Source organism: Nuphar pumila, chromosome 12, assembly GCF_984573655.1.
Source record: "Nuphar pumila chromosome 12, dmNupPumi1.hap1.1, whole genome shotgun sequence".
NCBI classification, from domain to species: domain Eukaryota; kingdom Viridiplantae; phylum Streptophyta; class Magnoliopsida; order Nymphaeales; family Nymphaeaceae; genus Nuphar; species Nuphar pumila.
Genome location: NC_143260.1, coordinates 22,823,103 through 22,967,281, shown reverse-complemented (window position 1 = coordinate 22,967,281; position 144,179 = coordinate 22,823,103). Strand labels below are relative to the sequence as shown.

The following is a 144,179-nucleotide window of genomic DNA, read 5'->3' as shown; positions in this document are numbered from 1 at the left end:
ACGCTTACGTGAGAAAACAACGAGACATATCTAATTCTATCTTTAACCATATGGAATATGAAACTGTGAGTGTCAAGATAGGATGTTCAATTAGTTATTATGCTTAACACTTTAACTATATAATATTTGTGGTTTTTTACTAAACTTTAATTATAATTCGCGAATCTAGCGGGTCTCTCGTCTCCAACTAGGACTATATGATGGTCGGGGTAAAAAGGCAAAACTTCTCTTGAATTTGATTTATATGTCGATGTATACATGGTGTAGTGGTCAATAAGAATAAGTTTGAAAATGTGGATGACATGATATAATGTTAAGCAACAATTTCGTGGTTGATGGATATTGTTAATGATCGACTTGATGAAATGAGAGAAATTGAAAAGCTACACGTTGGTAGGGTAAGAAGACAAACCTATCCCGATATGACAAGACAATAGCAAGGCAACAATTATTGGGTGACGCCATGTTCAACAAGATAAAGCATAAAAGTGTGAATGATAGGAGTTGATGTTCGAGAACAAGTATTTTGGTGATGGCTGCTGTTAGTGATTGACGGGGGGAAACGAGAGAAATAAGGTATCTACACGAAGGTTGGGTAGAAAGACAAACGTAGTCCTGTGTGAGAAAACAATGATAGTGTATTCATGATGTCATCTTCAACAAGACGGAATGTGAAATTTGTGTGTGACAAGACACAATGTTTTGTTGATGGAATGTGAAATTATGTATTGCAAGACATTGTTCTGTATTTATTATTACTTGAACTCTAACAACATAACAAGTGGGTTTTGAGCATATTTTAATTTGGTGATGCAAATTGAGTGTGGTTTTCGACTCGATGAAGTACTTTTATTATAAGTTGCATGAGGAAAAGGTCTGCGAAAAGATATGAATACCACGACTAAAGAATTTTGGGTAGGAAGACAAAACTACCCTTGAAATAAATATATATGTTGATTTATAGGTGGTGTCGTGTTCAATAAGATGGTGTGGAAGTGTGAATCAGAAGATAAGACGTTCAACAGCTAGTACTCTCGTGATGGCTACAATAAGAGTTTGTCCATATGAAATAAGTAAAATAGGAGAGCTACACGATGGCGGGGTAGAAAGGCAAACCTACCCTTACGTGGTAAAACAGCAAGACATTCATAATGCCTTCTTTAACAAGATGGAATATTAAAATGAGTGACAAGATACGATGTTCATTTAGTTATTGTCCTTAAAACTTTAACTAAATAATATTTGTGGGTTTTCAGTAAACTTTAATTATCATTAGCGAACCTAGCGGGTCTCTCGTCTCCAATAAGGACTTCACGATAGTGGCGGTAAAAAGACAAAACTACCTCTGAAGTAGATATCTATTTTGATGTATACAAGGCATTGTGGTCAACAAGAACAAGTTTGAAAATATGGATGACACGATGTGATGTTAAGCAAGACGTATGTTGGTGATGAATATTGTTAGTGATTGATCAGATGAAATAAAAGAAATTGGAAAAGTATACGGTGGTAGGGTAAAAAGACAAATTTGTCCTTGTATGACATAACAATAAGAAAGTTATTCATAATTCCATGTACAACAAGATGAAATGTGGAAGTGTCATTGACAAGGTACGATGTTCTGTTACCTATAACTTGAAACTCTAACAATATAATGCATGTGGGTATTCACCATATTTTAATTTTGTTGCAATCGTTTCCAACTAGTGCTTTTATTGATGACTAGTATGCGAAAAAATATGCAAACAGTAATAAATAACAAGTCTACACATCGGTGGGGTAAAAACACAAAACCACTCCCGAACTGAAAAAGGATGCATCATGTTTACATGATGCCATGTTCAACAAGATAAAGCGTAAAAGTGTGAATGATAAGGGATGATGTTCGTGAACAAGTATTTTGGTGATGGTCCCTTTTGGTGATTTACTCGGTGAAATGAGAAGAATTAGGTGGCTACACTGTAATAACCGCGATTTTTATCAGATAAATAAACTTAGATTTTTAAGTCATTAAGGTGATACAAGAATATTTTATTATTTTTTTGTAATTGGATCTTGGATAACCTATTTGGATCTTCAATATTGGATCCCAAATATCTTGTTTAGAACTCCGATATTCCATTCGGATTTTAGATATCGGACCACGAACCTTAAAATGAATATTTAATAATGGATTTTGTCCAAATGGATTGGATTTTTGGTAATGGATCCTCATTATCGGGATCAAATTTGATATTGGATCCAGGATGAATGAAGCGGATCAACAAAGTTTAATTTAGATTTTTAATAAGAAAAAATTTATATCAGATCTATAACATTTTAGAGGGGTCTGTAATAGCATATGTGAGGGGTGGATCCACATTACAACATTTGGATCCTGGACCTTGGAGATTCTAATGTTGTATGGATCTAATTAAAATTTTAATGTTGGATCTATAATAGATTGCTGGAATCCACGATTCGGATCCGGGACCCATATCAATTCGGGTCCATATATATATATAAATAATTTTAATAAATTTACGGTTGGATCCATATGGATCCAACTTACGGATCCACATCGCAAGAGGGACGCGGATCCAACACTCGGTTGGATCTCGGGTCTTGGATCCAGACCCAAGCCGCGCCCCGTGTACGCAAGGTAAGTGTTAAAATTTTTTTTTACCCGATACTGGGCTTCCCGATATGCTGCGTAGGGTTCTGAGTGAACCCTAACGCAGGGCCATGGCGTGAAAGGGGAAGGGGTGTGCGCAGCCGCCGGGAGGAGGAGGTAACTACCTCCTTCCGTTTCGGGGCCACCTGCCCTATTTACTCCCCTCCCACACCTCTCTTCCTCTCATGCCTTCCTCTTCCTCCCATCTCCCTCTAGTTTTTGCACGCGCCAGCAGGGGCAGCCGACACCCTCTGCATCTCCCCCTGCGCTCTTCCCCTCCCGTTTCCTTTCCAGCAGCCAGCAGTGTCGTTGCCGATTCCCCTTCCCTCGCATACTTCCTCAACTCTCGATGTCTCGCTGCAGCAGCCACCCTCACCGGAGCCGGCGGCCCTCCTTCTGCGACAACAACCTATGAGCGTCGAAACAGGTAGGATTCCTGTATCTCTTATTGCTGGGTATTGAATTAGTCTGGGTGTGATTGGGTTGGTCAAGGTGAAACCTTGTGGTTGGCATGCACCGAGTGTCAGATGAGATTCTTGGCTGCCGGAAAAGCCTAAGTCTCAAATTTGGGTGGGTTCTTGCCAAACCCTAACTCGGCAATATTCGATCCCATCGATTTGTGGGTTCTTGCATAACCCTAACCTGGAAAATCCCAAATCGATCGGCTGAAGCACTGGATCGCCCCAGCCGTGGGGTTTTCGATTTCTTGTATTTGATAACCTCGGATTTGGGGGTTCGATTCTTGGGGGTTAGATGACATAATTTAGGGGTGTTCATTCCAGTATTTGGGTGGAGGAAACGTTGCAATTTTTGTATGCTTTATCATGCTGATGAAATCCCTGTTGATTGATCATGTTAGTCTTATCCCATAACACATACCCTGTCGATGTGAGTTCGGTTGGTCGATCATGTTAGTTTTATTCGGTAACACATTTCATCTCTAGGTTAATTCTTGGTTAGCCGAATGTGTCGGTTTCATTCTGAACGTATAGCTTACTTATAGTAAATTCTGTTAACTGATTCTTGTGTCTGTTCATTTTGAGAATATAAGCATGTTAAATTAATTTCTGCTAACCGATCATGATTGTTTCACTTGTAAATTATGGCATCCTTATGCTCAATTCAGGTCAATAGATTGGTGTACAATTCGACCAGCCTCGCGAACTGACTTTATTGATAGTTTCTGATCTGCATATCCTTGACAAAAGTATATATTATGACTTGAGTTTGAAATGCCTCATAGGTTGGTTAAATTGATTGGAGGATTATAAACTAAACACTTATAGGTCTTTATAAATACATATGATGTTAAAACTCTGTATTGGATTTTGGAATTGACTTAGGCTCTTATGCATTTAAATAACTATACATTCATATAGTGGTTCTGTGACTATACCACATGGCTTTCAAGAAAACTAGAATCTGGTTCGCGTGATTTCAAGGTTGAAACAACAAATCAGACTTTGTAATATGTTTAAACAGTGAATTGCATTCGCCAGGCTTCTCTGGTGTCGGGATAGATCTACATCTGCTTAAACTGTTTTTTTTTTGTTTCTGTCAGAAAATGTATTATTTGAACTGCTGGAATGTGGTATGATAGTTGTGTTGAGGAATGGGGTTTTTAAATTGGTTTCACATATACGATGGAGTATATAGTGATGTATGGATATGTGTTTTGCCTAAGAGGGAAATATATGAATGAGTTACCCGACGTGGGTACTTGAGTTATTGGCTTGCGTGCTAGGTTAATAAGAGTGATAAAAACCTATTTGTAATTATGGTGTGCTAAGTGTGGCTCTGAAAATGTAGACTTCTCTCAATTGTTGATTCCTGTAAAATGGTCATACTAGCTATACTATTATTGGATCTCAAAGGAGGATCAATGTTAATCTATTTTGTTGTTTCATCATAGGATTCTGAAAAAAATTTAGTTTGACTAGCCCTGTATGTGATATCAGTAATCTCTATTAAATGAAATCTATAGGTTCACAACATCATGTGATAGGATTAGGAATCAACATGCTTATTTTAGGGGATCGTTAAAATTGTTTGGTAACGGATTGAAACATTTGCTATTTCTGAATATACATACCTGATAATCTGTTGTGGGAGAAATCTTGGAAGCAAGTATACATGAGAATCTAGTTGGATTCATGTTAAGTTGAAATTTAAGTTAACATTTACATGCATATTCAGTTGATATGCAAATTCCTATTTAGATGCTTATAGGTGGATGCTCGGGTCCATATGAAGCTGCATATTAGTTAGATGCTCAATGCCTATGTAACTGCATAGTAAGTGTATGTTCAATTTCGTACAAAGCTGCATATCAAGTTGATATTCAATGCAAACTTAATTGCATATTAGGTTGTTATTCACTGTTACATGAAGCTGTATATTAAGCTAATGCTCAAATGCTTATTTAGCTGAATGGTAAAATGATATTCAATTTTATATACTAAGCTGCATAATTTAGCTTGTTCAATTGCATATTCCTTAAAATAGGCAAAATGCCATTAAGTGTATATCATCTAGAAGGTGCAAATGGCCATGAAGATGTTTATTCTCCAATGTTCATATGCATGTTAAACTGTATATATTTTTCTGAAATACTATTGCCTAACACTACATATTTGCTGAAAGTATTAAATGCCAACTAAGCTGTATATCTTGTGGAATGTTCAAATGAGAAGGTGTTTGGAAAAATGTATATAGTTGTATTACCAAATCTCTAAGATTACCTACATGCTCAATAAGGGACACCAAGAGTGTCTTTGCTTGTTGGCAGAGCTTTTAATGCATGCCACCCTTTTTATACATGGAGGCGTTGTGGCAATTTTTCTATTAAAGAATAAATAAATAATAATAATAATGATGAATGATGATTTGATAACCGAACCTATGGGTCGGTTTGTTATGGACATATGAATGTCAAGCGAATGTATTGAGGGTCATGCATAGACCATCGAAGTTATGATGTGAATCCACATGGAAAAAAAAATATAATATGGTTGCCCGACTGGTTTAAAGGCACCGGGGCATTCGTGCTTGACTGGTTTAAAGGCACCGAAGCACTTTGGGTGGGTTATGCAATCAATATGACAAAGGTCTGAGACTGGTTTATACACCTTGGTAAAAGGACTAAGGTTGGGAATTCTACTGCTATGATAGTAGAAGGAAGTTGGGAAAATGCCCCATACTTCGAGAACATAATTAAATGAAAAGATTAACCCACTCAGATTTGGGCTTACCTTGGAGAGGGTAGGTGGTACAAAACTCCGGGGACATGTGTTTATCTGTTTCGAGCTAAAGTGATTCGATGGTCCCCAGTCCTCGGAGTTGAGGGGGACCCGGACTACCAATATATCCTAGGTGGTAGCTCTTTGTTCTTCTGCAGAAGTTAGGGATGCATCCTGTTTTTGGTTTTGACCTTTGGGAGGTTCTCTCGGTCACTGGCCGCTCCCTTAGGATTTTCAGTCTCAGTTAGAATGTTCGGGTTAATAAAACAACTTTGAATAATATACCCCCGAACGTTCTCTTTTGTGATGGTTGCCTTGGCCTGTGTGTACCCACGGGATAAGAAAAGATAAACAATAATTAGAACAAATAGGTATCACAGTGAGTGGAGTTATTAAAGAGACAATTTCATATCCTTTCTAACATGCTTTATGTTCTGAGCGTGTGATGAAATGCAGATCCTGAAATGTGTGGATATGAAGTAATTAAATTCATATTGTGACTATTATCTGAAAGTTATGCATGTTACTGTTAATGTTGTTGCATAAAAGCTTTACTTGCTTAATTATAGTTGTTGCATAACCTGCTTACTTATTTAGATATATGTTTGTTATTGCTATTACATAGTCTGCTTTACGTGCTTTGGTATATGCTAAAGATTCACACTTGACACTCACATCACATGCTAGATTCATGATATACCTGCATTAAGAGTTACAGTTTTCCTACTTAGACGTGGTAGTCTAATTCCAATAAATTTACTATTTTTCAGGTAAAGAATAGGGTTTATGAGCAGCTGCGGGATGAGGCATCGGATCAAGATTTTTGAATTTATTGTTCCAGGGATCACTTGAGTTTATTGTAATTTTTAATGATTCATATCATTTAAAACTATGATGATTTTCATTGAAAAATAGAATGAAATAAAGGTGTTGGGTTTTCTCTCCACTGTAATGTCCCTAAATGCTTAACCCTATATTATTTCTTGTTTCTGCTGTAAAAAAAAAATCCTCTTAAATTTGGGTTAAAATTTTGGGGGCGTTACATACACGAAGGCGGGGTTAAAAGACAAACGTAACCCTATGCGAGAAAACAATGATAGGGTATTCATGATGTCATCTTCAGCAAGACAGAATGTGAAATTATGTGTTACAAGACACGATGTTCTGTTGACTGAATGTGAAATTGTGTGTGACAATACACAATGTTATGTTACTTATAATCGATGAAATTCTAGCAACAATACCCATTGGGGTATTCACCATACTTTAATTTTGATGGGATTGTTTCCAACGAGTACTTTTGTTGATGGCTAGTATGCGAAAAAACATGTGAAAAATGATAAATAGCAAGTCTACACATCGGTGGGGTAGAAACACAAAGCTACCCACGAACTGAAAAAGGATGTTGATGTTTATTTGAGACCATATTCAACAAGATAAAACGTACAAGTGTGAATGGTAGGAGATTGTGTTGGATGGTTGTTGTTGGTGGTTGACCGGCCAAAATGAGAGAAATAAGGTGGTTACACGAAGGCAGAGTAGAAAGACAAACATACCCCTTTGTGAGAAAACAATGATAGGGTATTCATGATGTCATCTTCAACAAGACGGAATGTAAATTTGTGTGACAAGTCAGGATGCTCACATGACGGAATGTGAAATTGTGTATGACAAGACACAATGTTTAGTTAGTTATAATCAATGAAACTCTAACAACATAACCCATGTGGGTTTTGAGTATACTTTAATTTGGTAGTGAGAATTGAGTGGGGCTTTCGACTCCAAAAGTACTTTTATAATAAGTTTCACGAGAAAAAGGTCTGTAAAAAGATATAAATACCATGACTACACAGTGGAGGGGTGGGAAGACAAAACTACCCGTGAAATACATATGTATGTTGATGTATACTTGGTGTCGTATTGAACAAGATTGTGAGGAAGTGTGAATCACTCAATAGGATGTTCAACGACTATTTCTCTGGTCTTGTCTACAATAAGATCTTGACCATATGAAATAAAAAAAATAAGAGAGCTACACGATGGCGGGGTAGAAAGACTAGTCTATCCTTACGTGAGAAAACAACAAGACATTCCTAATTTCTAATCTTCAACAAGATGGAATATGAAGCTCTGAGTGTCAAGATAGGATGTTCAATTAGTTATTATCCTTAACACTTTAACTATATAATGTTTGTGAGTTTTGACCAAACTTTAATTATTATTAGTGAAACCTTGAGGATCTCTCATCTCAAACAAGAACTAAACGATTGTTAGTGTAAAATGACAAAACTACCCCTGAAGTATATTTCTATTTCGATGTATACATGGTGTTGTGGTCAATAAGAACAAGTTTGAGAATGTGGATGACATGATATAATGATAAGCATCAATTTCGTGGTTGATGGATATTGTTAGAGATCGACCTGATGAAATGGGAGAAATTGAAAAGCTACACGTTGGCAGGGTAAGAAGACAAACCTATCCCGGTATGACAAGACAATAATAAGGCAACAATTATTGGGTGACGCCATGTTCAACAAGATAAAGCGTAAATGTGTAAATGATAGGAGTTGATGTTCGAGAACAAGTATTTTGGTGATGGGTGTTGTTAGTGATTGACCAGGCAAAACGAGACAAATAAGGTATCTACATGAAAGGTGGGGTAGAAAGACAAACATAGCATTGTGTCATAAAACAATGATAGGGCATTCAAGATGTCATTTTCAAGAAGACGGAATGTAAAATTGTGTGTGACAAAACACAATGTTTTGTTGACGGAATATGAAATTGGTCATGACAAGACAATGTCTGATAGTTATAATCATTGAAACTCTAACAACAAAAAGTTTAAAAATGTCCATGACACGATATGTTGTTAAGCAACACGTATGTTGATGATGAATATTGTTAGAGATTGATCAGATGAAATGAGAGAAATTAGAAAAGTACACGGTGGGAGGGTAAAAAGACAAACCTATCCCTGTATGACAAAACAATAAGGCATTCATAATCACATGTACAACAAGATGAAATCTGAAAGTGTCATTGACAAGGTACGATGTTCAGTAACTATAACTTGAAATTCTAACAATATAACGCATGTTTGTATTCTCCATACTTTAATTTTGCTGTGATTGTTTTCAACAAGTACTTTTATTGATGGCTAATATGTGAAAAAACATGCGAAAAGTAATAAATAACAAGCCTACACATCGGTGGGGTAGAAACACATTACCAGCCCCGAACTGAAAAAGGATGTTGATGTTTACATGATGTCATTTTCAACAATATAAAGCGTAAAAGTGTGAATGTTAGGTGATGATGTTCGTGAACAAGTATTTTGGTGATGGTCCCTTTTGGTGATTGACCAGGTGAAATGAGAAGAATATGGTGGTTGCACGAAGGTGGGGTAGACAAACAAACATACCCCTTTGTGAGAAAACAATGATCGGGTATTCATGATGTGATCTTGAAAAACCACTAGTTAGGAGTTAGACTGCAACCCCCGCTCTACAACGAGGGAGGAGACAATCTGTTCTTAAAGAGGCCTCATGAGGGACAATGGGAAGAATGAAGTGATACAAAATCACAGACTTAATGGGATGTTAATTGCATATATACGCTTAAGAAAGAACTGATGCTATTGTTAATTTGTTATTCCAATATCCATACCTTTCCCTCTTGGAAGTGGGGAACATCAAGATTCCTTGAAACATAGCGCAAACTTATGCATAATCATTGCCCCTTCCTTTTCTTACCCACTGCATAACTGAGTTGCAATTTTGAACCAACAAAGATATGCATGGATGGTGCACACTTGTGCCGCACTATTGAAGCAACAATGGAACGGATGGTGCAAAATTTGTTTGCATTTCAAGGGGGCCCACATGATGTGGCTTTTGATTCTTTTGATAATCAAGTCTTGAGGCATCGATTTACATGGTTTGTTTGGTGAAAGAACGTATTTTAGTTCCTAGGATTGTGTTGTGTGTGTAGGTTTTGAAGGACTTCAAAAATTAACATATATTCCTCTATGCACCTAAATTTAAAACATAATTTTACATGGGAAACTGATTTGTTTTTTATAGTGACTCAGAGTGCTATATATATATATATATATATATATATATATATATATATAGAGAGAGAGAGAGAGAGAGAGAGAGCAGCTGCATAATCTGATATGTGCCTATCGCCAGCTTACTGAGCAAATGAACGGCTTTTTTTTAATGTTTTTCTCAAATCTGACCATACATATATGTTCTACATGCTTGATTCTATAAGAATAATCTCTTCAATCGTCTAATTTTGACATCTGGTTAGGTTTTTATAAAGTTTGAAAACTGATGATCTACAATATTCATAAATATTCAAGCTAAAAGATCATATTTTTCATTAAAAAAACATGATCTGGATAGTACCATATATATGTATGTGCGCGCTTGCGCTCTAAGAGACACGTTAAGCATGCATGATTGAGTTGTATTATTGAACCAACAGATTAAAGGCATGAATTGAGTTGTATTATTGAACCAACAGATTAAAGGCATGAACGGTGGAAAACTGGTCTACAATTCAGGGGGGCCCTCATGACTTGTGTTTGCTAGTGCTAAACAGACCATAGGAATCTTCAACCAGCATTTCCTTGATTACACTGGTTGACATGACCCAAAGTGAAGTGAAGTCTTTATCGGTGCATTGCATCGCAGCAAACAAAACATCCTTAATATTATAATAGTGTTGGGCATCTAGGCTGGAAATGTTCCACATTGCATGCTGAAAGAAAGGACAAAAGGAGGAAGTGGGAAGCTCTTGTATTTAAGTAATGGTGTTCAGGGTTTCCTTGCATCCTCTTCTAGCGATCCACTCTTTGTTTCCTTAATTTCTAGTTTGGTGGTCTGCGTTGAGTATATGGCAACCATAGGGGGAAGTTTGGTGCCACTAGCAGATGCGTGGCAATGGTTGGTGATGGCACCTACTTACTCCTTTCTCTTCACTGGACTGGCGCTCGTTATATTCACTCTTTTTACTTGCTACTATGCTCCTTCATGGAGAGTAAGGCATGTTCCTGGTCCTCCTGCAACCCCAATCCTTGGGCACCTGCCCTTACTTTCTAAGCATGGCCTTGGTCTGTTCAGTCTCCTTAAAAAGAAGTATGGACCTATATACAGGTTCGGATTTTTCTTAGTATTTTTTTTCCTTTGGATGTTAGCATGTGTTTTAGACTTTTGAAGAGGAGCAAGCCAATGCTCAAACCCTATAATGTAAAAATGATCACATGTGACCTGCCACAAGCTCAAAGCAACCATTGGTGAGATATGCATTAGCATTTTAACAACCAAAATGCACCAATGTTACCACTATATGTAAACACACATTTTGGACAAAATGTGTTGTCTCTATTCTATCAAAATAGATAATGATTAATAGCTTAATAACGAGTTTTGTCATATGTACTTAACTGACCTCAATTCACTGTACCTTCACTCATGATTATAGTTTGGGTTGGGCAATTTTGCAGATTCTTTAGGTCTTGGAATTGAGCTTGTGTGGTGATTTGAGCCAAAAAAGGGATGATGATGATGATTATGTTGATAAACATTGCTACACATGCTCATCTAACAATACAACAACAACAACAACAACAACAACAACTACGCCTTCATCCCAAAACAATTGGGGTCAGCGATATGAACCAAAAAAGAAATTCATTTTGGGTCTTCCACATGAATCCTTTTCCTCCAATCATTTCTATCCAACGCCATGTCCTCGGTGAGGTTCAAAGCATTCATATCCTTTCCTATCATCTCCATCCAAGTCTTCCTAGGCCTACCCCGACCTCTTTTAACTAATATATTTTCCCATTTCTCCAACCTTCTAACTGGAGCATCATTAGGCCTTCGCCGAATATGTCCAAACCACCGTAAACGATTCTCTCGCATCTTATTTTCAATGGGTGCAACACCTACCTTCTTACGTATCTCTTCGTTCCGAATCTTATCTTTTATTGTATTTCCACACATCCATCTAAGCATCCGCATCTCAGCTACACTCATTTTTTGAATATGATGTCTCTTGGCAGCCCAACATTCCGTACCATATAGTAAAGCGGGTCTAATAGTCGTCCTATAAAACTTTCCCTTCAACCGCAATGGCATTCTACGATCGCACAGCACTCCAGTAGCACTTTTCCATTTCATCCACCCAACCTTTATCCTATGATTTACATCTCCATCAATTTCTCCATACTTTTGAATGATGGATCCCAAATATTTGAAATAATCATTCACTGGTATATCTTGCTCACCAAGCTTCACTACACTCCCATCACTACTTCGTTGCTTACTAAACCGACATTCCATATATTCAGTCTTACTCTTACTCAACTTAAAACCTCTAGCTTCCAATGTCTGTCTCCATAATTCTAACTTAGCATTAACCCCAGCTCTAGACTCATCAATCAAAACAATATCATCAGCAAACAACATACACCACGGTACATTTTCTTGAATTGATCTCGTAAGCTCATCCATCACTATCGCAAATAGGAAAGGGCTTAAAGCAGATCCTTGATGTAACCCAACCGTTATCGGAAAATTGGTTGTCACCCCTCCACAAGTGCGGACATTGGTTACTACTCCTTCATACATATCTTTAATTATACTAATGTACTTGAGAGAAACACCTTTCTTCATCATTGTCCACCAGAGAACGTCCCTAGGTACTCTATCGTATGCCTTCTCTAAATCAATAAAAACCATATGCAAATCTTTGTTCCTCTCTCTATATCTTTCAATAAGTTGTCTAAGAAGATGTATAGCTTCCATAGTTGATCTTCCAGGCATAAAACCAAATTGATTCTCCGATATCATGACAACCTTCCTCAACCTAGACTCAATCACCCTCTCTCAAAGTTTCATAGTATGACTCATGAGTTTTATACCACGATAGTTTGTGCAATCTTGTATATCACCCTTATTCTTATATAAAGGCACCAAAGTACTCTTCCTCCACTCATTAGGCATCTTATTTGTTCGCCAAATCAAGTTAAAAAGATTTGTCAACCATTCTAAACCTTTCTCTCCCAAGCATTTCCAAGCCTCGATAGGTATACCATCTGGGCCAACTGCTCATCTAACAATGAAAACACTTATTTTTTTGTCAAAAGGCAAAGAAAACTTTTATTTTGTAATGCTAATTTGTAGTATCAGTTTTTATGTTGCGTGCTTGTTTATGCTCTGATCATAAAGACCACCATCTTTATCTTTCTTCTTTAAAAAATGAGAAAAATAACATAATTGATATCCATTAACTACTCTAAATGGTTACATGTGAGACAAAAATTATCTCTTGGTTGTATTGCACCAATTTTGTATGACTTTCATGCATTTCCAATAATAGGCGGGCGTGCGTGCACCCCACTCTGGTTGCCCAAGTGGCAGCAGGCCTCACCAGAAGGTGCTGACCAGGTTCGACTCTCACTAGGTGTGCGGGTGTCTTTAACTGGTGGGATTCATAAGAGCTTGGATGTCGGTGACCCCACTTGGGGTTTACATCACAGGGAGGTGGGCTCATTAAGTGACCCGAGTCTCTGCTAGGGTTCCTCGACATGATTTTTATTTATTTATACTTAAAGTTGGGACATCAATGGCATCATGTGAATGACGTCAATAACTTGGACTCCAACAATTCTAAGTGAAAATATTATGGTTTGTAAATATGGTCATTTTTCTTACACTAAAGCCAAAGCAAAAGGCTGGGCTTTGTGGTATAAATGTTTGATCTCGTCCTTCCTCTTGCATCATCTGTTACCATGCAGAAAACCATTTCACTTGAAGTCTTTTTTTTTCTTTTCCTGTTTCACCTTTTATTTTTTTTTGTACTGGTAAGCTAGAAAAATGGTAAAAAAATGCTAGTAGGAAAGAAAAAATGTCAACTTTTCCAATCATTCCAAGTAGAAAGTTTGATTTTTTCTAAAAAAGTTTGATTTTTTATAGGAAAAATTCCTCCACCCGGGGAGTAGAAGAATTTTTCCTATCATTTTTTTGTTGCATGAGGGCAATTGCTCCTCCATCTTTATCTTCCTCCTATTCACCACCATTTTCATATCTCTCTCTCTCTCTCTCTCAGGCACGGTCGACCACCCCTCTTCCTCTATTTGGTGGAACCACCTCTCTCTAAGAGCTGCCCACCACCATTTTCAGATCTCTCTCTCTCTCTCTCTCTCTCTCTCTCTCTCTCTCTCTGTGAGAGGGGGCTTGTGGACTCTCTTTCTCTTTCTCTCAACTTTTCATAAGCTCAGCACTGTGTTTTTCTCCTGCAGCAAAAACTTTTCATTTAGAAAAGTTATCAAGCAAAATTTTCTTTTTCTGAGTCCTTCCAAACGTGCCCATAAGGTTTCACATTAACCGGTGCCCAGAGTGTAAAACTCTATGGATACTCTCCCTCTACTCACTCGGGATAGTTTTCCATTTGACTTTGGCGTTGCAGCCAAAGATTGCACCTAAGGTATCGAACTATCAACCTCCAAGCGTTCAGCCAACCCACCTATCAGGTGTGAGGAACCCTAGTGGCCTTTTGATGCATAGAGTGGCTCGTGATGATGTCAGGGCATGCACTGCATCTCTGTTGATAATGACTTTTGAATCTTTACTAGAGCATCCACTTGCAGCATATTATGCTAGCTAGGTGCATATCATTTCAAAGGTGACATCAATGAGAAAGCAGGTTACATAGCCTCCATACTAAACAAAAGCAAGTGGAAAGTGGCAGACACAGTGAGTCAAAGCCAAGTTGTATTCAGATACATCGTGTCAAGCATTTGGGCTAATATCTGAAATTATGCATATGGTGCAACTAATGGTGTTTCTATTGTTGATTTGTTGACTAGTCTAAACTGCTCAAACATTGAAATAGGGAATTCTATTGACTAGATACGAATAAGTTGTCACCTGAAACATGAAACAACACAGTTCAAGAACTTGGTCATGATTCACCTAATGCCTTACAAGCTCCGATGAACTTCAACATCTTTTTATCTATGGGAAAATATTTGCTACTAACGAAGGTAAGAAACTAATGAGCTAGAAATCATAGGTGCAAGTTGTATCGACTCAATCTAATTAACCACATAGATTGTACCGTTATAATGACGGTTCTAGCAGCCCAAAGTTTTCAAAGTGCCAGAAATATCTTGATATCTTGGTATACTTTATGCAGATTTCATTTGGGAAGGCAGCCACTGATAATTGTGGCGAGTGCAGAATTGTGCAGAGAAGTTGGCATAAAGAAGTTCAAATCCATGCCGAACCGAAGCATTCCTTCTTGCCTTTCGACGTCTCATCTGCATATGAAGAGTCTCTTCTGTACCAGGTATGCGCGTAACACATTTACCTTAACATGCATTATATATATCCTATACCTTAATTTGTAGATGAAGTGGATTTAATAATTTTATTTTTTTTGAAGATGGAGGCTTTTGATTGCGTAACTTTCATCAATTTTACATTATTTATCTTCATTAATTTTGCATTCTATACCTTAATATTTGTAAATTAATACAATTAAATTATATGCATATATGGTCACCTCGTAGTTAGGTAAAATCGCCAACTTAAAATGCTTAAAAGATCATGCCGCTTGTGGCTCAGCTCATGTTTGGCTCCTAAAGAGCTTGTGGAATGGGGTCAGCAAGCCAAACACAAACAACGAATGCTCGGCTCAGCTCAACTCGTTGAGGCTCGTCAACTAGCAATTAATATATTTTTGTATCAAAGAGTGTAGATGGTTGAAATGTTTGGCTTACAAGCAATATGTTTTATAGTTCAAATGGTTTTGCTCACAGCTTTGAAATAATGTATTTACTTTGTAATCGGCCAGTTTTAGCCGGCTCAGGTTTAGAGTCCAATTGGTATTATTTTCAATTTTAAAAAAGTGCATGTTCTTCGTTAATGAGCCAACTCAAACTCAGCTTTACTAAATTCAGGCCTGCCATGAGCTCAAGTTCGGGTTGGCTCACCACAAGAATGAGTGGAGCTTGAACACCCTGTTCTTAATTTTATGGTTGATTTCAGGAATACAAGATGGTCTACAATGAGAAGCACGATAACTGCCATCTACCAACCTTCCCATCTAGCAAGCTTAGTACCTGCAATGAACCATATCATACAAAATGCAGCACTCAGCTTCACCAACAAAGAAGACAATGACATAGATTTCTCTGACTTCTCCCTCAAACTAGCAAACGATGTCATTGGAAAGGCTGCATTTGGAGTCGATTTTGGGCTCACAAGCAACAGTGCCAATGTTGACCAAGAAATATCAGAGTTCATCAACAACCACATCTACGCTACCACATCACTCAAGATGAACTTCAATGCAACTTCTTCAGCCCTCCTAGGACTTTTCCTTCCAATTCTGCAATATCCGGTTAAGCGGATCCTCGAGTGGATACCAGGAACAGCCGACTGGCGATATAGATTGACCTATAGTATCCTTAGCCAGCGTTTGGATGACATCGTAAAGAAGAGATCAATGAGCCAGAATTTGGGACACAAGGACTTCTTGTCAGTGCTACTGAGTGATAGGAAGTTTGAGAATGACTCAAAGGTGTTTACACAAGACTACATCAGTGCTCTTGCTTATGAGCACCTCCTAGCTGGGACAGCTACAACTGCTTTCACTTTGTCCACTGCAGTTTATTTAGTGGGGGCCCACCGTGAAGTAGAGAAGAAGCTGTTGGCTGAGATCGACGCTTTTGGCACCCATGATCAGGAGCCAACTGCTGAGGATCTTCACAAGTTTCCTTACCTTGATCAGGTGAGAAGTCCATATTTATAGCCTTTTTCATTTTTTTGTCTCCAGCATAACTGCCATGTATAACTAGGGAAGAAAGCAAGTTATCACTGTAAGATAATTCACTTTGTTACACTTCAAATTATATCCATTCACATTTAAGTTGATTAGTCACTTGGAAGATAATTGACTTTACTTCCTCCCCCGTTTTTTTTTTCTTTCCCTGGAATTTTTACGTGTATGCGGAAAATGCACACCACCATATTCACCCTTGATGCGTAAAGACAACCATGTGAGCTAATCGTCCTTGTGTTGCAGGTTGTAAAAGAGTCCATGCGGTTTTACATTGTCTCCCCACTTGTTGCCAGAGAGACATTGGAAGAGGTGGAGATTGGGGGATATAGACTACCCAAGGTATGAACTATGAAGTTGTAATATTTCAAACTCAAATATGGATAATATTTGTGCAAACAGTATCAGCCAAAATATGACAATAGTTGATCATTGTAACACAAAGTTTGAGCATTCACCATGCACCCCAAATTGGGGCACATTTTTCCCTTCGTGTTTGATTTCTTCACGATGCTAAGACAATCCTACTTAATAGGTCCTTTGTCATTCCTTCAATAAAACTACAGTAAAAAACTGAACCATGATTTAAAGGTGTAACACCAATTCATCATTTTGAGAACATTAGTTCCTGAAAAATGGAAGCATGTGAAGTATAATATTTTGTGATTAAAACAAGATAATCCTGAAAAATGGAAACATGTGAAACATAATATTTGTGATTTTTCTAACCATTGCTTAAAGCAAGAGAAAAGAACCAGCTCCTCTTACTGTGAAGTTGCTAAAGACTACTCCCACAATTGCAGGGAACATGGGTTTGGATGGCAATACATGTGCCAACTCAAGATCCACAAAACTTCCCAGAACCACAAAAGTTCAAGCCAGAGCGATTTGATCCCGAGTGCGAGGAGGAGAGGAAACGGCATCCCTATGCATTCATTCCTTTCGGGCTCGGGCCACGGATGTGCGTCGGTTCCAAATTCACCATACAGGAAATCAAGCTTGCATTGATACACCTCTACCAAAGGTTTGTTTTCAGACACTCTCCCAACATGCAAAGCCCTCCAGAATTTGACTTTGGCCTCGTTATGAACTACAAGTATGGGGTTAAGCTCCGAGTCATAAAACGCTTCCCTACTTCCTAGAGTTTGAGAAACTAGACGCAGTGCTACCAGTTCCTCCATAAAATCTCAGACGGTAGTCTCTTTCAATATGTAAATAAACAAATCAGATTAGTACTTGTACGACTTGTGGTTCCATGAATAACAAGAATAAGTACCTCTCTCTCTCTCTCTCTTTGGAATTTCGTTGTCCAACAATCAATTAGAAACCAAATTCCAGAATAATGTAGTAGTACTCAATGAATTCAGTATCAGCAACTTATGTTTGACCGAAGAATTTTATTATTCAAAATTCCATCGGAAAAATTTTCTTGGAAGAAATGGCCAGCTTGTTGCGCTTTCTATTTGAGGAGATATCAGAGAATTTAAAACATACGAGCAGAAAAGGATTTGAAAAAGAGAAAAGGTAAACGATTGAGGTGGGGCTGGTTTAGTGGGCTTGGTTCATAACCTTTCAGCCTTGACTATAAGCACAGTAGCAACCCTATGAAACAGTGATAATGGCACAAAAGGACATAGTATGAGGTGACGATGGAATATGGAGAAATTTATAATCTGGAATAATATAGATATGAGAAAATATGACTAAAAAAGAGAACATTATGTTTCTCTCTCAAAAATAAAAAACGAGAGCATTATGCAAACCAGACGAGGCTTGACAGTGGCCATGATGGGTTTCTATCTGTCACAGGGACTCGGCAAAAGGGCTCTCACACCCGTGTCGACTCGATGCGATGTGGGTGCAGCAAACACGAGAGAAAAAAAAATGCAAAATGCCCCCCCATCAAAACCCTCGACTCTCTCTCCCCAAACCCTTGTCTTCCCCCTTCGCTCTTTTACTCTCTTTCGTCTTTCCTCTCTCTCATCTTATCCTCTCTCGATTTCCCTCTCTCTCATCTTATCCTCTCTCGATTTCCCTCTCTTGGTTCTTCTCTTCCTCCTTTCTTTGGTTTGAAAAATGAGAGAAAAAACCAGAGAGACGAAAGAGAGAAAAGAAGGAGAAGAAGAAACAGAGGAAGTAGTTGAGAGAGAGAGGATGAAGAGGGGGATTTGTACTTAGCTTCCTCTATTGCTCTTCTTCTGTCAGTGTTAGAGGGAGAAAGAAGGCAGCATCACCACGATGGCCAGCAACGCCTCCACCGCCACAACGTACAAGAGCACCACCCACTGCAAAGCCATCCTCTCTCTCTCATAACACCTGGCGCGCAAACCAGGTGTTATGTTGGGTCCATTCAGACCAGAGCTAAATTCGGATCCAGATTTGTTTCTCTCTTTCTTCAAATCAGTTTCAACCATAGTCACTTGTATTGTTAAAGGTAATTTATCCCCAAGGGTATTTTTCAAAGAGATTTCAAAAGTTACTAAATCTCAAAAATATCTCGACAACATATAAATAATTAAATAAAAATCTGAAAAATAAGTAAAAATACTAAAAATAGAAAAATAAAATAAAACTAAAATAAAGACCTTAAAATAAACAAGATAAATTGATAAATGAGCAACTAAGTTAGCTTTTTAAAACCCAACACATTGAATCAGTCTGGGTATATACAGAGCCAGGTATGTTCGAGATTTTATACAACACCTTGAATCAAGCTAAATGATCCAAGTTATCCGTTCCCCAAGCTACACGCACAAAGACGTGTTACTACTCAAGCATGCATGCATGCACACGCACACGCACACATACACAAACATAGAGAGTGAGAGAGAGAGCAGGAAAAGTACTCAAGAATTTTATTATTCAAAATTCCATCGCAAAAAATTCCTTGGAAGAAATCGCCAGCTTGTTGCGCTTTCTATTTGAGAGAGAATTTAAAACATACGAGCAGAAATGGATTTGAAAAAGAGAAAAGGTAAATGATTGAGGTGGGGCTGGTTTAGTGGGCTTATTGGTTCATAACCTTTCAGCGTTTAAGCACAGTAGCAACCCTATGAAACAGTGATAATGGCACAAAAGGACATAGTATGAGGTGACGATGGAATACGGAGAAATTTATAATCTGGACTAATATAGATATGAGAAAATATGACTAAAAAAGAGAACATTATGTTTCTCTCAAAAAAATAAAAAACCAGATCATTATGCAAACCAGACGAGGCTTGACAGTGGCCCATGATGGGTTTCTATCTATGTCACAGGGACTCGGCAAAAGGGCTCTCGCACCCGCATTGACGTGATGCGATGCGGGTGCGACAAACACGAGAGAAAAAAAAATGCAAAATGCTCCCCATCGAAGCCCTCGACTCTCTCTCCCTGATCTCGCTCTCCAAACCCTTGTCTACCCCCTTAGCCCTCGCAATCTCTTTCGTCTTCCCTCACTCTCATCTTATCCCCTCTCGACTTTCCTCTATTGGTTCTCCTCTTCCACTACAAGAAAAACATTATTTAGCGACAGAAATAATTCGTCGCAACGTTACGACAGATTAGCAAGAGAAAACTATCTGTCCCTAAAATTGGAGTTAGTTGCAAAATTTATGATAGAAAAAATTTGTCGCCAATGCTGTCGTTAATTTACGACAGATTAGCGACGAACAAATTTTGTCTCACACTCTGTCGCAACTTTGCGACGGATGAGCGACACCATTTTTTTGTCGCTACTCTATCGCAAATTTGCAACGGCGTTTGCGACGAAATTTTTTCATTGCTAAATTTATTGCAAAACCCTAATGCGAGCTCCTTTCTTTTCTCTTTCTATTTCATTTTGTCGCTCTCCAAACCCTTGTCTACCCCCTTCGCCCTCGCAATCTCTTTCGTCTTCCCTCACTCTCATCTTATCCCCTCTCGACTTTCCTCTCTTGGTTCTCCTCTTCCACTACAAGAAAAACATTATTTAGCGACAGAAATAATTCGTCGCAACGTTACGACAGATTAGCAAGAGAAAACTATCTGTCCCTAAAATTGGAGTTAGTTGCAAAATTTACGATAGAAAAAATTTGTTGCCAATGTTGTCGCTAATTTACGACAGATTAGCGACGAACAAATTTTGTCTCACACTCCGTCGCAACTTTGTGACGGATGAGCGACACCATTTTTTTGTCGCTACTCTATCGCAAATTTGCAACAGCGTTTGCGACGAAAATTTTTCATTGCTAAATTTCTTGCAAAACCCTAATGCGAGCTCCTTTATTTTCTCTTTCTATTTCATTTTGCCGCCCATCGCCCGTCGTCCGTCGCCCGTCGACTGTCGGTCGCCGCCCGTCGCCCGCCGCACTCTCCTTCACCTCCTTCTTCTCTCGCCCCCATCGCTCGTCGCACTCTCCTTCACCTCTTCCTTCTCTCGCTGCTTGTCGCCCACCGCACTCTCCTTCACCTCCTCCTTCTGTTGCCACCCGTCACCCACCGCACTCGCCTTCACCTCCTCCTTCTCTCGCCGCCTGTCGCCTGCCACACTCTCCTTCCCTCATTCTATCTCTCATCACTGTGTGCTGCCCCTGATGACCCTCGAGCACCGACACCGTTGTGTGCCACCGTCGACATCCCCTGAGCACCGACGCCATTGTGTGTTGACGACCTGACGACCCCCAAACAACCCGATTCGTTGATAGTGCCTCGTGGTATGACAGGGTCCGGACACGACTGGGCTCTCACCCTCTCTGGCGCCCCCTTCCAGGGGACTTGGGTCCATTCCATCGGTGAAGACGCTTCTACATACTACAATTCGGTAGGTGAAGCCTACCGATTCTCAACCTGAGCTACTCTCGGTTCGCTCGCCGTTACTAGGGGAATCCTTGTAAGTTTCTTTTCCTCTGCATATTGATATGCTTAAACTCAACGGGTGGCCTCACCTGACCTGGGGTCGCTAAGCTGAGACGAGTAATCGCCTTTAGAGTTCCAGCAAACTTTTGATGCATCATGCGAGCTGCGGCAATCCACCGCACACAGAGTGCACGGCTATGGTAATCCCTTGCTTGCCTCACCGCATCGTGCCATGAGCCTACATTTCAATCGATGGCACACCGATAAAAAAGGCACCGCAGGCCAATCCTCTGTTTGTACATTTGTGCTTTGCAGGTATGTAACTGAGCTAATTGCGCGATGCTTAGTGCTAAACATCGCATCCGGCTAAAAATGCCATGCAAAAAGAAATAAAAAAAATGCAAAGGTAAAAGCATACAAATCGGGTAAATATCCGTGGTAAGTAAGTGATGCAGGCACATCATAGGTTATTTAATTTCTTGAATGCAACACTTTTTTGTTCACACACTCACTTAGTTGTGGATATATAGGACTGCTTTGATAGAGTTCGGAGATCATGGTGAGCATGATTTGAATGTATGAAAATAGAAATGCTCTTATTTTTTGAGTTCGGATTCCATACCAGTCATGGTAGTAGCTGATTATTGGAGTGTGTTTACTGCATGTACATATTTAACATTATTTTGATATGAATGATTTGAATGTATTGTAATGTTTGATGTGACTGTATGCATGCTTGCAAGAAGTTATTTTCGATTTGATTATGTATCCATGAAGATATAGAGTTGTGTAACTGATCCAAATAAAATTTTTATTTGTTAGAATATGGTTTGTGAAGGTCACAGTGGTCTAGCACCCAGTGTTAGCCAGTCTCAGCCTTCATCTTCACGGGTTGCTTCGATAGGTATATCATTTAACTAATTGTATACTTGATTAGTTTAAATGTGCATTGTGTGAATTTTTAACTCATTTTTCTATAAATGATGTTTCGCTTGCACATGACCCACCTACACCAGCTATTCATACATGCCAGGAGACAACGCCAGATGCAGGGTCTTCTCAGTCTGACACACGATGACTCATTCAAATAGTATATATCGATAGTTGACCGTAAGTATTTCATTTTCACTTATCCAATACTTATCTTATAAATAGTGTGTATCGATAGTTAATGTATAACAATTCATGTGCAGCGCGAGGTTTGAGCCATAAGAAGTAATACGAGAAATTAAGCAGTCACTAGTTCAACATCTTTCAGAACCGATCACTCAATAGAAAGAGTAACTGAATGAGGTGTTGGACAGATTGTGGTCCTCATTCTTGGTATAGAATCATTTATCATAGCTAATGTGTTTCATATTTAATTTTTTTTTGTAGTCATGCATACTAACTTTCTGAAATTATTCGTAGGCTTCGAATCGCTTCGCGACTATGAAGGAGGAGCAGGATGCGAAGGGGGTATGACAGAAGGTGTCTGTCAGTCGATTTGCAGACATGCTGCACAACATGAAGACTGCAACAATAAAAACATCTGGTGGGATTGACGATCCACTGCAGTAGAAGGACCATGACCCTCTTACTATTATGTGAGATTATTGGGATGCAATGTGCGACAAGTGGGCGGGCCATGAATTTCAAAATCGCTCAGCAAAGACTGCACAAAACTGAGCGAAGATACCCGATACCCATCTACACACAGGTGGATCTAGTACTTTTGGGAGCCACCTGAAGAAAATGGTAACTCATCAATATATATATTATCAAATTTATAAGTATTGTTGCATACTTTTTAATTGATTTTTTTATCATTTAATCTCGCAGGAAGCAGAAAAAAAAGGCATTGTGCCTTACAAGGATGTATTTGTTAAAACACATAAACATAAGAGCACAGGAGAGTTCGTATCAGAGAAGACGAGAGTGATAATGGTATGTATTTATTGTATTAATAAACATTATAATAGACAAGTTACCATGAACATTATAATTCTTAATTATTAATCCATATTGTAATCATTACTTTATAGGAGTCATACGAGCAACAAATAGTAGAGTGATATGACGATGACTCAACTCAGCATCTGCCTTTTGATCCTGTAGCATGAGTGACTGCAACCGGTGAACCAAAAAAGGGTCGTGTGTTCGGGTTTGGGAATAATAGCAACACTACACTAGTCATTGCCTCCTCCAGCCAGAGCTCTCAGAGTTCTCCCGCCAGCATCAACTTCCAGCGTTCGATTGACCCTGCTAATTCTTAGGATGGTGTCCGCCAGCTTGTTAAGAATACAGTGTGTGACGATTTACATGAAGTCATTTTCGACGTTGTCCACAATAAGTTGTGCAACTTTTTTGGGGACAAGGAATCTTCGTCTGCAGGTGCCTGTCAGGTATGAAAGTTTCATTTCATTTGTTTCATGTCATTAGATTTCAAGCTAGTATATGCATGATTTCATCACATATGAGCATGATTTCATCATTATGAAAGTTTTTTGACTGCCTTATAACATATATATGCATGATTGAATCACTATGAAAGTTTTTTGACAACCTTAGAATACATATTAGCATGATTTCATCATTATGAAAGTTTTTTGACTGCCTTAGAACACATATATGTATGTTTGAATCACTATGAAAGTTTTTTGACAACCTTAGAACACATATATGCATGATTGAATCACTATGAGAGTTTTTTCACAACATTAGAACACATATAAGCATGATTTCATCACTATGAAAGTTTTTTTACTGCCTTATAACACATATATGCATGATTGAATTACTATGAAAGTTTTTTTACAACATTAGAACACATATAAGTATGATTTCATCACTATGAAAGTTTTTTGACTGCCTTATAACACATATATGCATGATTGAATCATTATGAAAGTTTTTTGACAACCTTAGAACACATATCTGCATGATTGAATCACTATGAAAGTCTTTTGACAACCTTAGAACACATATATGCATGATTGAATCACCATGAGAGTTTTTTGACAACATTAGAACACATATAAGAATGATTTCATCACTATGAAAGTTTTTTGATTGCCTTATAACATATACATGCATGATTGAGTCACTATGAAAGTTTTTTGACAATATTAGAACACATATAAGCATGATTTCATCATTATGAAAGTTTTTTTACTGCCTTTTAAGACATATATGCATGATTGAATCACTATAAAAGTTTTTTGACAACCTTAGAACACATATATAAGCATGATTTCATCACTATGAAAGTTTTTTAACAACCTTAGAACACATATATAAGCATGATTTCATCACTATGAAATTGTTTGACTGCCTTATAACACATATATGCATGATTGAATCACTATGAAAGTTTTTTGACGACCTTAGAACACATATCTGCATGATTGAACCACAATGATTTTTTTTTACTGCCTTATAACACATATATGCATGATTGTGATACATAACACATTTATTTGACAGCCTTATAACACATATATGCAAGCTTGAATCACTATGACATTTTTTTGGCAACCTTAGAACACATATCTGCATGATTGGATCACTATAAAAAAATTTTGTCAACCTTAGAACACATATCTGAATTCTGTTAATGTTCTTTACTTTATTGCTAGCTAGTCTGTGTAATTCATTCATGTTGCTTTGATTGCCTTAGATTAGGTTCATTGCATATAATTTATTTCATTATATTTTATTTATCAATACTAACCTTTCGGTTCTCTTGTAGGATGCTGGAGATAATCAGCGTAGAGGAGCTAATAGAGGCATGAATGAAGGGGCAGATCGTGACAATGAAGAATATAATACATCGAATCTTGGCGATGATTAGATTTATGTGTTGAATTTGTTGCACATTCTTGTTGTTTCAAACGAAACTCTTTGTATATGTTCACTTATAAATAATTAGAACTTGACGAGGATTATAGTAGATTGATAAATTTTTTCGCCTTGTATCTTGTGTTAAATTTGTTTCAGCTGCTTTGTATATATATCTTTTATGTGTACTTTGGTTTTTATACATAGGATATATAAATTGTATAACGAGAAAATTTTTCTTGATATTTATATTTCAAACAAATTTTTTTTTATTTTTTGTGACAGATTAGCGGTGGATAATATCCGTCGTTAATTAGAATCGGCCTCCAATTTAGCGACGGATTAGGGATGAATATTTATCCATCGCAAAACTGAATCTGTCGATGTTTTGTGACGGATTATAATCCGTCGCAATTTCATCGCTACAATAGCGATGAATGTGTATCTGTCGCAAAACCAAATTTCTGCAGATTAATGATGGCCTCGCGATGAATCATGACATTCTCTAATTTATCATAAATTAGTGACGAAAGTAGTGACAGATATGTTCCATCGCTAATTAGCGACTAGAAAATTGCGATGAAAGTTATTTGTCGCTAATCCGTTGCTAAATTGTTCAGCGACAGATTACGACTGTCGCTAGTCTACAGATTTCTTGTAGTGAGTCTGGGTATATACAGAGTCAGGTATGCCCAAGATTATATATATATATATATATATATATATATACCAGCAACTCTGCACCCAAGTTTTTTGAAAGTGCCATATTGCCACACCCATACCTATGTTACAGGTTTCGATGATAATAGACAAAAAATATTTGAATAATTTTTCTATATATTATGGTTTTACTGGTATTAGTAATAATATATACCTGGCACTTTCTTGAATACAAATGGTGTTCCTGTGCTTCCAAGCCAAAGGATCCAAGTTATCTGTTCCCCAAGCTACACACACAAAGACGTGTTAGCACTCAATCATGCATGCATGTATAGAGAGAGAGAGAGAGAGAGGGCAGGAAAAGTATAATCAACCCATTTACAAAGTGGAGTCATTTCCACACAAATATTCAGCCAGCAAGCTGGAAACCATCAATGAAAAGGCCGTCATAAAAACTTATTTTGAAATTGCTGATAATAGCCACTGGAGACAGAACATGACCACATATATTCAGCTGGCTAGCTTGAATGCATCGATGAAAAGCCCATGAGTGAAGCCCATTTTAACCTTTATTGTAGCACTAAGAGTGCCAATAAAGGGACTGGGACCTTTACTGGCGCTTTTAATTCTCTACTAAAAGCCGAGCACATTTCTGAAAAAAGTTTTTACCGTATTCAAAGCGCCAGTAAAGGTGCCAGACCCTATACGGGTACATTTTTAGTGCACCAGTAAAGGTCTAAAGCATGTTTTTTGTATTTTTTTGCAATTGTGAGTGACAAGATACGATGAGAAAACAATAAGAAGTCATTCATAGTGCTACCTTCAATATGATGAAATATGAAAGTGTGAGTGACAAGATACGATGTTCAGTTACTTATTATCCTTATAACTCTAACTATATGATGTTTGTGTATTTTCACCAAACTTTAATTATCATTAGCGAACTAAGCGGGTTTATCGTCTCCAACAAGGACTTCATGATGGTGTGGGTAAAAAGAGAAAACTACCCCTGAAGTAGATGTTTATGTTGATGTATATATGACTTTGAATTTATATAATTGCTTTTTCATACAAGGATAAGTTTATCATTTTACCCTTTCGCCGTGTAACTCTGACATTAATTTTATTTGATTTGGTTAATCTCTAAAAAAATCCATAACAAATGTACTTCACACTTGTTTAGGGATAGTTTTATCTTCCAACCCCTCCACTTTGTAGTCGTGGTATTTATATCTTTCCGTGGACCTTTTTCTTATGTTACTTATCATAAAAGTACTTGTTGAAGTTGAAAGCCCTACTCAATTCGCACTACCAGATTAATGTATGTTCAAAACCCACATGAGTTATGTTCTTATAGTTTCATTGATTATAATTGACAGAACATTATGTCTTGTAACACACAATTTCATATTTCGTCAACAGAACATCGTGTCTTTTCACACACAATTTAACATTCCGTCTTGTTGAAGTTTACATCATGAATACCCTATCATTATTTTCTGACATAAGGGTACGTTTGTTTTTCTTGTTGAAGAAGACATCATGAATACCCAATTGTTGAAGATCACATCAAAATTAAAGTATAGGAAACACCTACACGCGTTATAATTCATACTTTTGCACGATCTTGTTGAACACGACACAGTGTATGCATCAACATACATCTCTATTTCAGCGGTAGTTTTGTCTTCCAACCCCACCACTTTATAGTTGTGGTATTTATATCTTTTCGTAGATCCTTTTCTAATGCAACTTACTATGAAAGTACTTGTTGGAGTCTAAAGTCCCACTTAATTCTCACTAACAAATTAAAATATGCTCAAAACCCATATACAACAATGTTTTGTTCACGGAATATGAAATTGTGTATGACAAGACAATGTTCTATTAGTTATAATCATTAAAACTCTAACAACAAAACACATGGGTTTTGAGCATATTTTAATTTGCTAATGCAAATTGAGTGAGATTTTTTACTCCAACAAGTACTTTTGTTATATGTTGCATGAGAAAAGAGTTTGCGAAAAGATACAAAAAATACGACTACAGAGTTTTGGGGTAGAAAGACAACTACTCGTGAAATAAATACGTATGTTGATGCATAGATTGTGTCATATTCAACAAGATGGTGTGAAAGTGTGAATAATAAGATAAGATGTTCAACAACTAGTACTCTCATGATGGCTACAATAAGAGCTTGTCCACATAACATAAGAAAAATAGGAGAGCTATACGAAGGCAGGGTATACAGACAAACCTACCCTTACCTGAAAAAATAACAAGACATTTATAATGTTATCTTCAACAAGATGGAATATGAAACTGTGGGTGACAAGATACGATGTTCATTTAGTTATTGTCTTTAAAACTTTAACTATATAATGTTTATGGGTTTTCACTAAACTTTAATAATCATTAGCGAACCTAGCGGGTCTCTCATCTCCAACAAGGACTATACGATGGTCGGGGTAAAAAGACAAAACTACCCCTGAATTTGATTTTTATGTCAATGTATACATGGTGTTGTAGTCAACAAGAACAAGTTTGAAAATATAGAAGACACAATATGATATTAACCATCAAGAAAATTGGTGGTGTAGAAAGACAAACCTACAATTATGGTGGTGGTGTAAAAAGACAAACCTATCATTACATGAAAAAATAAAAAGTCATTCATAGTGTCATCTTCAACTATTACGACAATGAAGCCGTACATCATACTTCAAGTACAAGGTTTTAATAATGAACAAGTGAATCAACTGTATTTCAGCTAAGGCAATGACGAAAGATGACAAGAATTGAAGAATTCAATGAAGAATCTTTGAAGACTAGTGTGCAAATATAAAATTCATTAAATGTCTTAGAATCTTGTAAGAGCCTTACTTAGAGTGCATATTTGGATTGCATTTCACATAAAAAGTCTTTAGAAAAACTTTTTTAAAAGAACCCTTCATGAAAATCATTTTAAAAAACTCTTTACTTAATTTTTTATATTTATTAGTCGACCAACAGACTCACCAGTCGACCAAGTTTTTTGCGCCAAATTTTTCTAAGCTAAAACGTTAACTTTCTGAATTAATCGTCTAATCGACTCTTAGCCGATCAGACATAATGTCTGTTTTCTAGAAAATTTAGCAACAGTCGACTGAAGGTTTTATCAGTCGACCAGATAGAATGTTTGTTTTTAGAAAAAAATTTAACAGCAGTTGACTGAAAGGTTTTATCGTATGATGTTATGAATAATATCCTAACCAATTAAAAGAGAAGCATCAAAATGCTATGATGAAGAAAATTTCAAATTTATCACGCAATATATGATGCATGTTATATATTTGATATATATCACACACACACACATATATATATATATATATAATATAAATATATATAATGTCATATAATCACAAGAACTATGATGCATGCATTGATAACTTAATATTTTCATGTGCAAACTATTCATAACACGATACATTCATTTGAAGCATGCTTTTATTATACAATTTCACATGGAAGTCATAATCAAATTAAAAGTAACTATATGCAAGCATGAATACAATCACATCAAACATTGCAATACATTCAAATCATTTATATAAAAAAAAGGTCAAACATGTACCTGCAGCAAACACACTCTAATATCCCGCTAACTACTATCATGCCTAACATGAAATCCGTACTCAAAAAATAAGAACACTTCTATTTACATACATTAAAATCATGCTCAGTATGATCTCCAAACTCCATCAAAACAATCATAGATATTAACAACTAAGTGAGTGTATGAATAAAAAAGTGTTGCATCCAAAAAATTAGATAACATGTGATGCACTTGCATCACTTACTCACCACAGGTATTTACCCGATTTGAATTGCTTTTGTCTTTCAATATTTTTCTTATTTCTTTTTGCATTGTATTTTTTACAGCATGTGATGCTTAGCAATAAGCATCGCGCAATTTGCTCAGCAACGTACTTGCAAAAAATATATATACAAAACAATACAGGGAGGAGGTTCGACCCCTCCCTGGCAAAAAAAAATTAACAAGGAGGGGGCTCGGCCCCTCCCTTGCAAAAAAAAAAAAGAGGGGGTCGAGCGGCCTCCTGCCTTCTGTCGGCCACCCAAAACCCGAAAGAGAGAGAGAGGGGGGGAGAGAGACGCGACAGGGGGCCACCGACCTCCTGCCGGCCTCCTGGTAACGAAACAGAGAGAGGGGAGGGAACTGTTTCGGATTGTCGGGTCTCCGGCAACCCGAAACAAAGAGAGGAGAGGGCACGGCAGGGGTCCGACAACCTGAAAGAGAGTGAGGGGGCGAGAGACGCGGTAGGGGGGCATCGACCTCCTTCCGGCCTCTCGGCAACGAAATAAAGAGAGGGGAGGGCACGATAGTAGTTGTTGGCCCTCCAGCAACTCGAAACAGAGTGAGGGGAGGCAAGAGACGCGGTAGGGGTCCGCCGGCCTCTTGTCGGACCCCGACAATGAAACAAAGAGCATGGAGGGCACAACAGGGGTTGTCGGCCCTCCAGCAAGCCGAAATAGAGTGAGGGGGGCGAGAGGCGCGGCAGGGGGCCACCGGCCTCTTGCCGGCCTCCCCGCAACGAAACAGAGAGATGGGGAGGGCACGACAGGGGTTGCCAACCCTCTGGCAACCCGAAAGAGAGTGAGAGGGCGAGAGACACGACAGGGGGCCACCAGCCTCTTGTCGGCCTCCCGGCAACGAAACAGAGAAAGAGGAGGGCACTGTTTCGAATAACCCACCCTTCGGCAAACCGAAACAGAGAGAGGGGAGGGCATGGCAGGGGTTACCGACCCTTCGACAACCCGAAAGAGAGTGAGGGGGCGAGAGACGCGGCAGGGGGCCACCGACCTCCCGACAACAAAACCGAGAGAGGGGAGGGCACTGTTTCGGGTTGCCGGCCTTCCGGCAACCCGAAAGAGAGTGAGAGGTGTGGGACCAAGAGGAAGGTGAAGAAGAGGGGTGCGGGGTCACCTCCGGTTGTCGAACAAGAGGACGACGACCGGCGAGTGGGCGATGGGAGGATGCGGGGTGGTAGGTGGTCAATGGGAGGTCGTGGGGCGGCAGGCGGTCAACGGGAGGTCGTGACGAGGCGGACAACCGACGGTAGGTCGACGGGAGGGCGACCGACGAGAGCTCGGTGGCCGACAACAGAGAAAAGAAAGGGGAAAGTGGCTCGAATTAGGGATTTATGGAAAATTTAGCGACGGATTAGCGATAGCAAAATGCATCGCCTATTCTGTCGCAACTGTGGGACGGAGTAGCGACAAAATTGGTACGTCTCTAATCCGTCGTTAGGTAGTGACGGTTTGGCGTCAGACTAATTTTCGTTGCTAATTTCATAAATAATTTGAATGGTAGCGACAAATATTTTACTCTCGCTAAGCCGTCGCTAATGGGCGACCTAAAAAATTTATCGCCAATATCCGTCGCTATTTGGAGTTTTTCTTGTAGTGTTCAATTACTTATTATCCTTGTAACTTTAACAAAAGAATGTTTGTGGGTTTTCACCAAATTTTAATTGTCATTAGCGAACTAAGCGGGTCTATCGTCTTCAACAAGGACTTCACGATGGTGAGGGTAAAAAGACAAAACTACCACTCAAGTAGATATCTATTTCAATGTATATAAGGCATTGTGGTCAACAAAAACAAGTTTGAAAATATGGATGACACGATATGATGTTAAGCAACACATACGCTGGTGATGAATATTGTTAGAGATTGCTTAGATTAAATGAGAGAAATTGGAAAAGTATACGATGGCAGTGTAAAAAGGCAAACCTATCATTGTATGACAAAACATTAGGAAAGACATTCATAATCCCATGTACAACAAGATGAATTGTGGAAGTGTCATTGACAAGGTATGATGTTCAGTTACATATAACTTAAAACTCTAACAATATAATGCATGTGTGTATTCATCATACTTTAATTTTGATGCGATCGTTTACAATGAGTACTTTTATTGATGGCAAGTATGTGAAAATACATGCAAAAAGTGATAAATAACAAGTGTACACATCAGTGGGGTAAAAACACAAAACCACCCCCAAACTGAAAAAGGATGTTGATGTTATGTGACACTATATTCAACAAGATAAAGCGTGAAAGTGTGAATGATAGGAGATGATGTTTGAGAACAAGTATTTTGGTGATGGCTCCTGTTGGTGATTGACTAGGTGAAACGAGAAAAATAAGCTGGCTACACGAAGGTGGGGTAGAAAGACAAACATACCTCTATGTGAGAAAACAATGATAGGGTATTGATGATGTCATCTTTAGCAAGACAGAAAGTAAAATTGTGTGTGACAAGACATGATGTTTTGTTGACTGAATGTGAAATTGTGCGTGACAAGGCATAATGTTCCGTTAGTTATAATTAAGGAAATTCTAACAACATAACTCACGTGGGTATTCACCGTACTATAATTTTGATGTGATCATTTTTAATACGTAGTTTTATTGATGTCTAATATGCTAAAAACATGCAAAAATTAATAAATATCAAGTCTACACATCGAAGGGGTAAAAACACAAAACTACCCGGAAACTGAAAAAGAATGTTGGTTTACAGGATGCCATATTCAACAATAGAAATTATAAAAGTGTGAATGATAGGAGATGATGTTTGAGAACATGTATTTTGCTGATGGTTGTGGTTGGCGATTGACCGAGCGAAATGAGAGAAATGAGGTGGATACACGAAGGCGGGGTAGAAAGACTAACATAACCCTATGTGAGAAAACAATGATAGGGTATTCATGATGTGATCTTGAATGAGACAAAATTTGAAATTGTGTGTGACACGATATGATGTTCTGTTGACGAAGTGTGTGACAATACACAATGTTCTGTTAGTTATAATTAATGAAACTCTAACAACATAACCCATGTGGGATTTGAGCACATTTAATTTGGTAATGCGAATTGAGTGTGACGTTCGACTCCAACAAGTACTTTTATTATAAGTTGCATGATAAATGGTTGTGTAAAAAGATATAAATAGCACGATTACATATTTTTAGGGTAGGAAGACAAAACTACCGGTGAAATAAATATGTATGTTGATCCATAGATGGTGTTGTGTTCAACAAGATGGTGTGGAACTGTGAATCACAAGATAAGATGTTCAACAACTAGTACTCTCGCGATGGCTACAATAACAACTTGTTTATATAAAAGAAGAAAAATTGGAGCTGCACGATGTTGGCGTAGAACGACAAACCTACCCTTACGTGAAAAAACCACAAGACATTCATAATGCCATCTTCAACAAGATGGAATATGAAACTGTGAGTGACAAGATGCGATGTTCATTTAATTATTGTCCTTAAAAGTTTAATTATATAATGTTTGTGGGTTTTAACTAAGCTTTAATTACTATTAGTAAACTTAGCGGGTCTCTCATCTCCAACAAGAACTATACGATGGTCGGGGTAAAAAGACAAGACGATGCTTGAATATGATTTCTAAGTCGATGTATAAATGGTGTTGTGGTTAACAAGAACAAGTTTGAAAATGTGGATGACACAATATAATATTTAACAACAAGAACATTAGTGGTGTAGAAAGATAATCCTACCCTTATGGTGGTGGTGTAAAAGACAAACCTTACTTAAAAAAATAACAAGTCATTCAGAGTGCCATCTTTAACCAGATGGAATATGAAAATGTGTGACAAGATACGATGTCCAATTACTTATTATCCTTGTAATTCTAACTAAATGATGTTTGTGAGTTTTCACCAAATTTGAATTATCATTAGCAAATTAATCGGGTCTATCATCTCCAACAAAGACTTCACTAAAGTCAGTGTAAAAAGGCAAAACTACCGCTCACGTCGATATGTATTTTGATGTATACAAGGCATTTCAACCCACAAACATTATATAGTTAAAGCTTAGTTAAAACCCATTGAAGCTTAGTTAAAACCCACAAACATTATATAGCTAAAGTATTTTTTTATAGTTGCTCAATAGCAATTGGTCAGGACGGGTTAAGAGTTCAGTACTAGTGCGTATTCTTATCCACATAAAATCGATATGCTTGACGCTTGAATTGGCTATTTGTAATAAATATAAAAAGAATGCATAATTTTATTTTTTAATATTATTTTAATAGCTTTAACATGTGTCATTTCTGATTGCCACATAATATTTTTGAGTTCTTCTCGACTGCGCCGCAGGTAAATGAACTCGCTTTTAATTTTTAAGTAAAAAAATTACCATTTTTTTCAAAAAATGTAAGGAAGAAAAGTTGATTTTTATCACGAGAAAGTGGCTGCCGATATTTACCCAAAAAAGCGTTTAGTCACTATGCTCAGCACCATTATTTTCTGTCCTGATCCAAATCTGATTGGATCCGTCCGAGACTGGCCTAAAAAAGGCTTTCTTCAACCCACATTAGTACCGATTTCATTCGATCCATACCCGCACCAGAGTTTACACCTAAAGCGTACTCGATACGGGTTTTCTTGATAATGACAAAATTATAAATTCCGCCCAATTAAAAGCCTTTATTAAGCAAGTACTCCCGCCAAGTGCCAACCGCCATCCGCAAGCCAGATTTAAAACTCGTTACGTTACCTCTTTCACTCTCTAATGCAAGAACAAGAACCAGAACCAGAACCAGAACATCGACGTCTCTGGAAGCTCCCGCTGAGCGCATCGTCGTCCTCCCCCTTTCCCCTCGAGAACCAGAGACGATCTGAGATTCTCGGTCCATTCGAAGCCCTAATCTCGCCGTCTGCGTCCTTCGTCGTCTGCCGACTCTCGTCTCCGTTCCCGCGAGGCTTCTGCTTCCCTTCCGCTCCCCTCTCCACGCTCAGAGCTCGGCGATGATCGTCGAATCGAGGCGATTCGTCTCGAGATCTCCTTCGTTGTACGCGAGTTCTAGGCTGCGGAGCTGCGTGGTGTGTTTCTTCTTGCGAAAGGAACCCGACCGGACGGAGGATTCCTGGGAATGTGCAGAGAGGGAGGTCGATCGCGTCCCGTTTGATCTCAACATCTTCGTCGTTCTCTCTGGGTTCGCCTTCTGAGCGTACACGAGTATGAGTTTAGCTGCGTTTGCCTGCCTTTTTATTTCGATTTTCATTTTTTCTTACTCCGGTTTTGGTTTTTGTGGATCTAGTGTGCGATGGTTTTGATCTCAGCGTGGTTTCTTGCTCGTTGAGGCAGGAGGACACGGGGACGCATGAGATTGGTGCCAAGTTGAGGCAGGAGAACGCGGGGACGCGTGAGATTGGTGCAGCGGAGTGCCAGACGGTGTATCTCTCCGAGTAAGACGGTTTGATCGTTTGTTATTTTCTTTTTTCCCGATCCATTTGTTTTTAGCATACGCACCCCCAAACGCCTTTCTTGATTGTAGTCTAATTCGTGTAGGAAATTCATGATCTATTGTTTCGATCTTCTTTTGGAATGATTTGTACTCAAGCGAGGTTGTTTCCATTGGTGAATTGTAGGGTTCTTTGTGTTTTAGATTTTGCATGTTCTCTTCAAAGAAGTTCTGGGTTAAGTGATGTATGTGTTGTCTGTGAAGTTGACACGCTTTTGTAAATTCATTTAGTTGTTAAGATAGTCTTGGATGCTTTCTTGTTTGTCGATTCTAACCCTTCAAAATATTTATCTGACCAGGCAGTTCCTTCGTGAGGTTTATGATGGGCAGCTATTTATCAATTTGAAGAAGGGTGTGGATTTGCCTGCCATGGATCCTTAGGTCGGTTCCTTTTCTCCTTTATCTTTATTGATTCATTTTGCTGAATCTGAGTTTGCTGCCTAATGGATTTGGAGAATGTAGACTGGTCTAAAACGTTTTCCATCTTTCTTTTATGTTGAAACTGATTTTGAGTTGACCAATATGATTGCGTTAGTAATTTGAGTGAATATTGGATGAGAAGTGTTAAAACTGTTGTGAAACCCGATGATCCTGACAAACTAGACAGTGGGCCCTTCTAGTTAACCTGGGTCAACATCTGAATTTTGATATCCCAAACAAATAGAATTATCTACCACAATGCACATTAACACCTACTCGGTCTTTGGACATAGAAAATCACTTTGGATGGAGTGATAGAAGATGAAAAGGAATCTTTGCCATCTAGGGTAACTTCAGTAAGGCACTCAGACACCTTTGCATGGTCATGAAGATGAGATGCTCGTTTCTTTTTATCATGGCCTCATGTGGAGTTTGTATATATGTGTATGTATGCATGTATGTATCCACGTATGTATGCATGTATGTGCCATTATCTTTATTATCTTTTTTGTATTTTTGTCTGAATCCTTGTTTGGTGTGGTTAGCTAACCCTAGGCATTTTAGCCATGTGAGATTGAAATATGGGTTTGTAAATTCTGGTTCATCTCTTGATCATTAGAGAAGAATAAGCCATTAACACTGTTTGGGTGAGGCTTTTTGGTCACAGTCTTTTTGACCAATTTATATGGAAGTTCTGGGTGGCTCTGGGCTATATAATGTTTTTTCTCAAGAAAAAGCTATCATGTGAAAATAGTTTCTAACAAATGCATTTTTTACACTCACTGGCAGTTCCAGTAATGTTCCATTTTGAAAATAATGCCACTTACTGATACAAAATTTCCAGGAACAAGCGATCTTTATGCAGTCATACAATATGACAACTAGGCTGTGAAATGCATGCCGAAATGGTAGTAAGTTTCACACTATTCCTTATTAGCACCAGTTGGTATGTCAGTGAAACTCAAAATTAGTTTCCTTTTTGAATTAGAATTTTCTGGGTTCTGCAGAATTGCTTATTCACATGCATGCTATTGGAAGCTTTTGATTCAATCTATGTTTAACATGATTTTATTGGGTTGTTTATAGTTTACCCTTGCCTCTTAAACTTGATTTTCTTAAACAGGAAAGCTTATCAGGTTTTTTTTCTGAAAATTTTGGTCATTGGAGATCAAATTCTCTACCTAGTGTTTAACACATCATTGTCTAACTTCATTTTATTACACTATTATGAGTGCCTTTATCAAATGTTCTATTTATCTATACTAAGAATGATATTTATTGGATTGAATGTGATATCATGGTCAGTAAAACTGCTATCAGCTGAAGGGTCCAGCTTGGCCATCAAAAGAAAAAAAAAGGGGCATGGTTTGCATTAAAAAAGTGGTACACTTGTGATTTGCACCCAACATCACAAATAAATCATGTTAGTCTTTACCATTCTCATGGTATTATCTGTTATAATAGTGTCTGGTGCATGTCCATTTGGCAAGCCTGATTGAGAAAGCAAATCAAAGTGCCTTTTATCTGGTAGCTTTACGTGCAAGAGTGTGTAGCCTTAAGGCTTGATCAGTCTGAATTGGCTCTGTGCTTGACCTGCTCTAAACCAGGTTATATGTTATCATTTTGATTGCATGGTTAGTGGTTGCTGAGTTGGCTGATTATGTCTGAGATGCCAGTCATTATGTGCAGAGAATATTTTTCTGCCTGCTATGAGAATACACATGCTTGGGCATTTCCAAGAAACTGAAGTTGTATGAGCGTGTAAAATACGCAGCTCATGACAGTTAAGTTTACTTCTTTGTCAAAAAGAAGGTGCTTTTTCCTGATTTATATGTTGTGCATTTTATCAAGGATTGGTTGCTGCCAAAGTATCAAATTTCAAATATAATGCAAGTTGATCTTATGCACAGAGCAAAACATACATAACACCACATACCATGCACGTACGCCCGCTACAACTCATGCTCCAGGGTCATGCAGGTCATCTTTAGTTGCCCTTGACTATCTGCACAGTACCCCAATTCCAATTCTAGTAAAGCATGTGCATGATGTAGGAAGTTTTTGTTAGTCAGATGCAGGGATTTGTGTAGATTGGATATTTTCAAGCCCCATATAAGGACTACTTGGAGTAGAAGAATATTATGTAGTTGTTTTTAACGATAGGTATCTATTGATCAAATATTTTCTAGCTCGATATAAAGACAATTTGGAGTAGAAGAAAATCTTATCATTACGGTTAATGATTGTTATGGGTCGGAAGTGATGGAGGCAAGGCGGATGGTTAAACTGCAATTCTTAGTTTTCTAAAGAAGATTATTGGAAATGTTAGCAATACAATTTATTACACTGAATCTAAAAGGGCTGCAATTTGATTTTGACTGATGTTTAGTCATTGTTTAGTATTTCTAAGAATACTATTTGTGTTTTCTTTGCCCCTCATCCAACAAGTACTTTTATAAGTAGTACAACTATACAATTATGGGGTAAAAAAAGAAAACTAGCCATGAGATACAAAACTATGTCGGTGTGTACACTGTGTTGTGTTCAATTAGAACATGCGCAAAGGTGTGAATGACACAATATGACGTTCAACAACAACTATGTTGGTGATAGCCATTTTTAAAGATTTATCGTACAAAATGAGAAAAATATCCCATGTGGGTATTAACCATACCTTAATTTTGATGCGATCATTTTCAACGAGTACTCTTATTGATGGCTAGTATGCGAAAAAACATGCGAAAAGTAATAAATAGCAAGTCTACACATCTGTGTGGTAAAAACACAAAACTACCCCCGAACTGAAAAATGATGCTGATGCTTATTTGATGCTCAAGTAGTTATTGTCCTTAACACTTTATCTATATAATGTTTGTGGGTTTTCACTAAACTTTAATTATCATTAGCGAACTTAGCGGGTCTCTTGTACACAAGGACTATACGATGGTTGCAGTAAAAAGACAAAACTACTACTGAATTTGATTTATATGTTGATGTATACATGGTGTTGTGGTCAATAAGAACAAGTTTGAAATGTGGATGACATGATATAATGTTATGCTACAATTCCGTGGTTGATGGATATTGTTAGAGATCGACATGATGAAATGAGAGAAATTAGAAAGCTACACGTTGGCAGGGTAAGAAGACAAACCTATCCCGGTATGACAAGTACTTTTAACAAGGCAACAATTATTCTGTGATGCCATGTTCAACAAGATAAAGCGTAAAAGTGTGAATGATGGGAATTGATGTTCGAGAACAAATATTTTGCTGATGGCTGTTGTTCGTGATTGACTGTGCGAAACGAGAGAAATAAGGTATCTACATGAAGGCGGGGTAGTAAGACAAACGTAGCCCTCTGTCAGAAAACAATGATAGGGTATTGAGGATATTTTAATTGTGTGACAAGACAAAATGTGAAATTGTGTGACAAGACACAATGTTCTGTTGACGGAATGTGAAATTGTGTATGACAAGACAATGTTCTCGTAGTTATAATCAATGAAACTCTAACAACATAATACGTGGGTTTTGAGGATATTTTAATTTGGTAATGCAAATTGAGTTTTGATTTTCGATTCCAACAAATACTTTTATTATAAGTTGCATGAGAAAAGGGTCTGCCAAAAATTATAAATACAATGACTACAAAGTTTTGGGGTAGGAAGACAAAACTACCCGTGAAATAAATATGTATTTTGATGCATAGATGGTGTCGAGTTCAAAAAGATGGTGTGGAAGTGTAAATTACAAGATAAGATGTTTAACAACTAGTACTCTCGTGATAGCTACAATAACAACTTGTACGTATGAAATACGAAAAATAGGATAGCTACACGATGGCTAGGTAGAAAGACAAACATACCCTTTCGTGAGAAAACAACAAGACATTCTTAATGCCATCTTCAACAAGATGAAATATGAAACTGAGTGACTAGCTACGATGTTCATTTAGTTATTGTCCTAAAAACTTTAACTATATAATATTTGTGGATTTTCATTAAACTTTAATTATTATTAGCGAACCTAGTGGGTCTCTCGTCTCCAACAAGGACTATACGATGGTCGGGGTAAAAAGACAACACTACCCCTGAATTTGATTTCTATGTCGATGTATACATGGTGTTGTGGTCAACAAGAACATGTTTGAAAATGTGGATGACACAATATGATATTAACCAACAAGAACATTGGTGGTGTAGAAAGACAAACCTACCCTTATGGTCATGGTGTAAAAAGACTAACCCATCGTTACATGAAAAAATAACAAGTCCTTCTTAGTGCAGTCTTCAACGAGATCAAATATGAAAATATGTGGCAAGATACGATGTTCAATTACTTATTATCCTTGAAACTCCAACTAAACGATGTTTGTGGGTTTTTACCGAATTTTAATTATCATTAGCGAACTAAGCGGGTCTATTGTCTCCAACAAGGACTTCACGATAGTGAAGGTAAAAAGACAAAAGTACCCTTCAAGTAGATATCTATTTCGATGTATATAACGCATTATGGTCAACAAGAACAGGTTTGAAAATGTGGATGACACGATGTGATGTTAAGCAAGACGTATGTTGGTGATGAATATTGTTAGAGATTCATCAAATAAAATGAGAGAAATTGGAAAAGCATACGGTGGTAGGGTAAAAAGACAAACCTATCCCTATATGACAACAATAAGAAAGTTATTCATAATTCTATGTACAACAAGATGAAATGTGGAAGTGTCATTGACCAGGTACGATGTTCAGTTACCAATAACTTGAAACTCTAACAATATAACACATGTGGGTATTCACCATACTTTAATTTTGATGTGATCGTTTCCAACTAGCACTTTTGTTGATGGTTAGTTTGTGACAAAACATTCGAAAAGTAATAAGTACCAAGTCTACGTATCGGTGAGGTAAAAACACAAAACGAACTCCGAACCTAAAAAGGATATTGATGTTTACATGATGCCATGTTCAACAATATAAAACGTAAAAGTGTGAATTATAGGAGATGATGTTCGAGAACTAGTATTTTGGTGATTGCTGCTGTTGGTGATTGTCCAGTTGTAATGAGAAAAATAAGGTGGCTACACGAAGGCGGGGTAGAAAGACAAACATACCTCTATGTAAGAAAACAATTGTAGGGTATTCTTGATGTCATTTCAGCAAGGCGGAATGTGAAAGAGTGTGTGATAAGACACACTGTTATGTTGATTGAATGTGAAATTGTGTGACGAGACACAATGTTTTTTTAGTTATAATCAATGAAATGCTAACAAGATAACCCATGTGGGTATTCACCATACTTTAATTTTTATGCGATCGTTTCCAACGAGTACTTTTGTTGACGTCTAGTATGCGAAAAACATGCGAAAAGTAATAAATAGCAAGTCCACACGTCGATGTGATTAAAACGGAAAACTAACCTAGAACAGAAAACTGATGCTGGTTTGCATGACGCCATGTTGAATAAGGTAAAGTTTAAAAGTGTGAATGATAGAAGATGATATTCGAGAATAAGCATTTTGGTGATGGCTGCTGATGATGATTGATCGGGCAGAATGAGAGAAATAAGGTGGCTACACAATTGCAGGGTAGAAAGACAAGCATAACCTTTACGTGAGAAAACAACCAGACATTCATAATGCCATCTTCAACAAGATGGATTATGAAACTGTGAGTGACAAGATACGATGTTCATTAAGTTATTGTCCTTAAAACTTTAACTATATAATGTTTGTAAGTTTTAACTAAACTTTAATTATCATTAGCGAACCTAGCCGATGTCTAGTCTTCGACAAGGACTATACGATGGTCTGGGTAAAAACAAAACTACCCCTGAATATGATTTCTATGACTATGTATACATGCTGTTGTGGTCAACAAGAACAAGTTTGAAAATGTTGATGACATAATATAATATTAACCAACAAGAACATTGGTTGTGTAGAAAGACAATCCTACCCTTATGGTGGTGGTGTAAAAGACAATCCTATCATCACTTGAAAAAATAACAAGTCATTCATAGTGCCATCTTCAACCAGAAGGAATATGAAAATGTGTGATAAGATACGATGTTCAATTACTTATTATCTTTGTAAATCTAACTAAACGATGTTTGTGGGTTTTCTGCAAATTTTAATTATCATTAGGGAACTAAGCGAGTCTATCGTCTCCAACAAGGACTTCACAATAGTGAGGGTAAAAAGGCAAAACTACCCCTCAAGTAGATATTTATTTTGATTTATACCAGGCATTGCGGTCAACAAGATGTTTGAAAATATGGATGACACAATATGATGTTAAGCAACACGTACGTTGGTGATGAATATTGTTAGAGATTGATCAGATGAAATGAGAGAAATTGGAAAAGTACACGATGGCATGGTAAAAAGACAAACCTATCCATGTACGACAAAACAATAAGACATTCATAATCCCATGTACAACAAGATGAAATGTGGAAGTGTCATTGACAAGGTACGGTGTTTAGTTACCTATAACTTGAAACTTTAACAATATAACGCATGTGGGTATTCACCATACTTTAATTTTGATGTGATCGTTTCCATGGAGTACTTTTATTGATGGCTAGTGTGCAAAAGTGATATATAGCAAGTGTACACACCAGTGGGGTAAAAACACAAAACTACACCCAAACTCAAAAAGGATGTTGATGTTTATATGACGCCATGTTTACCAAGATAAAGCGTAAAAGTGTGAATGATAGGAGATGATGTTCGAGAACAAGTATTTTCGTGATGACAAGAACAAGTTTGAAAATGTTGGTGACACAATATAATATTAACCAACAAGAACATTGGTGGTGTAGAAAAACAATCCTACCCTTATGGTGGTGGTGTAACAGACAAACCTATCACCACTTGAAAAAATAACAAGTCATTCATAGTGCCATCTTTACCCAGATGGAATATGAAATTGTGTGATAAGATACGATGTTCAACTACTTATTATCGTTCTAACTCTAACTAAACCTTGTTTGTGGGTTTTCACCAAATTTTAATTATCATTAGCGAACTAAGCGGGTCTATCGTCTCCAACAAGGACTTCACAATAGTGAGGGTAAAAAAGACAAAACTACCCCACAAGTAGATATCTATTTCGATGTATACAAGGCATTGTGGTCAACAAGAACAAGTTTTAAAATTTGGATGACACGATATGATGTTATGATGTTAAGCAACACGTACGTTGGTGATGAATACTGTTATAAATTTATCAGATGAAATGATAGAAATTGGAAAAGTACCTGGTGGTAGGGTAAAAAGACAAACCTATCCCTGTATGACAAAACAATAAGAAAGGCATTCATAATCCCATGTAAAACAAGATGAAATATAGAAGTGTCATTGACAAGGTACGATTACCTATTACTTGAAACTTTAGCAATATAACCCATGTGGGTATTCACTATACTTTAATTTTGATGCAATCATGTTATTGATGGCTAGTATGCAAAAAGTGATAAATAGCAAGTCTACACACCTGTGGGGTAAAAACATAAAACTACCCCGAACTGAAAAAGGATGCTCATGTTTATATGGCGCCATGTTTAACAAGATAAAGCGTAAAAGTGTGAATGGTAGGAGATGATGTTCAAGAACACACATTATGGAGATGGCTGCTGTTAGTGATTAATCGGGCGAAATGAGAGAAATATGGTGGCTACACGAAGGGGGGGTTGAAAGACAAACCTACTCTTATGGAGAAAACAATGATAGGGTATTCATGATGTTATCTTTAACAAGACAAAATATTAAATTGTGTGTGACCAAACACGATGTTCTGTTAATGGAATGTGAAATTGTGTGTAACAAGAAACAATGTTCTGCTTGTTATAATCAATGCAACTCTATCAAAATAACCATATGGGTTTTGATCATACTTTAATCTGGTAGTGCGAATTGAGTTGGACTTTCGACTTCAACAAGTACTTTTGTGATACGTTTCATGATAAAAGGGTCTGCAGAAAGATATAAATACCACGACTACAAAGTGGAGGGGTAGGAAGACAAAGCTACCCTTAAAATAGATATCTATGCTGTTGTATACATGGTGTTGTATTCAACAAGATCATATTGAAGTATGAATCACATGGTATGATGTTCAACACTTAGTACTCTCGTGATGACTACAATAAGATGATGGCCATATGAAATAAGAAAAAAAAAAGATCGACACGATGGCGGGGTATAAAGACAAACCTATCCTTACGTGAGAAAACAACAATAAGACTTTCATAATTCTATCTTAACATGATGGAATATGAAGTTGTGAGTGTCAAGATAGGATGTTCAATTAGTTATTATTGCCAAACACATTAACTATATAATGTTTGTGGGTTTTCACCGAATTTTAATTATCATTAGCGAACCTCCAGGGTCTCTCGTCTCCAACAAGGACTACACGATGGTCTGCGTCAAAAAGACAAAACTACCTCAAAAGTAGATTTTTATTTCGATGTATACATGGTGTTGTGGTCAGTAAGAACCAGTTTGAAAATGTTGATGACACGATATAATGTTAAACAACAATTACGCGGTTGTTTGATATTGTTAGAGATTGACCCGATGAAATTTGAGAAATTGGAAAGCTACATGTTGGTTTGGTAAGAAGACAAACATATCCCGTTGTGACAATGCAATAACTGGGCAACATGTATTGCGTGTCATCATTTTCAACAAGATAATGCGTAAAAGTGTGAATGATAAGAGATGGTGTTCAAAAACAAGTATTATGGTGATGGCTGCTGTTAGTGATTGATCAGGCGAAACGAGAGAAATAAGTGGATACTCGAAGGCGTGATAGAAAAACAAAGGTATCCATGTGTGAGAAAACAATAATAGGGTATTCATGATGTCATCTTCAACAAGACAAAATGTGAAATTGTGTGACATTACACGATATTCTGTTGACAAAATCTGAAATTTTGTGACAAGACACAATGTTCTGTTAGTTTTAATCAATGAAACTCTAGAAACATAAACCATGTGGATTTTGAGCATACTTTAATTTGGTAATGTGAATTGAGTGTGCCTTTCGACTCCAACTAGTACTCTTATAATAAGTTGCAAGAGAAAAGGGTCTGCGAAAAGATATAAATACCACGACTACAGAGTGGAGGTATAAGAAGATAAAACTACCCCTCTAATAGATATGTCTGTTGATGCATACATGTTTTCTTGTTCAGCAAGATCGTGTAGAAGTGTGAATCACAAGATAAGATGTTCAACGGCTAGTACTCTGGTCATGGCTACAATAAGAGCTTGGCCTTATGAAATAAAAAAATAGGTGAGCTAAACGATGGTAGGGTAGAATGACAAATCTACCCTTATGTGAGAAAACGACAAGACATTCATAATGCCATCTTCAACAAGATGAAATATGAAACTGAGTGGCAATGTTCAGTACGAGAAATCGGAAACCTACTTGATAGGGGATGATGTTCGAGAACAAATCTTTTGGTGATCGCTCTAGTTAATGATTGACTAGGTGAAATGAGAAAAATAAGTTGGCTACACTGAGGCGGGGTAGAAAGACAAACGTACCCCTGTGTGAGAAGACAATGATAAGGTATGCATGATGTCAATTTCACGAACACCGAAATTGTCTTCAACAGAAACAATTGTGAAAATGTTGATGACACAATATGATTTAAGCAACAAGACATCAATAAATCCAACCTTATGGTGGTAGTGTAAAAAGACGAATCTATCCTTATATGAGAAATCAACATAAATCCATTTATAATGCCATCTTCAACCAGGTGGAATATGAAAGTGTGAGTGACAAGATACGATGTTCAGTTGCTTATTATCGTTGTAACTCTAACTATACGATGTTTGTGGGTTTTCAGCAAACTTTGATTATCATTAGCGAACTAAGCAGGTCTATTGTCTCCAACAAGGACTTCACGATGGTGGGGGTAAAAAGCGAAAACTTCCCTTGAAGTAGATATCTATGTCGATGTATAAAAGGCGTTGTGGTCAACAAGAAAAAGTTTGAAAATGTGGATTTCACGATACGATGTTAACCAACACTTACGTTTGTGATTGATATTGTTAGAGATTGACCAAATGAATTGAGGGAAATTAGAAAGGTACACGGTGGCAGAGTAAAAACACAAACCTATCCTTGTATGACAAAACAAACCTATCTTTAACTATATAATGTTTGTGGGTTTTCACTAAACTTTAATTATCATTAGTGAACCCAGCGGGTCTCTCGTCTCCAACGAGGGCTACACGATGGATGGGATAAAAAGACAAAACTACCCCTGAATTTGATTTCTATGTCGATGTATACACGATGTTGTGATCAACAAGAACAAGTTTGAAAATGTGGATGACACAAAATGATATTAACCAACAAGAACATTGGTGGTGTAGGAAGACAAACCGACCCTTATGGTGGTGGTGTAAAAAGACAAACCTATCGTTACATAAAAAAATAACAAGTCATTCGTAGTGCCATCTCCAACCAGATGGAATATGAAAATGTGTGACAAGATATGATGATCAATTACTTATTATCCTTGTGACTTTAACTAAATGATGTATGTGGGTTTTCACCAAATTTTAATTATCATTAGCGAACTAGGCGTGTCGATCGTCTTCAACAAGGACTTCACGATAGTGAGTGTAAAAAGACCAAACTATCCCTCAAGTGGATATCTATTTCGATGTATACAAGGCATTGTTGTCAACAAGAACAAGTTTGAAAATGTGGATTACACGATATGATGTTAAGCAACACATATGTTGGTGATGAATATTGTTAGAGATTGATCACATGAAATCAGAGAAAAAGTACACGATGGCAGGGTAAAAAGACAAACCTATCAATGTATGACAAAACATTAAGGAAGGCATTCATAATCCCATGTACAACAAGATGAAATGTGGAAGTGTCATTGACAAGGTACGATGTTCAGTTACCTATAACTTGACAATTTAACAATATAATGCATGTGGGTATTCACGCTACTTTTATTTTGATGCGATCATTTCCAACGAGTACTTTTATTGACGGCTAGTATGCAAAAAGTGATAAATAGCAAGTCTATAAACTGGTGGGGTAAAAATACAAAACTACACCCAAATTCAAAAAGGATGTTGATGTTTATATGATGCCATATTCAACAAGATAAAGCGTAAAAATGTGAATGATTGGAGATGAAGTTCGAGAATAAGTATTTTGGTCATGGCTGCTGTTAGCGATTGACCAGGCGAAATGAGAACTAAGGTGGCTACACGAATGCGGTACAGAAAGACAAACATACCCTTATGTGAGAAAACAATGATAGGGTATTGATGATATGATCTTCAATAAGACAAAATATGAAATTGTGTGTGACAAGACACGATGTTCTATTGACGGAATGTGAAATTGTATGTGACACGAAACAATGTTCTGTGAGTTATAATAAAAAAAACTCTAACAACATAACCCATGTGGGTTTTGAACATACTTTAATCTGGTAGTGCGAATTGAGTGAGACTTTCGACTACAAGTACTTTTATAATAAGTTTTATGAGTAAACGGTCCGCAGAAAGATATAAATACCACGACTATAAAGTGGAGGGGTAGTAAGACAAAACTACCCTTGAAATAGATATATATGTTGATGTATACATGGTGTCGTGTTCAACAAGATCATCTGAAAATCTGAATCACAAGGTATGATGTTCAACAACTAGTACTCTCATGAGGACTACAATAAGATGATGACCATATGAAATAAGAAAAATAAGAGATCTAAACGATGGTGTGGTCTAAAAACAAACCTACCCTTACATGAGAAAACAACAATAAAACATTCATAATTCTATCTTCAACAAGATGGAATATGAAGCTGTGACTTTCAAAATAGGATGTTCAAATAGTTATTATCCTTAAAACATTACCTATATAATGTTTTTGGGTTTTCACCAAACTTTAATTATCATTAGCGAACCTCCAGGGTCTGTCGTCTCTAACACGAACTACACGATGGTTTGGGCGAAAAGACAAAACTACCCTAAAAGTAGATTTCTATTTTGACGTATACATTGTGTTGTGGTCATTAAGAACCAATTTGAAAATGTGGATGACATGGTATAATGTTAAACAAGAATTACGTGGTTGTTGGATATTGTTATAGATTGACCCTATGAAATTAGAGAAATTTGAAAGCTACATGTTAGCAGGGTAATAAGACGAACCTATCCCGGTATGACAACGAAATAACAAAGCTACAAGTATTGGGTGACGTCATGTTCAACAAGATAAAGCGTAAAAGTGTGAATGATAGGAGATGTTCAAAAACAAGTAGTTTGGTGATGGCTGTTGTTAGTGATTAACTGGGCGAAACGAGAGAAATAGGGCGGCTACACGAAGGTATGCTAGAAAGACAAACGTACCCCTGTGTGAGCAAACAATAATAGTGTATTCATGGTGTCATCTTTAACAAGACGGAATGTGAAATTGTGTGTGACACGACACGATGTTTTGCGGATGAAATCTGAAATTGTGTGACAAGACACAATGTTCTGTTTGTTATAATTAGTGAAACTCAAACTACATAACACATGTGGGTTGTTAAGATACTTTATTTTGGTAGTGCCAATTGTGTGGGACTTTGGACTCGAACAAGTACTTTTATAATAAGTTGCATGAGAGAAGGGTTTGCAGAAAGGTATAAATACTACGATTACAGAGTGGTGGGATAGGAAGACAAAACTGCCCCTAAAATTGTGTGTTACAAGACACGATGTTCTGTTGACGAAATCTAAAATTGTGACAAGGCACAATGTTCTGTTAGTTATAATCAATGAAACTAACAATATAAACCATTGTGGGTTTTGAGCATATTTTAATCTGGTAATGCAAATTTAGTGTGACTTTCGACTCCAACAAGTACTTTTATAATAAGTTGCATGAGAAAAGGGTCTGCGAAAAGGTATATATACCACGACTACAAAGTTGAGGTATAGGAAGACAAAACAACCCCAAAAATAAATATATATGTTGATGCATACATGGTGCCGTGTTCAACAAGATCATGTGGAAGTGTGAATCACAAGATACGATGTTCAATGGCCATTACTCTGGTGATGACTACAATAAGAGGTTGATCATATGAAATAAAAAAAATAGGAAAGTTATATGATGGCGGGGTAGAAAGACAAACTCATTCATAATGCCATCTTTAATAAGATTGTCACCAACCCTTACACAATATGAAATGCAAATGTCATTGACAATTATGTGACCATATAAAATAAGAAAAATAGGAGAGCTGTACTCGTAATGTCATCTTCAACAATATGAAATATAAAAGTGTGAATGAGAGGTTTTGATGTTAAGTTACTTCTTGTCCTTGCAACTCTATCTATATGATATTTGTGAGTTTTCACATCATTACCAAACTTAGTGGGTCTCTCGTCTCCAATAAAGTTTACAATACCACGACTACCGAGTTTTGTGGTAGGAAGACAAAACTACCCTTGAAATAAATATGTATGTTGATGCATAGATGGTGTTGTGTTCAACAAGATGGTGTGGAAGTGTGAATCAGAAGATAAGATGTTGAATAGGTACTACTCTCGTGATGACTACAATAAGAGTTTGTCCATATGAAACAAGTAAAATAGGAGAGCAACACGATGGCGGGGTAGAAACATGAACCTACCCTTACGTGAGAAAACAACAAGACATCCATAATACCTTCACCAACAAGATGGAATTTGAAACTGTGAATGGCAAGATACGATGTTCATTTAGTTTTTGTCCTTAAAACTTTAACTATATAATATTTATGGGTTTTCACTAAACTTTAATTATCATTAGCGAACCTAGCATGTCTCTCGTCTCCAATAAGGTCTATACGATGGTTTGTGTAAAAAGACAATTATCACTGAATTTGATTTCTGTGTCGATGTATATTTGGTGTTGTGGTCAAGAACAAGTTTGAAAATGTGGACGACACAATATGATATTAACCAACATGAACATTGGTGGTGTAGAAAGACAATCATACCCTTGTCGTGGTGGTGTAAAAAGACAAACCTATCATTACATGAAAAAATAACAAGTCATTCATAGTGCCATCTTCAACCAGATGGAATACGAAAATGTGTGACAAGATACGATGTTCAATTACTTATTATCCTTGTAACTCTAACTAAACGATGTTTGTGGGTTTTCACCAAATTTTAATTGTCATTAGCGAACTAGGCGGGTCTATCGTCTCCAACAAGGACTTCACGATAGTGAGTGTAAAAAGACCAATCTATCCGTCAAGTACATATCTATTTCGATTTATACAAGGCATTGTTGTCAACAAGAACAAGCTTGAAAATGTGGATTACACGATATGTTGTTAAGCAACACGTACGTTGGTTATGAATATTGTTAGAGATTCATCACTTGAAATCAGAGAAATTGAAAAAGTACATGATGGCAGGGTAAAAAGACAAACCTATCCTTGTATGACAAAACATTAAGGTAGGCATTCATAATCTTATGTACAACAAGATGAAATGTGGAAGTGTCATTGACAACGTACGATGTTCAATTACCTATAACCTTAAACTTTATCAATATAACGAATGTGGGTATTCACGATACTTTAATTTTGATGCTATCATTTCCAACGAGTACTTTTATTGATGGCTAGTATGCAAAAAGTGATAAATAGCAAGTCTACATACCGGTGGGGTAAAAATACAAAACTGCCTCGAGCTGAAAAATGATGCTCATGTTTATATGACGCCATGTTCAACAAGATAAAGCGTAAAAGTATGAATGGTAGGAGATGATGTTCAAGAACAAGTATTATGGTGATGGCTGCTGTTAGTGATTAATCGGGCGAAACGAGAGAAATAAGGTGGCTACACGAATGCGATGTAGAAAGACAAACGTACTCTTATCTGAGAAATAAATGATGGGGTATTGATGATATCATCTTCAATAAGATAGAGTGTGAAATTGTGTGTGACAAGACACGATGTTCTATTGACGGAATGCGAAATTATGTGTGACAAGAAACAATGTTCTGTTAGTTATAATCAATGAAACTCTTACAACATAAACTATGTGGGTTTTAAACATACTTTAATCTGGTAGTGCGAATTGAGTGAGAATTTTCGACTTCAACAAATACTTTTATAATAAGTTTCATGAGTAAACGGTCTGCAGAAAGATATAAATACGACGGCTACGAAGTGGAGGGGTAGAAAAACAAAAATACCCTTGAAATAGATATATATGTTGATCTATACATGGTGTCGTGTTCAACAAGATCATGTGGAAATAGGAATCACAGGGTATGATGTTCAATAACTAGAACTCTCATGATGACTACAATAGGATGATGACCATATGAAATAAGAAAAGTAAGATATCTACACGATGGCGGGGTATAAAAACAAACCTACCCTTACATGAGAAAAGAACAATAAAACATTCATAATTCTATCTTCAACAAGATGGAATATGAAGCTGTGAGTCTCAAGATAGGATGTTCAATTTGTTATTATCCTTAACACATTAACTATATAATGTTTGTGGGTTTTCACCAAACTTTAATTATCATTAGCGAACCTCCAGGGTCTGTCGTCTCTAACAAGGACTACACGATGGTTTGTGCAAACAGACAAAACAACCCCAAAAGTTGATTTTTATTTTGATTGTGTTCATTAAGAACCATTTTAAAAATGTGGATGACACGATATAATGTTAAACAACAGTTATGTCGTTGTTGGATATTGTTATAGATTTACTCGATGAAATTAGAGAAATTGGAAAGCTACGTGTTAGCTGGGTAAGATGACAAACCTATCTCGGTATAACACAATAACAAGGCAACAAGTATACGGTGACGCCATGTTCAACAAGATAAAGCGTAAAAGTGTGAATGATAGGAGATGATGTTCGAAAACAAGTATTTTGGTGATGGCTGCTGTTAGTGATTAACCGGGCGAAACGAGAGAAATAAAGTAGCTACACGATGTATACATGCTGTTGTGGTCAACAAGAACAAGTTTGAAAATGTTGATGACACAATATAATATTAACCAACAAGAACATTGGTCGTGTAGAAAGACAATCCTATCCTTATGGTGGTGGTGTAAAAGACAAACCTATCATCACTTGAAAAAATAACAAGTCATTCATAGTGCCATCTTCAACCAGATGGAATATGAAAATGTGTGACAAGATACGATGTTCAATTTAGTTTTTGTCCTTAAAACTTTAATCTGGTAGTGCGAATTGAGTTAGACTTTCGACTTCAACAAGTACTTTTGTAATACGTTTAATGAGAAAAGGGTCTGTAGAAAGATATAAATACCTTGACTACAAAGTGGAGGGGTACGAAGACAAAGCTACCCTTAAAATAGATATCTATGCTGATGTATACATGGTGTTGTATTCAACAAGATCATATTGAAGTATGAATCACAAGGTATGATGTTCAACATTTAGTACTCTCATGATGACTACAATAAGAGGATGACCATATGAAATAAGAAAAATAAAAGATCGACACGATGGCGGGGTATAAAGACAAACTTACCCTTACGTGAGAAAACAACAATAAGACTTTCATAATTCTTTCTTCAACATGATGGAATATGAAGTTGTGAGTGTCAAAATAGGATGTTCAATTAGTTATTATTGCCAAACACATTAACTATATAATGTTTGTGGGTTTTCACCGAATTTTAATTATCATTAGCGAACCTCTAGGGTCTCTCGTCTCCAACAAGGACTGCACGATGGTCTGCGTCAAAAAGACAAAACTACCTCAAAAGTAGATTTTTATTTCGATGTATACATGGTGTCGTGGTCAGTAAGAACCAGTTTGAAAATGTTGATGACACGATATAATGTTAAACAACAATTACGCGGTTGTTTGATATTGTTAGAAATGGACCCGATGAAATTTGAGAAATTGGAATGCTACATGTTGGTTTGGTAAGAAGACAAACATATCTCGATGTGACAACGCAATAACTGGGCAACATGTATTGCGTGTCATCATTTTCAACAAGATAATGCGTAAAAGTGTGAATGATAAGAGATGGTGTTCAAAAACAAGTATTATGGTGATGGCTGCTGTTAGTGATTGATCAGGCGAAACGAGAGAAATAAGGTGGATACTCGCAGGCGTGATAGAAAAACAAAGGTAGTATTCATGATGTCATCTTCAACGAGACAAAATGTGAAATTGTGTTACAAGACACGATATTCTGTTGACAAAATCTGAAATTTTGTGACAAGACAAATGTTCTGTTAGTTTTAATCAATGAAACTCTAGCAACATAAACCATGTGGATTTTGAGCATACTTTAATTTGGTAATGTGAATTGAGTGTGCCTTTCGACTCCAACTAGTACTCTTATAATAAGTTGCAAGAGAAAAGGGTCTGCGAAAAGATATAAATCCACGACTATAGAGTGGAGGTATAAGAAGATAAAACTACCCCTCAAATAGATATGTCTGTTGATGCATACATGTTTTCGTGTTCAGCAAGATCGTGTAGAAGTGTGAATCACAAGATAAGATGTTCAACGGCTAGTACTCTGGTCATGGCTACAATAAGAGCTTGGTCTTATGAAATAAAAAAATAGGTGAGCTAAACGATGGTAGGGTAGAATGACAAACCTACCCTTATGTGAGAAAACGACAAGACATTCATAATGCCATCTTCAACAAGATGAAATATGAAACTGAGTGGCAATGTTCAGTACGAGAAATCAGAAACCTACTTGATAGGGGATGATGTTCGAGAACAAATCTTTTGGTGATCGCTCTAGTTAATGATTGACAAGGTGAAATGAGAAAAATAAGTTGGCTACACTGAGGCGGGGTAGAAAGACAAACGTACCCCTGTGTGAGAAGACAATGATAAGGTATGCATGATGTCAATTTCACGAACACCGAAATTGTCTTCAACAGAAACAATTGTGAAAATGTTGATGACACAATATGATTTAAGCAACAAGACATCGATAAACCCAACCTTATGGTGGTAGTGTAAAAAGACGAATCTATCCTTATATGAGAAATCAACATAAATCCATTTATAATGCCATCTTCAACCAGGTGGAATATGAAAGTGTGAGTGACAAGATACGATGTTCAGTTGCTTATTATCGTTGTAACTCTAACTATACGATGTTTGTGGGTTTTCAGCAAACTTTGATTATCATTAGCGAACTAAGCAGGTCTATTGTCTCCAACAAGGACTTCACGATGGTGGGGGTAAAAAGCGAAAACTTCCCTTGAAGTAGATATCTTTGTCGAGGTATAAAAGGCGTTGTGGTCAACAAGAAAAAGTTTGAAAATGTGGATTTCACGATATGATGTTAACCAACACTTACGTTTGTGATTGATATTGTTAGAGATTGACCAAATGAATTGAGGGAAATTAGAAAGGTACACGGTGGCAGAGTAAAAATACAAACCTATCCTTGTATGACAAAACAATAAGGCATTCATAATGCCATGTACCACAAGATGAAATATGGAAGTGTCATTGACAAGGTACCGTGTTAAGTTACTTATGACATGAAACTTTAACAACTTAACGCGTGTGGGTATTCACCATACCTTAATTTTGATGCGATCGTTTTCAACGAGTACTTTTATTGATGACTAGTATGCGAAAAAACATGCAAAAAGTGATAAACAACAAGTCTATACACCGGTGGGGTAAAAATACAAAACTACCCGCGAACTGTAAAACGATGCTGATGTTTACATGACGCCATATTCAACAAGATAAAGCATAAAAGTGTGAATAATAAGAGATGATGTCCGAGAACAAGTATTTTGTTGATGTTAGTGATTGACCGGCTGAAATGAGAGAAATAAGGTGGCTACACTAATGCTTGGTAGAAAGACAAACCTAACCTTATGTGAGAAAACAATGATAGGGTATTCATGATATCATCTTCAACAAGACAGAATGTGAAATTGTTTGTTAAAAGACACAATGTTCTATTGACGGAATTCGAAATTGTTTATGACAAAACACAATGTTCTGTTAATTATAATTTGTGTAACTCAAATTACCTATCGCATGTTGGTTTTTAACATACTTTAATTTGGTGGTGCCAATTGCGTGGGACTTTCGACTCGAACAAGTACTTTTATAATAAGTTGCATGAGAGAATGGTTTGCAGAAAGATATAAATACCATGAGTAAAGAGTGGTGGGATAGGATGACAAAACTACCCTTGATTATTATTCTAACTATATAATGTTTGCGTGTTTTTACCGAACTTTAATTATTATTAGCGAACTAAGCAGGTCTATCTTCTCCAATAAGGACTTCACGATGGTGGGGTTTAAAAGAAAATACCACCCCTGAAGTAGATATCTATGTCGATGTATACAAGTTGTTGTGGTCACCAAGAACAAGTTTGAAAATGTGTATAACACGACATGATGTTAAGCAAGACGTACGTTTGGTGATGGATATTGTTAGAGATTGACCGGATGAAATAAAAGAAATTGGAAAGGTACATGGTGGCAGGGTAAAAAGACAAACCTATCCTTGTATGACAAAACAATAAGAAAGGCATTGATAATGCCATTTATGACAAGATGAAATGTGGAAGTATCATTGACAAGGTACGATATTAAGTTACTTATAACTTGAAACTCTTACAATATAAAGTGGTGATGGCAGATGATGTTCGAGAACATGTTTTTTGGTGATGGCTGTTGTTGGTGATTGATTCGGCGAAATGAGAGAAATAGGGTGGCTACACGAAGTTGGGGCAAAAAGACAAACATGCCCTTATGTGAGAAAGCAATGATAGGCTATTCATGATGTCATCTTCAGCAAGACACAATGTTCTGTTAGTTATAATAAATGAAACTCTAATAACACAACCCATGTGGGTATTCACCACACTTTATTTTTGATGTGATAGTTTCCAACCAGTACTTTTATTGATGGCTAGTATGCGAAAAGTAATAAATAGCAAGTCTACACATCGGTGGGGTAGAAACACAAAACTACCCCCGAATTGAAAAAGGATGTTGCTGTTTATTTGATGCCATATTCAACGAGATAAAACGTACAAGTGTGAATGGAAAGGAAATGATGTTTGATGGTTGTTGTTGGTGGTTGACCGGCCGAAAAGAGAGAAATAAGGTGGCTACACTAAGGGGGAGTAGAAAGACAAACATACCCCTTTGTGAGAAAACAATGATAGGGTATTCATGATGTCATCTTCAACAAGATGGAATGTAAAATTGTGTGTGACAAGTTAGGTTGTTCTGATGACGGAATTTGAAATTGTGTATGACAAGGCACAATGTTCTCTTAGTTATAATCAATGAAACTCTAACAACATAACCCATGTGGGTTTTGAGTATACTTTAATCTGGTAGAGTTAATTGAGTGGGGCTTTCGGTTCCAAAAGTACTTTTATAATAAGTTGCACGAGAAAAGGGTCTGCGAAAAGATATAAATACCACGACTACACAGTGGAGGGGTGGGAAGAAAAAACAACCCGTGAAATACATGTGTTGATGTATACTTGGTGTCGTATTAAACAAGATTGTGAGGAAGTGTGAATCACTTGATAGGATGTTCAACGACTATTTCTCTGGTCTTGTCTATAATAAGATCTTGACCATATGAAGTAAAAAAAATAAGAGAGCTACCCGATGGCGGGGTAGAAAGACAAATTTACCCCTACGTGAGAAAATAACAACAAGACATTCCTAATTCTAATCTTCAACAATATGGAATATGAAACTCTGAGTGTCAAAGATAGGATGTTCAATTAGCTATTGTCCTAAACACTTTAACTATATAATGTTTGTGGGTTTTCACAAAACTTTAATTATTATTAGTGAAACCTCGAGAGTCTCTCGTCTCAAACAAGGACTTAACGATAGTCAGGATGAAATGACAAAACTACCCTTGAAGTAGGTTTCTATTTTGATGTATACATATTGTTGTGGTCAATAAGAACAAGTTTGAGAATGTGGATGACACGATATAATGATAAGCAACAATTTTGTGGTTGATGGATATTGTTAGAGATCGACCAGATGAAATGAGAGAAATTGAAAAGTTATACGTTGGTAGGGTAAAAAAACAAACCTATCTCGGTATGACAAGACAATAACTGGTTAACAATTATTGGTTGCCGCCATGTTCAACAAGATAAAGCGTAAAAGTGTAAATGATATGAGTTGATGTTCGAGAACAAGTATTTTGGTGATGGGTGCTGTTAGTGATTGACCAGTCGAAACGAGAGAAACAAGGTATCTATCTGAAAGGCGGGGTAGAAAGACAACCGTAGCCTTGTGTTAGAAAACAATGGTAGGGCATTCATGATGTCATTTTCAAGAAGGCGGAATGTGAAATTGTGTGTGATAAGACAATGTTTTGTTGACAGAATATGAAATTGTGTATGACACGACAGTGTTCTGATAGTTATAATCATTGAAACTTTAACAACAAAAAGTTTGAAAATGTCCATGACACGATATGTTGTTCAGCAACACGTACGTTGGTGATGAATATTGTTAGAGATTGATTAGATGAAATGAGAGAAATTAGAAAAGTACACGGTGGGAGGGTAAAAAGATAAACCTATCCCTGTATGACAGAACAATAAGGGCATTCATAATCTCATGTACAACAAGATGAAATGTGAAAGCGTCATTGACAAGGTACAATGTTCAGTTACTATAACTTGAAACTCGAACAATATAATGCATTTGGGTATTCTCCATACTTTAATTTTGCTGCAATCGTTTTCAACGAGTACTTTTATTTATGGTTAATATGCGAAAAAACATGCCAAAAGTAATAAATAACAAGCCTACACATCGATGGGGTAGAAACACAGAACCAACCCCGAACTGAAAAAGGATGTTGATGTTTACATGGTGCCATGTTCAACAATATAAGGCATAAAAGTGTGAATGATAGGTGATGATGTTCGTGAACAAGTATTTTGGTGATGTTGGTGATTGACCAGGTGAAATGAGAAAAATAAGGTGGTTGCACGAAGGCGGAGTAGACAAACAAACGTACCCCTTTATGAGAAAACAATGATAGGGTATTCATGATGTGATCTTGAACAACACGGAATGTGAAATTGTATATGACAAGATACGATGTTCTGTTGACAAAATGTGAGATTGTGTGTGACAAGACACATTGTTCTGTTAGTTGTAATTAATGAAACTCTAACTACATAACACTTGTGGGTTTTGTCCATATTTTAATTTGGTAATCCGAGTTGTAATTATCATTAGTAAACTTAGCGGGTCTCTCATCTCCAACAAGAACTATACGATGGTCGGGGTAAAAAGACAAGACGATCCTTGAATATGATTTCTAAGTCGATGTATAAATGGTGTTGTGGTTAACAAGAACAAGTTTGAAAATGTGGATGACACAATATAATATTAAGCAACAAGAACATTGGTGGTGTAGAAAGATAATCGTACCCTTATGGTGGTGGTGTAAAAGACAAACCTATCATTACTTAAAAAAATAACAAGTCATTCAGAGTGTCATCTTTAACCAAATGGAATATGAAAATGTGTGACAAGATGCGATGTCCAATTACTTATTATCCTTGTAGTTCTAACTAAATGATGTTTGTGGGTTTTCACCTAAAAAAAACTGGCTTTTAATTTTTAAGTAAAAAAATTACCACTTTTTTCAAAAAATGTAAGGAAGAAAAGTTGATTTTTATCACGAGAAAGTGGCTGCCGATATTTACCCAAAAAAGCGTTTAGTCACTATGCTCAGCACCATTATTTTCTGTCCTGATCCAAATCTGATTGGATCCGTCCGAGACTGGCCTAAAAAAGGCTTTCTTCAACCCACATTAGTACCGATTTCATTCGATCCATACCCGCACCAGAGTTTACACCTAAAGCGTACTCGATACGGGTTTTCTTGATAATGACAAAATTATAAATTCCGCCCAATTAAAAGCCTTTATTAAGCAAGTACTCCCGCCAAGTGCCAACCGCCAACCGCCAACCGCCATCCGCAAGCCAGATTTAAAACTCGTTACGTTACCTCTTTCACTCTCTAATCCAAGAACAAGAACCAGAACCAGAACATCGACGTCTCTGGAAGCTCCCGCTGAGCGCATCGTCGTCCTCCCCCTTTCCCCTCGAGAACCAGAGACGATCTGAGATTCTCGGTCCATTCGAAGCCCTAATCTCGCCGTCTGCGTCCTTCGTCGTCTGCCGACTCTCGTCTCCGTTCCCGCGAGGCTTCTGCTTCCCTTCCGCTCCCCTCTCCACGCTCAGAGCTCGGCGATGATCGTCGAATCGAGGCGATTCGTCTCGAGATCTCCTTCGTTGTACGCGAGTTCTAGGCTGCGGAGCTGCGTGGTGTGTTTCTTCTTGCGAAAGGAACCCGACCGGACGGAGGATTCCTGGGAATGTGCAGAGAGGGAGGTCGATCGCGTCCCGTTTGATCTCAACATCTTCGTCGTTCTCTCTGGGTTCGCCTTCTGAGCGTACACGAGTATGAGTTTAGCTGCGTTTGCCTGCCTTTTTATTTCGATTTTCATTTTTTCTTACTCCGGTTTTGGTTTTTGTGGATCTAGTGTGCGATGGTTTTGATCTCAGCGTGGTTTCTTGCTCGTTGAGGCAGGAGGACACGGAGACGCATGAGATTGGTGCCAAGTTGAGGCAGGAGAACGCGGGGACGCGTGAGATTGGTGCAGCGGAGTGCCAGACGGTGTATCTCTCCGAGTAAGACGGTTTGATCGTTTGTTATTTTCTTTTTTCCCGATCCATTTGTTTTTAGCATACGCACCCCCAAACGCCTTTCTTGATTGTAGTCTAATTCGTGTAGGAAATTCATGATCTATTGTTTCGATCTTCTTTTGGAATGATTTGTACTCAAGCGAGGTTGTTTCCATTGGTGAATTGTAGGGTTCTTTGTGTTTTAGATTTTGCATGTTCTCTTCAAAGAAGTTCTGGGTTAAGTGATGTATGTGTTGTCTGTGAAGTTGACACGCTTTTGTAAATTCATTTAGTTGTTAAGATAGTCTTGGATGCTTTCTTGTTTGTCGATTCTAACCCTTCAAAATATTTATCTGACCAGGCAGTTCCTTCGTGAGGTTTATGATGGGCAGCTATTTATCAATTTGAAGAAGGGTGTGGATTTGCCTGCCATGGATCCTTAGGTCGGTTCCTTTTCTCCTTTATCTTTATTGATTCATTTTGCTGAATCTGAGTTTGCTGCCTAATGGATTTGGAGAATGTAGACTGGTCTAAAACGTTTTCCATCTTTCTTTTATGTTGAAACTGATTTTGAGTTGACCAATATGATTGCGTTAGTAATTTGAGTGAATATTGGATGAGAAGTGTTAAAACTGTTGTGAAACCCGATGATCCTGACAAACTAGACAGTGGGCCCTTCTAGTTAACCTGGGTCAACATCTGAATTTTGATATCCCAAACAAATAGAATTATCTACCACAATGCACATTAACACCTACTCGGTCTTTGGACATAGAAAATCACTTTGGATGGAGTGATAGAAGATGAAAAGGAATCTTTGCCATCTAGGGTAACTTCAGTAAGGCACTCAGACACCTTTGCATGGTCATGAAGATGAGATGCTCGTTTCTTTTTATCATGGCCTCATGTGGAGTTTGTATATATGTGTATGTATGCATGTATGTATCCACGTATGTATGCATGTATGTGCCATTATCTTTATTATCTTTTTTGTATTTTTGTCTGAATCCTTGTTTGGTGTGGTTAGCTAACCCTAGGCATTTTAGCCATGTGAGATTGAAATATGGGTTTGTAAATTCTGGTTCATCTCTTGATCATTAGAGAAGAATAAGCCATTAACACTGTTTGGGTGAGGCTTTTTGGTCACAGTCTTTTTGACCAATTTATATGGAAGTTCTGGGTGGCTCTGGGCTATATAATGTTTTTTCTCAAGAAAAAGCTATCATGTGAAAATAGTTTCTAACAAATGCATTTTTTACACTCACTGGCAGTTCCAGTAATGTTCCATTTTGAAAATAATGCCACTTACTGATACAAAATTTCCAGGAACAAGCGATCTTTATGCAGTCATACAATATGACAACTAGGCTGTGAAATGCATGCCGAAATGGTAGTAAGTTTCACACTATTCCTTATTAGCACCAGTTGGTATGTCAGTGAAACTCAAAATTAGTTTCCTTTTTGAATTAGAATTTTCTGGGTTCTGCAGAATTGCTTATTCACATGCATGCTATTGGAAGCTTTTGATTCAATCTATGTTTAACATGATTTTATTGGGTTGTTTATAGTTTACCCTTGCCTCTTAAACTTGATTTTCTTAAACAGGAAAGCTTATCAGGTTTTTTTTCTGAAAATTTTGGTCATTGGAGATCAAATTCTCTACCTAGTGTTTAACACATCATTGTCTAACTTCATTTTATTACACTATTATGAGTGCCTTTATCAAATGTTCTATTTATCTATACTAAGAATGATATTTATTGGATTGAATGTGATATCATGGTCAGTAAAACTGCTATCAGCTGAAGGGTCCAGCTTGGCCATCAAAAGAAAAAAAAAGGGGCATGGTTTGCATTAAAAAAGTGGTACACTTGTGATTTGCACCCAACATCACAAATAAATCATGTTAGTCTTTACCATTCTCATGGTATTATCTGTTATAATAGTGTCTGGTGCATGTCCATTTGGCAAGCCTGATTGAGAAAGCAAATCAAAGTGCCTTTTATCTGGTAGCTTTACGTGCAAGAGTGTGTAGCCTTAAGGCTTGATCAGTCTGAATTGGCTCTGTGCTTGACCTGCTCTAAACCAGGTTATATGTTATCATTTTGATTGCATGGTTAGTGGTTGCTGAGTTGGCTGATTATGTCTGAGATGCCAGTCATTATGTGCAGAGAATATTTTTCTGCCTGCTATGAGAATACACATGCTTGGGCATTTCCAAGAAACTGAAGTTGTATGAGCGTGTAAAATACGCAGCTCATGACAGTTAAGTTTACTTCTTTGTTAAAAAGAAGGTGCTTTTTCCTGATTTATATGTTGTGCATTTTATCAAGGATTGGTTGCTGCCAAAGTATCAAATTTCAAATATAATGCAAGTTGATCTTATGCACAGAGCAAAACATACATAACACCACATACCATGCACGCCCGCCCGCTACAACTCATGCTCCAGGGTCATGCAGGTCATCTTTAGTTGCCCTTGACTATCTGCACAGTACCCCAATTCCAATTCTAGTAAAGCATGTGCATGATGTAGGAAGTTTTGTTAGTCAGAGGCAGGGATTTGTGTAGATTGGATATTTTCAAGCCCCATATAAGGACTACTTGGAGTAGAAGAATATTATGTAGTTGTTTTTAACGATAGGTATCTATTGATCAAATATTTTCTAGCTCGATATAAAGACAATTTGGAGTAGAAGAAAATCTTATCATTACGGTTAATGATTGTTATGGGTCGGAAGTGATGGAGGCAAGGCGGATGGTTAAACTGCAATTCTTAGTTTTCTAAAGAAGATTATTGGAAATGTTAGCAATACAATTTATTACACTGAATCTAAAAGGGCTGCAATTTGATTTTGACTGATGTTTAGTCATTGTTTAGTATTTCTAAGAATACTATTTGTGTTTTCTTTGCCCCTCATCCAACAAGTACTTTTATAAGTAGTACAACTATACAATTATGGGGTAAAAAAAGAAAACTAGCCATGAGATACAAAACTATGTCGGTGTGTACACTGTGTTGTGTTCAATTAGAACATGCGCAAAGGTGTGAATGACACAATATGACGTTCAACAACAACTATGTTGGTGATAGCCATTTTTAAAGATTTATCGTACAAAATGAGAAAAATATCCCATGTGGGTATTAACCATACCTTAATTTTGATGCGATCATTTTCAACGAGTACTCTTATTGATGGCTAGTATGCGAAAAAACATGCGAAAAGTAATAAATAGCAAGTCTACACATCTGTGTGGTAAAAACACAAAACTACCCCCGAACTGAAAAATGATGCTGATGCTTATTTGATGCTCAAGTAGTTATTGTCCTTAACACTTTATCTATATAATGTTTGTGGGTTTTCACTAAACTTTAATTATCATTAGCGAACTTAGCGGGTCTCTTGTACACAAGGACTATACGATGGTTGCAGTAAAAAGACAAAACTACTACTGAATTTGATTTATATGTTGATGTATACATGGTGTTGTGGTCAATAAGAACAAGTTTGAAATGTGGATGACATGATATAATGTTATGCTACAATTCCGTGGTTGATGGATATTGTTAGAGATCGACATGATGAAATGAGAGAAATTAGAAAGCTACACGTTGGCAGGGTAAGAAGACAAACCTATCCCGGTATGACAAGTACTTTTAACAAGGCAACAATTATTCTGTGATGCCATGTTCAACAAGATAAAGCGTAAAAGTGTGAATGATGGGAATTGATGTTCGAGAACAAATATTTTGCTGATGGCTGTTGTTCGTGATTGACTGTGCGAAACGAGAGAAATAAGGTATCTACATGAAGGCGGGGTAGTAAGACAAGCGTAAGCGTAGCCCTGTGTCAGAAAACAATGATAGGGTATTCATGATGTCATCTTCAACAAGACAAAATGTGAAATTGTGTGACAAGGCACAATGTTCTGTTGACGGAATGTGAAATTGTGTATGACAAGACAATGTTCTGGTAGTTATAATCAATGAAACTCTAACAACATAATAAATGGGTTTTGGGGATATTTTAATTTGGTAATGCAAATTGAGTTTTGATTTTCGACTCTAACAAATACTTTTATTATAAGTTGCATGAGAAAAGGGTCCGCCAAAAAATATAAATACAATGACTACAAAGTTTTGGGGTAGGAAGACAAAACTACTCGTGAAATAAATATGTATTTTGATGCATAGATGGTGTCGACTTCAAAAAGATGGTGTGGAAGTGTAAATCACAAGATAAGATGTTTAACAGCTAGTACTCTCGTGATAGCTACAATAACAACTTGTACGTATGAAATAAGAAAAATAGGATAGCTACACGATGGCTAGGTAGAAAGACAAACATACCCTTTCGTGAGAAAACAACAAGACATTCTTATTGCCATCTTCAACAAGATGAAATATGAAATTGAGTGACTAGGTACGATGTTCATTTAGTTATTGTCCTAAAAACTTTAACTATATAATATTTGTGGATTTTCATTAAACTTTAATTATTATTAGCGAACCTAGTGGGTCTCTCGTCTCCAACAAGGACTATACGATGGTCGGGGTAAAAAGACAACACTACCCCTGAATTTGATTTCTATGTCGATGTATACATGGTGTTGTGGTCAACAAGAACATGTTTGAAAATGTGGATGGCACAATATAATATTAACCAACAAGAACATTGGTGGTGTAGAAAGACAAACCTACCCTTATGGTCATGGTGTAAAAAGACTAACCCATCGTTACATGGCAAAATAACAAGTCCTTCTTAGTGCCGTCTTCAACGAGATCAAATATGAAAATATGTGGCAAGATACGATGTTCAATTACTTATTATCCTTGAAACTCCAACTAAACGATGTTTGTCGGTTTTCACCAAATTTTAATTATCATTAGCGAACTAAGCGGGTCTATTGTCTCCAACAAGGACTTCACGATAGTGAAGGTAAAAAGACAAAAGTACCCCTCAAGTAGATATCTATTTCGATGTATATAACACATTATGGTCAACAAGAACAAGTTTGAAAATGTGGATGACACGATGTGATGTTAGGCAAGACGTATGTTGGTGATGAATATTGTTAGAGATTCATCAAATAAAATGAGAGAAATTGGAAAAGCATATGGTTGTAGGGTAAAAAGACAAACCTATCCCTATATGACATAACAATAAGAAAGTTATTCATAATTCTATGTACAACAAGATGAAATGTGGAAGTGTCATTGACCAGGTACGATGTTCAGTTACCAATAACTTGAAACTCTAACAATATAACACATGTGGGTATTCACCATACTTTAATTTTGATGCGATCGTTTCCAACCAACACTTTTGTTGATGGTTAGTTTGTGACAAAACATGCGAAAAGTAATAAGTACCCACTCTACGTATCGGTGAGGTAAACACACAAAACCAACTCCGAACCTAAAAGGGATATTGATGTTTACATGATGCCATGTTCAACAATATAAAACGTAAAAGTGCGAATGCTAGGAGATGATGTTCGAGAACAAGTATTTTGGTGCTTGCTGCTGTTGGTGATTGACCAGTTGTAATGAAAAAAATAAGGTGGCTACACGAAGGCGGGTAGAAAGACAAACGTACCCCTATGTGAGAAAACAATTGTAGGGTATTCATGATGTCATTTCAGCAAGGCCGAATGTGAAAGAGTGTGTGATAAGACACGATGTTCTGTTGATTGAATGTAAAATTGTGTGACGAGACACAATGTTCTTTTAGTTATATTCAATGAAATGCTAACAACATAACGCATGTGGGTATTCACCATACTTTAATTTTGATGCGATCGTTTCCAACCAGTACTTTTATTGACGTCTAGTATGCGAAAAACATGCGAAAAGTAATAAATAGCAAGTCCACACGTCGATGTGATTAAAACGGAAAACTAACCCATGACAGAAAACTGATGCTGGTTTACATGACGCCATGTTCAATAAGGTAAAGTTTAAAAGTGTGAATGATAGAAGATGATATTCGAGAATAAGCATTTTGGTGATGGCTGCTGATGATGATTGATCAGGCAGAATGAGAGAAATAAGGTGGCTACACGATTGCAGGGTAGAAAGACAAGCATAACCTTTACGTGAGAAAACAACCAGACATTCATAATGCCATCTTCAACAAGATGGATTATGAAACTGTGAGTGACAAGATACGATGTTCATTAAGTTATTGTCCTTGAAACTTTAACTATATAATGTTTGTAAGTTTTAACTAAACTTTAATTATCATTAGCGAACCTAGCCGATGTCTAGTCTTCGACAAGGACTATACGATGGTCTGGGTAAAAACAAAACTACCCCTGAATGTGATTTCTATGACATTGTGTACATGCTGTTGTGGTCAACAAGAACAAGTTTGAAAATGTTGATGACACAATATAATATTAACCATCAAGAACATTGGTTGTGTAGAAAGACAATCCTACCCTTATGGTGGTGGTGTAAAAGACAATCATATCATCACTTGAAAAAATAACAAGTCATTCGTAGTGCCATCTTCAACCAGATGGAATATGAAAATGTGTGATAAGATACGATGTTCAATTACTTATTATCTTTGTAAATCTAACTAAACGATGTTTGTGGGTTTTCTGCAAATTTTAATTATCATTAGGGAACTAAGCGAGTCTATTGTCTCCAACAAGGGCTTCACAATAGTGAGGGTAAAAAGGCAAAACTACCCCTCAAGTAGATATTTATTTTGATGTATACCAGGCATTGCGGTCAACAAGATGTTTGAAAATATGGATGACACAATATGATGTTAAGCAACACGTACGTTGGTGATGAATATTGTTAGAGATTGATCAGATGAAATGAGAGAAATTGGAAAAGTACACGATGGCAGGGTAAAAAGACAAACCTATCCATGTACGACAAAACAATAAGACATTCATAATCCCATGTACAACAAGATGAAATGTTGAAGTGTCATTGACAAGGTACGACGTTCAATTACCTATAACTTGAAACTTTAACAATATAACGCATGTGGGTATTCACCATACTTTTAATTTTGATGTGATCGTTTCCATGGAGTACTTTTATTGATGGCTAGTGTGCAAAAGTGATATATAGCAAGTGTACACACCGGTGGGGTAAAAACACAAAACTACACCCAAACTCAAAAAGGTTGTTGATGTTTATATGACGCCATGTTTACCAAGATAAAGCGTAAAAGTGTGAATGATAGGAGATGATGTTCGAGAACAAGTATTTTCGTGATGACAAGAACAAGTTTGAAAATATTGGTGACACAATATAATATTAACCAACAAGAACATTGGTGGTGTAGAAAAACAATCCTACCTTTATGGTGGTGGTGTTAGAGACAAACCTATCACCACTTGAAAAAATAACAAGTCATTCATAGTGCCATCTTTACCCAGATGGAATATGAAATTGTGTGATAAGATACGATGTTCAACTACTTATTATCCTTCTAACTCTAACTAAACCTTGTTTGTGGGTTTTCACCAAATTTTAATTATCATTAGCGAACTAAGCGGGTCTATCGTCTCCAACAAGGACTTCACAATAGTGAGGGTAAAAAAAGACAAAACTACCCCCAAGTAGATATGTATTTCGATGTATACAAGGCATTGTGGTCAACAAGAACAAGTTTTAAAATTTGGATGACACGATATGATGTTAAGCAACACGTATGTTGGTGATGAATACTGTTATAAATTTATCAGATGAAATGATAGAAATTGGAAATGTACCTGGTGGTAGGGTAAAAAGACAAACCTATCCCTGTATGACAAAACAATAAGAAAGGCATTCATAATCCCATGTAAAACAAGATGAAATATAGAAGTGTCATTGACAAGGTACGATTACCTATTACTTGAAACTTTAGCAATATAACCCCTGTGGGTATTCACTATACTTTAATTTTGATGCGATCATTTTTTGTGAGTACTTTTATTGATGGCTAGTATGCAAAAAGTGATAAATAGCAAGTCTACACATCGGTGGCGTAGAAACATAAAACTACCCTGAACTGAAAAAGGATGCTCATGTTTATATGGCGCCATGTTTAACAAGATAAAGTGTAAAAGTGTGAATGGTAGGAGATGATGTTCAAGAACACGTATTATGGTGATGACTGTTGTTAGTGATTAATCGGGCGAAATGAGAGAAATAAGGTGGCTACACAAAGCCGGGGTTGAAAGACAAACCTACTCTTATGTGAGAAAACAATGATAGGGTATTCATGATGTTATCTTTAACAAGACAAAATATTAAATTGTGTGTGACCAGACACGATGTTTTGTTAATGGAATGTGAAATTGTGTGTAACAAGAAACAATGTTCTGTTTGTTATAATCAATGCAACTCTATCAAAATAACCATATCTGGTTTGAGCATACTTTAATCTGGTAGTGCGAATTGAGTTGGACTTTCGACTTCAACAAGTACTTTTGTAATACGTTCCATGAGAAAAGGGTTTGCAGAAAGATATAAATACCTTGACTACAAAGTGGAGGGGTACAAAGACAAAGCTACCCTTAAAATAGATATCTATGCTGATGTATACATGGTGTTGTATTCAACAAGATCATATTGAAGTATGAATCACAAGGTATGATGTTCAACATTTAGTACTCTCGTGATGACTACAATAAGAGGATGACCATATGAAATAAGAAAAATAAAAGATCGACACGATGGCGGGGTATAAAGACAAACTTACCCTTACGTGAGAAAACAACAATAAGACTTTCATAATTCTTTCTTCAACATGATGGAATATGAAGTTGTGAGTGTCAAAATAGGATGTTCAATTAGTTATTATTGCCAAACACATTAACTATATTATGTTTGTGGGTTTTCACCGAATTTTAATTATCATTAGCGAACCTCTAGGGTCTCTCGTCTCCAACAAGGACTACACGATGGTCTGCGTCAAAAAGACAAAACTACCTCAAAAGTAGATTTTTATTTCGATGTATACATGGTGTTGTGGTCAGTAAGAACCAGTTTGAAAATGTTGATGACACGATATAATGTTAAACAACAATTGCGCGGTTGTTTGATATTGTTAGAGATTGACCCGATGAAATTTGAGAAATTGGAAAGCTACATGTTGGTTTGGTAAGAAGACAAACATATCCCGATGTGACAACGCAATAACTGGGCAACATGCATTGCGTGTCATCATTTTCAACAAGATAATGCGTAAAAGTGTGAATGATAAGAGATGGTGTTCAAAAACAGGTATTATGGTGATGGCTGCTGTTAGTGATTGATCAGGCGAAACGAGAGAAATAAGGTGGATACTCGAAGGCGTGATAGAAAAACAAAGGTATCCATGTGTGAGAAAACAATAAAAGGGTATTCATGATGTCATCTTCAACAAGACAAAATGTGAATTTGTGTGACAAGACACGATATTCTGTTGACAAAATCTGAAATTTTGTGACAAGACACAATGTTCTGTTAGTTTTAATCAATGAAACTCTAGCAACATAAACCATGTGGATTTTGAGCATACTTTAATTTGGTAATGTGAATTGAGTGTGCCTTTCGACTCCAACTAGTACTCTTATAATAAGTTGCAAGAGAAAAGGGTCTGCGAAAAGATATAAATACCACGACTACATAGTGGAGGTATAAGAAGATAAAACTACCCCTCAAATAGATATGTCTGTTGATGCATACATGTTTTTGTGTTCAGCAAGATTGTGTAGAAGTGTGAATCACAACATAAGATGTTCAACGGCTAGTACTCTGGTCATGGCTACAATAAGAGCTTGGCCTTATGAAATAAAAAAATAGGTGAGCTAAACGATGGTAGGGTAGAATGACAAACCTACCCTTATGTGAGAAAACGACAAGACATTCATAATGCCATCTTCAACAAGATGAAATATGAAGAGAAATCGGAAACCTACTTGATAGGGGATGATGTTCGAGAACAAATCTTTTGGTGATCGCTCTAGTTAATGATTGACTAGGTGGAATGAGAAAAATAAGTTGGCTACACTGAGGCGGGGTAGAAAGACAAACGTACCCCTGTGTGAGAAGACAATGATAAGGTATTCATGATGTCAATTTCACGAACACCAAAATTGTTTTCAACAGAAACAATTGTGAAAATGTTGATGACACAATATGATTTAAGCAACAAGACATCGATAAACCCAACCTTATTGTGGTAGTGTAAAAAGACGAATCTATTCTTATATGAGAAATCAACATAAAGCCATTTATAATGCCATCTTCAACCAGGTGGAATATGAAAGTGTGAGTGACAAGATACGATGTTCAGTTGCTTATTATCGTTGTAACTCTAACTATACGATGTTTGTGGGTTTTCTGCAAACTTTTATTATCATTAGCGAACAAAGTAGGTCTATTGTCTCCAACAAGGACTTCACGATGGTGGGGGTAAAAAGCGAAAACTTCCCTTGAAGTAGATATCTATGTCGAGGTATAAAAGGCGTTGTGGTCAACAAGAAAAAGTTTGAAAATGTGGATTTCACGATATGATGTTAACCAACACTTACGTTTGTGATTGATATTGTTAGAGATTGACCAAATGAATTGAGGGAAATTAGAAAGGTACACGGTGGCAGGGTAAAAACACAAACCTATCCTTGTATGACAAAACAATAAGGCATTCATAATGCCATGTACCACAAGATGGAATATGGAAGTGTCATTGACAAGGTACCGTGTTAAGTTACTTATAACCTGAAACTTTAACAACTTAACGCGTGTGGGTATTCACCATACCTTAATTTTGATGCGATCATTTTCAACGAGTACTTTTATTGATGACTAGTATGCGAAAAAACATGCAAAAAGTGATAAACAACAAGTCTATACACGGGTGGGGTAAAAATACAAAACTACCCGCGAACTGTAAAACGATGCTGATGTTTACATGACGCGATGTTCAACAAGATAAAGCATAAAAGTGTGAATAATAAGAGATGATGTCCTAGAACAAGTATTTTGTTGATGTTAGTAATTGACCGGGCGAAATGAGAGAAATAAGGTGGCTACACTAATGCTTGGTAGAAAGACAAACCTAACCTTATGTGAGAAAACAATGATAGGGTATTCATGATATCATCTTCAACAAGACAAAATGTGAAATTGTCTGTTAAAAGACACGATGTTCTATTGACGGAATTTGAAATTGTTTATGACAAGACACAATGTTCTGTTAATTATAATCAGTGAAACTCAAATTACCTATCGCATGTTGGTTTTTAACATACTTTAATTTGGTGGTGCCAATTGCGTGGGACTTTCGACTCGAACAAGTACTTTTATAATAAGTTGCATGAGAGAATGGTTTGCAGAAAGATATAAATACCATGAGTAAAGAGTGGTGGGATAGGATGACAAAACTACCCTTGATTATTATTCTAACTATATAATGTTTGCGTGTTTTTACCGAACTTTAATTATTATTAGCGAACTAAGCAGGTCTATCTTCTCCAATAAGGACTTCACGATGGTGGGGTTTAAAAGAAAATACCACCCCTGAAGTAGATATCTATGTCGATGTATACAAGGTGTTGTGGTCAACAAGAATAAGTTTGAAAATGTGTATAACACGACATGATGTTAAGCAAGATGTACGTTTGGTGATGGATATTGTTAGAGATTGACCGGATGAAATGAGAGAAATTGGAAAGGTACATGGTGGTAGGGTAAAAAGATAAACCTATCCTTGTATGACAAAACAATAAGAAAGCAATTCATAATGCCATTTATGACAAGATGAAATGTGGAAGTATCATTGACAAGGTACGATACTAAGTTACTTATAACTTGAAACTCTTACAGTATAAAGTGGTGATGGGAGATGATGTTCGAGAACATGTGTTTTGGTGATGGCTGTTGTTGGTGATTGATTCAGCGAAATGAGAGAAATAAGGTGGCTACACGAAGGTGGGGGCAAAAAGACAAACATGCCCTTATGTGAAAAAGCAATGATAGGCTATTCATGATGTGGGTATTCACCACACTTTAATTTTGATGTGATAGTTTCCAATCAGTACTTTTATTGATGGCTAGTATGCGAAAAGTAATAAATAGCAAGTCTACACATCGGTGGGGTAGAAACACAAAACTACCCCCGAATTGAAAAAGGATGTTGTTGTTTATTTGACGCCATATTCAACGAGATAAAACGTACAAGTGTGAATGGAAAGGATAAGATGTTTGATGGTTGTTGTTGGTGGTTGACCGGCCGAAAAGAGAGAAATAAGGTGACTACACTAAGGGGGAGTAGAAAGACAAACATACCCCTTTGTGAGAAAACAATGATAGGGTATTCATGATGTCATCTTCAACAAGATGGAATGTAAAATTGTGTGTGACAAGTTAGGTTGTTCTGATGACGGAATTTGAAATTGTGTATGACGAGGCACAATGTTCTCTTAGTTATAATCAATGAAACTCTAACAACATAACCCATGTGGGTTTTGAGTATACTTTAATCTTGTAGTGCGAATTGAGTGGGGCTTTCGGTTCCAAAAGTACTTTTATAATAAGTTGCACGAGAAAAGGGTCTGCGAAAAGATATAAATACCACGACTACACAGTGGAGGGGTGGGAAGACAAAACAACCCGTGAAATACATATGTTGATGTATACTTGGTGTCGTATTGAACAAGATTGTGAGGAAGTGTGAATCACTCGATAGGATGTTCAACGACTATTTCTCTGGTCTTGTCTACAATAAGATCTTGACCATATGAAGTAAAAACAATAAGAGAGCTACACGATGGCGGGGTAGAAAGACAATTTTACCCCTACGTGAGAAAACAACAACAAGACATTCCTAATTCTAATCTTCAACAATATGGAATATGAAACTCTGAGTGTCAAGATAGGATGTTCAATTAGCTATTGTCCTAAACACTTTAACTATATAATGTTTGTGGGTTTTCACAAAACTTTAATGATTATTAGTGAAACCTCGAGAGTCTCTCGTCTCAAACAAGGACTTAACGATAGTTAGGATTAAATGACAAAACTACCCCTGAAGTAGATTTCTATTTCGATGTATACATATTGTTGTGGTCAATAAGAACAAGTTTGAGAATGTGGATGACACGATATAATGATAAGCAACAATTTTGTGGTTGATGGATATTGTTAGAGATCGACCAGATGAAATGAGAGAAATTGAAAAGTTATACGTTGGTAGGGTAAAAAAACAAACCTATCTCGGTATGACAAGACAATAACTGGTTAACAATTATTGGTTGACGCCATGTTCAACAAGATAAAGCGTAAAAGTGTAAATGATATGAGTTGATGTTCGAGAACAAGTATTTTGGTGATGGGTGTTGTTAGTGATTGACCAGTCGAAACGAGAGAAACAAGGTATCTATCTGAAAGGCGGGGTAGAAAGACAACCGTAGCCTTGTGTTAGAAAACAATGGTGGGCATTCATGATGTCATTTTCAAGAAGACGGAATGTGAAATTGTGTGTGATAAGACAATGTTTTGTTGACAGAATATGAAATTTTGTGACACGACAGTGTTCTGATAGTTATAATCATTGTAACTTCAACAACAAAAAGTTTAAAAATGTCCATGACACGATATGGTGTTAAGCAACACGTACGTTGGTGATGAATATTGATAGAGATTGCTCAGATGAATTGAGAGAAATTAGAAAAGTACATGGTGGGAGGGTAAAAAGATAAACCTATCCCTGTATGACAGAACAATAAGGGCATTCGTAATCTCATGTACTACAAGATGAAATGTGAAAGCGTCATTGACAAGGTACGATGTTCAGTTACTATAACTTGAAACTCGAACAATATAATGCATTTGGGTATTCTCCATACTTTAATTTTGCTGCAATCGTTTTCAACGAGTACTTTTATTTATGGTTAATATGCAAAAAAACATGCCCAAAGTAATAAATAACAAGCCTACACATCCGTGGGGTAGAAACACAGAACCAGCCCCGAACTGAAAAAGGATGTTGATGTTTACATGGTGCCATGTTCAACAATGTAAGGCGTAAAAGTGTGAATGATAGGTGATGATGTTCGTGAACAAGTATTTTGGTGATGTTGGTGATTGACCAGGTGCAATGAGAAAAATAAGGTGGTTGCACGAAGGCGGAGTAGACAGACAAACGTACCCCTTTATGAGAAAACAATGATAGGGTATTCATGATGTGATCTTGAACAACACGTATTGTGAAATTGTATATGACAAGATACGATGTTCTGTTGACAAAATGTGAGATTGTATGTGACAAGACACATTGTTCTGTTAGTTGTAATTTATTCAACTCTAACTACATAACACTTGTGGGTTTTGACCATATTTTATTTTGGTAATCCGAATTGAGTGGGACTTTAGACTCCAAAAAGTACTTTTATTATAAGTTGCATGAGAAAAGGGTCTGCGAAAAGATATAAATACCATGACTGCAGTGTTTTGGGGTAGGAAGGCAAAACTACCCATGAAATAAATATTTGTTTTGATGCATAGATGGTGTCTTGTTGAACACGATGGTGTGGAAGTGTGAATGAAAAGATAAGATGTTCAACAATTAGTACTCTCGTGATGGCTAAAATAAGAGCTTGTCCATATAAAATAAGAAAAATAGGAGAGCAACCCGATGACAGCGTAGAAAGACAAACCTACCCTAACGTGAGAAAAGAACAAGACATTCATAATGCCATCTTCAACAAGATGGAATATAAAGCTGTGAGTGACAAGATACGATGTTCATTTAGTTATTGTCCTTAATTCTTTAACTATATAATGTTTGTGGGTTTTCACTAAACTTTAATTATCATTAGTGAACCCAACAGGTCTCTCGTCTCCAACAAGGGCTACACGATGGACGAGATAAAAAGACAAAACTACCCCTGAATTTGATTTCTATGTCGATGTATACACGATGTTGTGATCAACAAGAACAAGTTTAAAAATGTGGATGACACAAAATGATATTAACCAACAAGAACATTGGTGGTGTAGGAAGACAAACCGACCCTTATGGTGGTGGTGTAAAAAGACAAACCTATCGTTACATAAAAAAATAACAAGTCATCCGTAGTGCTGTCTCCAACCAGATGGAACATGAAAATGTGTGACAAGTTATGATGATCAATTACTTATTATCCTTGTGACTTTAACTAAATGATGTATGTGGGTTTTCACCAAATTTTAATTATCATTAGCGAACTAGGCGTGCCGATCGTCTTCAACAAGGACTTCACGATAGTGAGTGTAAAAAGACCAAACTATCCCTCAAGTGGATATCTATTTCGATGTATACAAGGCATTGTTGTCAACAAGAACAAGTTTGAAAATGTGGATTACACGATATGATGTTAAGCAACACATATGTTGGTGATGAATATTGTTAGAGATTGATCACATGAAATCAGAGAAAAAGTACACGATGGCAGGGTAAAAAGACAAACCTATCAATGTATGACAAAACATTAAGGAAAGCATTCATAATCCCATGTACAACAAGATGAAATGTGGAAGTGTCATTGACATGGTACGATGTTCAGTTACCTATAACTTGACAATTTAATAATATAATGCATGTGGGTATTCACGCTACTTTTATTTTGATGCGATCATTTCCAACGAGTACTTTTATTGACGGCTAGTATGCAAAAAGTGATAAATAGCAAGTCTATAAACTGGTGGGGTAAAAATACAAAACTACACCCAAATTCAAAAAGGATGTTGATGTTTATATGATGCCATATTCAACAAGATAAAGCGTAAAAGTGTGAATGATTGGAGATGAAGTTCGAGAATATGTATTTTGGTCATGGCTGCTGTTAGCGATTGACCAGGCGAAATGAGAGAAATAAGGTGGCTACACGAATGCGGTACAGAAAGACAAACATACCCTTATGTGACAAAACAATGATAGGGTATTGATGATATGATCTTCAATAAGACAAAATATGAAATTGTGTGTGACAAGACACGATGTTCTATTGACGGAATGTGAAATTGTATGTGACACAAAACAATGTTCTGTGAGTTATAATAAAAAAAACTCTAACAACATAACCCATGTGGGTTTTGAACATACTTTATTCTGGTAGTGCGAATTGAGTGAGACTTTCGACTATAAGTACTTTTATAATAAATTTTATGAGTAAACGGTCCGCAGAAAGATATAAATACCATGACTATAAAGTGGAGGGGTAGTAAGACAAAACTACCCTTGAAATAAATATATATGTTGATGTATACATGGTGTCGTGTTCAACAAGATCATGTGAAAATCTGAATCACAAGGTATGATGGTTCAACAACTAGTACTCTCATGAGGACTACAATAAGATGATGACCATATGAAATAAGAAAAATAAGAGATCTAAACGATGGTGTTGTCTAAAAACAAACCTACCCTTACATGAGAAAACAACAATAAAACATTAATAATTCTATCTTCAACAAGATGGAATATGAAGCTGTGACTTTCAAAATAGGATGTTCAAATAGTTATTATCCTTAAAACATTACCTATATAATGTTTTTGGGTTTTCACCAAACTTTAATTATCATTAGCGAACCTCCAGGGTCTGTCGTCTCTAACACGAACTACACGATGGTTTGGGCGAAAAGACAAAACTACCCTAAAAGTAGATTTCTATTTTGACGTATACATGGTGTTGTGGTTAGTAAGAACCAGTTTGAAAATGTGGATGACATGGTATAATGTTAAACAAGAATTACGTGGTTGTTGGATATTGTTATAGATTGACCCGATGAAATTAGAGAAATTTGAAAGCTACATGTTAGCAGGGTAATAAGACGAACCTATCCCGGTATGACAACGAAATAACAAAGCTACAAGTATTGGGTGACGTCATGTTCAACAAGATAAAGCGTAAAAGTGTGAATGATAGGAGATGATGTTCGAAAACAAGTATTTTGGTGATGGCTGTTGTTAGTGATCAACTGGGCGAAACGAGAGAAATAGGGCGGCTACACGAAGGTATGCTAGAAAGGCAAACGTACCCCTGTGTGAGCAAACAATAATAGTGTATTCATGGTGTCATCTTCAACAAGATAGAATGTGAAATTGTGTGTGACACGACACGATGTTTTGCAGATGATATCTGAAATTGTGTGACAAGACACAATGTTCTGTTTGTTATAATTAGTGAAACTCAAACTACATAACACATGTGGGTTGTTAAGATACTTTATTTTGGTAGTGCCAATTGTTTGGGACTTTGGACTCGAGCAAGTACTTTTATAATAAGTTGCATGAGAGAAGGGTTTGCAGAAAGGTATAAATACCATGATTACAGAGTGGTGGGATAGGAAGACAAAACTGCCCCTAAAATTGTGTGTTACAAGACACAATGTTCTATTGACGAAATCTAAAATTGTGACAAGGCACAATGTTCTGTTAGTTATAATCAATGAAACTAACAATATAAACCATTGTGGGTTTTGAGCATATTTTAATCTGGTAATGCAAATTGAGTGTGACTTTCGACTCCAACAAGTACTTTTATAATAAGTTGCATGAGAAAAGGGTCTGCGAAAAGCTATATATACCACGACTACAAAGTTGAGGTATAGGAAGACAAAACAACCCCAAAAATAAATATATATGTTGATGCATACATGGTGTCGTGTTCAACAAGATCGTGTGGAAGTGTGAATCACAAGATACGATGTTTAGCGGCCATTACTCTGGTGATGACTACAATAAGAGGTTGATCATATGAAATAAAAAAAATAGGAAAGTTACATGATGGCGGGGTAGAAAGACAAACCCATTCATAATGCCATCTTCAATAAGATTGTGACCAACCCTTACACAATATGAAATGCAAATGTCATTGACAATTATGTGACCATATAAAATAAGAAAAATAGGAGAGCTGTACTCGTAATGTCATCTTCAACAATATGAAATATAAAAGTGTGAATGAGAGGTTTTGATGTTAAGTTACTTCTTATCCTTGCAACTCTATCTATATGATATTTGTGAGTTTTCACATCATTACCAAACTTAGTGGGTCTCTCGTCTCCAATAAAGTTTACAATACCACGACTACCGAGTTTTGTGGTAGGAAGACAAAACTACCCTTGAAATAAATATGTATGTTGATGCATAGATGGTGTTGTGTTCAACAAGATGGTGTGGAAGTGTGAATAAGAAGATAAGATGTTGAATAGGTAGTACTCTCGTGATGACTACAATAAGAGTTTGTCCATATGAAACAAGTAAAATAGGAGAGCAACACGATGGCGGGGTAGAAAGATGAACCTACCCTTACGTGAGAAAACAACAAGACATCCATAATACCTTCTTCAACAAAATGGAATTTGAAACTGTGAGTGGCAAGATACGATGTTCACTAAACTTTAATTATCATTAGCGAACCTAGCAGGTCTCTCTTCTCCAATAAGGACTATAAAATGGTTTGTGTAAAAAGACAAAACTATCCCTGAATTTGATTTTTGTGTCGATGTATATATGGTGTTGTGGTCAAGAACAAATTTGAAAATGTGGACGACACAATATGATATTAACCAACATGAACATTGGTGGTGTAGAAAGACAAACGTACCCTTGTCGTGGTGGTGTAAAAAGACAAACCTATCATTACATGAAAAAATAACAAGTCATTCATAGTGCCATCTTCAACCAGATGGAATACGAAAATGTGTGACAAGATACGATGTTCAATTACTTATTATCCTTGTAACTCTAACTAAACGCTGTTTGTGGGTTTTCACCAAATTTTAATTGTCATTAGCGAACTAGGCGGGTCTATCGTCTCCAACAAGGACTTCACGATAGTGAGTGTAAAAAGACCAATCTATCCCTCAAGTACATATCTATTTCGATTTATACAAGGCATTGTTGTCAACAAGAACAAGCTTGAAAATGTGGATTACACGATATGATGTTAAGCAACACGTACGTTGGTTATGAATATTGTTAGAGATTCATCACTTGAAATCAGAGAAATTGAAAAAGTACATGATGGCAGGGTAAAAAGACAAACCTATCCTTGTATGACAAAACATTAAGGTAGGCATTCATAATCTTATGTACAACAAGATGAAATGTGGAAGTGTCATTGACAACGTACGATGTTCAATTACCTATAACCTTAAACTTTATCAATATAACGAATGTGGGTATTCACGATACTTTAATTTTGATGCTATCATTTCCAACGAGTACTTTTATTGATGGCTAGTATGCAAAAAGTGATAAATAGCAAGTCTACATACCGGTGGGGTAAAAATACAAAACTGCCTCGAGCTGAAAAATGATGCTCATGTTTATATGACGCTATGTTCAACAAGATAAAGCGTAAAAGTATGAATGGTAGGAGATGATGTTCAAGAACAAGTATTATGGTGATGGCTGCTGTTAGTGATTAATCGGGCGAAACGAGAGAAATAAGGTGGCTACACGAATGCGATGTAGAAAGACAAACGTACTCTTATCTGAGAAATAAATGATGGGGGTATTGATGATATCATCTTCAATAAGATAGAGTGTGAAATTGTGTGTGACAAGACACGATGTTCTATTGACGGAATGCGAAATTATGTGTGACAAGAAACAATGTTCTGTTAGTTATAATCAATGAAACTCTTACAACATAAACTATGTGGGTTTTAAACATACTTTAATCTGGTAGTGCGAATTGAGTGAGACTTTTCGACTTCAACAAGTACTTTTATAATAAGTTTCATGAGTAAACGGTCTGCAGAAAGATATAAATACGACGGCTACGAAGTGGAGGGGTAGAAAAACAAAACTACCCTTGAAATAGATATATATGTTGATCTATACATGGTGTCGTGTTCAACAAGATCATGTGGAAATAGGAATCACAGGGTATGATGTTCAATAACTAGAACTCTCATGATGACTACAATAGGATGATGACCATATGAAATAAGAAAAGTAAGATATCTACACGATGACGGGGTATAAAAACAAACCTACCCTTACATGAGAAAAGAACAATAAAACATTCATAATTCTATCTTCAACAAGATGGAATATGAAGCTGTGAGTCTCAAGATAGGATGTTCAATTTGTTATTATCCTTAACACATTAACTATATAATGTTTGTGGGTTTTCACCAAACTTTAATTATCATTAGCGAACCTCCAAGGTCTGTCGTCTCTAACAAGGACTACACGATGGTTTGTGCAAACAGACAAAACAACCCCAAAAGTTGATTTTTATTTTGATTGTGTTCATTAAGAACCATTTTGAAAATGTGGATGACACAATATAATGTTAAACAACAGTTATGTGGTTGTTGGATATTGTTATAGATTGACTCGTTGAAATTAGAGAAATTGGAAAGCTACGTGTTAGCTGGGTAAGAAGACAAACCTATCTCGGTATAACACAATAACAAGGCAACAAGTATATGGTGACGCCATGTTCAACAAGATAAAGCGTAAAAGTGTGGATGATAGGAGATGATGTTCGAAAACAAGTATTTTGGTGATGGTTGCTGTTAGTGATTAACCGGGCGAAATGAGAGAAATAAAGTAGCTACACGATGTATACATGCTGTTGTGGTCAACAAGAACAAGTTTGAAAATGTTGATGACACAATATAATATTAACCAACAAGAACATTGGTCGTGTAGAAAGACAATCCTATCCTTATGGTGGTGGTGTAAAAGACAAACCTATCATCACTTGAAAAAATAACAAGTCATTCATAGTGCCATCTTCAACCAGATGGAATATGAAAATGTGTGACAAGATACAATGTTCAATTACTTATTATCGTTGCAAATCTAACTGAACGATGTTTTGTGGTTTTTCTCCAAATTTTAATTATCATTAGGGAACTAAGCGAGTCTATCATCCCCAATTGTTTTGGGATGAAGGCGTAGTTGTTGTTGTTGTTGTTGTAGGGAACTAAGCGAGTTTATCATCTCCAACAAGGACTTCACAATAGTGACGGTAAAAAGATAAAACTACCCCTCAAGTAGATATTTATTTTGATGTATACCAGGCATTACGGTCAACAAGATGTTTGAAAATGCGGATGACACAATATGATGTTAAGCAACACGTACGTTGGTGATGAATATTGTTAGAGATTGATCAGTTGAAATGAGAGAAATTGAAAAAGTACACGATGGCAGGGTAAAAAGACAAACCTATCCATGTATGACAAAACAATAAGAAAGGCATTCATAATCTCATCTACAACAAGATGAAATGTGGAAGTGTCATTGACAAGGTACGACATTCAGTTACCTATAACTTGAAACTTTAACAATATAGCGCATGTGGGTATTCACCATATTTTAATTTTGATGTGATCGTTTCCACAGAGTACTTTTATTGATGGCTAGTATGCAAAAGCGATATATAGCAAGTGTACACACCGGTGGGGTAAAAACACAAAACCACACCCAAACTCAATAAGGATGTTGATGTTTATATGACGCCATGTTTAACAAGATAAAGCATAAAAGTCTGAATGATAGGAGATGATGTTCAAGAACAAGTATTTTCGTGATGACAAGAACAAGTTTGAAAATGTTGATGACACAATATAATAATAACCAACAAGAGCATTGGTCGTGTAGAAAGACAATCCTATCCTTATGGTGGTGGTGTAAAAGACAAACCTATCATCACTTGAAAAAATAACAAGTCATTCATAGTGCCATCTTCAACCAGATGGAATATGAAATTGTGTGATAAGATACGATGTTCAATTACTTATTATCCTTCTAACTCTAACCAAACTTTGTTTGTGAGTTTTCACCAAATTTTAATTATCCTTAGCGTACTAAGCGGGTCTATTGTCTCCAACAAGGACTTCACAATAGTGAGGGTAAAAAGACAAAACTACCCCCAAGTAGATATCTTTTTCGATGTATACAAGGCATTGTTGTCAACAAGAACAAGTTTTAAAATTTGGATGACACGATATGATGTTAAGCAACACGTACGTTGGTGATGAATACTGTTATAAATTTATCAAATGAAATGATAGAAATTGGAAAAGTACCTGGTGGTAGGGTAAAAAGACAAACCTATCCTTGTATGACAAAACAATAAGAAAGGCATTCATAATCCCATGTAAAACAAAATGAAATATAGAAGTGTCATTGACAAGGTACGATTACCTATTACTTGAAACTTTAGCAATATAACCCATGTGGGTATTCACTATACTTTAATTTTGATGCGATCATTTTCTATGAGTACTTTTATTGATGGCTAGTATGCAAAAAGTGATAAATAGCAAGTCTACACATCGGTGGCGTAGAAACATAAAACTACCCTGAACTGAAAAAGGATGCTCATGTTTATATGGCGCCATGTTTAACAAGATAAAGCGTAAAAGTGTGAATGGTAGGAGATGATGTTCAAGAACACGCATTATGGAGATGGCTGTTGTTAGTGATTAATCAGGCGAAATGAGAGAAATAAGGTGGCTACACGAAGGCGGGGTTGAAAGGCAAACCTACTCTTATGTGAGAAAACAATGATAGGGTATTCATGATGTTATCTTTAACAAGACAGAATATTAAATTGTGTGTGACCAAACACGATGTTCTGTTAATGGAATGTGAAATTGTGTGTAACAAGAAACAATGTTCTGTTTGTTATAATCAATGCAACTCTATCAAAATAACCATATGGGTTTTGAGCATACTTTAATCTGGTAGTGCGAATTGAGTTGGACTTTCGACTTTAACAAGTACTTTTGTTATACGTTTCATGAGAAAAGGGTCTGCAGAAAGATATAAATACCACGACTACAAAGTGGAGGGGTAGGAAGACAAAGCTTCCCTTAAAATAGATATCTATGCTGATGTATACATGGTGTTGTATTCAACAAGATCATATTGAAGTATGAATCACAAGGTATGATGTTCAACACTTAGTACTCTCGTGATGACTACAATAAGAGGATGACCATATGAAATAAGAAAAAAAAAAGATCGACACGATGGCGGGGTATAAAGACAAACCTATCCTTACGTGAGAAAACAACAATAAGACTTTTATACTTCTATCTTAACATGATGGAATACGAAGTTGTGAGTGTCAAGATAGGATGTTCAATTAGTTATTATTGCCAAACACATTAACTATATAATGTTTGTGGGTTTTCACCGAATTTTAATTATCATTAGCGAACCTCTAGGGTCTCTCGTCTCCAACAAGGACTACACGATGGTCTGCGTAAAAAGACAAAACTACCCCAAAAGTAGATTTTTATTTCAATGTATACATGGTGTTGTGGTCAGTAAGAACCAGTTTTAAAATGTTGACACGATATAATGTTAAACAACAATTACATGGTTGTTGGGTATTGTTAGAGATTGACCCGATGAAATTAGAGAAATTGGAAAGCTACATGTTGGTTTGGTAAGAAGACAAACATATCCGGATGTGACAACACAATAAAAAGGCAACATGTATTGCGTGTCATCATTTTCAACAAGATAATGCGTAAAAGTGTGAATGATAAGAGATGGTGTTCAAAAACAAGTATTATGGTGATGGCTGTTGTTAGTGATTGATCAGGCGAAACGAGAGAAATAAGGTGGATACTCGAAGGCGTGATAGAATAACAAAGGTATCCATGTGTGAGGAAACAATAATAGGGTATTCATGATGTCATCTTCGACAAGACGGAATGTGAAATTGTGTGACAAGGCACGATATTCTGTTGACAAAATCTGAAATTTTGTGACAAGACACAATGTTCTGTTAGTTTTAATCAATGAAACTCTAACAATATAAACCATGCGGGTTTTGAGAATACTTTAATTTGGTAATGCGAATTGAGTGTGACTTTTGACTCCAACAAGTACTCTTATAATAAGTTGCAAGAGAAAAGGGTCTGCGAAAAGATATAAATACCATGACTATAGAGTGGAGGTATAAGAAGATAAAACTACCCCTGAAATAGATATGTATGTTGATGCATACATGTTTTCGTGTTTAGCAAGATCGTCTAGAAGTGTGAATCACAAGATAAGATGTTCAACGGCTAGTACTCTGGTCATGGCTACAATAAGAGTTTGGCCTTATGAAAAAAAAAAATAGGTGAGCTAAATGATGGCAGGCCTGAATGACAAAGCTACCCTTATGTGAGAAAACGACAAGACATTCATAATGCCGTCTTCAACAAGATGAAATATGAAACTTTGAGTGACAATGTTCAGTATGAGAAATCAGAAACCTACATGATAGGGGATGATGTTCGAGAACAAATCTTTTGGTGATCGCTCTAGTTAGTTATTGACTAGGTGAAATGAGAAAAATAAGTTGGCTACACAGAGGTGGGGTAAAAAGACAAACATACCCCTGTGTGAGAAAACAATGATAAGGTATTCATGATGTCAATTTCACGAACACCGAAATTGTCATCAACAAGAACAATTGTGAAAATGTTGATGACACTATGATTTAAGGAACAAGACATCGACAAACCCAAGCTTATGGTGGTAGTGTAAAAAGATGAATCTATCTTTATATGAGAAATCAACATAAAGCCATTTATAATGCCATCTTCAACCAGGTGGAATATGAAAGTGTGAGTAACAAGATACGATGTTCAATTGCTTATTATCGTTGTAACTCTAACTATACGATGTTTGTGGGTTTTCACCAAACTTTGATTATCATTAGCGAACTAAGCAGGTCTATTGTCTCCAACAAGGACTTCACGATGGTGGGGGTAAAAAGCGAAAACTTCCCTTGAAGTAGATATCTATGTCGAGGTATAAAAGGCGTTGTGGTCAACAAGAAAAAGTTTGAAAATGTGGATTTCACGATATGATGTTAACCAACACTTACGTTTGTGATCGATATTGTTAGAGATTGACCAAATGAATTGAGGGAAATTAGAAAGGTACACGGCGGCAGGGTAAAAACACAAACCTATCCTTGTATGACAAAACAATAAGGCATTCATAATGCCATGTACCACAAGATGAAATATGGAAGTGTCATTGACAAGGTATCATGTTAAGTTACTTATAACCTGAAACTTTTACAATATAACACGTGTGGGTATTCACCATACCTTAATTTTGATGCGATCGTTTCCAACGAGTACTCTTATTGATGACTAGTATTCGAAAAAACATCCAAAAAGTGATAAACAACAAGTCTATACACCGGTGGGGTAAAAATACAAAACTACCTGGGAACTGTAAAACGATGCTGATGTTTACATGACGCCATGTTCAACAAGATAAAGCATAAAAGTGTGAATAATAAGAGATGATGTCCGAGAACAAGTATTTTGTTGATGGGTGGTTGTGAACACCCCAAATTTTTCAAAGTTTTGTAAAAATGACCCTTTTGCCCCTAACCCCCTTTTCTGAGAAAATCAAGTCATTTCTTCAGATTCTCTGAATTAAATTCCATAAAGCTATATTTAAAATTAATTCCGGATCCGAATCCAGCACTTTAAATCCATATTTCCTCCAAAAATCCGGATCAAAACCCATTTCTGAAGAAATTTCCTCAAAATAGATTTTAAATTCTCAGAAAAACTCCCTTTTTGTAAATATTTTACGAAAACACAAAAATTAGTTTTGACCTTTTGGTTTCTCGTAAAAATCTAGGATTTTTATTCTAAAAATACAAAAAAATGGAGAAATAACGCAAAAAACCAAAAAAATTGGAAAATTTACGAGAAAAAAATGAGTTTAAGCTTTCTAAATCAATTTTGCTAAAAAAATCAATTTAAAACCGTTTTTATAAAGAATCTTTTACACGGAGCCTCTTTTTGGAATAACCAATTTTTTTTTTACAAAAGAACCCTTTTTAGGGTTTCTCTTCGAGAGACCGTGGAAAAAAAAAGGATGGATGGCCGCCCCCTCTCCATTTCGCTCTTCACTCTCTCTCTCTCCCGATTCTCTCCATGGGAAACCCTTCACCATCGAAATCCCCCTCCTTCGTTCATCTTCAACCGTTGGCCCATTCCCGAACCTTCACCCCCCTCCTTAAGAGGGGCACAGCGAGGAAACCCTAAGGGATCGTTTTTCACCCCTCCACAGCCTTCTCTGTCTTGCATACGATCCATCTTCTACCCCTTCATTCTCTTCTTTGCAATCCATTCTTCTCTGGACCTTCTTCATCAATAGACGGAAGTCGACCTCATCACAAAAGTGCATCAAGATAAAGGATCGATTCCAACTGCAATATCAGATTACATCTCCATTGAAGGCCGACTTCCTCCTCCTAGACCCCTACAGCTTCTCGGTGAGCACCCATTTCCTTCCCTTTATTTGTTTATTTATTTTTCTTTTATTATTTCCATTAAAGCACCAGAGTGGCGTCGATTTGCCTACGGCAAAATCGATTCATCATTGTGCAATATTAAAGCAAACAACTCTGTCCCGACATTTTTTTTTTGCTCATTCGTCTGGTTGGGCCATACCCTTTGGCTTGCATTCTTTTTATCTTGACCTTATAATTGCGTGGTGATTTTCTTTTTGTTTTTATGTCACTGATAATTTTCAATTCTATTTGGCTAACCTGCATATATTTTGATTATTTCCTTCACTATTCTGCATTTCGCTTCATATCGATGCTAGCATGGCAGTCCTGTCGATTCTGTATAACCCATGGTCATTCAAGTTGTCTTCCGCGAATTTTGTGAATACCATTATATGCTTTCACACCCATTATACTGTCTCCTGCACTCCTCTCAGAGATCTATCTGTGGTTTTCATAAATCATCCATATCTCGAATCGGCTCAGGGAGGACAATTGCTGTAAAAAAGAAAGAAAGAAAGGGATTACATGATCCAATAGGAACTGTTCTTAGTCAGAATCTTTTGGGAATAACAGAAATTCTATTAATCATCGAATTCATAATCGATGATTTCTGAAAGGGAAATGCCTAAGTCATTTCTGGACCTATAAAGTCGCCCTAAAGTTTTTATCAACAGTTATTATTGATGCCCTTGTTTTCCTACGTCTGAACAAAAACAGCAATGCTATTATGGAAATCCTCATATTTCTTTAATATACCTCATTTGAGGTCCAAAAGGTGGGCGAATTCCTTCCTGTTGTACTGCGGTATTAACTATAACAAGGACTGCTTGGGTACCTGCGTATGAGTTCCCCTTTCACTCCACCAGGTAAGATTTTGTATCTGATTATAATTTCCTTTTAGATGCCAGTAGCATGCAATCTCAGTTTGTATACTTTATGGAAATTTTTGTTCCTAGGTTATCTTAAAATATTAAGTGCTATGTTCAGAATTGCAGCATAGATTTGGTATTAATTGACTGAGTAAAACACTTCTGTTATTAGTTTTGTTGTTCAAATGCCCATCATGTTTATCATCTGGCATATTTTTGTTAGCCTATGCACTGACCATAACAGATGTTTTGCCTTTCTGCATCTTGAGAATTTCCCTAATTTCCCACTTCCCATCATCTGCAGATTCAGTGCTCGGAGGTGTTCATCAGCTTAACCATGAACTCCTAAGAAGGAAGGATATTTAATAAAATCACCCGTGATGAAGATATCACCCTGTCTCCTAGCATTTGAGTTTCTAAATTTTAATAAATGGCACTCGTTTACTGCATTAACATTCTCCAGATTCTGATATATGCCTTCATATGGTAGTGTCTGTTAATGCCTGTATCATCACATTCAAACAAGAACTTACATACCCATTGGGTGAGAATCAGTATCACATTATTTTATAAGCTGGAATTAGAATGTTTGAGACGGTTGTTGCAACCTCACTGTCAAGATTAACAAAGTCCATTACAATCTTGGGTTTTATTATTAATTTTTTTTTATGATGCATTAGTCTTCGGCCTAGAAATATTCAAGTCACCCATGAACACTCCCAGTAGCATAACAAGCTCTCCTGGAAGCATCTTCACTGGCTCCTCAAAATCTATAGAACGAACTTGGAGGCCGTTATGGAAAAGTAGATTGGCCATGTATTTATCCTCCTGCAAAATTATAACATCTGTTTCTTTGTGCTGAGTTCAAATGAAATTCACATTAGGTTCGGTTCTCATTCTGATTTAGCATAAGATAACAACAATAGCTGAAGGTGTAACCTTATGTGTTTTGCGTTACATAGGATTTCCCTTCGATGGCCAACTCATGCTTTCAAGGGTGTTGGCTCAACGTATTACAGTTAAGGTTTTCTTTTTTTTTTTAGCAAGATGATCAACAAAGTCTTTTCTGAAGGTTCAGGACTGTTGAAAGGTGTTCGGTAAATCGATACTGAAAGTGATACAGCTCATGTTATGCTTCCCTTCCCACACTATGTTGCTGTATACATTTTTTTTAAAAAGTTTGATGCATGAGTACATCACCTGTCACTATGAAATTTTGGCGATTTAGCTGGTTAGTTACTGATAATAAGGGATATCTATAAGCAATGGAAGAAGAGTGCAGCCAGATTCATCTGCTTACTTGCTGCTTACAGTAGATGCCATCCTCAGATATGAGCACGTTTTGGATTGGCTACTTAGCATATTCTGTTCCTTATTTATTGTTATATGATTCTCATGCTCTCCATGTTACAATTTCCATGGTATATAGTTAGCAGTCAAAAGAAGTAAGCTATTTAGTTGTCATATAAAGGTGCACAAGATGCATAGCTTATTAATTATCCTGTAATCTTATTACTTCTCATTACAAACCCTCGAGCAGCATCTCAACACCTTCCCTGTATTCACACACACTCACTTGCAGTCCACCAATATGCAACATATCTATCAGCCTTTTCCCAATCATTTCACCATTCATAAGTAGTACAGCCCCTTAGTTGTATCCACCCTCATCATCACAGGCTGTCATCGAAGCCCCTAACTTAGGATATCTTTCCACATTTATCTTTCATTAGGATATTACATGTATACCTTGAGGTTCACCAGTTTGCCACATCACCCTAATGCATATTTTAAATAAAGTATTACATTTTTCATTAATAGAGAACATATACACAAGCATTTCATTAGTTATATTCTAGGTTCAATGTAAGATTTGGCAAATTCTTATAGACATCTGTCATCTTTGCTAACTATTTTTTTGCAGGAAATATGTGAAAGATATCATTACTTGGGGTTGTAAAACTGATTTTATATGTTGTAATAGCTAGATTTGAATGAAAATTTATATTTCCTGCTTTAGGTAGAATGGATGAGCATTGTAAACATTATAAATTGCTTGTTCTCATGCATTTTCCCTTTATTTCTCAAATTCTCACAATGGTGAAACACGAATGGCACGTGCACCATTTCGTAAGAGGTAATTGATACTAAGTTGATGATCCATACCAATGGCCATAGTCAGGGTGTGGACAAAATTTAGCATTTTTATCTTTTACAAAATAACACTGGATCCATTTTCAAAATTCATCATATTTTCCTTAAATATTTTCTTCTTTTATCAGAATTTAACTTAAAATTAACTCAAAATATATACCAATGGCCATAGTCAGGCTATATTGAGAGTTAATCTCATTTTAAATTCTATAAAAGCACAAAAAAATGTATTTTATTCTTCACTTGAATTTAAATGTAGTTATTACATAATACATTCAATGACCATAGTTAGGGATGTATTATGTCTTCAACCTCATTTTTAATTCATTTAAAGAATGGAATAGCTTTTCAAAATCCAATTTCAAATTCTTTAAATTCATTCATCATTTAGGATAGAACTGCATCATGTTTTCAAAATTCCCTTTTCAAAAACTCCAAGTGATGTAAATATCTTCTTCAATCTATCTTCAGTTCTTATAAAATCCAATTCATCCTTTCATTTTCAAATTCAATTTCATTTTCAATCTCAAAGTTCAATTTAACTTTGAGATTTCAAAGTCATTTTTTTTATATATATTCAAATTCAAAATCAGATTTCAAAGTTCAATTTGACTTTGAAATTTCAAATTCATTTTATATTCAAAACTCCAATCAAACTCAAAGTTCAATTTAAACTTTGAAATTCTTGATTCCTCTTCTGAATTCCAAATTCAAGCCCCGAAATTCAAAGTCCAATTTGACTTTGAAATTCATTTGTATATTCAAAATTCTAAATTTCATTTTCCAAGTTCAATTTAAACTTGGAAGTTCTTAATTCATCTTCTGAATTTAACAAGTCCAAATCCATTTTAGGATCCAGGATTCAGCATTCATATTGGATCTCAGATTTCAGATCCAATTCCCCTTTAGGATCCAAAATTCCACTTCTGCTTTGGATCTTAGATTTCAGATCCAAAATCCATTCTAGGATCTAAAATTCCACTTCTACTTTGAATCTCAGATTACAGATCCAAATTCATTCTAAGATCCAGAATCAACTCTACTTTGAATCTCAGATTATAGATCCAAATTCCACTTAGGATCTAGATCCCCATTCTACATTGGATCTTAGACTTCAGATCCAAATCCATTGTAGGATCTAGAACCCAATTTACCTTGGATCTCAAATTATAGATCCAAATTCCATTCTAGGATCCAGAACCCAATCCTACATTGGATCTCAGACTTTAGATCCAAATCCATTCTAGGATCCAGAATCCAATTCTACTTTGGATCTTAGACTTCAGATCCAATTCCATCTTAGGATCCAAAGTCCAACCCTATCTCGGATCTCAGATTTCAGATCCAAATACCATCTTGGATTCCAAATCTTGAATTCAATTCCATTCAAAATTCCAAATCCAAATTCCACTTTAATTCCAATTCTTAAAACCAATTCCATTTTCATTCCAGATTTCAAATCAAGTTCCCATTTCAGATCCTAAATTCAAAATTCAACTTTGAACTCTATTCAGAATCCAGATCTTGGACTCGGATTTCATCTTGAAATTCCAAACTTTTAAATCAATTCCATTTCTCAATTTTATTCAGATTTCCCAATTCCATCTTTCCTTCTGATTCAATTCCATCATTTCTATTCTGATTCAAAGTCCATTTATGACTTTTTAAAAAATTCCTTTCTTCTTTTATCTCAAAAACTTCAAAATCATTTTCCAAAATCCAGATTTATTTTCCCAAGCTCTTGATTATTCTAAAAACTTAGAACTTTAATCTTAAGTTCTAAGTTAGAAATCATTTCTTCACTTTATCAGATTCATCTCAGAAACACTTGGAAATTCTTCAAAACATTTTCAAAAAGAGCATACATCTTTGCATTCGCACAAGCATGATTCTTTGTGCATTTAGACTTAGGATAAATTCTCAGATAATTTCTTAGCAAAGCAAAATGCATGAATTCGATCCTTGGTTTGATTACCCCTGGTAAAGGCGCTAGGAACGGTCGAACCTCGTACCGACGAGCGGATCCCGTCTCCCAGTTTTTCCGCAAATATTTCAAAACGGAGGCGAGTTATTTTCTAAATGTTTTCAAAATTAAGGTCAAGTGAGACCCCGCAAAAGAATTCATCTTCTCTTCTTTTCTTTTCTCCTCTCTCTTTCTTTCTGTCCTTTTATTTTCTCCCTTCAAAAAGGAGGAAATAAAGGTTGGAAAGGAAAAGAGAAGGAAGAGAGAGAATATTACGAGAGAAAAAATTTTGCGATGATCACAGTGGTGTTAGTGATTGACCAAGCGAAATGAGAGAAATAAGGTGGCTACACTAATGCTTGCTCGAAAGACAAACCTAACCTTATGTGAGAAAACAATGATAGGGTATTCATGATATCATCTTCAACAAGACAAAATGTGAAATTGTATGTTAAAAGACACGATGTTCTATTGACAGAATTTGAAATTGTGTATGACAAGACACAATGTTTTGTTAATTATAGTCAGTGAAACTCAAATTACCTAACGCATGTGGGTTTTTAACATACTTTAATTTGGTGCTGCCAATTGCGTGGGACTTTCGACTCGAACAAATACTTTTATAATAAGTTGCATGAGAGAAGGGTTTACAGAAAGATATAAATACCATGAGTAAAGAGTGGTGGGATAGGAAGACAAAACTACCCTTGAAATTGGATATGTATGTTGCTATATTCATTGGAGTCGTGTTCAACATGATCATGTGGAAGTGTGAATCACAAGGTATGATGTTCAATGACTAGTACTCTCGTGATAACTACAATAAGAGGTTGATCATATGAAATAAGAAAAATAGGAGAGCTACACTATGGCGGGGTAAAATGACTAACCAATCGTTATGTTTGAAAACAACACATTCATAATGCCATCTTTGAACCAACATGATGAAATATGAAAGTGTGAGTGACAAGATACTATAAGTTATTTATTGTCTTTTAAACTCTAACTATATAATATGTTTGTGGATTTTCACCAATTTTTAATTTTCATTAACGAATTTAGTCTATCTCTCATCTCCAACGAGCACTACATGATGGTAGGGGTAAAATGGCAAAACTACCCCTGAAAGAGATATCTATGTCGATATATGCATGTTGTTGTGGTCAACAAGAACAAGTGTGAAAATGTGGATGATACTCTATATTGTTGAGCAAGAAGTACATTGGTTGTGGATTTTGTTGGAGATTAAATAAATGAAATGAGAGAAATGTGAGCGCTACATGGCATTCGGGTAAAATGACAATCCTATCCCTGTATGAAAAAACAATAACGTGCATTAATAATGCAGTTTACGATAAGATGAAATGCAAATGTCTTTGATAACTATGTGACCATATAAAATAAGAAAAGTAGGAGAACTATACGGTGGTGGGGTAAAATGACAAACCTACCCTTACATAAGAAAACAACAAGCTACTCATAATGCCATCCTCAACAATATGAAATATAAAAGTGTGAATGTATCGGATATGATGTTAAGTTACTTATTATGCTTGAAACTCTATCTATATGATGTTTGTGAGTTTTCACATCATTAGCAAACTTAGCGGGTCTCTCGTGTCCAATAAAGACTACAAGATGTTAGGGGTAAAAAACCAAAATACCTTTGAAGTAGATATCTATGTCGATGTATACATGGTGTTGTGGTCAACCAGAACAAGTTGGAAAATGTGAATGACACAATATGATATTAACCAACAAGAACATTGGTGGGGTAAAAAAACAAAACCACTCCCCAACTGAAAAAGGATGTTGATGTTTACATGACGCCATGTTCAACACGATAAAGCGTAAAAGTGTGAATGATTGGATATGATGTTCGTGAACAAGTATTTTGGTGATTGACTAGGTGAAATGAGAAGAATGAGGTGGCTACACAAAGGCGGGGTAGAAAGACAAACGTAACCCTATGTGAAAAAATAATCATATGGTATTCATGATGTCATCCTCAGCAAGATGGAATGTTAAATTGTGTGTGACAAGACACGGTGTTCTGTTGACTGAATGTGAAATTGTGTGTGACAATACACAATGTTTAGTTACTTATAATCAATGAAATTCTAACAACAATACCTATGGGGCTATTCACCATGCTTTAATTTTGATGGGATCGTTTCAAATGAGTACTTTTATTGATGGCTAGTATGCGAAAAAACATGTGAATAGTAATAAATAGCAAGTCTACGCAGCGGTGGGGTTAAAACACAAAACTACCCTCAAACTGAAAAATGTTGCTCATGTTTATTTGACGTCATGTTCAACAAGATAAAACATACAAGTGTGAATAGTAGGAGATGATGTTTGATGGCTGATGTTGGTGGTTGATCGACCGAAATGAGAGAACTAAGGTGGCTACATGAAGGCGGAGTAGAAAAACAAACATACCCCTTTGTGAAAAAACAATGATAGGGTATTCATGATGTCATCTTCAACAAGACAGAATGTAAAATTGTGTATGACAAGGCACAATGTTTTGTTTGTTATAATCAATGGAACTCTAACAACGTAACCCATGTGGGTTTTGTGTATATTTTAATCTGGTAGTGTGAATTGAGTAGGGCTTTCGACTCCAAAAGTACTTTTATAATAAGCTGAACGATAAAAGGGTCTGCTAAAAGATATAAATACCACGACGACATAGTGGAGGGGTGGGAAGACAAAACTACCCCTGAAATACATATGTTGTTGTTGATGTATACTTGGTGTCATGTTCAACAAGATTGTGGAGAATTGTAAATCACTCGATAGGATGTTCAATGACTATTTCTCTGGTCATGTCTACAATAAGAGCTTGACCATATGAAATAAAAAAATGGGAGAGCTACACGATGGCGGGGTAGAAAGACAAACCTACGCTTACGTGAGAAAACAACGAGACATATCTAATTCTATCTTTAACCATATGAAATATGAAACTGTGAGTGTCAAGATAGGATGTTCAATTAGTTATTATGCTTAACACTTTAACTATATAATATTTGTGGTTTTTTACTAAACTTTAATTATAATTCGCGAATCTAGCGGGTCTCTCGTCTCCAACTAGGACTATATGATGGTCGGGGTAAAAAGACAAAACTTCTCTTGAATTTGATTTATATGTCGATGTATACATGGTGTAGTGGTCAATAAGAATAAGTTTGAAAATGTGGATGACATGATATAATGTTAAGCAACAATTTCGTGGTTGATGGATATTGTTAATGATCGACTTGATGAAATGAGAGAAATTGAAAAGCTACACGTTGGTAGGGTAAGAAGACAAACCTATCCCGATATGAGAAGACAATAGCAAGGCAACAATTATTGGGTGACGCCATGTTCAACAAGATAAAGCGTAAAAGTGTGAATGATAGGAGTTGATGTTCGAGAACAAGTATTTTGGTGATGGCTGCTGTTAGTGATTGACGGGGGGAAACGAGAGAAATAAGGTATCTACACGAAGGTTGGGTAGAAAGACAAACGTAGTCCTGTGTGAGAAAACAATGATAGCGTATTCATGATGTCATCTTCAACAAGACGGAATATGAAATTTGTGTGTGACAAGACACAATGTTCTGTTGATGGAATGTGAAATTATGTATTGCAAGACATTGTTCTGTATTTATTATTACTTGAACTCTAACAACATAACAAGTGGGTTTTGAGCATATTTTAATTTGGTGATGCAAATTGAGTGTGGTTTTCGACTCGATGAAGTACTTTTATTATAAGTTGCATGAGGAAAAGGTCTGCGAAAAGATATGAATACCACGACTAAAGAATTTTGGGTAGGAAGACAAAACTACCCTTGAAATAAATATATATGTTGATGCATAGATGGTGTCGTGTTCAATAAGATGGTGTGGAAGTGTGAATCAGAAGATAAGACGTTCAACAGCTAGTACTCTCGTGATGGCTACAATAAGAGCTTGTCCATATGAAATAAGTAAAATAGGAGACCTACACGATGGCGGGGTAAAAAGGCAAACCTACCCTTACGTGGTAAAACAGCAAGACATTCATAATGCCTTCTTTAACAAGATGGAATATTAAACTGAGTGACAAGATACGATGTTCATTTAGTTATTGTCCTTAAAACTTTAACTATATAATATTTGTGGGTTTTCAGTAAACTTTAATTATCATTAGCGAACCTAGCGGGTCTCTCGTCTCCAATAAGGACTTCACGATAGTGACGGTAAAAAGACAAAACTAGCTCTGAAGTAGATATCTGTTTTGATGTATACAAGGCATTGTGGTCAACAAGAACAAGTTTGAAAATATAGATGACACGATGTGATGTTAAGCAAGACATATGTTGGTGATGAATATTGTTAGTGATTGATCAGATGAAATGAAAGAAATTGGAAAAGTATACGGTGGTAGGGTAAAAAGACAAACTTGTCCTTGTATGACATAACAATAAGAAAGTTATTCATAATTCCATGTACAACAAGATGAAATGTGGAAGTGTCATTGACAAGGTACGATGTTCTGTTACCTATAACTCGAAACTCTAACAATATAATGCATGTGGGTATTCACCATATTTTAATTTTGTTGCAATCGTTTCTAACGAGTGCTTTTATTGATGACTAGTATGCAAAAAAATATGCAAACAATAATAAATAACAAGTCTACACATCGGTGGGGTAAAAACACAAAACCACTCCCGAACTGAAAACGGATGTTGATGTTTACATGATGCCATGTTCAACAAGATAAAGCGTAAAAGTGTGAATGATAGGGGATGATGTTCGTGAACAAGTATTTTGGTGATGGTCTCTTTTGGTGATTTTCTCGGTGAAACGAGAAGAATTAGGTGGCTACACGAAGGCGGGGTTAAAAGACAAACGTAACCCTATGTGAGAAAACAATGATAGGGTATTCGTGATGTCATCTTCAGCAAGACGGAATGTGAAATTATGTGTTACAAGACACGATGTTCTGTTGACTGAATGTGAAATTGTGTGTGACAATACACAATGTTATGTTACTTATAATCGATGAAATTCTAGCAACAATACCCATTGGGGTATTCACCATACTTTAATTTTGATGGGATTGTTTCCAACGAGTACTTTTGTTGATGGCTAGTATGCGAAAAAACATGTGAAAAATGATAAATAGCAAGTCTACACATCGGTGGGGTAGAAACACAAAGCTACCCCCGAACTGAAAAAGGATGTTGATGTTTATTTGAGACCATATTCAACAAGATAAAACGTACAAGTGTGAATGGTAGGAGATTGTGTTGGATGGTTGTTGTTGGTGGTTGACCGGCCAAAATGAGAGAAATAAGGTGGTTACACGAAGGCAGAGTAGAAAGACAAACATACCCCTTTGTGAGAAAACAATGATAGGGTATTCATGATGTCATCTTCAACAAGACGGAATGTAAATTTGTGTGACAAGTCAGGATGCTCACATGACGGAATGTGAAATTGTGTATGACAAGACACAATGTTCAGTTAGTTATAATCAATGAAACTCTAACAACATAACCCATGTGGATTTTGAGTATACTTTAATTTGGTAGTGAGAATTGAGTGGGGCTTTCGACTCCAAAAGTACTTTTATAATAAGACAAAACTAACCGTGACTACACAGTGGAGGGGTGGGAAGACAAAACTACCTGTGAAATACATATGTATGTTGATGTATACTTGGTGTCGTATTGAACAAGATTGTGAGGAAGTGTGAATCACTCGATAGGATGTTCAATGACTATTTCTCTGGTCTTGTCTACAATAAGATCTTGACCATATGAAATAAAAAAAATAAGAGAGCTACACGATGGTGAGGTAGAAAGACTAGTCTATCCTTACGTGAGAAAACAACAACAAGACATTCCTAATTCTAATCTTCAACAAGATGGAATATGAAGCTCTGAGTGCCAAGATAGGATGTTCAATTAGTTATTATCCTTAACACTTTAACTATATAATGTTTGTGAGTTTTGACCAAACTTTAATTATTATTAGTGAAACCTTGAGGGTCTCTCATCTCAAACAAGGACCAAACGATTGTTGGTGTAAAATGACAAAACTACCCCTGAAGTATATTTCTATTTCGATGTATACATGGTGTTGTGGTCAATAAGAACAAGTTTAAGAATGTGGATGACATGATATAATGGTAAGCAACAATTTCGTGGTTGATGGATACTGTTAGAGATCGACCTCATGAAATGGGAGAAATTGAAAAGCTACACGTTGGCAGGGTAAGAAGACAAACCTATCCCGGTATGACAAGACAATAATAAGGCAACAATTATTGGGTGACGCCATGTTCAATAAGATAAAGTGTAAAAGTGTAAATGATAGGAGTTGATGTTCGAGAACAAGTATTTTGGTGATGGGTGTTGTTAGTGATTGACCAGGCAAAACGAAAGAAATAAGGTATCTACATGAAAGGTGGGGTAGAAAGACAAACATAGCATTGTGTCATAAAACAATGATAGGGCATTCAAGATGTCATTTTCAAGAAGACGGAATGTTAATTTGTGTGTGACAAAACAGAATATTTTGTTGACGGAATATGAAATTGGTCATGACAAGACAATGTCTGATAGTTATAATCATTGAAACTCTAACAACAAAAAGTTTAAAAATGTCCATGACACGATATGTTGTTAAGCAACACGTATGTTGATGATGAATATTGTTAGAGATTGATCAGATGAAATGAGAGAAAATAGAAAAGTACACGGCGGGAGGGTAAAAAGACAAACCTATCCCTGTATGACAAAACAATAAGGCATTCATAATCACATGTACAACAAGATGAAATCTGAAAGTGTCATTGACAAGGTACGATGTTCAGTAACTATAACTTGAAATTCTAACAATATAACGCATGTTTGTATTCTCCATACTTTAATTTTGTTGTGATTGTTTTCAACAAGTACTTTTATTGATGGCTAATATGTGAAAAAACATGCGAAAAGTAATAAATAACAAGCCTACACATCGGTGGGGTAGAAACACATTACCAGCCCCGAACTGAAAAAGGATGTTGATGTTTACATGATGTCATTTTCAACAATATAAAGCGTAAAAGTGTGAATGTTAGGTGATGATGTTCGTGAACAAGTATTTTGGTGATGGTCCCTTTTGGTGATTGACCAGGTGAAATGAGAAGAATATGGTGGTTGCACGAAGGCGGGGTAGACAAACAAACATACCCCTTTGTGAGAAAACAATGATCGGGTATTCATGATGTGATCTTGAACAAGACGTAATGTGAAATTGTATGTGACAAGATACGATGTTCTGTCGTGTTTTTTTTTGTTTGTTTGTATTGGGCAAGTCGGCCTCCACAAGCAGCTTCATTCACTCAGAGATATAGAAGTAGTGGTTTCCCTATATTAGGTGGCTTAAGCACATGAGAGTTTAGGAGATAATCTTTTAGGTTTTCAAAATATTATTGGCAATCTTTATCCCAAATGAATTATGCTCTTTTCCGCAAAAGCCGGTTTAATGGCTCACATCGGGTAGCTAAGTTTGATATGAATCTTCTAATGGCTTAAATCTTTATTTGTAGGTTTCTCAATTGCTTGGTTATTGAAGGCTGACATCTCGACAATGGCTCTGATTTTGGTAGGATCAATCTTTATTCCTTTCTTGCTAAACATGAACCCTAAAAGTTTTCCTAATTCTAATATGAGGACACATTTTTGGGGTTCATCCTGAGTTTGTATTCACAAAGATGGTTGAAAACCCAAGTGATGGAATCTAGATGACTGTCTTTTGGTTTTTGACTTGACTAAAATGTCATCTACATGGACTTCAATGCATTCATGTATTTAATCATGAAAAATAACCATCATGACTCTTTGATATGTTGCCCTGACATTTTTAAGACCAAAAGGCATCACAGTGTAGCAAAAAGTTTTCAACGCATGGTAAAAGAAGTTTTTGGTTGGTCAAAAATGGCTAATTTTCTTTGGTTATACCTTGAGTATCCATCTATGAAAGAAAACATTTCATGTTCAATTGTGATGTCAACTAAAAGGTCTATGTTTGGCAAAGGGAAGTTATCTTTAAGAGTGTCTTTATTCAAGTCTCTAAAATTGATGCCAACTCTAATTTTGTCATTGGGTTTCAAAACTACAATGATGTTAGCAAGCCATTCAGGGTAGTCTATAGGGCAGATAAAACCTACTTTCAAACGGTCATCCAGACTCTGTTTAACCATAAACTCTATCATTTGGTCAATCTTTCTGAGTTTTTGTTTAACTAGTTTGATATCAGGGTGCAATATAAGGCGATATTCGACTAGTGATATGTCTTGAAATGACCATGTGAATATGTGGTCATTGTTTTAGTAGTTCTACCGGTTTTCTTCAAGATGGAGGTGTGTTTATTTTGACTTGAATGGTTGGCTGATTGACTGGCCTGCATACATTCTTAACCTTTTGAATTAAATTGCTTCCTATTATTGGGTTTAAACCTCTGATTATTCACCTTCTCACCAAAAACACAACATTCTGATTCATGCCACTTTCAATGGATTGCAGTGAGCACATAGTTTCACGTCCCTGCAATAAACCGATTAATTCATTGTATGTCAGAATGAGCGGCTTCAACATTGTGGTTACAAACACATCATGTTCAGCTCACAAACCATTAAGCAACCGAAAGACCTTATTTTGGTTGTCCACAAGTTCGAGTTCATCACAGATTGTTTTGAACTTGCTGATATACTCCATGACAGATATATCACATTTTTTCCGTAGCTGCAGTTTCTGCATCAGCAGGGACTCTTGCTCCTTGGATTCGTTAGCAAAAGAGGTGATCAAGGTATTGTAGACCTCAGTAGAGGTCTAGAGACCGGCAACAAGTCTGAGCACTTGCTCTAAGAGAGTGGTTGTGATCCAACCATGCAGGAGTCGATCAAATCTTCTCCATGCAACGAACTCTAGATTAGGTAGTTCTGATCCATATTAATTTTGAATGGTAGCAACGGGCATTGGAAACTCGCTGTTGACTAATCCTATCATATCTTGGTTCTCAATGTGTCCAAGAAGTTGGGCCCTCCATAACAAAAAATCCATGCGACTGAATTTTAGAGTAACAAAATTAGCCACATTTGGGTAGGGGATACTTGGATGAACCATTAGTGTTGGAACAACATTGTTGTTAAGAGGGAGAAGCCATGAATATGATTAGAGATACACTACCAAGAGAGTTGCTCTGATAGCATAACACACACAAGGAAAGGTAAAGAGCACGATAATTACATGGTTCACTGAGATTCAATCGGGAGCTTTTCATTGTATAAATAATAGTTACAGTAGAGTAAGTTTTGGAAATTTACATCAAGAAGTTACCAAAGATAATCTCCTAAACAAAAGGCATATAGATGGAAATTATCTCTTAATTGAGATTTGATTTATCTTCTATATGGCACCATAATCAGCTCATCTTATCGTATTCATATTTCTCTTATTTGAATTATTTGAATTGTTTTGCTTGGTGCCATCCTTGATTGGATCTAGGCCAGTTAGCGGGATCGGATTCTCACTATCAAGCCTCGCTACCGAGTCAAGTTTGTTGATATACAGATCACTTCTGCAAGTACTACTTTAGGTACAAAACTTTCTTTTTATTGTTCAAACCTGATCAGGTCAGTTCATTGTTGCGGGAGTGCAATACTCATAATCTAATATGATTATGTCGGAATTCTCTAGTCAGGTCAGATCTTTGATCATGTTAGTCCATCAGCAAAATCTATTTCCATTTCCAATAATAACAAACTATGGATATCATGCCTCAACAATATTTCACAAGCCCCCCATCCGGTTGATTCTAGATTCCCTGCGCTCAGCCACCTTTTTTATCCTTTCTTCACTACTAGTTGTAATCCTTGTCTATTTGTTTGTCTACTTTTGCTTGTCCCACAGGAGGGTGATTGTATAGTCCGGGGGTATAGACCTCCAAACTGGGTTGATTCTCTTTTATTTCATGAGGAGGCCTTAATCCTTCAGTTCTGTAATGGAAAAAAAGTACGCCGTCAGATGCTGTCATTTTGGCTCAAAATTCTATGTTCTTGAAATCCTGCTTGTTGGCCAAAAAACCCATCTATTTTGCCTAAGTTTTGGAAAATGATTTTTTGAGGAAAATTTCACTTTTTGAAATTTGTTTATTCCCTTTTGAAAAATCCAAAGGGTTTAAAACGTGTAGAATTGGCTTTGGCTTTGGACTTGTATTTGGTTTTGGAATTGGCCGGGTTCAGCTCGACTTACTTTGGTTCGGTCTTGATTTGGTTTGACTTTGACCATTGACTATCTTTTTATCACTTTGATCCGTTTTAGTCTCATTAAATAAAATCTTTATAGTTTTCTTAAAAGAGTTTTAGTACCAAAACGTATTTTTGAAAAGTCTTACCAGCATGACCTTCCCACGAACATCTCTTTATATGAAGGAAGGCTTGACAGACTTTTTTGTGAAAAGAGGAAGGTGGTGTGAAAAATTATAGCCAACTTGGGACAGCATGACACTTTCTTACTATCATGCTTAGATATTTCTTACTATCATGACAGCATCTAGGTATGGTAGAAATTCCAAGAGCACATCCTAGGGGTCCATTTAGCTGATATGACCGGTCAATTATCACATACAAGGTTGACAGCATGTTGGTTGATAGTGGCAAGGCAAGAGTGGCATCAGGGTGTCACTAGGTTGATGGTTCATTTTACCTAAAGCAAGTGCCTGGTGGGGTTGGGATGTTTTTTTTTTCCTTCCACTAGGTTGATGGTTCAATTTTTCAAGGTGGGTTTGGGGTATTACTTTCTTGTCTGTCACTAAGTTTATGATTCATTTTAGTGTATATATATAAAGAGAGAATGTGGTACAAGCTAACCACCAGCTAACCAGGCCTTTGAAGGTTTTTTCCATGTTTTCCTTAAATCCAACCATATAGATGTGTTATACACACTTGCTTTTATAAGAATCAACTCTTGCATCATCCAATTTTGATATGCAGGTACATTTTTAAAAGGTCAGTTTAATATTTTCATAAATATTTAAGGCATAAAAAATCATATTTTTTTTCTAAAAAACATGATCCAACATGAAATTTAACAATAAATTGACCATGTCAAACACATCTGTACGGTTAAATTTAACAAAAACATGAAAAAATCCTTAAAAAACCTGGTTAGCTAGAAAAATCGCTAGCAGCTACCACCTCTCTCTCTCTCTCTCTCTCTCTCTATATATATATATATATATATATAGAGAGAGAGAGAGAGAGAGTAATGGATCCGTGCTAAACCATATTGGTGCTAAGTCGGACCTAAAACGCGCTGACCATCCATTGTACACGTTGATGGATGGTCAGCGTGCAAAAAATGAAAAACGTCAGTAAAGGTCAAAAACATGATTTTTGCATGCTGGACGTCCATCAATGTGTACGATGTATGGTCAATGTGCTTTAGCTCCGATTTAGCACCAAATGGGTTTAACACAGACCCATCTCTCTCTCTCTCTCTCTCTCTCTCTCTCTCTCTCTCTCTCTCTATATATATATATATATATATATATATATATATATATATATATATATATATATATATATATATATATATATATATATATAGCACTCTGAGTCACTATAAAAAACAAATCAGTTAGGAGATAAGCTTAGAAACGAGACGAGCTGCTCAAGGATTGTCTTGTGTTGGGCTCCTAAAGAGCTCATTCAAACTCATGAAATAAGCTCCGCTGAAGTAATTGGCTTGCAAGGAATAAGTCTAGAGTTCAAATCCTATTGCTTACAACTTTGAAACAATGTGTTTATTTTTGTAAATGAGCTGGTTTGAGCTTGGCTCAATAACTTTAGGATCCAATTTCTGTTACTTTCAATTTTAAAACGTGTTTTTTTTTTGTTAAGGAGCCAACTCGAGCTTGGACCATTTAATTTGACCGGGCTATGAGCTCAAGCTTGGCTCAGCTCGCTACAGAAATGTGCTTGAGCTAGCTTGAATGCCATTTGTATGGTTTGTTCGACTCATTTACCAGCCCTATTGAACCAACAAATGCATGGAAGGTGCAAATTATATCTGCAATTCAAGGTGCAAAATTATATTATGTTTATGATTTATTTTACCAAACTCCCTCTCTCTCATCCAACATCCTTAGTCACTATTGAAAAACCACTAGTTAGGAGTTAGACTGCAACCCCCGCTCTACAACGAGGGAGGAGACAATCTGTTCTTAAAGAGGCCTCATGAGGGACAATGGGAAGAATGAAGTGATACAAAATCACAGACTTAATGGGATGTTAATTGCATATATACGCTTAAGAAAGAACTGATGCTATTGTTAATTTGTTATTCCAATATCCATACCTTTCCCTCTTGGAAGTGGGGAACATCAAGATTCCTTGAAACATAGCGCAAACTTATGCATAATCATTGCCCCTTCCTTTTCTTACCCACTGCATAACTGAGTTGCAATTTTGAACCAACAAAGATATGCATGGATGGTGCACACTTGTGTCGCACTATTGAAGCAACAATGGAACGGATGGTGCAAAATTTGTTTGCATTTCAAGGGGGCCCACATGATGTGGCTTTTGATTCTTTTGATAATCAAGTCTTGAGGCATCGATTTACATTGTTTGTTTGGTGAAAGAACGTATTTTAGTTTCTAGGATTGTGTTGTGTGTGTAGGTTTTGAAGGACTTCAAAAATTAACATATATTCCTCAATGCACCTAAATTTAAAACATAATTTTACATGGGAAACTGATTTGTTTTTTATAGTGACTCAGAGTGCTATATATATATATATATATATATATATATATATATAGAGAGAGAGAGAGAGAGAGAGAGAGAGCAGCTGCCTAATCTGATATGTGCCTATCGCCAACTTACTGAGCAAATGAAGGGCTTTTTTTTAATGTTTTTCTCAAATCTGACCATACATATATGTTCTACATGCTTGATTCTATAAGAATAATCTCTTCAATCGTCTAATTTTGACATCTGGTTAGGTTTTTATAAAGTTTGAAAACTGATGATCTACAATATTCATAAATATTCAAGCTAAAAGATCATATTTTTCATTAAAAAAACATGATCTGGATAGTACCATATATATGTATGTGCGCGCTTGCGCTCTAAGAGACACGTTAAGCATGCATGATTGAGTTGTATTATTGAACCAACAGATTAAAGGCATGAATTGAGTTGTATTATTGAACCAACAGATTAAAGGCATGAACGGTGGAAAACTGGTCTACAATTCAGGGGGGCCCTCATGACTTGTGTTTGCTAGTGCTAAACAGACCATAGGAATCTTCAACCAGCATTTCCTTTATTACACTGGTTGACATGACCCAAAGTGAAGTGAAGTCTTTATCGGTGCATTGCATCGCAGCAAACAAAACATCCTTAATATTATAATAGCGTTGGGCATCTAGGCTGGAAATGTTCCACATTGCATGCTGAAAGAAAGGACAAAAGGAGGAAGTGGGAAGCTCTTGTATTTAAGTAATGGTGTTCAGGGTTTCCTTGCATCCTCTTCTAGCGATCCACTCTTTGTTTCCTTAATTTCTAGTTTGGTGGTCTGTGTTGAGTATATGGCAACCATAGGGGGAAGTTTGGTGCCACTAGCAGATGCGTGGCAATGGTTGGTGATGGCACCTACTTACTCCTTTCTCTTCACTGGACTGGCGCTCGTTATATTCACTCTTTTTACTTACTACTATGCTCCTTCATGGAGAGTAAGGCATGTTCCTGGTCCTCCTGCAACCCCAATCCTTGGGCACCTGCCCTTACTTTCTAAGCATGGCCTTGGTCTGTTCAGTCTCCTTAAAAAGAAGTATGGACCTATATACAGGTATATATATGCATGTTCGGATTTTTCTTAGTATTTTTTTTTCCTTTGGATGTTAGCATGTGTTTTAGACTTTTGAAGAGGAGCAAGCCAATGCTCAAACCCTATAATGTAAAAATGATCACATGTGACCTGCCACAAGCTCAAAGCGACCATTGGTGAGATATGCATTAGCATTTTAACAACCAAAATGCACCAATGTTACCACTATATGTAAACACACATTTTGGACAAAATGTGTTGTCTCTATTCTATCAAAATAGATAATGATTAATAGCTTAATAACGAGTTTTGTCATATGTACTTAACTGACCCCAATTCACTTTACCTTCACTCATGATTATAGTTTGGGTTGGGCAATTTTGCAGATTCTTTAGGTCTTGGAATTGAGCTTGTGTGGTGATTTGAGCCAAAAAAGGGATGATGATGATGATTATGTTGATAAACATTGTTACACATGCTCATCTAACAATGAAAACACTTATTTTTTTGTCGAAAGGCAAAGAAAACTTTTATTTTGTAATGCTAATTTGTAGTATCAGTTTTTATGTTGCGTGCTTGTTTATGCTTTGATCATAAAGACCACCATCTTTATCTTTCTTCTTTAAAAAATGAGAAAAATAAGATAATCGATATCCATTAACTACTCTAAATGGTTACATGTGAGACAAAGTTTATCTCTTGGTTGTATTGCACCAATTTTGTATGACTTTCATGCATTTCCAATAATAGGCGGGCGGGCGTGCACCCCACTCTGGTTGCCCAAGTGGCAGCAGGCCTCACCAGAAGGTGCTGACCAGGTTTGTCTCTCACTAGGTGTGCGGGTGTCTTTAACTGGTGGGCTTCATAAGAGCTTGGATGTCGGTGACCCCACTTGTGGTTTATATCACAGGGAGGTGGGCTCATTAAGTGACCCGAGTCTCAGCTAGGGATCCTCGACAAGTTTTTTTTTTTTTTTTACTTAAAGTTGGGACATCAATGGCATCATGTGAATGACGTCAACAACTTGGACTCCAACAATTCTAAGTGAAAATATTATGGTTTGTAAATATGGTCATTTTTCTTACACTAAAGCCAAAGCAAAAGGCTGGGCTTTGTGGTATAAATGTTTGATCTCGTCCTTCCTCTTGCATCATCTGTTACCATGCAGAAAACCATTTCACTTGAAGTCTTTTTTTTTCTTTTCCTGTTTCACCTTTTATTTTTTTTTGTACTGGTAAGCTAGAAAAATGGTAAAAAATGCTAGTAGGAAAGAAAAAATGTCAACTTTTCCAATCATTCCAAGTAGAAAGTTTGATTTTTTCTAAAAAAGTTTGATTTTTTATAGGAAAAATTCCTCCACCCGGGGAGTAGAAGAATTTTTCCTATCAGTTTTTTGTTGCATGAGGGCAATTGCTCCTCCATCTTTATCTTCCTCCTATTCACCACCATTTTCATATCTCTCTCTCTCTCTCTCTCTCAGGCACGGTCGACCACCCCTCTTCCTCTATTTGGTGGAACCACCTCTCTCTAAGAGCTGCCCACCACCATTTTCAGATCTCTCTCTCTCTCTCTCTCTCTCTCTCTCTCTCTCTCTCTCTCTCTCTCTCTCTCTGTGAGAGGGGGCTTGTGGACTCTCTTTCTCTTTCTCTCAACTTTTCATAAGCTCAGCACTGTGTTTTTCTCCTGCAGCAAAAACTTTTCATTTAGAAAAGTTATCAAGCAAAATTTTCTTTTTCTGAGTCCTTCCAAACGTGCCCATAAGGTTTCACATTAACCGGTGCCCAGAGTGTAAAACTCTATGGATACTCTCCCTCTACTCACTCGGGATAGTTTTCCATTTGACTTTGGCGTTGCAGCCAAAGATTGCACCTAAGGTATCGAACTATCAACCTCCAAGCGTTCAGCCAACCCACCTATCAGGTGTGAGGAACCCTAGTGGCCTTTTGGTGCATAGAGTGGCTCGTGATGATGTCAGGGCATGCACTGCATCTCTGTTGATAATGACTTTTGAATCTTTACTAGAGCATCCACTTGCAGCATATTATGCTAGCTAGGTGCATATCATTTCAAAGGTGACATCAATGAGAAAGCAGGTTACATAGCCTCCATACTAAACAAAAGCAAGTGGAAAGTGGCAGACACAGTGAGTCAAAGCCAAGTTGTATTCAGATACATCGTGTCAAGCATTTGGGCTAATATCTGAAATTATGCATATGGTGCAACTAATGGTGTTTCTATTGTTGATTTGTTGACTAGTCTAAACTGCTCAAACATTGAAATAGGGAATTCTATTGACTAGATACGAATAAGTTGTCACCTGAAACATGAAACAACACAGTTCAAGAACTTGGTCATGATTCACCTAATGCCTTACAAGCTCCGATGAACTTCAACATCTTTTTATCTATGGGAAAATATTTGCTACTAACGAAGGTAAGAAACTAATGAGCTAGAAATCATAGGTGCAAGTTGTATCGACTCAATCTAATTAACCACATAGATTGTACCGTTATAATGACGGTTCTAGCAGCCCAAAGTTTTCAAAGTGCCAGAAATATCTTGATATCTTGGTATACTTTATGCAGATTTCATTTGGGAAGGCAGCCACTGATAATTGTGGCGAGTGCAGAATTGTGCAGAGAAGTTGGCATAAAGAAGTTCAAATCCATGCCGAACCGAAGCATTCCTTCTTGCCTTTCGACGTCTCATCTGCATATGAAGAGTCTCTTCTGTACCAGGTATGCGCGTAACACATTTACCTTAACATGCATTATATATATCCTATACCTTAATTTGTAGATGAAGTGGATTTAATAATTTTATTTTTTTTGAAGATGGAGGCTTTTGATTGCGTAACTTTCATCAATTTTACATTATTTACCTTCATTAATTTTGCATTCTATACCTTAATATTTGTAAATTAATACAATTAAATTATATGCATATATGGTCACCTCGTAGTTAGGTAAAATCGCCAACTTAAAATGCTTAAAAGATCATGCCGCTTGTGGCTCAGCTCATGTTTGGCTCCTAAAGAGCTTGTGGAATGGGGTCAGCAAGCCAAACACAAACAACGAATGCTCGGCTCAGCTCAACTCGTTGAGGCTCGTCAACTAGCAATTAATATATTTTTGTATCAAAGAGTGTAGATGGTTGAAATGTTTGGCTTACAAGCAATATGTTTTATAGTTCAAATGGTTTTGCTCACAGCTTTGAAATAATGTATTTACTTTGTAATCGGCCAGTTTTAGCCGGCTCAGGTTTAGAGTCCAATTGGTATTATTTTCAATTTTAAAAAAGTGCATGTTCTTCGTTAATGAGCCAACTCAAACTCAGCTTTACTAAATTCAGGCCTGCCATGAGCTCAAGTTCGGGTTGGCTCACCACAAGAATGAGTGGAGCTTGAACACCCTGTTCTTAATTTTATGGTTGATTTCAGGAATACAAGATGGTCTACAATGAGAAGCACGATAACTGCCATCTACCAACCTTCCCATCTAGCAAGCTTAGTACCTGCAATGAACCATATCATACAAAATGCAGCACTCAGCTTCACCAACAAAGAAGACAATGACATAGATTTCTCTGACTTCTCCCTCAAACTAGCAAACGATGTCATTGGAAAGGCTGCATTTGGAGTCGATTTTGGGCTCACAAGCAACAGTGCCAATGTTGACCAAGAAATATCAGAGTTCATCAACAACCACATCTACGCTACCACATCACTCAAGATGAACTTCAATGCAACTTCTTCAGCCCTCCTAGGACTTTTCCTTCCAATTCTGCAATATCCGGTTAAGCGGATCCTCGAGTGGATACCAGGAACAGCCGACTGGCGATATAGATTGACCTATAGTATCCTTAGCCAGCGTTTGGATGACATCGTAAAGAAGAGATCAATGAGCCAGAATTTGGGACACAAGGACTTCTTGTCAGTGCTACTGAGTGATAGGAAGTTTGAGAATGACTCAAAGGTGTTTACACAAGACTACATCAGTGCTCTTGCTTATGAGCACCTCCTAGCTGGGACAGCTACAACTGCTTTCACTTTGTCCACTGCAGTTTATTTAGTGGGGGCCCACCGTGAAGTAGAGAAGAAGCTGTTGGCTGAGATCGACGCTTTTGGCACCCATGATCAGGAGCCAACTGCTGAGGATCTTCACAAGTTTCCTTACCTTGATCAGGTGAGAAGTCCATATTTATAGCCTTTTTCATTTTTTTGTCTCCAGCATAACTGCCATGTATAACTAGGGAAGAAAGCAAGTTATCACTGTAAGATAATTCACTTTGTTACACTTCAAATTATATCCATTCACATTTAAGTTGATTAGTCACTTGGAAGATAATTGACTTTACTTCCTCCCCCGTTTTTTTTTTCTTTCCCTGGAATTTTTACGTGTATGCGGAAAATGCACACCACCATATTCACCCTTGATGCGTAAAGACAACCATGTGAGCTAATCGTCCTTGTGTTGCAGGTTGTAAAAGAGTCCATGCGGTTTTACATTGTCTCCCCACTTGTTGCCAGAGAGACATTGGAAGAGGTGGAGATTGGGGGATATAGACTACCCAAGGTATGAACTATGAAGTTGTAATATTTCAAACTCAAATATGGATAATATTTGTGCAAACAGTATCAGCCAAAATATGACAATAGTTGATCATTGTAACACAAAGTTTGAGCATTCACCATGCACCCCAAATTGGGGCACATTTTTCCCTTCGTGTTTGATTTCTTCACGATGCTAAGACAATCCTACTTAATAGGTCCTTTGTCATTCCTTCAATAAAACTACAGTAAAAAACTGAACCATGATTTAAAGGTGTAACACCAATTCATCATTTTGAGAACATTAGTTCCTGAAAAATGGAAGCATGTGAAGTATAATATTTTGTGATTAAAACAAGATAATCCTGAAAAATGGAAACATGTGAAGCATAATATTTGTGATTTTTCTAACCATTGCTTAAAGCAAGAGAAAAGAACCAGCTCCTCTTACTGTGAAGTTGCTAAAGATTACTCCCATAATTGCAGGGAACATGGGTTTGGATGGCAATACATGTGCCAACTCAAGATCCACAAAACTTCCCAGAACCACAAAAGTTCAAGCCAGAGCGATTTGATCCCGAGTGCGAGGAGGAGAGGAAACGGCATCCCTATGCATTCATTCCTTTCGGGCTCGGGCCACGGATGTGCGTCGGTTCCAAATTCACCATACAGGAAATCAAGCTTGCATTGATACACCTCTACCAAAGGTTTGTTTTCAGACACTCTCCCAACATGCAAAGCCCTCCAGAATTTGACTTTGGCCTCGTTATGAACTACAAGTATGGGGTTAAGCTCCGAGTCATAAAACGCTTCCCTACTTCCTAGAGTTTGAGAAACTAGACGCAGTGCTACCAGTTCCTCCATAAAATCTCAGACGGTAGTCTCTTTCAATATGTAAATAAACAAATCAGATTAGTACTTGTACGACTTGTGGTTCCATGAATAACAAGAATAAGTACCTCTCTCTCTCTCTCTCTTTGGAATTTCGTTGTCCAACAATCAATTAGAAACCAAATTCCAGAATAATGTAGTAGTACTCAATGAATTCAGTATCAGCAACTTATGTTTGACCGAAGAATTTTATTATTCAAAATTCCATCGGAAAAATTTTCTTGGAAGAAATGGCCAGCTTGTTGCGCTTTCTATTTGAGGAGATATCAGAGAATTTAAAACATACGAGCAGAAAAGGATTTGAAAAAGAGAAAAGGTAAACGATTGAGGTGGGGCTGGTTTAGTGGGCTTGGTTCATAACCTTTCAGCCTTGACTATAAGCACAGTAGCAACCCTATGAAACAGTGATAATGGCACAAAAGGACATAGTATGAGGTGACGATGGAATATGGAGAAATTTATAATCTGGAATAATATAGATATGAGAAAATATGACTAAAAAAGAGAACATTATGTTTCTCTCTCAAAAATAAAAAACGAGAGCATTATGCAAACCAGACGAGGCTTGACAGTGGCCATGATGGGTTTCTATCTGTCACAGGGACTCGGCAAAAGGGCTCTCACACCCGTGTCGACTCGATGCGATGTGGGTGCAGCAAACACGAGAGAAAAAAAAATGCAAAATGCCCCCCCATCAAAACCCTCGACTCTCTCTCCCCAAACCCTTGTCTTCCCCCTTCGCTCTTTTACTCTCTTTCGTCTTTCCTCTCTCTCATCTTATCCTCTCTCGATTTCCCTCTCTCTCATCTTATCCTCTCTCGATTTCCCTCTCTTGGTTCTTCTCTTCCTCCTTTCTTTGGTTTGAAAAATGAGAGAAAAAACCAGAGAGACGAAAGAGAGAAAAGAAGGAGAAGAAGAAACAGAGGAAGTAGTTGAGAGAGAGAGGATGAAGAGGGGGATTTGTACTTAGCTTCCTCTATTGCTCTTCTTCTGTCAGTGTTAGAGGGAGAAAGAAGGCAGCATCACCACGATGGCCAGCAACGCCTCCACCGCCACAACGTACAAGAGCACCACCCACTGCAAAGCCATCCTCTCTCTCTCATAACACCTGGCGCGCAAACCAGGTGTTATGTTGGGTCCATTCAGACCAGAGCTAAATTCGGATCCAGATTTGTTTCTCTCTTTCTTCAAATCAGTTTCAACCATAGTCACTTGTATTGTTAAAGGTAATTTATCCCCAAGGGTATTTTTCAAAGAGATTTCAAAAGTTACTAAATCTCAAAAATATCTCGACAACATATAAATAATTAAATAAAAATCTGAAAAATAAGTAAAAATACTAAAAATAGAAAAATAAAATAAAACTAAAATAAAGACCTTAAAATAAACAAGATAAATTGATAAATGAGCAACTAAGTTAGCTTTTTAAAACCCAACACATTGAATCAGTCTGGGTATATACAGAGCCAGGTATGTTCGAGATTTTATACAACACCTTGAATCAAGCTAAATGATCCAAGTTATCCGTTCCCCAAGCTACACGCACAAAGACGTGTTACTACTCAAGCATGCATGCATGCACACGCACACGCACACATACACAAACATAGAGAGTGAGAGAGAGAGCAGGAAAAGTACTCAAGAATTTTATTATTCAAAATTCCATCGCAAAAAATTCCTTGGAAGAAATCGCCAGCTTGTTGCGCTTTCTATTTGAGAGAGAATTTAAAACATACGAGCAGAAATGGATTTGAAAAAGAGAAAAGGTAAATGATTGAGGTGGGGCTGGTTTAGTGGGCTTATTGGTTCATAACCTTTCAGCGTTTAAGCACAGTAGCAACCCTATGAAACAGTGATAATGGCACAAAAGGACATAGTATGAGGTGACGATGGAATACGGAGAAATTTATAATCTGGACTAATATAGATATGAGAAAATATGACTAAAAAAGAGAACATTATGTTTCTCTCAAAAAAATAAAAAACCAGATCATTATGCAAACCAGACGAGGCTTGACAGTGGCCCATGATGGGTTTCTATCTATGTCACAGGGACTCGGCAAAAGGGCTCTCGCACCCGCATTGACGTGATGCGATGCGGGTGCGACAAACACGAGAGAAAAAAAATGCAAAATGCTCCCCATCGAAGCCCTCGACTCTCTCTCCCTGATCTCGCTCTCCAAACCCTTGTCTACCCCCTTAGCCCTCGCAATCTCTTTCGTCTTCCCTCACTCTCATCTTATCCCCTCTCGACTTTCCTCTATTGGTTCTCCTCTTCCACTACAAGAAAAACATTATTTAGCGACAGAAATAATTCGTCGCAACGTTACGACAGATTAGCAAGAGAAAACTATCTGTCCCTAAAATTGGAGTTAGTTGCAAAATTTATGATAGAAAAAATTTGTCGCCAATGCTGTCGTTAATTTACGACAGATTAGCGACGAACAAATTTTGTCTCACACTCTGTCGCAACTTTGCGACGGATGAGCGACACCATTTTTTTGTCGCTACTCTATCGCAAATTTGCAACGGCGTTTGCGACGAAATTTTTTCATTGCTAAATTTATTGCAAAACCCTAATGCGAGCTCCTTTCTTTTCTCTTTCTATTTCATTTTGTCGCTCTCCAAACCCTTGTCTACCCCCTTCGCCCTCGCAATCTCTTTCGTCTTCCCTCACTCTCATCTTATCCCCTCTCGACTTTCCTCTCTTGGTTCTCCTCTTCCACTACAAGAAAAACATTATTTAGCGACAGAAATAATTCGTCGCAACGTTACGACAGATTAGCAAGAGAAAACTATCTGTCCCTAAAATTGGAGTTAGTTGCAAAATTTACGATAGAAAAAATTTGTTGCCAATGTTGTCGCTAATTTACGACAGATTAGCGACGAACAAATTTTGTCTCACACTCCGTCGCAACTTTGTGACGGATGAGCGACACCATTTTTTTGTCGCTACTCTATCGCAAATTTGCAACAGCGTTTGCGACGAAAATTTTTCATTGCTAAATTTCTTGCAAAACCCTAATGCGAGCTCCTTTATTTTCTCTTTCTATTTCATTTTGCCGCCCATCGCCCGTCGTCCGTCGCCCGTCGACTGTCGGTCGCCGCCCGTCGCCCGCCGCACTCTCCTTCACCTCCTTCTTCTCTCGCCCCCATCGCTCGTCGCACTCTCCTTCACCTCTTCCTTCTCTCGCTGCTTGTCGCCCACCGCACTCTCCTTCACCTCCTCCTTCTGTTGCCACCCGTCACCCACCGCACTCGCCTTCACCTCCTCCTTCTCTCGCCGCCTGTCGCCTGCCACACTCTCCTTCCCTCATTCTATCTCTCATCACTGTGTGCTGCCCCTGATGACCCTCGAGCACCGACACCGTTGTGTGCCACCGTCGACATCCCCTGAGCACCGACGCCATTGTGTGTTGACGACCTGACGACCCCCAAACAACCCGATTCGTTGATAGTGCCTCGTGGTATGACAGGGTCCGGACACGACTGGGCTCTCACCCTCTCTGGCGCCCCCTTCCAGGGGACTTGGGTCCATTCCATCGGTGAAGACGCTTCTACATACTACAATTCGGTAGGTGAAGCCTACCGATTCTCAAGCTGAGCTACTCTCGGTTCGCTCGCCGTTACTAGGGGAATCCTTGTAAGTTTCTTTTCCTCTGCATATTGATATGCTTAAACTCAACGGGTGGCCTCACCTGACCTGGGGTCGCTAAGCTGAGACGAGTAATCGCCTTTAGAGTTCCAGCAAACTTTTGATGCATCATGCGAGCTGCGGCAATCCACCGCACACAGAGTGCACGGCTATGGTAATCCCTTGCTTGCCTCACCGCATCGTGCCATGAGCCTACATTTCAATCGATGGCACACCGATAAAAAAGGCACCGCAGGCCAATCCTCTGTTTGTACATTTGTGCTTTGCAGGTATGTAACTGAGCTAATTGCGCGATGCTTAGTGCTAAACATCGCATCCGGCTAAAAATGCCATGCAAAAAGAAATAAAAAAAATGCAAAGGTAAAAGCATACAAATCGGGTAAATATCCGTGGTAAGTAAGTGATGCAGGCACATCATAGGTTATTTAATTTCTTGAATACAACACTTTTTTGTTCACACACTCACTTAGTTGTGGATATATAGGACTGCTTTGATAGAGTTCGGAGATCATGGTGAGCATGATTTGAATGTATGAAAATAGAAATGCTCTTATTTTTTGAGTTCGGATTCCATACCAGTCATGGTAGTAGCTGATTATTGGAGTGTGTTTACTGCATGTACATATTTAACATTATTTTGATATGAATGATTTGAATGTATTGTAATGTTTGATGTGACTGTATGCATGCTTGCAAGAAGTTATTTTCGATTTGATTATGTATCCATGAAGATATAGAGTTGTGTAACTGATCCAAATAAAATTTTTATTTGTTAGAATATGGTTTGTGAAGGTCACAGTGGTCTAGCACCCAGTGTTAGCCAGTCTCAGCCTTCATCTTCACGGGTTGCTTCGATAGGTATATCATTTAACTAATTGTATACTTGATTAGTTTAAATGTGCATTGTGTGAATTTTTAACTCATTTTTCTATAAATGATGTTTTGCTTGCACATGACCCACCTACACCAGCTATTCATACATGCCAGGAGACAACGCCAGATGCAGGGTCTTCTCAGTCTGACACACGATGACTCATTCAAATAGTATATATCGATAGTTGACCGTAAGTATTTCATTTTCACTTATCCAATACTTATCTTATAAATAGTGTGTATCGATAGTTAATGTATAACAATTCATGTGCAGCGCGAGGTTTGAGCCATAAGAAGTAATACGAGAAATTAAGCAGTCACTAGTTCAACATCTTTCAGAACCGATCACTCAATAGAAAGAGTAACTGAATGAGGTGTTGGACAGATTGTGGTCCTCATTCTTGGTATAGAATCATTTATCATAGCTAATGTGTTTCATATTTAATTTTTTTTTGTAGTCATGCATACTAACTTTCTGAAATTATTCGTAGGCTTCGAATCGCTTCGCGACTATGAAGGAGGAGCAGGATGCGAAGGGGGTATGACAGAAGGTGTCTGTCAGTCGATTTGCAGACATGCTGCACAACATGAAGACTGCAACAATAAAAACATCTGGTGGGATTGACGATCCACTGCAGTAGAAGGACCATGACCCTCTTACTATTATGTGAGATTATTGGGATGCAATGTGCGACAAGTGGGCGGGCCATGAATTTCAAAATCGCTCAGCAAAGACTGCACAAAACTGAGCGAAGATACCCGATACCCATCTACACACAGGTGGATCTAGTACTTTTGGGAGCCACCTGAAGAAAATGGTAACTCATCAATATATATATTATCAAATTTATAAGTATTGTTGCATACTTTTTAATTGATTTTTTTATCATTTAATCTCGCAGGAAGCAGAAAAAAAAGGCATTGTGCCTTACAAGGATGTATTTGTTAAAACACATAAACATAAGAGCACAGGAGAGTTCGTATCAGAGAAGACGAGAGTGATAATGGTATGTATTTATTGTATTAATAAACATTATAATAGACAAGTTACCATGAACATTATAATTCTTAATTATTAATCCATATTGTAATCATTACTTTATAGGAGTCATACGAGCAACAAATAGTAGAGTGATATGACGATGACTCAACTCAGCATCTGCCTTTTGATCCTGTAGCATGAGTGACTGCAACCGGTGAACCAAAAAAGGGTCGTGTGTTCGGGTTTGGGAATAATAGCAACACTACACTAGTCATTGCCTCCTCCAGCCAGAGCTCTCAGAGTTCTCCCGCCAGCATCAACTTCCAGCGTTCGATTGACCCTGCTAATTCTTAGGATGGTGTCCGCCAGCTTGTTAAGAATACAGTGTGTGACGATTTACATGAAGTCATTTTCGACGTTGTCCACAATGAGTTGTGCAACTTTTTTGGGGACAAGGAATCTTCGTCTGCAGGTGCCTGTCAGGTATGAAAGTTTCATTTCATTTGTTTCATGTCATTAGATTTCAAGCTAGTATATGCATGATTTCATCACATATGAGCATGATTTCATCATTATGAAAGTTTTTTGACTGCCTTATAACATATATATGCATGATTGAATCACTATGAAAGTTTTTTGACAACCTTAGAATACATATTAGCATGATTTTATCATTATGAAAGTTTTTTGACTGCCTTAGAACACATATATGTATGTTTGAATCACTATGAAAGTTTTTTGACAACCTTAGAACACATATATGCATGATTGAATCACTATGAGAGTTTTTTCACAACATTAGAACACATATAAGCATGATTTCATCACTATGAAAGTTTTTTTACTGCCTTATAACACATATATGCATGATTGAATTACTATGAAAGTTTTTTTACAACATTAGAACACATATAAGTATGATTTCATCACTATGAAAGTTTTTTTACTGCCTTATAACACATATATGCATGATTGAATCATTATGAAAGTTTTTTGACAACCTTAGAACACATATCTGCATGATTGAATCACTATGAAAGTCTTTTGACAACCTTAGAACACATATATGCATGATTGAATCACCATGAGAGTTTTTTGACAACATTAGAACACATATAAGAATGATTTCATCACTATGAAAGTTTTTTGATTGCCTTATAACATATACATGCATGATTGAGTCACTATGAAAGTTTTTTGACAATATTAGAACACATATAAGCATGATTTCATCATTATGAAAGTTTTTTTACTGCCTTTTAAGACATATATGCATGATTGAATCACTATAAAAGTTTTTTGACAACCTTAGAACACATATATAAGCATGATTTCATCACTATGAAAGTTTTTTAACAACCTTAGAACACATATATAAGCATGATTTCATCACTATGAAATTGTTTGACTGCCTTATAACACATATATGCATGATTGAATCACTATGAAAGTTTTTTGACGACCTTAGAACACATATCTGCATGATTGAACCACAATGATTTTTTTTTACTGCCTTATAACACATATATGCATGATTGTGATACATAACACATTTATTTGACAGCCTTATAACACATATATGCAAGCTTGAATCACTATGACATTTTTTTGGCAACCTTAGAACACATATCTGCATGATTGGATCACTATAAAAAAATTTTGTCAACCTTAGAACACATATCTGAATTCTGTTAATGTTCTTTACTTTATTGCTAGCTAGTCTGTGTAATTCATTCATGTTGCTTTGATTGCCTTAGATTAGGTTCATTGCATATAATTTATTTCATTATATTTTATTTATCAATACTAACCTTTCGGTTCTCTTGTAGGATGCTGGAGATAATCAGCGTAGAGGAGCTAATAGAGGCATGAATGAAGGGGCAGATCGTGACAATGAAGAATATAATACATCGAATCTTGGCGATGATTAGATTTATGTGTTGAATTTGTTGCACATTCTTGTTGTTTCAAACGAAACTCTTTGTATATGTTCACTTATAAATAATTAGAACTTGACGAGGATTATAGTAGATTGATAAATTTTTTCGCCTTGTATCTTGTGTTAAATTTGTTTCAGCTGCTTTGTATATATATCTTTTATGTGTACTTTGGTTTTTATACATAGGATATATAAATTGTATAACGAGAAAATTTTTCTTGATATTTATATTTCAAACAAATTTTTTTTTATTTTTTGTGACAGATTAGCGGTGGATAATATCCGTCGTTAATTAGAATCGGCCTCCAATTTAGCGACGGATTAGGGATGAATATTTATCCATCGCAAAACTGAATCTGTCGATGTTTTGTGACGGATTATAATCCGTCGCAATTTCATCGCTACAATAGCGATGAATGTGTATCTGTCGCAAAACCAAATTTCTGCAGATTAATGGTGGCCTCGCGATGAATCATGACATTCTCTAATTTATCATAAATTAGTGACGAAAGTAGTGACAGATATGTTCCATCGCTAATTAGCGACTAGAAAATTGCGATGAAAGTTATTTGTCGCTAATCCGTTGCTAAATTGTTCAGCGACAGATTACGACTGTCGCTAGTCTACAGATTTCTTGTAGTGAGTCTGGGTATATACAGAGTCAGGTATGCCCAAGATTATATATATATATATATATACCAGCAACTCTGCACCCAAGTTTTTTGAAAGTGCCATATTGCCACACCCATACCTATGTTACAGGTTTCGATGATAATAGACAGAAAATATTTGAATAATTTTTCTATATATTATGGTTTTACTGGTATTAGTAATAATATATACCTGGCACTTTCTTGAATACAAATGGTGTTCCTGTGCTTCCAAGCCAAAGGATCCAAGTTATCTGTTCCCCAAGCTACACACACAAAGACGTGTTAGCACTCAATCATGCATGCATGTATAGAGAGAGAGGGCAGGAAAAGTATAATCAACCCATTTACAAAGTGGAGTCATTTCCACACAAATATTCAGCCAGCAAGCTGGAAACCATCAATGAAAAGGCCGTCATAAAAACTTATTTTGAAATTGCTGATAATAGCCACTGGAGACAGAACATGACCACATATATTCAGCTGGCTAGCTTGAATGCATCGATGAAAAGCCCATGAGTGAAGCCCATTTTAACCTTTATTGTAGCACTAAGAGTGCCAATAAAGGGACTGGGACCTTTACTGGCGCTTTTAATTCTCTACTAAAAGCCGAGCACATTTCTGAAAAAAGTTTTTACCGTATTCAAAGCGCCAGTAAAGGTGCCAGACCCTATACGGGTACATTTTTAGTGCACCAGTAAAGGTCTAAAGCATGTTTTTTGTATTTTTTTGCAATTGTGAGTGACAAGATACGATGAGAAAACAATAAGAAGTCATTCATAGTGCTACCTTCAATATGATGAAATATGAAAGTGTGAGTGACAAGATACGATGTTCAGTTACTTATTATCCTTATAACTCTAACTATATGATGTTTGTGTATTTTCACCAAACTTTAATTATCATTAGCGAACTAAGCGGGTTTATCGTCTCCAACAAGGACTTCATGATGGTGTGGGTAAAAAGAGAAAACTACCCCTGAAGTAGATGTTTATGTTGATGTATATATGACTTTGAATTTATATAATTGCTTTTTCATACAAGGATAAGTTTATCATTTTACCCTTTCGCCGTGTAACTCTGACATTAATTTTATTTGATTTGGTTAATCTCTAAAAAAATCCATAACAAATGTACTTCACACTTGTTTAGGGATAGTTTTATCTTCCAACCCCTCCACTTTGTAGTCGTGGTATTTATATCTTTCCGTGGACCTTTTTCTTATGTTACTTATCATAAAAGTACTTGTTGAAGTTGAAAGCCCTACTCAATTCGCACTACCAGATTAATGTATGTTCAAAACCCACATGAGTTATGTTCTTATAGTTTCATTGATTATAATTGACAGAACATTATGTCTTGTAACACACAATTTCATATTTCGTCAACAGAACATCGTGTCTTTTCACACACAATTTAACATTCCGTCTTGTTGAAGTTTACATCATGAATACCCTATCATTATTTTCTGACATAAGGGTACGTTTGTTTTTCTTGTTGAAGAAGACATCATGAATACCCAATTGTTGAAGATCACATCAAAATTAAAGTATAGGAAACACCTACACGCGTTATAATTCATACTTTTGCACGATCTTGTTGAACACGACACAGTGTATGCATCAACATACATCTCTATTTCAGCGGTAGTTTTGTCTTCCAACCCCACCACTTTATAGTTGTGGTATTTATATCTTTTCGTAGATCCTTTTCTAATGCAACTTACTATGAAAGTACTTGTTGGAGTCTAAAGTCCCACTTAATTCTCACTAACAAATTAAAATATGCTCAAAACCCATATACAACAATGTTTTGTTCACGGAATATGAAATTGTGTATGACAAGACAATGTTCTATTAGTTATAATCATTAAAACTCTAACAACAAAACACATGGGTTTTGAGCATATTTTAATTTGCTAATGCAAATTGAGTGAGATTTTTTACTCCAACAAGTACTTTTGTTATATGTTGCATGAGAAAAGAGTTTGCGAAAAGATACAAAAAATACGACTACAGAGTTTTGGGGTAGAAAGACAACTACTCGTGAAATAAATACGTATGTTGATGCATAGATTGTGTCATATTCAACAAGATGGTGTGAAAGTGTGAATAATAAGATAAGATGTTCAACAACTAGTACTCTCATGATGGCTACAATAAGAGCTTGTCCACATAACATAAGAAAAATAGGAGAGCTATACGAAGGCAGGGTATACAGACAAACCTACCCTTACCTGAAAAAATAACAAGACATTTATAATGTTATCTTCAACAAGATGGAATATGAAACTGTGGGTGACAAGATACGATGTTCATTTAGTTATTGTCTTTAAAACTTTAACTATATAATGTTTATGGGTTTTCACTAAACTTTAATAATCATTAGCGAACCTAGCGGGTCTCTCATCTCCAACAAGGACTATACGATGGTCGGGGTAAAAAGACAAAACTACCCCTGAATTTGATTTTTATGTCAATGTATACATGGTGTTGTAGTCAACAAGAACAAGTTTGAAAATATAGAAGACACAATATGATATTAACCATCAAGAAAATTGGTGGTGTAGAAAGACAAACCTACAATTATGGTGGTGGTGTAAAAAGACAAACCTATCATTACATGAAAAAATAAAAAGTCATTCATAGTGTCATCTTCAACTATTACGACAATGAAGCCGTACATCATACTTCAAGTACAAGGTTTTAATAATGAACAAGTGAATCAACTGTATTTCAGCTAAGGCAATGACGAAAGATGACAAGAATTGAAGAATTCAATGAAGAATCTTTGAAGACTAGTGTGCAAATATAAAATTCATTAAATGTCTTAGAATCTTGTAAGAGCCTTACTTAGAGTGCATATTTGGATTGCATTTCACATAAAAAGTCTTTAGAAAAACTTTTTTAAAAGAACCCTTCATGAAAATCATTTTAAAAAACTCTTTACTTAATTTTTTATATTTATTAGTCGACCAACAGACTCACCAGTCGACCAAGTTTTTTGCGCCAAATTTTTCTAAGCTAAAACGTTAACTTTCTGAATTAATCGTCTAATCGACTCTTAGCCGATCAGACATAATGTCTGTTTTCTAGAAAATTTAGCAACAGTCGACTGAAGGTTTTATCAGTCGACCAGATAGAATGTTTGTTTTTAGAAAAAAATTTAACAGCAGTTGACTGAAAGGTTTTATCGTATGATGTTATGAATAATATCCTAACCAATTAAAAGAGAAGCATCAAAATGCTATGATGAAGAAAATTTCAAATTTATCACGCAATATATGATGCATGTTATATATTTGATATATATCACACACACACATATATATATATATATAATATAAATATATATAATGTCATATAATCACAAGAACTATGATGCATGCATTGATAACTTAATATTTTCATGTGCAAACTATTCATAACACGATACATTCATTTGAAGCATGCTTTTATTATACAATTTCACATGGAAGTCATAATCAAATTAAAAGTAACTATATGCAAGCATGAATACAATCACATCAAACATTGCAATACATTCAAATCATTTATATAAAAAAAAAGTCAAACATGTACCTGCAGCAAACACACTCTAATATCCCGCTAACTACTATCATGCCTAACATGAAATCCGTACTCAAAAAATAAGAACACTTCTATTTACATACATTAAAATCATGCTCAGTATGATCTCCAAACTCCATCAAAACAATCATAGATATTAACAACTAAGTGAGTGTATGAATAAAAAAGTGTTGCATCCAAAAAATTAGATAACATGTGATGCACTTGCATCACTTACTCACCACAGGTATTTACCCGATTTGAATTGCTTTTGTCTTTCAATATTTTTCTTATTTCTTTTTGCATTGTATTTTTTACAGCATGTGATGCTTAGCAATAAGCATCGCGCAATTTGCTCAGCAACGTACTTGCAAAAAATATATATACAAAACAATACAGGGAGGAGGTTCGACCCCTCCCTGGCAAAAAAAAATTAACAAGGAGGGGGCTCGGCCCCTCCCTTGCAAAAAAAAAAAAGAGGGGGTCGAGCGGCCTCCTGCCTTCTGTCGGCCACCCAAAACCCGAAAGAGAGAGAGAGGGGGGGAGAGAGACGCGACAGGGGGCCACCGACCTCCTGCCGGCCTCCTGGTAACGAAACAGAGAGAGGGGAGGGAACTGTTTCGGATTGTCGGGTCTCCGGCAACCCGAAACAAAGAGAGGAGAGGGCACGGCAGGGGTCCGACAACCTGAAAGAGAGTGAGGGGGCGAGAGACGCGGTAGGGGGGCATCGACCTCCTTCCGGCCTCTCGGCAACGAAATAAAGAGAGGGGAGGGCACGATAGTAGTTGTTGGCCCTCCAGCAACTCGAAACAGAGTGAGGGGAGGCAAGAGACGCGGTAGGGGTCCGCCGGCCTCTTGTCGGACCCCGACAATGAAACAAAGAGCATGGAGGGCACAACAGGGGTTGTCGACCCTCCAGCAAGCCGAAATAGAGTGAGGGGGGCGAGAGGCGCGGCAGGGGGCCACCGGCCTCTTGCCGGCCTCCCCGCAACGAAACAGAGAGATGGGGAGGGCACGACAGGGGTTGCCAACCCTCTGGCAACCCGAAAGAGAGTGAGAGGGCGAGAGACACGACAGGGGGCCACCAGCCTCTTGTCGGCCTCCCGGCAACGAAACAGAGAAAGAGGAGGGCACTGTTTCGAATAACCCACCCTTCGGCAAACCGAAACAGAGAGAGGGGAGGGCATGGCAGGGGTTACCGACCCTTCGACAACCCGAAAGAGAGTGAGGGGGCGAGAGACGCGGCAGGGGGCCACCGACCTCCCGACAACAAAACCGAGAGAGGGGAGGGCACTGTTTCGGGTTGCCGGCCTTCCGGCAACCCGAAAGAGAGTGAGAGGTGTGGGACCAAGAGGAAGGTGAAGAAGAGGGGTGCGGGGTCACCTCCGGTTGTCGAACAAGAGGACGACGACCGGCGAGTGGGCGATGGGAGGATGCGGGGTGGTAGGTGGTCAATGGGAGGTCGTGGGGCGGCAGGCGGTCAACGGGAGGTCGTGACGAGGCGGACAACCGACGGTAGGTCGACGGGAGGGCGACCGACGAGAGCTCGGTGGCCGACAACAGAGAAAAGAAAGGGGAAAGTGGCTCGAATTAGGGATTTATGGAAAATTTAGCGACGGATTAGCGATAGCAAAATGCATCGCCTATTCTGTCGCAACTGTGGGACGGAGTAGCGACAAAATTGGTACGTCTCTAATCCGTCGTTAGGTAGTGACGGTTTGGCGTCAGACTAATTTTCGTTGCTAATTTCATAAATAATTTGAATGGTAGCGACAAATATTTTACTCTCGCTAAGCCGTCGCTAATGGGCGACCTAAAAAATTTATCGCCAATATCCGTCGCTATTTGGAGTTTTTCTTGTAGTGTTCAATTACTTATTATCCTTGTAACTTTAACAAAAGAATGTTTGTGGGTTTTCACCAAATTTTAATTGTCATTAGCGAACTAAGCGGGTCTATCGTCTTCAACAAGGACTTCACGATGGTGAGGGTAAAAAGACAAAACTACCACTCAAGTAGATATCTATTTCAATGTATATAAGGCATTGTGGTCAACAAAAACAAGTTTGAAAATATGGATGACACGATATGATGTTAAGCAACACATACGCTGGTGATGAATATTGTTAGAGATTGCTTAGATTAAATGAGAGAAATTGGAAAAGTATACGATGGCAGTGTAAAAAGGCAAACCTATCATTGTATGACAAAACATTAGGAAAGACATTCATAATCCCATGTACAACAAGATGAATTGTGGAAGTGTCATTGACAAGGTATGATGTTCAGTTACATATAACTTAAAACTCTAACAATATAATGCATGTGTGTATTCATCATACTTTAATTTTGATGCGATCGTTTACAATGAGTACTTTTATTGATGGCAAGTATGTGAAAATACATGCAAAAAGTGATAAATAACAAGTGTACACATCAGTGGGGTAAAAACACAAAACCACCCCCAAACTGAAAAAGGATGTTGATGTTATGTGACACTATGTTCAACAAGATAAAGCGTGAAAGTGTGAATGATAGGAGATGATGTTTGAGAACAAGTATTTTGGTGATGGCTCCTGTTGGTGATTGACTAGGTGAAACGAGAAAAATAAGCTGGCTACACGAAGGTGGGGTAGAAAGACAAACATACCTCTATGTGAGAAAACAATGATAGGGTATTGATGATGTCATCTTTAGCAAGACAGAAAGTAAAATTGTGTGTGACAAGACATGATGTTTTGTTGACTGAATGTGAAATTGTGCGTGACAAGGCATAATGTTCCGTTAGTTATAATTAAGGAAATTCTAACAACATAACTCACGTGGGTATTCACCGTACTATAATTTTGATGTGATCATTTTTAATACGTAGTTTTATTGATGTCTAATATGCTAAAAACATGCAAAAATTAATAAATATCAAGTCTACACATCGAAGGGGTAAAAACACAAAACTACCCGGAAACTGAAAAAGAATGTTGGTTTACAGGATGCCATATTCAACAATAGAAATTATAAAAGTGTGAATGATAGGAGATGATGTTTGAGAACATGTATTTTGCTGATGGTTGTGGTTGGCGATTGACCGAGCGAAATGAGAGAAATGAGGTGGATACACGAAGGCGGGGTAGAAAGACTAACATAACCCTATGTGAGAAAACAATGATAGGGTATTCATGATGTGATCTTGAATGAGACAAAATTTGAAATTGTGTGTGACACGATATGATGTTCTGTTGACGAAGTGTGTGACAATACACAATGTTCTGTTAGTTATAATTAATGAAACTCTAACAACATAACCCATGTGGGATTTGAGCACATTTAATTTGGTAATGCGAATTGAGTGTGACGTTCGACTCCAACAAGTACTTTTATTATAAGTTGCATGATAAATGGTTGTGTAAAAAGATATAAATAGCACGATTACATATTTTTAGGGTAGGAAGACAAAACTACCGGTGAAATAAATATGTATGTTGATCCATAGATGGTGTTGTGTTCAACAAGATGGTGTGGAACTGTGAATCACAAGATAAGATGTTCAACAACTAGTACTCTCGCGATGGCTACAATAACAACTTGTTTATATAAAAGAAGAAAAATTGGAGCTGCACGATGTTGGCGTAGAACGACAAACCTACCCTTACGTGAAAAAACCACAAGACATTCATAATGCCATCTTCAACAAGATGGAATATGAAACTGTGAGTGACAAGATGCGATGTTCATTTAATTATTGTCCTTAAAAGTTTAATTATATAATGTTTGTGGGTTTTAACTAAGCTTTAATTACTATTAGTAAACTTAGCGGGTCTCTCATCTCCAACAAGAACTATACGATGGTCGGGGTAAAAAGACAAGACGATGCTTGAATATGATTTCTAAGTCGATGTATAAATGGTGTTGTGGTTAACAAGAACAAGTTTGAAAATGTGGATGACACAATATAATATTTAACAACAAGAACATTAGTGGTGTAGAAAGATAATCCTACCCTTATGGTGGTGGTGTAAAAGACAAACCTTACTTAAAAAAATAACAAGTCATTCAGAGTGCCATCTTTAACCAGATGGAATATGAAAATGTGTGACAAGATACGATGTCCAATTACTTATTATCCTTGTAATTCTAACTAAATGATGTTTGTGAGTTTTCACCAAATTTGAATTATCATTAGCAAATTAATCGGGTCTATCATCTCCAACAAAGACTTCACTAAAGTCAGTGTAAAAAGGCAAAACTACCGCTCACGTCGATATGTATTTTGATGTATACAAGGCATTTCAACCCACAAACATTATATAGTTAAAGCTTAGTTAAAACCCATTGAAGCTTAGTTAAAACCCACAAACATTATATAGCTAAAGTATTTTTTTATAGTTGCTCAATAGCAATTGGTCAGGACGGGTTAAGAGTTCAGTACTAGTGCGTATTCTTATCCACATAAAATCGATATGCTTGACGCTTGAATTGGCTATTTGTAATAAATATAAAAAGAATGCATAATTTTATTTTTTAATATTATTTTAATAGCTTTAACATGTGTCATTTCTGATTGCCACATAATATTTTTGAGTTCTTCTCGACTGCGCCGCAGGTAAATGAACTCGCTTTTAATTTTTAAGTAAAAAAATTACCATTTTTTTCAAAAAATGTAAGGAAGAAAAGTTGATTTTTATCACGAGAAAGTGGCTGCCGATATTTACCCAAAAAAGCGTTTAGTCACTATGCTCAGCACCATTATTTTCTGTCCTGATCCAAATCTGATTGGATCCGTCCGAGACTGGCCTAAAAAAGGCTTTCTTCAACCCACATTAGTACCGATTTCATTCGATCCATACCCGCACCAGAGTTTACACCTAAAGCGTACTCGATACGGGTTTTCTTGATAATGACAAAATTATAAATTCCGCCCAATTAAAAGCCTTTATTAAGCAAGTACTCCCGCCAAGTGCCAACCGCCATCCGCAAGCCAGATTTAAAACTCGTTACGTTACCTCTTTCACTCTCTAATGCAAGAACAAGAACCAGAACCAGAACATCGACGTCTCTGGAAGCTCCCGCTGAGCGCATCGTCGTCCTCCCCCTTTCCCCTCGAGAACCAGAGACGATCTGAGATTCTCGGTCCATTCGAAGCCCTAATCTCGCCGTCTGCGTCCTTCGTCGTCTGCCGACTCTCGTCTCCGTTCCCGCGAGGCTTCTGCTTCCCTTCCGCTCCCCTCTCCACGCTCAGAGCTCGGCGATGATCGTCGAATCGAGGCGATTCGTCTCGAGATCTCCTTCGTTGTACGCGAGTTCTAGGCTGCGGAGCTGCGTGGTGTGTTTCTTCTTGCGAAAGGAACCCGACCGGACGGAGGATTCCTGGGAATGTGCAGAGAGGGAGGTCGATCGCGTCCCGTTTGATCTCAACATCTTCGTCGTTCTCTCTGGGTTCGCCTTCTGAGCGTACACGAGTATGAGTTTAGCTGCGTTTGCCTGCCTTTTTATTTCGATTTTCATTTTTTCTTACTCCGGTTTTGGTTTTTGTGGATCTAGTGTGCGATGGTTTTGATCTCAGCGTGGTTTCTTGCTCGTTGAGGCAGGAGGACACGGGGACGCATGAGATTGGTGCCAAGTTGAGGCAGGAGAACGCGGGGACGCGTGAGATTGGTGCAGCGGAGTGCCAGACGGTGTATCTCTCCGAGTAAGACGGTTTGATCGTTTGTTATTTTCTTTTTTCCCGATCCATTTGTTTTTAGCATACGCACCCCCAAACGCCTTTCTTGATTGTAGTCTAATTCGTGTAGGAAATTCATGATCTATTGTTTCGATCTTCTTTTGGAATGATTTGTACTCAAGCGAGGTTGTTTCCATTGGTGAATTGTAGGGTTCTTTGTGTTTTAGATTTTGCATGTTCTCTTCAAAGAAGTTCTGGGTTAAGTGATGTATGTGTTGTCTGTGAAGTTGACACGCTTTTGTAAATTCATTTAGTTGTTAAGATAGTCTTGGATGCTTTCTTGTTTGTCGATTCTAACCCTTCAAAATATTTATCTGACCAGGCAGTTCCTTCGTGAGGTTTATGATGGGCAGCTATTTATCAATTTGAAGAAGGGTGTGGATTTGCCTGCCATGGATCCTTAGGTCGGTTCCTTTTCTCCTTTATCTTTATTGATTCATTTTGCTGAATCTGAGTTTGCTGCCTAATGGATTTGGAGAATGTAGACTGGTCTAAAACGTTTTCCATCTTTCTTTTATGTTGAAACTGATTTTGAGTTGACCAATATGATTGCGTTAGTAATTTGAGTGAATATTGGATGAGAAGTGTTAAAACTGTTGTGAAACCCGATGATCCTGACAAACTAGACAGTGGGCCCTTCTAGTTAACCTGGGTCAACATCTGAATTTTGATATCCCAAACAAATAGAATTATCTACCACAATGCACATTAACACCTACTCGGTCTTTGGACATAGAAAATCACTTTGGATGGAGTGATAGAAGATGAAAAGGAATCTTTGCCATCTAGGGTAACTTCAGTAAGGCACTCAGACACCTTTGCATGGTCATGAAGATGAGATGCTCGTTTCTTTTTATCATGGCCTCATGTGGAGTTTGTATATATGTGTATGTATGCATGTATGTATCCACGTATGTATGCATGTATGTGCCATTATCTTTATTATCTTTTTTGTATTTTTGTCTGAATCCTTGTTTGGTGTGGTTAGCTAACCCTAGGCATTTTAGCCATGTGAGATTGAAATATGGGTTTGTAAATTCTGGTTCATCTCTTGATCATTAGAGAAGAATAAGCCATTAACACTGTTTGGGTGAGGCTTTTTGGTCACAGTCTTTTTGACCAATTTATATGGAAGTTCTGGGTGGCTCTGGGCTATATAATGTTTTTTCTCAAGAAAAAGCTATCATGTGAAAATAGTTTCTAACAAATGCATTTTTTACACTCACTGGCAGTTCCAGTAATGTTCCATTTTGAAAATAATGCCACTTACTGATACAAAATTTCCAGGAACAAGCGATCTTTATGCAGTCATACAATATGACAACTAGGCTGTGAAATGCATGCCGAAATGGTAGTAAGTTTCACACTATTCCTTATTAGCACCAGTTGGTATGTCAGTGAAACTCAAAATTAGTTTCCTTTTTGAATTAGAATTTTCTGGGTTCTGCAGAATTGCTTATTCACATGCATGCTATTGGAAGCTTTTGATTCAATCTATGTTTAACATGATTTTATTGGGTTGTTTATAGTTTACCCTTGCCTCTTAAACTTGATTTTCTTAAACAGGAAAGCTTATCAGGTTTTTTTTCTGAAAATTTTGGTCATTGGAGATCAAATTCTCTACCTAGTGTTTAACACATCATTGTCTAACTTCATTTTATTACACTATTATGAGTGCCTTTATCAAATGTTCTATTTATCTATACTAAGAATGATATTTATTGGATTGAATGTGATATCATGGTCAGTAAAACTGCTATCAGCTGAAGGGTCCAGCTTGGCCATCAAAAGAAAAAAAAAGGGGCATGGTTTGCATTAAAAAAGTGGTACACTTGTGATTTGCACCCAACATCACAAATAAATCATGTTAGTCTTTACCATTCTCATGGTATTATCTGTTATAATAGTGTCTGGTGCATGTCCATTTGGCAAGCCTGATTGAGAAAGCAAATCAAAGTGCCTTTTATCTGGTAGCTTTACGTGCAAGAGTGTGTAGCCTTAAGGCTTGATCAGTCTGAATTGGCTCTGTGCTTGACCTGCTCTAAACCAGGTTATATGTTATCATTTTGATTGCATGGTTAGTGGTTGCTGAGTTGGCTGATTATGTCTGAGATGCCAGTCATTATGTGCAGAGAATATTTTTCTGCCTGCTATGAGAATACACATGCTTGGGCATTTCCAAGAAACTGAAGTTGTATGAGCGTGTAAAATACGCAGCTCATGACAGTTAAGTTTACTTCTTTGTTAAAAAGAAGGTGCTTTTTCCTGATTTATATGTTGTGCATTTTATCAAGGATTGGTTGCTGCCAAAGTATCAAATTTCAAATATAATGCAAGTTGATCTTATGCACAGAGCAAAACATACATAACACCACATACCATGCACGCCCGCCCGCTACAACTCATGCTCCAGGGTCATGCAGGTCATCTTTAGTTGCCCTTGACTATCTGCACAGTACCCCAATTCCAATTCTAGTAAAGCATGTGCATGATGTAGGAAGTTTTGTTAGTCAGAGGCAGGGATTTGTGTAGATTGGATATTTTCAAGCCCCATATAAGGACTACTTGGAGTAGAAGAATATTATGTAGTTGTTTTTAACGATAGGTATCTATTGATCAAATATTTTCTAGCTCGATATAAAGACAATTTGGAGTAGAAGAAAATCTTATCATTACGGTTAATGATTGTTATGGGTCGGAAGTGATGGAGGCAAGGCGGATGGTTAAACTGCAATTCTTAGTTTTCTAAAGAAGATTATTGGAAATGTTAGCAATACAATTTATTACACTGAATCTAAAAGGGCTGCAATTTGATTTTGACTGATGTTTAGTCATTGTTTAGTATTTCTAAGAATACTATTTGTGTTTTCTTTGCCCCTCATCCAACAAGTACTTTTATAAGTAGTACAACTATACAATTATGGGGTAAAAAAAGAAAACTAGCCATGAGATACAAAACTATGTCGGTGTGTACACTGTGTTGTGTTCAATTAGAACATGCGCAAAGGTGTGAATGACACAATATGACGTTCAACAACAACTATGTTGGTGATAGCCATTTTTAAAGATTTATCGTACAAAATGAGAAAAATATCCCATGTGGGTATTAACCATACCTTAATTTTGATGCGATCATTTTCAACGAGTACTCTTATTGATGGCTAGTATGCGAAAAAACATGCGAAAAGTAATAAATAGCAAGTCTACACATCTGTGTGGTAAAAACACAAAACTACCCCCAAACTGAAAAATGATGCTGATGCTTATTTGATGCTCAAGTAGTTATTGTCCTTAACACTTTATCTATATAATGTTTGTGGGTTTTCACTAAACTTTAATTATCATTAGCGAACTTAGCGGGTCTCTTGTACACAAGGACTATACGATGGTTGCAGTAAAAAGACAAAACTACTACTGAATTTGATTTATATGTTGATGTATACATGGTGTTGTGGTCAATAAGAACAAGTTTGAAATGTGGATGACATGATATAATGTTATGCTACAATTCCGTGGTTGATGGATATTGTTAGAGATCGACATGATGAAATGAGAGAAATTAGAAAGCTACACGTTGGCAGGGTAAGAAGACAAACCTATCCCGGTATGACAAGTACTTTTAACAAGTCCACAATTATTCTGTGATGCCATGTTCAACAAGATAAAGCGTAAAAGTGTGAATGATGGGAATTGATGTTCGAGAACAAATATTTTGCTGATGGCTGTTGTTCGTGATTGACTGCGCGAAACGAGAGAAATAAGGTATCTACATGAAGGCGGGGTAGTAAGACAAACGTAGCCCTCTGTCAGAAAACAATGATAGGGTATTGAGGATATTTTAATTGTGTGACAAGACAAAATGTGAAATTGTGTGACAAGACACAATGTTCTGTTGACGGAATGTGAAATTGTGTATGACAAGACAATGTTCTCGTAGTTATAATCAATGAAACTCTAACAACATAATACGTGGGTTTTGAGGATATTTTAATTTGGTAATGCAAATTGAGTTTTGATTTTCGATTCCAACAAATACTTTTATTATAAGTTGCATGAGAAAAGGGTCTGCCAAAAATTATAAATACAATGACTACAAAGTTTTGGGGTAGGAAGACAAAACTACCCGTGAAATAAATATGTATTTTGATGCATAGATGGTGTCGAGTTCAAAAAGATGGTGTGGAAGTGTAAATTACAAGATAAGATGTTTAACAACTAGTACTCTCGTGATAGCTACAATAACAACTTGTACGTATGAAATACGAAAAATAGGATAGCTACACGATGGCTAGGTAGAAAGACAAACATACCCTTTCGTGAGAAAACAACAAGACATTCTTAATGCCATCTTCAACAAGATGAAATATGAAACTGAGTGACTAGCTACGATGTTCATTTAGTTATTGTCCTAAAAACTTTAACTATATAATATTTGTGGATTTTCATTAAACTTTAATTATTATTAGCGAACCTAGTGGGTCTCTCGTCTCCAACAAGGACTATACGATGGTCGGGGTAAAAAGACAACACTACCCCTGAATTTGATTTCTATGTCGATGTATACATGGTGTTGTGGTCAACAAGAACATGTTTGAAAATGTGGATGACACAATATGATATTAACCAACAAGAACATTGGTGGTGTAGAAAGACAAACCTACCCTTATGGTCATGGTGTAAAAAGACTAACCCATCGTTACATGAAAAAATAACAAGTCCTTCTTAGTGCAGTCTTCAACGAGATCAAATATGAAAATATGTGGCAAGATACGATGTTCAATTACTTATTATCCTTGAAACTCCAACTAAACGATGTTTGTGGGTTTTTACCGAATTTTAATTATCATTAGCGAACTAAGCGGGTCTATTGTCTCCAACAAGGACTTCACGATAGTGAAGGTAAAAAGACAAAAGTACCCTTCAAGTAGATATCTATTTCGATGTATATAACGCATTATGGTCAACAAGAACAGGTTTGAAAATGTGGATGACACGATGTGATGTTAAGCAAGACGTATGTTGGTGATGAATATTGTTAGAGATTCATCAAATAAAATGAGAGAAATTGGAAAAGCATACGGTGGTAGGGTAAAAAGACAAACCTATCCCTATATGACATAACAATAAGAAAGTTATTCATAATTCTATGTACAACAAGATGAAATGTGGAAGTGTCATTGACCAGGTACGATGTTCAGTTACCAATAACTTGAAACTCTAACAATATAACACATGTGGGTATTCACCATACTTTAATTTTGATGTGATCGTTTCCAACTAGCACTTTTGTTGATGGTTAGTTTGTGACAAAACATTCGAAAAGTAATAAGTACCAAGTCTACGTATCGGTGAGGTAAAAACACAAAACGAACTCCGAACCTAAAAAGGATATTGATGTTTACATGATGCCATGTTCAACAATATAAAACGTAAAAGTGTGAATTATAGGAGATGATGTTCGAGAACTAGTATTTTGGTGATTGCTGCTGTTGGTGATTGTCCAGTTGTAATGAGAAAAATAAGGTGGCTACACGAAGGCGGGGTAGAAAGACAAACATACCTCTATGTAAGAAAACAATTGTAGGGTATTCTTGATGTCATTTCAGCAAGGCGGAATGTGAAAGAGTGTGTGATAAGACACACTGTTATGTTGATTGAATGTGAAATTGTGTGACGAGACACAATGTTTTTTTAGTTATAATCAATGAAATGCTAACAAGATAACCCATGTGGGTATTCACCATACTTTAATTTTTATGCGATCGTTTCCAACGAGTACTTTTGTTGACGTCTAGTATGCGAAAAACATGCGAAAAGTAATAAATAGCAAGTCCACACGTCGATGTGATTAAAACGGAAAACTAACCTAGAACAGAAAACTGATGCTGGTTTGCATGACGCCATGTTGAATAAGGTAAAGTTTAAAAGTGTGAATGATAGAAGATGATATTCGAGAATAAGCATTTTGGTGATGGCTGCTGATGATGATTGATCGGGCAGAATGAGAGAAATAAGGTGGCTACACAATTGCAGGGTAGAAAGACAAGCATAACCTTTACGTGAGAAAACAACCAGACATTCATAATGCCATCTTCAACAAGATGGATTATGAAACTGTGAGTGACAAGATACGATGTTCATTAAGTTATTGTCCTTAAAACTTTAACTATATAATGTTTGTAAGTTTTAACTAAACTTTAATTATCATTAGCGAACCTAGCCGATGTCTAGTCTTCGACAAGGACTATACGATGGTCTGGGTAAAAACAAAACTACCCCTGAATATGATTTCTATGACTATGTATACATGCTGTTGTGGTCAACAAGAACAAGTTTGAAAATGTTGATGACATAATATAATATTAACCAACAAGAACATTGGTTGTGTAGAAAGACAATCCTACCCTTATGGTGGTGGTGTAAAAGACAATCCTATCATCACTTGAAAAAATAACAAGTCATTCATAGTGCCATCTTCAACCAGAAGGAATATGAAAATGTGTGATAAGATACGATGTTCAATTACTTATTATCTTTGTAAATCTAACTAAACGATGTTTGTGGGTTTTCTGCAAATTTTAATTATCATTAGGGAACTAAGCGAGTCTATCGTCTCCAACAAGGACTTCACAATAGTGAGGGTAAAAAGGCAAAACTACCCCTCAAGTAGATATTTATTTTGATTTATACCAGGCATTGCGGTCAACAAGATGTTTGAAAATATGGATGACACAATATGATGTTAAGCAACACGTACGTTGGTGATGAATATTGTTAGAGATTGATCAGATGAAATGAGAGAAATTGGAAAAGTACACGATGGCATGGTAAAAAGACAAACCTATCCATGTACGACAAAACAATAAGACATTCATAATCCCATGTACAACAAGATGAAATGTGGAAGTGTCATTGACAAGGTACGGTGTTTAGTTACCTATAACTTGAAACTTTAACAATATAACGCATGTGGGTATTCACCATACTTTAATTTTGATGTGATCGTTTCCATGGAGTACTTTTATTGATGGCTAGTGTGCAAAAGTGATATATAGCAAGTGTACACACCAGTGGGGTAAAAACACAAAACTACACCCAAACTCAAAAAGGATGTTGATGTTTATATGACGCCATGTTTACCAAGATAAAGCGTAAAAGTGTGAATGATAGGAGATGATGTTCGAGAACAAGTATTTTCGTGATGACAAGAACAAGTTTGAAAATGTTGGTGACACAATATAATATTAACCAACAAGAACATTGGTGGTGTAGAAAAACAATCCTACCCTTATGGTGGTGGTGTAACAGACAAACCTATCACCACTTGAAAAAATAACAAGTCATTCATAGTGCCATCTTTACCCAGATGGAATATGAAATTGTGTGATAAGATACGATGTTCAACTACTTATTATCGTTCTAACTCTAACTAAACCTTGTTTGTGGGTTTTCACCAAATTTTAATTATCATTAGCGAACTAAGCGGGTCTATCGTCTCCAACAAGGACTTCACAATAGTGAGGGTAAAAAAGACAAAACTACCCCACAAGTAGATATCTATTTCGATGTATACAAGGCATTGTGGTCAACAAGAACAAGTTTTAAAATTTGGATGACACGATATGATGTTATGATGTTAAGCAACACGTACGTTGGTGATGAATACTGTTATAAATTTATCAGATGAAATGATAGAAATTGGAAAAGTACCTGGTGGTTGGGTAAAAAGACAAACCTATCCCTGTATGACAAAACAATAAGAAAGGCATTCATAATCCCATGTAAAACAAGATGAAATATAGAAGTGTCATTGACAAGGTACGATTACCTATTACTTGAAACTTTAGCAATATAACCCATGTGGGTATTCACTATACTTTAATTTTGATGCAATCATGTTATTGATGGCTAGTATGCAAAAAGTGATAAATAGCAAGTCTACACACCGGTGGGGTAAAAACATAAAACTACCCCGAACTGAAAAAGGATGCTCATGTTTATATGGCGCCATGTTTAACAAGATAAAGCGTAAAAGTGTGAATGGTAGGAGATGATGTTCAAGAACACACATTATGGAGATGGCTGCTGTTAGTGATTAATCGGGCGAAATGAGAGAAATATGGTGGCTACACGAAGGCGGGGTTGAAAGACAAACCTACTCTTATGGAGAAAACAATGATAGGGTATTCATGATGTTATCTTTAACAAGACAAAATATTAAATTGTGTGTGACCAAACACGATGTTCTGTTAATGGAATGTGAAATTGTGTGTAACAAGAAACAATGTTCTGCTTGTTATAATCAATGCAACTCTATCAAAATAACCATATGGGTTTTGATCATACTTTAATCTGGTAGTGCGAATTGAGTTGGACTTTCGACTTCAACAAGTACTTTTGTGATACGTTTCATGATAAAAGGGTCTGCAGAAAGATATAAATACCACGACTACAAAGTGGAGGGGTAGGAAGACAAAGCTACCCTTAAAATAGATATCTATGCTGTTGTATACATGGTGTTGTATTCAACAAGATCATATTGAAGTATGAATCACATGGTATGATGTTCAACACTTAGTACTCTCGTGATGACTACAATAAGAGGATGGCCATATGAAATAAGAAAAAAAAAAGATCGACACGATGGCGGGGTATAAAGACAAACCTATCCTTACGTGAGAAAACAACAATAAGACTTTCATAATTCTATCTTAACATGATGGAATATGAAGTTGTGAGTGTCAAGATAGGATGTTCAATTAGTTATTATTGCCAAACACATTAACTATATAATGTTTGTGGGTTTTCACCGAATTTTAATTATCATTAGCGAACCTCCAGGGTCTCTCGTCTCCAACAAGGACTACACGATGGTCTGCGTCAAAAAGACAAAACTACCTCAAAAGTATATTTTTATTTCGATGTATACATGGTGTTGTGGTCAGTAAGAACCAGTTTGAAAATGTTGATGACACGATATAATGTTAAACAACAATTACGCGGTTGTTTGATATTGTTAGAGATTGACCCGATGAAATTTGAGAAATTGGAAAGCTACATGTTGGTTTGGTAAGAAGACAAACATATCCCGATGTGACAACGCAATAACTGGGCAACATGTATTGCGTGTCATCATTTTCAACAAGATAATGCGTAAAAGTGTGAATGATAAGAGATGGTGTTCAAAAACAAGTATTATGGTGATGGCTGCTGTTAGTGATTGATCAGGCGAAACGAGAGAAATAAGGTGGATACTCGAAGGCGTGATAGAAAAACAAAGGTATCCATGTGTGAGAAAACAATAATAGGGTATTCATGATGTCATCTTCAACAAGACAAAATGTGAAATTGTGTGACATTACACGATATTCTGTTGACAAAATCTGAAATTTTGTGACAAGACACAATGTTCTGTTAGTTTTAATCAATGAAACTCTAGAAACATAAACCATGTGGATTTTGAGCATACCTTAATTTGGTAATGTGAATTGAGTGTGCCTTTCGACTCCAACTAGTACTCTTATAATAAGTTGCAAGAGAAAAGGGTCTGCGAAAAGATATAAATACCACGACTACAGAGTGGAGGTATAAGAAGATAAAACTACCCCTCTAATAGATATGTCTGTTGATGCATACATGTTTTCTTGTTCAGCAAGATCGTGTAGAAGTGTGAATCACAAGATAAGATGTTCAACGGCTAGTACTCTGGTCATGGCTACAATAAGAGCTTGGTCTTATGAAATAAAAAAATAGGTGAGCTAAACGATGGTAGGGTAGAATGACAAACCTACCCTTATGTGAGAAAACGACAAGACATTCATAATGCCATCTTCAACAAGATGAAATATGAAACTGAGTGGCAATGTTCAGTACGAGAAATCAGAAACCTACTTGATAGGGGATGATGTTCGAGAACAAATCTTTTGGTGATCGCTCTAGTTAATGATTGACAAGGTGAAATGAGAAAAATAAGTTGGCTACACTGAGGCGGGGTAGAAAGACAAACGTACCCCTGTGTGAGAAGACAATGATAAGGTATGCATGATGTCAATTTCACGAACACCGAAATTGTCTTCAACAGAAACAATTGTGAAAATGTTGATGACACAATATGATTTAAGCAACAAGACATCGATAAACCCAACCTTATGGTGGTAGTGTAAAAAGACGAATCTATCCTTATATGAGAAATCAACATAAATCCATTTATAATGCCATCTTCAACCAGGTGGAATATGAAAGTGTGAGTGACAAGATACGATGTTCAGTTGCTTATTATCGTTGTAACTCTAACTATACGATGTTTGTGGGTTTTCAGCAAACTTTGATTATCATTAGCGAACTAAGCAGGTCTATTGTCTCCAACAAGGACTTCACGATGGTGGGGGTAAAAAGCGAAAACTTCCCTTGAAGTAGATATCTATGTCGATGTATAAAAGGCGTTGTGGTCAACAAGAAAAAGTTTGAAAATGTGGATTTCACGATACGATGTTAACCAACACTTACGTTTATGATTGATATTGTTAGAGATTGACCAAATGAATTAAGGGAAATTAGAAAGGTACACGGTGGCAGAGTAAAAACACAAACCTATCCTTGTATGACAAAACAAACCTATCTTTAACTATATAATGTTTGTGGGTTTTCACTAAACTTTAATTATCATTAGTGAACCCAGCGGGTCTCTCGTCTCCAACGAGGGCTACACGATGGATGGGATAAAAAGACAAAACTACCCCTAAATTTGATTTCTATGTCGATGTATACACGATGTTGTGATCAACAAGAACAAGTTTGAAAATGTGGATGACACAAAATGATATTAACCAACAAGAACATTGGTGGTGTAGGAAGACAAACCGACCCTTATGGTGGTGGTGTAAAAAGACAAACCTATCGTTACATAAAAAAATAACAAGTCATTCGTAGTGCCATCTCCAACCAGATGGAATATGAAAATGTGTGACCAGATATGATGATCAATTACTTATTATCCTTGTGACTTTAACTAAATGATGTATGTGGGTTTTCACCAAATTTTAATTATCATTAGCGAACTAGGCGTGTCGATCGTCTTCAACAAGGACTTCACGATAGTGAGTGTAAAAGGACCAAACTATCCCTCAAGTGGATATCTATTTCGATGTATACAAGGCATTGTTGTCAACAAGAACAAGTTTGAAAATGTGGATTACACGATATGATGTTAAGCAACACATATGTTGGTGATGAATATTGTTAGAGATTGATCACATGAAATCAGAGAAAAAGTACACGATGGCAGGGTAAAAAGACAAACCTATCAATGTATGACAAAACATTAAGGAAGGCATTCATAATCCCATGTACAACAAGATGAAATGTGGAAGTGTCATTGACAAGGTACGATGTTCAGTTACCTATAACTTGACAATTTAACAATATAATGCATGTGGGTATTCACGCTACTTTTATTTTGATGCGATCATTTCCAACGAGTACTTTTATTGACGGCTAGTATGCAAAAAGTGATAAATAGCAAGTCTATAAACTGGTGGGGTAAAAATACAAAACTACACCCAAATTCAAAAAGGATGTTGATGTTTATATGATGCCATATTCAACAAGATAAAGCGTAAAAATGTGAATGATTGGAGATGAAGTTCGAGAATAAGTATTTTGGTCATGGCTGCTGTTAGCGATTGACCAGGCGAAATGAGAAATAAGGTGGCTACACGAATGCGGTACAGAAAGACAAACATACCCTTATGTGAGAAAACAATCATAGGGTATTGATGATATGATCTTCAATAAGACAAAATATGAAATTGTGTGTGACAAGACACGATGTTCTATTGACGGAATGTGAAATTGTATGTGACACGAAACAATGTTCTGTGAGTTATAATAAAAAAAACTCTAACAACATAACCCATGTGGGTTTTGAACATACTTTAATCTGGTAGTGCGAATTGAGTGAGACTTTCGACTACAAGTACTTTTATAATAAGTTTTATGAGTAAACGGTCCGCAGAAAGATATAAATACCACGACTATAAAGTGGAGGGGTAGTAAGACAAAACTACCCTTGAAATAGATATATATGTTGATGTATACATGGTGTCGTGTTCAACAAGATCATCTGAAAATCTGAATCACAAGGTATGATGTTCAACAACTAGTACTCTCATGAGGACTACAATAAGATGATGACCATATGAAATAAGAAAAATAAGAGATCTAAACGATGGTGTGGTCTAAAAACAAACCTACCCTTACATGAGAAAACAACAATAAAACATTCATAATTCTATCTTCAACAAGATGGAATATGAAGCTGTGACTTTCAAAATAGGATGTTCAAATAGTTATTATCCTTAAAACATTACCTATATAATGTTTTTGGGTTTTCACCAAACTTTAATTATCATTAGCGAACCTCCAGGGTCTGTCGTCTCTAACACGAACTACACGATGGTTTGGGCGAAAAGACAAAACTACCCTAAAAGTAGATTTCTATTTTGACGTATACATTGTGTTGTGGTCAGTAAGAACCAATTTGAAAATGTGGATGACATGGTATAATGTTAAACAAGAATTACGTGGTTGTTGGATATTGTTATAGATTGACCCTATGAAATTAGAGAAATTTGAAAGCTACATGTTAGCAGGGTAATAAGACGAACCTATCCCGGTATGACAACGAAATAACAAAGCTACAAGTATTGGGTGACGTCATGTTCAACAAGATAAAGCGTAAAAGTGTGAATGATAGGAGATGTTCAAAAACAAGTATTTTGGTGATGGCTGTTGTTAGTGATTAACTGGGCGAAACGAGAGAAATAGGGCGGCTACACGAAGGTATGCGAGAAAGACAAACGTACCCCTGTGTGAGCAAACAATAATAGTGTATTCATGGTGTCATCTTTAACAAGACGGAATGTGAAATTGTGTGTGACACGACACGATGTTTTGCGGATGAAATCTGAAATTGTGTGACAAGACACAATGTTCTGTTTGTTATAATTAGTGAAACTCAAACTACATAACACATGTGGGTTGTTAAGATACTTTATTTTGGTAGTGCCAATTGTGTGGGACTTTGGACTCGAACAAGTACTTTTATAATAAGTTGCATGAGAGAAGGGTTTGCAGAAAGGTATAAATACCACGATTACAGAGTGGTGGGATAGGAAGACAAAACTGCCCCTAAAATTGTGTGTTACAAGACACGATGTTCTGTTGACGAAATCTAAAATTGTGACAAGGCACAATGTTCTGTTAGTTATAATCAATGAAACTAACAATATAAACCATTGTGGGTTTTGAGCATATTTTAATCTGGTAATGCAAATTTAGTGTGACTTTCGACTCCAACAAGTACTTTTATAATAAGTTGCATGAGAAAAGGGTCTGCGAAAAGGTATATATACCACGACTACAAAGTTGAGGTATAGGAAGACAAAACAACCCCAAAAATAAATATATATGTTGATGCATACATGGTGCCGTGTTCAACAAGATCATGTGGAAGTGTGAATCACAAGATACGATGTTCAATGGCCATTACTCTGGTGATAACTACAATAAGAGGTTGATCATATGAAATAAAAAAAATAGGAAAGTTATATGATGGCGGGGTAGAAAGACAAACTCATTCATAATGCCATCTTTAATAAGATTGTCACCAACCCTTACACAATATGAAATGCAAATGTCATTGACAATTATGTGACCATATAAAATAAGAAAAATAGGAGAGCTGTACTCGTAATGTCATCTTCAACAATATGAAATATAAAAGTGTGAATGAGAGGTTTTGATGTTAAGTTACTTCTTGTCCTTGCAACTCTATCTATATGATATTTGTGAGTTTTCACATCATTACCAAACTTAGTGGGTCTCTCGTCTCCAATAAAGTTTACAATACCACGACTACGGAGTTTTGTGGTAGGAAGACAAAACTACCCTTGAAATAAATATGTATGTTGATGCATAGATGGTGTTGTGTTCAACAAGATGGTGTGGAAGTGTGAATCAGAAGATAAGATGTTGAATAGGTACTACTCTCGTGATGACTACAATAAGAGTTTGTCCATATGAAACAAGTAAAATAGGAGAGCAACACGATGGCGGGGTAGAAAGATGAACCTACCCTTACGTGAGAAAACAACAAGACATCCATAATACCTTCACCAACAAGATGGAATTTGAAACTGTGAATGGCAAGATACGATGTTCATTTAGTTTTTGTCCTTAAAACTTTAACTATATAATATTTATGGGTTTTCACTAAACTTTAATTATCATTAGCGAACCTAGCAGGTCTCTCGTCTCCAATAAGGTCTATACGATGGTTTGTGTAAAAAGACAACTATCACTGAATTTGATTTCTGTGTCGATGTATATTTGGTGTTGTGGTCAAGAACAATTTTGAAAATGTGGACGACACAATATGATATTAACCAACATGAACATTGGTGGTGTAGAAAGACAATCATACCCTTGTCGTGGTGGTGTAAAAAGACAAACCTATCATTACATGAAAAAATAACAAGTCATTCATAGTGCCATCTTCAACCAGATGGAATACGAAAATGTGTGACAAGATACGATGTTCAATTACTTATTATCCTTGTAACTCTAACTAAACGATGTTTGTGGGTTTTCACCAAATTTTAATTGTCATTAGCGTACTAGGCGGGTCTATCGTCTCCAACAAGGACTTCACGATAGTGAGTGTAAAAAGACAAAACTATCCCTCAAGTACATATCTATTTCGATTTATACAAGGCATTGTTGTCAACAAGAACAAGCTTGAAAATGTGGATTACACGATATGATGTTAAGCAACACGTACGTTGGTGATGAATATTGTTAGAGATTCATCACTTGAAATCAGAGAAATTGAAAAAGTACATGATGGCAGGGTAAAAAGACAAACCTATCCTTGTATGACAAAACATTAAGGTAGGCATTCATAATCTTATGTACAACAAGATGAAATGTGGAAGTGTCATTGACAAGGTACGATGTTCAATTACCTATAACCTGAAACTTTAGCAATATAACACATGTGGGTATTCACGATACTTTAATTTTGATGCTATCATTTCCAACGAGTACTTTTATTGATGGCTAGTATGCAAAAAGTGATAAATAGCAAGTCTACATACCGGTGGGGTAAAAATACAAAACTGCCCGGAGCTGAAAAATGATGCTCATGTTTATATGACGCCATGTTCAACAAGATAAAGCGTAAAAGTATGAATGGTAGGAGATGATGTTCAAGAACAAGTATTATGGTGATGGCTGCTGTTAGTGATTAATCGGGCGAAACGAGAGAAATGAGGTGGCTACACGAATGCGATGTAGAAAGACAAACGTACTCTTATCTGAGAAAAAAATGATGGGGTATTGATGATATCATCTTCAATAAGATAGAGTGTGAAATTGTGTGTGACAAGACACGATGTTCTATTGACGGAATGCGAAATTATGTGTGACAAGAAACAATGTTCTGTTAGTTATAATCAATGAAACTCTTACAACATAAACTATGTGGGTTTTAAACATACTTTAATCTGGTAGTGCGAATTGAGTGAGACTTTTCGACTTCAACAAGTACTTTTATAATAAGTTTCATGAGTAAACGGTCTGCAGAAAGATATAAATACGACGGCTACGAAGTGGAGGGGTAGAAAAACAAAAATACCCTTGAAATAGATATATATGTTGATCTATACATGGTGTCGTGTTCAACAAGATCATGTGGAAATAGGAATCACAGGGTATGATGTTCAATAACTAGAACTCTCATGATGACTACAATAGGATGATGACCATATGAAATAAGAAAAGTAAGATATCTACACGATGGCGGGGTATAAAAACAAACCTACCCTTACATGAGAAAAGAACAATAAAACATTCATAATTCTATCTTCAACAAGATGGAATATGAAGCTGTGAGTCTCAAGATAGGATGTTCAATTTGTTATTATCCTTAACACATTAACTATATAATGTTTGTGGGTTTTCACCAAACTTTAATTATCATTAGCGAACCTCCAGGGTCTGTCGTCTCTAACAAGGACTACACGATGGTTTGTGCAAACAGACAAAACAACCCCAAAAGTTGATTTTTATTTTGATTGTGTTCATTAAGAACCATTTTAAAAATGTGGATGACACGATATAATGTTAAACAACAGTTATGTCGTTGTTGGATATTGTTATAGATTGACTCGATGAAATTAGAGAAATTGGAAAGCTACGTGTTAGTTGGGTAAGATGACAAACGTATCTCGGTATAACACAATAACAAGGCAACAAGTATACGGTGACGCCATGTTCAACAAGATAAAGCGTAAAAGTGTGAATGATAGGAGATGATGTTCGAAAACAAGTATTTTGGTGATGGCTGCTGTTAGTGATTAACCGGGCGAAACGAGAGAAATAAAGTAGCTACACGATGTATACATGCTGTTGTGGTCAACAAGAACAAGTTTGAAAATGTTGATGACACAATATAATATTAACCAACAAGAACATTGGTCGTGTAGAAAGACAATCCTATCCTTATGGTGGTGGTGTAAAAGACAAACCTATCATCACTTGAAAAAATAACAAGTCATTGATAGTGCCATCTTCAACCAG

At 36.7% G+C, this 144,179-nt stretch overlaps 2 protein-coding genes and 2 long non-coding RNA genes across 16 annotated transcripts; all 4 read left to right on the top strand.

Annotated features, from left to right (window-relative positions):
* Nucleotides 1-15,040: 15,040 nt before the first annotated feature.
* LOC149820304 (cytochrome P450 711A1-like) lies at nucleotides 15,041-18,035 on the top strand. The gene is made up of 4 exons (XM_089983423.1): nucleotides 15,041-15,264; nucleotides 15,966-16,710; nucleotides 17,005-17,100; nucleotides 17,562-18,035. The coding sequence occupies exons 1-4, from the start codon at nucleotides 15,041-15,043 to the stop codon at nucleotides 17,898-17,900; spliced, it is 1,404 nt and encodes a 467-aa protein (XP_089839549.1). The 3' UTR covers nucleotides 17,901-18,035.
* A 16,661-nt stretch (nucleotides 18,036-34,696) lies between these two features.
* On the top strand, nucleotides 34,697-37,006 carry LOC149820303 (uncharacterized). Of its 4 annotated transcripts, none has more exons than XR_016426814.1 (4): nucleotides 34,697-35,050; nucleotides 35,203-35,350; nucleotides 35,706-35,787; nucleotides 36,671-37,006. It is a non-coding gene; the product is annotated as an uncharacterized LOC149820303 (long non-coding RNA). The 4 variants fall into 4 exon arrangements; XR_016426816.1 differs by having other exon boundaries at nucleotides 36,616-37,006; XR_016426818.1 differs by having other exon boundaries at nucleotides 34,697-35,097; nucleotides 35,710-35,787.
* Nucleotides 37,007-58,919: 21,913 nt separating this feature from the next.
* Nucleotides 58,920-117,720, top strand: LOC149820301 (uncharacterized). Of its 10 annotated transcripts, none has more exons than XR_016426810.1 (6): nucleotides 58,920-59,285; nucleotides 59,438-59,585; nucleotides 59,941-60,022; nucleotides 60,906-60,972; nucleotides 98,430-98,485; nucleotides 117,495-117,720. It is a non-coding gene; the product is annotated as an uncharacterized LOC149820301 (long non-coding RNA). The 10 variants fall into 10 exon arrangements; XR_016426807.1 differs by having other exon boundaries at nucleotides 60,906-61,007; XR_016426811.1 differs by lacking the exon at nucleotides 117,495-117,720 and adding an exon at nucleotides 105,102-105,123.
* On the top strand, nucleotides 107,230-110,224 carry LOC149820302 (cytochrome P450 711A1-like). The gene is made up of 4 exons (XM_089983422.1): nucleotides 107,230-107,453; nucleotides 108,155-108,899; nucleotides 109,194-109,289; nucleotides 109,751-110,224. Exons 1-4 carry the CDS (start codon nucleotides 107,230-107,232, stop codon nucleotides 110,087-110,089), a joined length of 1,404 nt encoding a protein of 467 aa, XP_089839548.1. The 3' UTR covers nucleotides 110,090-110,224.
* Nucleotides 117,721-144,179: the final 26,459 nt, after the last annotated feature.

Coding starts and splice junctions, on each gene's coding strand:
- LOC149820304 (XM_089983423.1), top strand. CDS start 15,041: ATGACGGTTCTAGCAGCCCAAAGTTTTCAAAGTGCCAGAAATATCTTG. Junction 16,711..17,004: donor AGTTTCCTTACCTTGATCAG/GTGAGAAGTCCA, acceptor CTTGTGTTGCAG/GTTGTAAAAGAGTCCATGCG. Junction 17,101..17,561: donor GGGGATATAGACTACCCAAG/GTATGAACTATG, acceptor CCACAATTGCAG/GGAACATGGGTTTGGATGGC.
- LOC149820302 (XM_089983422.1), top strand. CDS start 107,230: ATGACGGTTCTAGCAGCCCAAAGTTTTCAAAGTGCCAGAAATATCTTG. Junction 107,454..108,154: donor AAGAGTCTCTTCTGTACCAG/GTATGCGCGTAA, acceptor GGTTGATTTCAG/GAATACAAGATGGTCTACAA. Junction 108,900..109,193: donor AGTTTCCTTACCTTGATCAG/GTGAGAAGTCCA, acceptor CTTGTGTTGCAG/GTTGTAAAAGAGTCCATGCG.